General features: G+C 40.7%; 2 protein-coding genes and 1 pseudogene across 7 annotated transcripts in view; all 3 read left to right on the top strand.

The window, feature by feature from the left end:
* Positions 1–63,048: 63,048 nt before the first annotated feature.
* Positions 63,049–63,727, top strand: LOC118979648 (60S ribosomal protein L27a-like; annotated as a pseudogene).
* Positions 63,728–83,844: 20,117 nt separating this feature from the next.
* TUT7 (terminal uridylyl transferase 7) lies at positions 83,845–139,044 on the top strand. 6 transcript variants are annotated; one of them, XM_037036133.1, is made up of 29 exons: positions 83,845–83,998; positions 85,165–85,712; positions 90,567–90,748; positions 91,076–91,111; positions 91,605–91,782; positions 93,308–93,396; positions 95,339–95,390; positions 96,284–96,353; positions 97,101–97,227; positions 98,753–98,872; positions 102,451–102,603; positions 105,283–105,463; positions 106,914–108,004; positions 108,375–108,525; positions 109,144–109,230; positions 109,821–109,921; positions 111,435–111,492; positions 114,287–114,390; positions 115,028–115,117; positions 115,523–115,636; positions 115,794–115,871; positions 118,542–118,719; positions 122,151–122,198; positions 122,278–122,363; positions 123,635–123,750; positions 125,194–125,519; positions 127,533–127,609; positions 127,974–128,037; positions 138,028–139,044. In XM_037036133.1, exons 2-29 carry the CDS (start codon positions 85,196–85,198, stop codon positions 138,093–138,095), a joined length of 4,542 nt encoding a protein of 1,513 aa, XP_036892028.1. In that variant the 5' UTR covers positions 83,845–83,998; positions 85,165–85,195; the 3' UTR covers positions 138,096–139,044. The 6 variants fall into 6 exon arrangements, with proteins under 6 accessions (XP_036892028.1, XP_036892025.1, XP_036892029.1 ...); XM_037036130.1 differs by having other exon boundaries at positions 90,995–91,111; XM_037036132.1 differs by lacking the exon at positions 83,845–83,998 and adding an exon at positions 84,376–84,442 and having other exon boundaries at positions 90,995–91,111.
* A 4,081-nt stretch (positions 139,045–143,125) lies between these two features.
* ISCA1 (iron-sulfur cluster assembly 1) overlaps positions 143,126–144,179 on the top strand; it is a 12,242-nt gene continuing 11,188 nt past the window's right edge. The window contains exon 1 of the mRNA XM_037035843.1: positions 143,126–143,300. Coding sequence (XP_036891738.1) covers positions 143,220–143,300 — 81 coding nt within the window. The 5' untranslated portion in view covers positions 143,126–143,219. The remainder of the gene's footprint in view (positions 143,301–144,179) is intronic.

The raw sequence follows: 144,179 nt of genomic DNA, 5'->3' as shown, positions 1-144,179 counted from the left end.
AGTCAATTTTTTAAATCAGCAGTCTGTATTCGTCTTCAAGGATGCTAGGCAGCCACTGCACACTTGTCATCATCCGTGTGACCAGATGTCGGGGGCTCGACTGTCCGTGGGGACACCTGTGCTCCACAGCAGGGTGACGGCTTTCCTTCTCGTGCACGGACGCCATCAGGCTACTTGGTAGATTTTCAATTTTCAATAGTAATATTCAGCGTTGAATAGTGTCTTTTTAAAAATAGTTATTTGTTTTGAATTAATTAGTTAATCCATTTCTTTTATTCTTACCCAAGTAATTTTTTAAAATATAATTAACTAAATATTTGTGATCAAATCTGATAAGCATTGTTTTGTGCCATCCCCACTGAGAAGGGAAAAATTACTCAGTATAAGAACTAATAATTTAAGCCAAATTTTATGTTCAAAGTATTTGTTTAGAACAAATAATATGATAATGAATCACCTCCGGCTTAAATAGATATCTTAATTTCAGAGAACAAATAAGCATACATAGTGGTAAATGCACAACTATATGAATATTTGTCCAGTTTTTGCTTTCTTAAGCTTCTGTCTTAAAACTTTCTAAAGTTAAGATATTTGTTAAGATATATTAAAGCATGCTATTGTTCAAGAGATACCTACATTGTAGTCAGAGGTGTCGTGCATACGGAAAAGCGCGCTGACCATCATCAAAACGCCTCAGTGCATTTTCACAAAAGACACTGTGTAACTAGCGCCCAGTTTGTGAAACAGAGAAAGACCAGCACCCCCCAAACCCCATCCCAGCCCTCCCAGCCCCAGCCTCCCAAGGGTAACCACTAGGCTGATCTAACCCCAGAGTTTAATGTTGTCTCCTTTCAAACTGCATGAAAATGAGATGAGATGGTGTGTGGTCTTTGCGACTGTGGCCTTCCTTCTGAAATTCATCCCTGTGGCTACATACAGCTGTAGAGTCTTAATTCCCATCGCTGAGGAGCGCTGAGTTGCAGGAACGTACTGTAACTTATTTCCCCACTATGTGTTGCCTGGGACGCATGTACGCTAAAACATTATTGCTTGTTTATCTGATACGCACATTTATCTGAGGCTGCTGCATTTTGTCTGGCAACCCTAACCCCGGTCAGCACTTAGCATTGTCAGTAGAAGTGCCTATTTTATTTTAAAAACCAAAAACAAGCCATCCAAAATCTTGCTACCATTGTAGAAGCTGCATCTACAAAATCAATGGGAAGATTCAAGTCATTTCCTTCATCGGAATACCACGGACAGGAAACCTGCTCATTCAAGAGTACCTTCTCCTCCAGAGGGGAAAAAAAAGGTTGGTTTTCTGCAATAAAGTCTGTCTTTCACTCTCTACCTTTGTTAAATCAGCTGGGGCATGGCCAAGTCTTCGCTTTATTTTTGATGTATAAACAGCTTCAATTGTGTGAACAGTTTGCTTACAAACACAGAAGTTGTGGTTATAACAATGTTTATTATTTCTGTGAAGTCCTTTTATTCTTCAAAGCATGTTACAAATTACAAATTAATTAAGCTGTACAATGGCCCTCCACCCCCTCCCCAAGGAAGAAGGGAATCACTATATTCATTGTAAAGCCCCGAATCCCCAAATTCAAGATATAAATCAACTGGTCACAGAGTAAATTTCAAACTAAAACCGAAGGTCTTGGCTCCACATTCCGCACGCTAAGCTTATATCAATCAAAGGGAAACGTTAATATTCCACCTAACAAAAACTATCACCATTTTGCTTTCTCATCTTAAAATGGGGCAGAGAGCTGGGGATCCGGAAACACTGATCTTTCAAAGTGTTTATCCTCATTCTCAGAAGCAACCTTCGTCAGCAAGGTTTCAACCTCAGTAAAGTTCTGATTTGCTTTTTGACCCTAAAAACGGGTACTCACCAAGAACACAAGTGATAGCCACAAAAAGTCAGGAAAACACAGAGTCAAGAAAACCTAGTGTGGTTCAGAGGAAATTCTAAGATTAAATTCCAAATGGTTATTTTGCTGTTGGCTTCCATTGTGATTACTGCACGAGTACTGAAATCCACTGACCTAGGACAATGAAACTAGCCTGAACTTTCTCTCTGGACTTTTCCAGCCACAGAAATCTTGGCATGGGGGAACATTTGCCATAAAACGACTCTTGTTCCGTTCAGATGCTGAATGAGATGAAACTCTGAGGACCTGTTGGGAGCACCTGGGGTATTTCTAGGGAGAGCATTCCAATCTAATTCCATATTTGTCTTCGAGTATTAACCAGGGATTTATGAGACTTTCCTGGACAACTAGTATTTAAAGAAATAGAAACTGTGTGGTTTTCAGAGCAATTTCCCCCTAAATTACTCCTCTAGTTCCTCTGACAATATGTCCATCGAATTGCTTATACTAAAGACCTTCGTCCCCTTCCCTGAACTTCTTTTCTATTGAATGAAGATGGTCACTTGAAGCACAAAGTGTGATTATAAATATGGTGGATGGCTATGTACTGAAAAATAAGTGTGAGATCTAGGAGACATACTATTTATTGGTGATGATTAAAAAGTAAAGTTTAGTTCCCAAGTGCAAAAAGTTAAACAAAATACATTATTTAATTTAAGTGAGCTGACGCAGCCCTTAACAGGAAAGGAAGAAAAGTTGTCAAAGAGTCACAAAATTAAAGACAGTGAGAGATTTCCAAATGACCATCTTTACGCAATGAGCAACTATGAGCCAATATGGACACAGAAAAGTAAGTTTATCTCATTAAGTGCAGTTGTTTAGCTGAAAAGGAAATTTTTAGGAGGTGAACTAGTGATGTGCCTTCAGGTCCGTGAAAAGTCTGAAAGTTTCCTATTTACTCCACAAAGCTGGTCATCTTCCCACGACTCCCCACCCTGGCCATTCTCCTCCTGTCACAAACCCAAAAGCCACTGTTAACGTTCCCTTCCTCACTGTTCTTCTTATTCGATCCATTGCCAAACATTCTTCGCTGTCTCCAAATCTGTGCGCTCCCCGCATCCTGACCAACCACCCCTTGCTCAGATCCCCATGGGTGAGGCAGCAGCCTCCTAGGTGTTGGTGCTGACTCCCTCCTGCCACCTGCAGGCCATCCTCTAGATGGCAGCCAGGGGACCTTTTTTTTTTTTAAACTTATTACTAGATTATGTCATTTCTTATTTTTTAATTTCAAAAAACATTCTTTAGCCCTGGCTGGTGTAACTCAGTGGACTGAGCGCAGGCCTGGGAACCACAAGATTGCAGTTCAATTCCCAGTCAGGGCACATGCCTGGGTTGCAGGCCAGTTCCCAGCAGGGGACGCACGAGAGGCAACTATACATTGATGTTTCTCTCCTTCTCTCCTTCCCTTCCCCTCTAAAGATAAATAAATAAAATATTTTTAAAAATAAATAAAAAAGTAAAAAATTCTTTAATCAAACTTGTTAGTATAGCCCACAGGGAACTGCAGCTAGCAGCATCTGAGCACGTAGGAACTGTTCAAGAAACATTTGTGGAATAAATAATAAATACAATTAAAAAAGCATTTTTAAGGGAGACCCCCCCACCCCCACCCCACTCAAGAAAAGAAGTAGCCCAGCAACATAACAGCGAAGGCAGGGTGGAGCAGGAGAGATGATCCTGCCAGGCTGGTCAGGGCTCCACGAAAGCAGTCCGTTGCTTGGCCTTTGAGAACCACCTCCAGAGGGGCCTCTGAAATTCTCCTACCGCTGGACGGAGGGCTCTGCCTGACCCACCCCCACCTCCGGCCTCCACACACTTCCATCACAGTAGGGCAACCCCCGAGGAAGCCAGGGTCTTCTGGGGTCTTGTCAGCCAATTCCCAGCGTGCAGGGGTCTCCCCCTGCGGGCTGGCATCTAGCACGGAGGTCCTTGGTGGGGACAGGGACCACCAGGCAGGGCCAGGCTCCCAGACACTGGTGACGGCGTGAGTCTTTACTGAGCTGCATGTGGCTGAGACAGAGTCAAGCTAGTCTCAAAAATTACAAACGAGGACCAAAACTACCGTTAAGAAGTGTGGTAAGAGAATGGGGCTTTAAAGAGAAGAACCTAGAGGTGGCCGAGGACGCAGCTCCCTCAGCTACACCTTCGCTAACCCACAAGGTGGCAGGATTAGACGACAACAGGGGGCAACCGTGTTTCCGTCTGTGGTTCGCAGTGCGCGTCCCAGCCCTGACTGTGCGGTCAGTCATCCTCAGTTATTCCTCCACTTGCCATAGTAAGACTTCAGCTGGAGGGGCCCTCCAGGATATCACCACGGACAGATATTTAAATTGGAAAAACACAAATTTCAGTTACATTTTGGCGAGCCTCAGATCAGGGCAACAATCAATTTCACAAAATGGTGCCTTGAAGAAGTTTAGTTCTATTTCAGTATACTGTGTGCTTTTTAATGACATCCAGGCCACAAAATTTGGCACATAGATGTTGGAACTAAGGAACAGAATTTGTACAATAGGAAAGTGTGTAACGATTATATGACTTGTTTGTTGACAACTATAGGAAGGCCTCTTTCAGGTAAGGAAACGACAGCCGATGGGAAATGACAAAACCAAAGAACGGCACTGCAGAAAGAACTGACTGACAATCCCGAGTGCCAACTCGGAAATATGTTCCCAATTCCTGGACAGTCTCATAGAGACTCTCTCAGAAGAACAACAAAAGGAAGTAAACAAATTTAAAGATGATACTAATAAATGATGGCATGGCCAGATATATTTTAGGTACTATCAGAGAAAAGGACACTCTAAATATATTTATTTAAAATCAAATGTTGCAGCTTGAAAGAAGAGTGAAACTAATACACTGAAATAGCAGGAATCACAGGGTGTAATCACAAAGGAACTTTATTTTTATTTTCTACCGTTCTTTTCTCTTTTTTAAATATATTTTTAAAATATATTTTATTGATTATGCCATTACAATTGTCCCATTCCCCCCTTCACTCCCCTCCACCCTGCACACCCCTCCCCCCATTGCCCCCCTTTTGTTCATGTCCATGTGTCACAAGTTCTTTAGATTCTGTATTTCCCATACTATTCCTGCCCTCCCCCTGTCTATTTTCCACCTACTGTCTATGCTACTTATTCTCTGTACCTTCCCCCCCCTTCTCCTCCTCCCACTCCCCTGTTGCTAACCCTCCATGTGATCTCCATTTCTACGGTTCCACTCCCAATCTAGCCGTCCTCTTAGTTTGCTTTTGTTTTAGGTGTGTTTGTTAATAACTGTGAGTTTGCTGTCGCTTCACTGTTCATATTTTTCTCTTCTTTTCCTTAGATAAGTCCCTTTAACATTTCATATAATAAGGGCTTGGTGATGATGAACTCCTTGAATTCGACCTTATCTAAGAGGCACTTTATCTACCCTTCCATTCTTTTCAATGCATTACGGGGCTACTTCTTTCCACACTCCCAGATTCTTTCCTTGGTCAGCCCCTTTATTTTTCTCATCGCTTTTACTTATATGAACAATGTGTGAGTCACAAAACACAGCCCCGGTTTCACACTTAAAATGCCCCGCATCATGTGATAGGTAAAGCTTTCACCTTGTTTTAAATTTTAAAGGATATCGCACAGGCTCTGAGTCTAGAGAGGAAGCCCAGTCTAGAGAGGAAGCCCACCACTGGAGAAAGGCAAGATATAGCGGGCGAATCCTCTTTCTTCCCCCGTCTAGATCTTCCTTTTTTCTTCCTCATCTGTTAGTCATGGCCTTTCCAGGGCTGGAGTGGAAGGAGGAGAAGAGAAAAGAAGACAGGGAAGTTCTTCCTTGACTACTACTATCCTAGAATATGACTCTGGCGACCTCTGGACTTGACAGTTCTTTGAAGCTGACTATCTCTTTAACGCTTTTGTGCGGTTTTCAGACACCCCTTCTAGCTATTACTAGGGATTACATCCTTGCAACTTTTTTTGACCTGGGCAAACAATTCTCTAGTCCAGGTGGTCGCTGGAGCCTTTCCTGAAGTGAACAGACTTCATGTGGCTTCCTTTGGTGTCTTTCTGTTGAGCAATATTTGACTCTTCAGTAGCAAGGAAGACAACCCCACTCTGGCTTTCTCTCAGGAGACAGCCTGGCCCCTAGGAAACACCAGCGCGCCCCACAGACTCTGGAGCACAGGCTGATCCCAAGGAAGCCGGGAGCTCTCCCGCAGTCCGTCATCGCAGCGGTAGGTCAGCCGGTCACTCATCTTTCATATTTCTAATTTGAGTCCAGTACCCATTTCACTCTGCCTACTAAACTGTGAGGGTTGTACATTAGGCTCTCCCAATTGCCACATTGAAACCAGTTTCCCTGGCCTTTGGGTGACAGGCACCCACAGCTCTCCCCCAAGTGTGGGGAGGACTTGCAGCACATAGACAGATGACTCCAAAAATCCTCTCCTCTAGTCTCCAGGGTCTGGCTGTTACAACCTCAGTGTGGATGGGAGGGATGTAGAAATAACGGAACTCAGATTTTCCCATGCCCTTTCAAGATTCTATAATTTGTTCTTCATCCTCACTGTGGGATCATTGGTATTAAATATATTACATATACACTATATATATGGGTGAATGTTGGCCAGAATTTCCATTTTAATAACCTGTTGCATTGATTTCTTTCAAACATCCACTGCCAAACTGGTTTGGCTCTCCAGATGAATCAGCTACTGAATATGCCTGGAGGGAAATATGCTACAACAACTTACTAAAACAAGATTCCATAGGCCATCGAAACGTCACCATATGTCTGCCTGAGGCAAAAGGAGAAACCAGATTCTTAGATCACTTCTGAGGCCCCTCCCAATGCTAAAATGCAGCAGTCGTGACCAGGTGGCTCAGTCAAACACCACCGAAGAGCCCCACGAGCCTCTCTGTAACTGCACCGGGTGCCTCCCAAGGCCAACTCCAAATCCATTCTTCACTGCTCTTCTCCCCTAACCCCGGCAGGTTTGCCAATACCTTTCCCACCTACGTCTTTGCTGCCTCTGAAGACAAATTCATCAACACCAGCAACAGCCACAAAACCTGGGAAACGGTGAATGCCCTTATTGCCCTGGTCCCTTCCACAGAGGCAAATAGAAGCTCTGATACATTTGCACCCCAGCTTGTGTTTCTGAGAGTAAGACTCTCTAAATATTTGGTGGCCGTAAGATTTATCATTTATCATGAGGCAGTTTTGGCAGTAAACTGGTACTAATAATACACTGGGACAGGTATTCAAACACCTCCTTCTCTTTCTCTCCTTCTTCTACCAGTTTGTGCAGACAGGCCGCTTTGTCACCATGGCCGTAGACAAGCAGGAACACATATGCACACTTGCCTTGGCTGGCCAATTTGGTTCTTCAGTTTCCACTGGGGTTTGGCACACAGGAAGACTGCTCACTTAGAGCATCCCTTTATAGGTCAGGTTTTGCCCTTACAAAAAAATCTTTTCTGAGTTTCTAAATATCTCCCATGGTTTAGTATTAAAAGGGAATAGAGCAGACAGTGAACCTCCTCGGTGTTTTTAAGTCATCTTACAGAGTCCCCCAAACACACAAATATTCATCACGTATGCACATTCCGCATATGGAAACCCTCTACCCAATGAAAAAGAGAAAAGAAAAAAACCCAAGCCAAGTCCTTAATGAAGCATCTGCCGCGAAAGTACAAGTGCAAATGGTTTAACAGTCTGCACAATGCACTGCCAAACTGAAGACGGAAACTCCCGTCTGAGAATTTCCATGTGAAAACCCTCAGTGGGTTTTTACACAAAACCACATGGTTATAGGAGTCCTTCATCTTTGGAAAATATTAGCTATTTCTAATTGATCTTTTTCTTTTAATGTAAAGAATTAGCACTGTTTTAAATCTTCCACTTTTGACTGGTGCAATCTTTATTAAAGAACTTAAGCCTGAGCTATTAATTCTGACTCGGGAACATCAGTCTAAGAGACGGGAACTAGAATATGCTCTTTGCATTAGCAGATCGCAACTACACAAGAAGAAAACGTATTAAGTGCAACACCCCCATAGTTAGATACTCCATTTCCTAAGCCTTAACATACTTTGAAATATAATCACCTCAAAAAAAGGATGCTGGTGTTACAGTTTTCATTGCTAATTTCTTAAAATAAATATTACGTGAATCGTCTATTCCAGATGACCTCTAGCGTCAATTACTTTTCCTTTATGCAATGTGTGAATACCAACCAAATTTCAAATGGTGTTATTTATTATATTAAATCAGGGGGTTTTGATTGAGGGACTTGAATGGGAAATGTTTTGTCCTTTGAAAATATCAAGCTATTGATATTAATAAACTCTCTTTCTGAACTATTAATATGGAATAGTGTGAATATTTCACATATATGCAGCTAATTAAACAAATCGACCTAACCACCAGTCAATATTAAAGTATAAAGGTTGCCCAAAGAATAAAAATTCATTTCCTCATTCATTATCTTTCTCATCCTTTGTTTTTAAATTCTGCACACACCTCCCTGTAACACGTGCTCTCCGGCAGGTAGGAAAACTCCACTTCTTTCTCACATGTGAGGAGAAAAAGTACCTTTCCACTTTAACTAAACTTTGCATTGTACTTTACAACTTACAAGGCATTGCTTACGTGAGTTTGCCCCACCTAAAATAATTGTTTGTGGAGGTTGAAAGCAGTTGAATGTTCACAGTTTCCTAGGGTTCAATGTAATGGATCTCATTGGTTCCTCATAATCGTCTTGTGAGGAAGATATTATTATTCCTATTTCACTGATCACGCTGAAATTCAGAAAGGTTAAGAAATTGGCACCCAACCTTTCGGTAGGAGTATGCCCAATGCCTAGGGTCTGTATCTTCGGACTCCAAAAATGTTCATCTACTCCAATGTGTTAAATGCAATGCATAGCTCCAGGCCTTTAAGATGCCGAGTGTCGGATGTTCAGGACCTGAATGATCTCTTTTCCCTGAATCCACTGAGGTGTCCTAAGGAGAGGAAGGATTCAAGCCCAAGAATGATGGATGACCTTTATTTACATTTTTAAAAGCAATTTATAAGGACAAGGGACAGAGAGGCAGAAGCGGAAGGAGTATGTATAATGGGCCCTATTATACTCTCGATTGGCCAGGCCTCTCAATCTCCCCTTTAGGGGTGAAATGAACACATGAAACTACATTGCTTCCCAGACCATCTGCTCTTCCTTTAATTTAAAATGTTTCCCTTTTTCCTAATGGACTTTTTTTTCTGATATAAAACAAGGGTCATTTCTTCATAGAAAAAAAAGGGCAGCATCATCTAATTCACAACCTGGATCAAGCCTCAGTGAGTTTCATTCAGGAAAAATTCTCGCAGAGTTGACCCACCCACGTCCTGGGTCCTGCCCACACACCGGTGGCTACGGAGCAGAACCAGCACCGATAACCTGGCAGGCAGGCAGGTGTGCCTGCATTGTCAGGCTGACTCCCAAGAATTCAGACTCACAGGTAACAACAAGCACATAAAACCTGTGCAATCGGGAATTGGAACAGAATAGATCTGAATCAATGTGACATCTTCTTCAAACCTCCTCCTCCAAGCTCAAGGCCTCTCCTCCTTGACGTCTCCTGCCGCAGGAACCCAGGACTGCCCAGGCAAGGGAAGGAAAGCTCCAATGCACCTCGTCTATCCTGACCAAAGGCGCCTTCTACTAACCTGGCATTGTCCGAAGAACACACTGCATTCCATTAAGAGATCCCTTCCCTGAAGAAATTTCAAAAGTGACTTAACCTTTCACATCTGGACTGCACACCTTGGGAATGCAATGTCGAGGGCACGTACCCTAGGAGATGGAAACATATTTATGGCCCCCCATTAAAGGTGAGTACAGCACGACAAGGAAGACCTGAATTCTCTTTGTAAACCACGTTGGTAGACTATGTTCTATCTGGGAGGAAAGAGTAGGATCTACACCTACTCAGGAAACCTTGAACTTTCCAGGGTTGTTAACCCGACAGACTGAAGATATGGAGAGAACAGGCAAGTCTGAAGAGGAAGACCATGAGCACATTGCGTGGTATTTCTAGTTTTTATTTTTCTAAATGTGCTTGCCCTGATTTTTTTCCAGACCTGTCTAAATTTCTCCTTGTGTCTGGACCCTGGGGGTGAGGACCAAATGTTGACGGCTTGCTGAAGTGACTCTCTGTGGAGGATGTCTTCCTGTTTCTTATTTAAGGCACTAGTAATTAATCTGAACTGTCTCTCTTTTTTTTTTTCAGACATAGAAGAACCAGATTCTAAAGTTCTCTCTTTTCCTTCCTGTCCCCTCCCCACCCTTTTGGGAGAAATGGAAAACACTTTCCCTGTCATCATAACCTTCTTGGGTTTTTTAATTTCATTTTCTGATGAATCTGTCATTAAGCTTGAGGCAGTACGAGCTCTGAGGTATCTGCCTGGCAGGAAGTGATTTACTAAAATTTATCCCCAGAGAAGAAAGATTGGAACACAATAGTGATTCTGTTAATAATATGAAAAGAGATTTTCTACATATAAATCACATTGGCATATGTTTCCAGGTTCAGTGTCCATAAGGTTCCAATTTAGACTACAAAGAAAAAAAATTCACACTCAACAATCTCATATTGTAGATTTGATATGGAGCTAGTGAATTATATGCAACAAAACCATACGCTTCTAGAGGGAAAAAACTAATACAATAATTGACTAAAATACTCTTACAGTAATTGTTAAAATATCTTCAGAGAAAAATCATGAAAAAAACCCATAAGATTTCTCCCATAAAACAGAAGTCTTAGATTCATGCTAATTTGTAGTGAGTTTGACATTTAATAGTGCATTTCTAGTTAGTTGCTTTACCAAAATCTCCCTTGGGCCAAACGTCTGCAGATAATACATTCCTTGCTTTTTTAGTCAAAGAACGGTGGAAAGGGGTGGGGGCAGTGGGGTCTGGCAATGAGAGTTCTGCAAATTATTTCTGAGGAATTTTTAAGCAGCTCTGAAGTCAAGGGATCTGAGTTCATTCATTCCCTTATTTATTTAGAAACGCGTAACATGCATCAGGAGCCTAGTAGATGTCAGAGACCACTAGGGCCCTGCTTGCCCTTAGGAAATACAATCTAGTGAAAGAAAACAGCCTGTAAACACTTAGAGTATAATGTGTGAGAGCTAGCTCCTAAGCCTAACACTCCAAAAACAACGCCATATATTTGAAAGTTGCTAAAAGAATAGATCTTCAATATTCTCAGTACAAAAAAAAATTATGTGAGGTGGTGGAGGTGTTAACTAACGCTGCAGTAATCATTTTGCAACTCTGCATGTGTATCAAATCAACACGTTGTACACCCGAAATCTGCAGTGTTATACTCACAAGTCAACTATATCTCCATAAAGCTGGGCTGGGCGGGAAGCCCTGCACTGCAGTGCAAAAGCGGCCACAGATAACAACTAACGAGGGTAGCTGCATTCCAGTAACACTGTATGAACACTGGAGAAAACAGTAAAGGCCAGAATGTTTACATCTTTGCTGTTCCACGGCTATGAAATGTCATTTGCACAAGATGAACAAAGTCTAGAGGTCTGCTGTGCAATGTTGTTCCTATGGTGAACACTACTGTATTGTACACTTAAAATGTGTTAAGTTGACACATATCATGTTTAATATTCTTACCACAATAAAAAAGTTTGATTAAGCCCTGGCTGGTGTAGCTCAGTGGATTGAGCGCGGGCCTGCGAACCAGAGTATTGCGGTTCAATTCCCAGTCAGGGCACATGCCTGGGTTGCAGGCCAGTTCCCAGCAGGGGACGCATGAAAGGCAACCATACATTGATATTTCTCTCCCTCTCTCCTTCCCTTCCCCTCTGTAAATAAATAAATAAAATCTTTTAAAAAAAGAAAAGAAAAGTATAAAAAATAAGCTTTAAAAAAATTTTTTTTAAAGTTTGATTAAAAAAAGAGACCTGGAGCACCACATGAGGAGAAAAATTGAAAAGGAACACGGTCCCGTGTCTTGACGACAGCAGATGCAGATGACAAGAAACAAAGTCAATACACAAAAGTTGGTGTATTTTTCCAATACCAGCAAAGAACAACCAGAATTGAAACTTTTTAAAACATATTATTTATAATAGCACCCCCAAAATAGAATACTTAGTTATAAATCTAACAAAGATATATACAAATCTATGTCCAGAAAACTAAAAAATAGTGCAGAAAGAAATTGAAAAAAATCTAAATAAATAGAGATATTCTTTTTTTAAAACATCTTTTAAAGCCTTGGGCATTGTCCTATAAACCCAAACGTTGCTGGCTCGATTCCTGGTCCAGGCACAGGCCTGGTTGCAGGTTCAGTTACCAGTTGGGGCACATGTGAGGCAGCCCATTAATATTTCTCTCTCACATCAATGTCTCTCTCCCTTGCTTCCCCTCTCTTTAAAATCAATAAGCATGTCCTCAGGTGACAATTAAAAAAATTTTTAAAGGAGGGAAAATAACAAAATAAATGAACAGCAGAACAAAAAACAGACTCATAGATACAAAGAACATTTTAATGGTTGCCAGATGGGAGGGGGCTAAGAGAGGGGGTGAAAAAGGTGAAGGGATTAAGAAGTACAAACTGCTAGTTACAGAATAGTCATGGGGGGTGTAAAGAACAGCAAAGAGAAATACAGGAATAACAGTCTAATAACTGTGTATGGTGTCCAACGGGTGAGAGATTTATCGGGAGAACCACTTAGGGAGACTCAGGCTTGCCTGGGCACNAATCAATAAGCATGTCCTCAGGTGACAATTAAAAAAATTTTTAAAGGAGGGAAAATAACAAAATAAATGAACAGCAGAACAAAAAACAGACTCATAGATACAAAGAACATTTTAATGGTTGCCAGATGGGAGGGGGCTAAGAGAGGGGGTGAAAAAGGTGAAGGGATTAAGAAGTACAAACTGCTAGTTACAGAATAGTCATGGGGGGTGTAAAGAACAGCACAGAGAAATACAGGAATAACAGTCTAATAACTGTGTATGGTGTCCAACGGGTGAGAGGTTTATCGGGAGAACCACTTAGGGAGACTCAGGCTTGCCTGGGCACGTCAGAGGAGGGAGGCTGCATGCATGAGGGAACGAGGAGCCACCAGGGATGCGACCAAGGTTAATCGATGCCAGGTCCATTCCAGGATAACAAGCAAGTAAAAAAAAAAAAAGGAAAGCTGTTTCCGAATAAAGCATGTGTCTGTCCCTCGGGTTATCCTGCCAGACTTCAGGGATGCATACCACGTATCGACAGTTGAGATGGGTTTATTAAAAGGGAAGAAACCCTCACAGACAGTTCCATGGGGCTTTGAAAGCGCAGACGGAGCGACACCGGAGCCACTGCTTTCTCAGAATCACATCTGCGCAGAGGTGAGCACCTCCACGAGAACCACTGGCGCTCTTGACACGGACTTCGCTGACACCTTGCCCTTGCAGCGGAAGTCCCAGTGGGGAGTGGTGTCTTGACAGGTGAAGACATCGACAGTGATGCTCCCACCACAGACCCAGAGCCTGGATACCAGGCGCAGGGTCGTCGGGGAAACAGGCACAATGGCAGCCCTCTGTGAATGAGCGGCCCTGGGAAGGTGGGAGTGCCCAGCAGTAGCGCCTGAGCAGCGCGTCTGAGATCACTCTAGCGGACCCCTCCAAAGCCATTTAGGAGGAATTTGAGAATCTGGCGTTTCCAGGGTTTGAAGAGGCAGAGCCAGAGAAAGACCATTTTGTGACTTATTTTCATCTTAATTTTCCCCGTAGTCCAGCGTGACTTCAGAAATGCAAGTAATATTGAAAAACGGGGTTATACAAATAAAGATAGGAAAAGTTTTTCTATAATCCCTGCCATTTCCCCATGCATGAATAAATATCTATATCCTATCGCCCCTCATAATGCAAATATTTCAGATTTCTTTCTAAGAAAATATTAAAAGTTACATCACAGTTCCCTTTTCAACCCCCCCCCGCCCCCCCGCAATGAAATGCTCACAACAGTTGCTCATCTCTTAACCTCTCCCGTGGTCCTGTGGGCCTCTATTGCTTTGAGACAGGAAAGAAGAATCTTGTGGGATCCTGCTTTCTAATTAATATTCACAGTGATCAAAAAGACAGTTTTCTTGGAGAATTCAAGGTAAACCTGAGACACAATAGCAGGCGCTGTTCCTACAGCCAATTGGGGGAAGCTGGATGGTGCCCAGGTCAGAATCACACAGAAGCCGTTATTCCCTCCCCCTCACAGACGACTTCGAAGCATCCCCTTACATTCATGAACTTTTCCCACCGCAGCCGAGAGATGCAGGAATGTAGCTCTGCCTGTCTTGCCTTGAGGAAGATCTGTTTTCCCCAAATCGAGTGCATTTGTTGAAGCCCATTTCAAAAAAAAAAAAGTTGCGAGTTTGGCTCAAGATGTGCTTTGGGGGAGTGGAGGAATGGAATTTTATCAGATTACTGGATAAGTAATGGTATCTGCCAAAGAATCATATTGCTTTCTTATCCTTTAAAAAAAAAAGTATGCTGATTTTGCAGAGGGAAGTCTGCCCGTATGATAAATTAGTCAAGATGAAATGCAGTGGTTTGGCCTTTCTGGAAATTTAATTCTCAGGTTTTGAAAAATCTGGGGCAAACAAGAAGTCTTATTGTTAAAGGAGAGAGTAGGTTAGGATAGTGGCAGCAACTGCCCTGTAAGAAAAGCTCATTGGCAAACAAAGTTTTGAAATAGAAAGGTTGCCTGTGCAACAGCCATTTAAAGTAACTACAGGGAGATCATCTACAACACAGAGAGAAAGAGAAAACACAGGAGTAAAGGCTCCATGGAAAGAATAAAGAAACAAGGAGCTGAGTCCTGTCTGCTTCCTTTTACCCAAATGTCAAGAGGAAGGGACCCAGGCGCCTCTGGCCAAGATATTAAACCAGATCCTACCACCAGACCAGGGTTAAAACCAAAAGAGGAGAATCAAAAAAGAGAAAGCAAGGTCAAGAACACAAGAGATGAAAACCACATCACCACGCCGAGATTAGGAATACCCAAAGTCAGAGGGAAGGGACAGAAAATCAAGTTCAAGCTCACTTACTAAAAGAGAACAAGGACAAAGAGGCCAAGGAGTGACTTAACACTGGGCTTTCAGACTTTTCCAGGGAAATCCTAATGATAGAGCAGAGTAGATTCATATACAGAGATTCTGAAGGCGTGGCTGAGGCAGCATTTGTAAATGTCACATGGCTTGAAAAATTAGTGGGAACTTTCCATTTTGCCCCATACGATAGCTGTGTTCTTTTCAATGTAAAGTTAACATAAAATCAGTGTCTCAATATTGAGTGAAATAGACTGCTCAAGAGAGTATACCACAGGCAGAAGCGCAGGAGAAACCCCTCCTCTGTGCACCAGAAAGAAGAGAAGCCACGTTAGAGAAGCACATGATTCGACCATTATCCTTGGTTGCACATCCACTTGATATTGGACCCTCGCCATCCCCAGGACTCAGGAATAAGCCCTGCTTCACCCCAGAGCCAGCAAGGTGTTCAGAGACTGCAAACTCAAATGGCAAAGGGGGCCAGGTAGCAAACACAATTATCTGAGCTACTTGTCTCAGGCCAAGAATGATATCTGTCCATTACAAAGTCCTTTTCAAAATGCCATGGAAGCCAAATAAAAGGACCAGGCAAAGGACAATAGGGAACCACATGCAGCCCCAGGGCTACAGTGCACCAACCTCTGGCAGCCCATGTCCAGGCCCTGTAGTAAGAACTCACCTAAATTTGAGTGAAGAAGGATGCAGAGCTGGATGGCAGATGTTTAAAAGAAGAAGAAACCAAGTCCAAGAAAGAGGAAATAAAGAAAACAAAAACTACAATTTGCACCTTAGCATATCAGGTCTACTTTGTGCAGAGTCTCTGTTTTAATAAAGAACAAGAGTAGATTGGGAAAGGAATGGAGTTTTGGTGTGAGTTACCCAGAAAGCAGTAACAATGAGCTGAGAAGACGGTCAATGAGCACAACTTTATCGAGAGCGTGGGGGGTGAACAGTTTCGGTCTAATGGGTCTAGGGGCTCCGTTTAGCAAAGTGAGGGGTTCTGAACGTGGACGGTGGTAATGGTTGCACAGCAAGATGAATGTGCTTACTGCCACTGCACTGAGCATTTAAAAATGGCAACAATGCTACATTTTCTGTTATATGTATTGTACCACAATTAAAATCATACTATATGGACGAGTACAATCCCAGGGAGCAGGCATGAGGGAAAGGAGGAGCAAACGGGAAGGGTGGCAGAGCCAGAAAAGAGGCTGTGACAATGTGGCCACTGATTCTGGAGGCTGGTTGCTCCATCCGGCAGCATTGAAAGGGGACTAAGGACCATCATCCATCCGGGACAAAGGAAAACCAAGTACCTCCAGGCCCCACCCTGCACTGGAACCTAGGTTGCCCTACAGGGTTATCCCTCAAACACATCTAGGCTGTGTATCAATGGGAGTCACACAGTTTCATTGCCTGAGGGGAGACACTATTGAGTTGTACGCTGTGTACACCTGGTCAGAGCCCACAAAACTGGAGCAGCTGTGCTGGGCCTGAAATGGCATCCAACACTCACATAAACTGAAGAAACAAAGGGAGGCAAAACTACCTGACTAAGGTTCCCTTTTTGGTATTCCCTAAACATGGTATTCTCCAACTTTCATCATCTGCCTACCATCTTTTACCATAGCTGCATACCATCTCTATAATTATTTTGATACTTTCTTTATATTAACTCCTTTTGACTTCAATCTTTAGCAGGTTATTGAGATATACCCACTAACAGATAAGTTAACCCTCTCTTTTAAGGTGTCCAGTTCTATAAGCTTTGATAAACATAGTCATGTAGTCACCTCCACAATCCAGGTGCACATTTACATCATCCAAAAATTTCCCTTCTGCCCCTTTACATTCTGTGTCCATCCCCACCCTGGCGGCATCAATCATAGATCTGACTTCTGTCTCTTTAAATCTGCCTCCTCCAGCCTGTCTTTAAAAAAAAGAACCACACAGTATTGATTTTTTTAACTTAAATTTGTTTTTTAAAATAAGTGTAATCTCATTATTATAAAACAGGAGTGTGATGTGCTAGTCATAGGCTAACATGCATGAATGCACATATAGAGTTTTTTAAACCTCATATTTTAATATACAACAGAAACCGAACCTTTGGGAGTGGCTGGGCTGGCCTGGGCTGGGCTGGGAGTGAGTGCACGCTCGCCCAGGACCAGCAGTGGGGTGTGGAAAGCACAGGCGAGCCATCGGCTGCTGGAGGCAGAGGAGGGTCGGAGTCCACCATCGGACTCAGGGCATTTGAGCAGGTAGGTGGACAGTGGAAACCGAGGACCCACGAAGAACTGACCCTGGAATTCCAGGCAAGTGTTCCTTGATTCAGGCCCAGGGTTTATGAGCTGTTCACTGACCCTGTGGGGCACCGGCCAGAACAACGGAGGACTCGGGATTCAGAGCCTCCAGAACACTAGTCCCGTGTCCAACAGAAAGGCTCAAACTCCAGTAATAAGTTTGGTCTCCAGTTTATTCAATAAATAGGTGCTAAGCACCTAACATGTGCCAGGTATTGTTCAAGGTTCTGGGGATACAGCAGTGAAGTCAAGTGATGGACTTTAATTCTAGATTTGGAGACAAGCAATAGATCCATGAATTTATAATAGGATGCCAAACAATGGTAAAACTTAGGGAAAAAATAAAGCTGGCTGAGGGGACACACATCGCCCCCTCTCAGATAAGGTGGTCAGGGCAGACCTTTCTCGGAAAGTGCTTTTGAACAGAGACCGAAATGAAGAACAGCAGTTGCTAAACGTCTCTTCCCGCTTGAGGGTCAGTCTACCAGAACTTTCCATAAAACTCCTTCTTCAGGCTAAAACTCAGTGTAAGAGTGTATTAAGACAACTCAGAACAGCACAGTGAAAAACAAATGCAAGTGTTTCTCTAGTTTTCAGAAACCTAAAGGACATGAAGACATTGTTTTAGACACTATAACCCAGGCAGGTGCCATTTTTGGCTATGGGGTTCAGTAGTGTGTGATTTAACCACGATAGAAGTAAACAAGAAAAAGCATGATTGGTGATTGGCCTAAGGACAAGGCTACTCACACACTTTCAGGCATTTGTTGAGATCACAGCTTTAGCTGGTGGTGAACAGAGAGGGGCAGGCAGGCTTTTAGGACGTAACAGGCATGGGATGAAAGCACACATTTCGAAAACAAACCCTCAGCCTGGTCTTCTAATAATGAGGATCCAGGTGAGGTTGCCTTGAGAAGAATACAGAGGCTTTCCTGTCCCTGGGAGGGTGTGGAACAGTCAAGGACACGGGATGCCAAAACTATGACCTGCATGGCAAACACTGTCCCGAGCCTCTTCCCTAGAGCGCAGCCAGGTCCCTTCGCCCTTCATTTGCATGTGGTCTGTCTCTGCTTCTGCCCTTCGAATGACAAATACCACTGACCCGGTGGCTTAAACAACACCAATTCACTTTCTCACAGTTCTGGAGGCTGGAAGTCCAAGATTAAGGTCCCAGCATGGTCAGTTTCTGGTGAGAGCTCTCTTCCTGACTCTAGACAGCTGTGTTCCTGCTACGTGTCCACAGGGCCTTTCCTCTGAGTGTGCGCAGACCCAAGGTGTCTCTTGTTATCAGGGCACCAATCCTGTTGGACGAGGACCCCACCCGAATGACCTCATCTACGCCTGATCAATTCCCCAAGGCCCCACCTTCAAATACCACTGGGGGGGGGGGGCCGAGGGTGGGGGACAGGGCTTCAATATATAAATTGGAAGGGAACAAAACATTCAGTCCATAACAGATAGTAATTTTAAATGAAAACCTACATTTCAACTGTCTTATTTTACCTGTTTAGATTTCTTTCCGCCCATCTTCTCAAGAAATCCCCACAAAAAACACAATTTCTAGGATCAGCATAGCAGTATTGAGTATCACTTTGCCTCTAAGTTAAAAGTAGATCTTTTATTACAGGTCATTTATTAAATGCAGAAGCAAATGAGATTTTATATTGAATCAGATGAAAGTCAATAAGCATTTATTTAGTTCCCAAAGTATTCACAGCACTTAGGAGATTACAACTTGAAATTCAAACTGACTTTCTTTATTTTGATGAGATTTTTTTCTTCCTTCTACCTCACACTATTGCCCACCAGGTAGTTCTCCTTACCCTTTGCCAACAGGTAAACTGCAAGACTGAAGACCTAACTGAAAAAAGCTTACATAATCAAGGGCTGTGGTGAACGAAAATATGTGGTATTTTCTCCCTAGTGTTCCAAGTAGAGAAACATCTGTTCTGGCCGTTGTGTTCCTTTGATTGTCTTCTAGCACTGCAAGCCCCATCCATCTCTCTGACTGAATCGGAGAAAATGGGGGGACAGCCCGAGCGGGAGATAACGGAGACTTGTGATTGGACGGTATACCATTTCCAAGTTCTCATCTCAAGAATGAATTAAGTCCAGATGGGAGGAATTTAAACTCTTTATTTATATCATACTTTGAAATACGGGGTCAGCTGGAAAGATGGCAGCTTGAAGCTGCCCAGCCCCCAGTCTCACTTTCTCAAGTAGCACAACCACTTGAGTGGACAAGGCACCATGAGTTGCTGTAACTCTCAGGGAATGTGATCTGCCACTCTCTATTAGAAAGTAGAAAGTGCCCACACTGAACCCAGCAACCCCACTTGCGGTCATGCAGCGGCACATAAAGATGTATGTGCTCGTGCTTTGCTTGCTGGTCATTTGTGATGGTGTAAGTATTGGGAAAAGAAAAGCTAACCAAAGACACATGCATGGTGTTGAGATCTATAGAAAGAAATGCTTTTTAAAAAAATCTACTACAATGAGAAGCTATCAAAGTGCATTTCTCACCTAACACCCCAAGACAAAATGGGCATCAATAGACTTTAAGTACAGTGGACCTTTTTGAAAGATTTAATAAGCTTCCTGATGAATCACTTACATTAGCTGTTATGCTTTTAAATCATCATTAGTTTTCCCAACAACCACTGTTTTATGATTCATGTAATTATCTAAATCGTGTTTCTGAAACATTCATAATAACTAAGCTTGATAAAGAATCTATATGTGTTTAGAAAAATAAAATTGATAAGCACTAGGAAAATGCTTGCTTTCATTACCTTCTATGTCATGAGCTTGAGAACCAAGCTGCAATGCACTGTTTTTCAGCTTCTCTTTAGCCTTGAAAATTCACCTAAAGAGAACCTTACTGTTTAGTGGTTAACTTTCATTCTTAAAGAGAAATCCATATTTCTGATTTCATATTACCCCTAAGACAAGATGTAGGTATGCATTTCTTGCACAATGTCTATCAAATGGCTAAATAAATTGTGATACCTAATTCGTATCAAATATTACAAAGCTTTATTGTTTAAATGTGTTTGATCTATAGTAATCATCCCGGAGGGAAACCTACATTGTATAAAGTAGGAAAAGAAATTTGCTGAATTTCCTCAGCAAGGAAAAATGAGCATAAGCCAAAAAAATTCTAATACATATAGAATCTGTATATTTTAATCCTATTTTTTAAAAAATCCAACATAGGTGTTTGTGTGTGTTTGTGTGTGTGTATGTCTTTCTATAGAAAAAAGAAAGAATGGAAACATTTATTTGAGATCATTGGGGGATAGGGTATCATGAAATTTTTCTTTATACATTTTATATTGTTGAAATAGCCATAATGATCATAAATTACCCTTGTAAAAAAAAAACAACAAAATCTAGAAGAAATAAAAGTAAAAATAGGAAAGTAAAAGTTAAAAAGGAAGTATAGATGGTGCTAATAATTTCTTTCAAAGTTTTACACACCAATAACTTATTTCTAGTAACCTAAATTGTTTTCTTGTTTTTATCATTCTTTTCCTTTGGTTAATTCTTTCCACTTGAATTCTTCCTGGAACATATGATTTTTAAAGTTTTTTAGTTGTTTTGTTTCCAGAAAGGGGGGAAGGGAAATGGAGAGAGAGGGACAGAAACATCGATGTGAGAAAGGAAACATTGATCAGTTGTCCCTTGCACATATCCCGACCAGGGACCAAACCTGCAACCTAGGCACATGCCCTGACCAGGAATCAAACTGGAGACCCTTTGCTTTGTGGGACAACACCCAACCACCTGAGTCACACTGGTCAGGACCCAGGAATATTTTTGATAAATTAGATTTATCTATAATTTGGCTAGCAGTTACCAGTCTTATAAGTAGCACTGACACATATTCAGGAACAATCTATCATTAAACAATGCTGAGTAAAAAGGAAGAGCCACATAGTTTGCAAAGTCTAAATGTTTGTGGCATGAAAGAGAGAACCTGAAAAGCCAACATAGGCCTTTGACTTCAATAAGTTCACCTCTAATTTGCCAATGCCTTCAGACAAATCAGTATGGGAATACACTAAGTCGCTGAGATTCATCAAGTATAATCATTCCCCAAAGTTCAAGTATACATATATGACCTTTAATGAATGTATCAAATAATATTTTTATTGGACTGTAGAGAAAGGTGGCTTCTACCTTAAGTACCATAGTTTAGACGGGTGCTCTTTGGAGGACCGACCTTGAATACTGGAATAAGATGACATTAGAATAAGAGAGGACATAGGTGGCCCTGGCTGGTGTAGCTCAGTGGATTGATCGCGGGCCTGTGAACCACATGATCATGGTTCAATCCCCAGTCAGGGCACATGCCTGGGTTGCAGACCAGTTCCCAGCAGGGACTCACGAGAGGCAACCATACATTGATATTTCTCGCCTTCTCTCTCCTTCCCTTCCCCTCTAAAGATAAATAAATAAAAAATCTTAAAAAAAAAAAAGAGAGAGGACATAGGTGCCCTGCAACCTTCAGCACCCTGCAGTTTGTACAAGCCCGTGTGTACAAACTCTAGGCCAATTAAAGCATAATTCTGACACCGTGTCTGCTCTGGAAGCCTGAGGCTGTGGGGTACTGGCAAGGGCAGGAGAAACCCTCTTAGCCACAGTCTGCCTGATAACCATGACCTTGGGCCAAAGTACTCCAGACACCTGAGAGGGAATTTCTGCATGTTCCCAGGCCCTAATTCCTTCCTGTTAAGTAGAACACTCAAGACAACGTGAATATGAAATTACATAACTACATGACTTGACCAGACGGAGAAGGAAAAGACCAACCAACATTCCCAGGAGCTCTCTAGAGCCTGTGGCCTCAAGTTAACACCCTTCAACATCAGATTCCTCCCTCCCATGACTTCCTTCTGGAATAGGTCTCAAACTCTCCCCAAAACTTACTTTATAGTGAAGCTAATTAGGCCACCTGGGACTCTCCCTTTAATTACTGCTTTTGATATTTGCATGTGGTTTTACTCATTAGGATTCTATTACCAAAAGGAACCAAAGCCATCAGAGACAGAAGCAGCACAGACGGAACTTTCACTCTGCTCGGTCGGATTTCTACCAGGCAAATGGCAGTCCAGAGCTCTTCCTAGTTTCTCTTCTCTTTCTCTTACAATATAATATTAACAAAACAATGCTACTTTGTTTATTATAATCCCCTACTCTGATTTATATTAAGATACCAACTTCCCTGATCCTGTCTTCCTAAGGTGACAGACATCCGCTTAGTCAAGACCTAACTGCTGCAGCCAGATGGACATTTTTTAACTTTTAAATTTTTATTGCACTTATTGGGGTTACATTGGTTAATAAAATTATATAGGTTTCAAGTGTACAATTCTATAAAATGGGGGCATGCAAAAATGGAATTTATTTATAACAAACCGTGTATTTATTCTTACATATTTCAACTTCAGTCACCTTCAAATTACTCTCCACCTGATGCAATACACCTACCGAGACTTTTTCCCACTGCTCAAGACAGTTTTTGAACTCGTCGATTCTGATGCCTTTTAGTGCTTCTGCCATTTTTCATTTCACCTCTTCCACATTGGCAAAACAGTTCCCTTTGAGGACTTTTTTCACCCAGAGAAACAACAAAAAAAGTTATTTGGGGTGAGACCTGATGAATAGGAAGGGTGGGGCACAGGGTCATGTTATTTTTGGTCAAAAACTGCTGAGTACTCAGCGCGGCGTGGGCAGGTGAACTTGTAAATCACCCATCATGAAATGGGCAAATACACTAAGAGAGTTTTCAAACAATATTCACTGAAGTTGAACGCAGCCCCTCACAACAACACCAGTGGTACACTGACACAGGTGGGTTCCTAAAACACTCACCAGTGAAGGAAGCCTGTACTACAGGGGGTCCAGTCTCCAGAAGATAATTCCAGTTTTGGGGGGTCCCCCCTCATATGTCATCTGTATATTGATGCCCCACCCAAAGTCAAGTTTTCTTCCATCACCATGTATCCCCCCTTTACCCTCTTGTACCTGCCTCCACCCCTCTTTCCCTCTGATAATCTCCATACTGTTGCCTATGAGGGTTTTTTGGTTTGGTTGATTGGGAGCTTTTTTCTTAACCCTTCAGTTAATTCACTCAGCCCCCCACTCTGAGAGCTATCAGTCCGTTCTCTGTATCTATGAGTCTGTTCCTATTTTGTTTGTTTATTTTGTTCTTTAGGTTCCATATAGGTGAAATCATAGCACAGTTTTGACTGCTGATGATAATTTTGAGCTAACTCAAATCATCCCATTGTCCCTAGTGCTCCCCACTTGGTGACGCTGCCATCATCCTCTCATAGAATTGTCTGCCTTTTTTGGTTAGGGTCACCCCTCCAACAACCAGTTGGGTTAAGAGACCTCTCATAGCCCTGAAAGAGCCCGAATCACCATCACACATCCCTATCCCCATACAATGTTCGGTCTCTGACGACTCAGGATGCATGTGCAGGGGTCCACAGCCCACATTAGTTACCTGAGAACTGCACAGTGAGGAGCGCCCTAAGCCCCAAACGTTGGATTACAGAAAGGACAGGAAGAGCAATCACACCACCCAGCACAAAACCGTTATGGAAAGTGGCTTGAGATAAATGTGGTGGTCTGTCCTAGGCTCCATTTACTCATTAAAATAAGCTCTTTCACTTGATAGGCAAGGCCCACCCACATTCTTAACTCTGCCACCCAACAACTCAAGATGGAAAGTGCTTGCTAATCTGCTTCGTCTTCCCTTTGGTAAAAAGACACTGACTTGGGTTTTTACTTCAACTCTCCAGGGACAGTCAACATCATGAGCTATTTGTTTGCTAGGAAAGAGGTGATGTGGACTTTCATTTCCTGCCCCATACTTGGTGACACTCCCCAAGAAAATGGGTGAACATTCACAACCCACAAACAAATTTGGGCATATATAAAATCCTCGCCCATGCACGGTTCATACTTTCCTCTCCTCTGCAAATGGGAGCTGTCAAAAACAAATTAAGTAATTACATAATGTTGCTGCAGCTGTGTGTATCCTTCATTACATTATATGACTGCAGCTCAAGGATGACTCTCTCCCGCCTAGCTGTTAAAATATTTATAATGCAAGGTGGGTTGTCAGGGCACGTTCCACCGTTGCCAGAAAAAACAAAAAGTAAATAACACTGACGTTGACAGCATGGCACGACTGTGCGTGCAGTGCTCGTGCATGCGTGGGTGCGCATGTGCACGCTCTGCTGTAAAAGTTACTCTGGTTACTGGGCTTTACAAATCAATTTTAAAATGGCCATAAAAAATAGAATCAGAGGGTTTACCAATTCTCCAATGACTCAACAAATAAAATATCCTTAGAACAAGCAGGCTTTAATGACCATAATTTATCATTTCTTTTAAAAATCAGCACTCTCTGTTGAAAGACACTGTCTGAATTAACGACAAGTATTTGTCCAAGAAAATAACATCTTTAAGACTTAATGATCCCATAGGTGAGGGTTTTATTAGTTTTTGTTTTTTTAATATAGGTATGAAAGAAAAGAGTAAAGAAGAAAAATGAATAAAAATGGTTGCTAATTCTAGAATGTCTTGCTTTAAAGACCCTGCATTAACCTTTGGAGATTGGTAGCCTCAAAATCCTTAATTTCAGCATTTTTAGTAAGAATGAGGAAAGAAAACTTATCACGTCCAAGTTTCTGTCAACTTTCTCAGAGAAAGGCCTCTATCTGGAAGGGAGTAATTTTCAACAAATTGGATTTTCACAACTCTAGGAATATATGTGTTTAATGGAAATGCCAGACAAAGGCATCTGAATAAAAGAGACATTGTTATATATGTATTATATATTAACTTGGTATTAAATTTTTAAGATAATATAGTATATTTTGAAAGATGCCATACTTAGAATGTTCGAGCTTCGACTGGAAGCAACAAAAAAGGCCAAACAAAGAATTAAAGAACAACAAAGAAACACCATGACAAACTAAAAAACAGGCCAGAACCAAATGACCACAAACAAAAAAAAAATCGCCAAGACCAATGCAACATTGAAGAACAGGACTTTCTTTGTTGTCATGGAGGAATCACCTATTCATTATAAACATTTATAGGTAATGAGTAAACCATAGCCAAATCAACAAAAAAATTAACACGTATCCATGCTAGGAAGAAAAATACCCAGAAAACCCCGATATACCAATATGCAAAGAACTCAAGGCCAGAACAAAGAGCTGACCCAGCAGCAGTTTCTATCTGAATCACAGGTACTGGAGGTTCAGGACTGGGTTCCAGTGTCTCTGTAGGACTAGATGTAGAGTGTCTGCCAAGGGCTGAAGAGCTGTAATTGGAGATCTCATGTAAGGCATGGAGCCATAAAGAAAGCTACCTCCTCCATGAATAAGACTAAAATAACTCCTCCTTACTAACTGTAAGAGCAGTTAGTAAGCTTGCCACCTCTCCAGGGCCTTGAGTTAAAAATAATCACCTGTGAGAAGTCAAAACTCCAGGTACCTATCACACAACGGGCATAGGGTTTCAATGGGTAACATCCACATGATTAAGGTACCACAAACCATGCAGTCCATGTAAAAAGTGTTCTACGAGCACTCTCAGCACTGTAGAAAGTATGGAACTACTCTTTGCAAATACTTTAAAGGAATGAGAAGCTCCCAAGGGATCAGAGGTGGGGGCAGGGAGCCCCATTGTTGAAAATTATTTATAAACCCAATGAGAAATCAAGACACTGTGAGGGTGATTCAGAAAATTCAATCAACAGGAAAATTGTCACTCCCAAAATCTGGATTATATATAGCGTGTAAGAGACTCCAAGTTTACTTAAAATTATTGAGATAGGACTTCCAGTCAAGGTGGCAACATAGGTAGATGTGGTACCCGAATCTTCCCACAACCACACCAAATTGCAACTAAACTACAGAACAACCATCATTCAGACTCACCTGAAATCTAGATGAACTGAAGTCCTACAACTAAGGATATAAAGAAGGAGCCACATCTAAACTGGTAGGAGGGGCAGAGACACAAAACAGACTGGCCCCATACCCACATGTGACAGTGTAAAATCAGGAGGGATATCTCGGCTGCGGAGAACCCCCCTGAGAAATGAAGGTTCCCAGTCCCACACCCGACCCCCAGCCCTTCCTGGGTTCCAAAGCCAGGAAGTGAAGTCCCCATAACTTCTGGTTGTAAAAACCAGCAAAGATTGTGGCCGAGTGAGACAGACAGAGGGAGGCTAGATTCCCAGGCATTCCTCCTCTGGGGCCCCCACAGGGACTTACTCAGACTCACTAGCTTTGAGCCATAGCACTGAAGCAGCAGCTCCAAGAGGGTCAGGGACATGTGGGGAGTAACTGAATTGTCTGGCATCAGGGCAAGAGATGGAGGGGCAGCATTCTTCCAGGCAGAAGTACTGGCAGAGACCATTGTTTCTTCTCTGAGCCTTCCCCTCACAGAGCCAGCAGGCAGGCACCATGTCTGAGTTCCCATCAACTTGGCTATCACTGTTCATCCCTACGTGGTGATTCCACTGAGACTCCGCCCAACCCAACTTTCCGGCCCACCCAAGTGGTTTCCAGTGGATTTTCCATATGAATGGCCTGTCTTCGCTCATGTCAAATGGGTACTAGATTTATCAGGACGATTACATAGCAAGTTATATAATGTCTAATCACTGAGTTGTGCACCCGAAACTAATATAATATTGTATGTCAACTGTAATTGAAAAATAAAAATTATTTAAAGTCAAAAATTATTTAGATAAAGAAGGAGCAAAACCATAAAGAATGATCAGACACAATGAAAAAGAACAGGCCAATATGACAGGAAGCCAAATAGAACTTACTGAAGTGAATAACAAACTTACTGAATGTAAAAGCAAATAAAAATATCTACACCCACATATGTTACAGAAAACCTTCAAAACTTCAATGACAAATGAATGAGAAAGTACAGACAAATGATCTATAAGTAGATGGCAGTTAGACTGACAGCAGATGTCTCGTCAGAATGATGATTCCAGAAGGCAGTGAAATACTTTTAAAGCAAGGAGGGAGTGCGTATTCAGCAAATTACATAGAAGTAGTGGTGAAATAAAAACATTTTAAGATCAGCTGATTTAAAAAGTTTACTGCCCACAGTTCCTCCTTATAATGATTATTAGGTTGAACCATAAGAAATGTCTGGTATTGGGGCATTTTGACCCACAAAAATGATAATTTCATATAATTCAAACCAAAACTAAAAGAGGTATGTGCTCCAGGAGTAAGAAAAGTGAATCCACAAGGAAATGCATGATTCAAGAAGCAATAATGAGCAATTACTTATAAATTGATTATATAAGCATTGACTACTAACTAAGAATATTACTTTAGGAATAATAAAATTACCATTGGAATTTGAAATAGGAGGAGAATATGTATATAGGAGAGAGAGAGGGAGAGTAAGAGGGAGCACAATTAATATTAAATCATATTAAATTATGTACCAATGTTCAAATTTCAAGGTTGGTCCCTAAAGGACAAGAAATACAACCTAGAATTTCCAAATCAGTATTGGAATGGGGAGTAGCAATAAGGAAAACTCAGTCTTTCCAACAGAAATTGGGAAAGAAGAAAGTAAAAGCAAAAAAGAAATATAAGATGATGGAAGTAAGCCTGAGGCGGCAGCAATCAAAGTGGCTGAAAATGCAACAAACGCGCCTGTGAAGGGCAGGTTCCCAGATGCAATTTTAAAGAGCAGACAAAAAAAAAATTTAGCTACATGGTGTTGTCTATAAACATGTCTACCATGGCTCAAAAAGGTCAAAATAAACTAATGAAAAGGATGAAAGAGGATACACCAAGCAAACGCTAAGAAGAAGGGAGAGGAGGTGGAGGAGGAGCAGCAAGAGGAAGGAAGAAAAAGGGAGAGGGAGGTGGGGAGGGTGGGAGGGAGGAAGGAACGCAGGAGGGAAGGGCAGAAAGAAGCCAGTGCAGCAATATTAGACCAAGAGACTTTAAGATCTAAAACATTCATTCTTCCAGATGAAGATGGTCATTATCTAACAATAAAAGGAAAATTTACTTGCTTTAAAGCATGCACATAACCCTATAGCCATAAAATATATTAAATAAATATTGGCTTAAATTAAAGCTACATTTCATTTCTTCTGTGTTTACTAAAATATTCTGCCACTATTAATTACTTCCTAATTAAGTATTAACTTGCTCGTTTATTAAAAATCGGTGACTATTATGTTCCAGACTAGAAATTAATGGTGAACAAAATAAAGTCCCTGTCCTCATGTAGCTTACATTACTATGGGCAGAATATACTCATTTCAAAATAAATTTTGAAAACACATGGCTCACATATGAGAAATTACAGGAGTATCTAAAATAATATGCCACACTCAAACTATTTATTCAGTCATACTGCCCAACGCCTAAGTGGTTCTCTGACAATAAATTGGCTATTGTTCAAGAGATTTGTTAATGTTTTAAAGGCTTCACTTGTTCAATGGGTTTCATGTGTTTGCTCACATATATATTTACCTCACACTTTTATTGAACATGAATATAGAGCTGACGCCCCACAGAATGAAATCAAAGACATTAAAATTGCCCAATGTTAAATACACCAAGTCTCAAAAGAATGATATTTTACTGCCAAAGTATGCATGTGGCCAATTAACAATGGTTATAAAAATAATGATTTTCTAATTATTGGCCTGATACATGAGAAATGTAACTGAACCTCTACCAGTTCCATGATTTAGAGTATAAATAGCCACACAGAAATTTAGCTCACTTTTTTCTTTATTTGCTTTACTCTCCTAAGGTAAAAAGCATAGATTCACTTACAGTTCTTCTTTGTACAGACATGTTGCTGTTGAGTTATATGTCAGGATGACAGAAACATGTAAATAGGTAAATCTTCATGAAGTGTACCTCTTTTTGCTAACTGTCAAAGTCTACATAAAATATTCCAAAAGAACAAATGACAAAAAAGGTTTTCTAAATATGGTCAAAAAATAATTGGCACAAGCTACCAAAAGAAATGTAGTCAGGTAGCAAGTGATATTTAATTTGTATCTGGAAATATTTACAGAAACCATTAAGTATTAATGATGAATGATAAGACTGCACTTACAATTTTTGCTATAAATTTCTGCTATACATAACACATGCAATTTTAGCCAATATAAACACAATTCTAACAATGAGAATGAAAGTTCCAGGAATTACAACCTGTCCCCAAAAAAAGTCAACCTGATACCAAAAATAGGTTTCTACATGCTTAGAAACTTTACCTAGAATAAACATAAAAGTTTCGAGGTAACCTGACATTTAACAGTGTCTCATTTTGATGTGTGGATGACGGTGTGTTGTGTCTGGGTTAGCACACCCAGTGGTCATTTCTAGAGTTCATGGTTTCCTCATCAGTGGAGACGGTGAAGTAACTGTGAACAACACCCAAGAATTCTATGTACCGGAAGGCCCAGCACTTTATTGGAAGATTTCCTGGGGTTTAATTTTCTGGTGACCATGGCCCTGAAAATGACTCCGACTACTTTTGCCAGTTCTATCTAACCGACTCCGCCCAGAATCTCTGTGTATATGTTATGTAACTTGCCAACCACTCCAGGGGGAAGGAAAATGCCAAATCTGCTTTATCTGAAGTTTTCAGTGCATTCCTGGAGTCAGTGAGTTTCCGCTCTCATGTGCATGGAAAGACTAGCAGTAGAGCCCAGGCCTGCCAAGGTACCGAATGTGACAGGATATCCCTGCATAAAGCTGCAGCCCAGAGGCCTACCCTGTGTGGGTGAAGGACAACTAAACCCCACCATTGGAAGAAGATGGAGGCATATGAACTTGCCTACTCCATCCTTGATGCTAAAGTGAAGGGAAAGAAGGAAAAATGTCCTCCAAGGGGCAACACCCAGCAGGCGTCCCTCACTAAGGTCTGGGGTACCAATCCACAGTGTTTGGATAGTCCAAAGAATCGTAAGTGGAGAAGTGAGCTTAAAATAGTTGCAGAAGGAATTATTAAAAAGAATAAAGAAGAAATGATATTTAAAGAGCTGTGGTGAGATTCTGCAAAATTTCTGAAAGATACCAGTCTGTAGATCAGGGTACCCAATGAAACCCAAACAAATATAACATATACTAGACATATCACAATGAATCTAAAGAACGGCAGCAATTAAGAGAACTTTTACAAACAGCCAAAGAGGGAAGACATGTTTTCTGCAGAGAAATGGCCCTGAGACTGAAGGCAGATTTCACAATATCCACCCACAGGAAGCTGGAAGACAGCATCCTGGAAAAAAAGAAAATGATCAGGACCTGGAATTCTAGTTTCAGGAAATATTCCTTTCAAATAATAACAGTAGGTGGTGAGTATATGGGTATTCATGGTAAAATTCTTCCAACTTGGCTACATGTTTGAAAACCCTCATACTCAAATATTAGAAAAATACTTTTCAAGAATGAGGCAGAATCAGGACATTGTCAGATAACCCACAGCATTGTTAGGACTGTGCTTCAGGCAGGAAAAGCATCTAAGAGGGAAAGGATTAGATGCCAAACAAGAAAAGGTGAGCAAAGCTGCTGAACTAGTAAATAGGTAAGTACATCTAAACAAATTTACTGTCTAAAACAGTATTAACAATCTAGCTTTGAGCAGAAAATATTCGAAATATAAAGTACAATTGCAGTCATGTGTAAGGGTGAAGGAGAATGAATAGAGGTGAAACATTCTAAGGTCTTTCACACAATACGGATATTGACTAACTTGAACTTCAATAAGCATACTCATATATGTTAAGCTAGCTTTGATAGTAGCTCAAAGAGAATAGAACTTCCAAACGAAAGTCAAATTAGCAAAACAAATTTTAAACAAACAAAAACCAAACCCAAATGATGCCAAAAATATTTTTAAGGAAAGGAGGAAGAACTAGAAATAAAAATGAGACAAAAATAAAGTTGCTAATAAAGCTAAATGTAGCAAGTAAAAACAATGAAAACAAAACAGAATTTTTTTACCAAAACCTGAAAGCAGGTTATGCAATTTGTAAGAGATGCACCTAAAAAGAACATATAATGGTTGGAAAATATCAAATTATACACACTAAGAATATATCTACAAAATAAAAGCTAAAGTAGCTACACAAACATTAGATAAAATTGTCACTAAAGCAGTAAAATTTCCATTTCTGAGAGTAAATGATGACTTGAACTTCTTTTCAACAAACTTTGAAACTCTTAGTTCAGCAAGAATGACCTTTCAGACATGGTAACTTGGCTTTTTACTCTCTGCAACACCTTAGACTTCTGTTCTCACACCTGGAATCCTCACAAAATCCGATCCCTCATTCCCAGTTTTTCCATCTCTATCATAATAGCCTTACCCTCTGGCTTTCTCCCTTCCTCCAAACCTAATCTACTTTCCCAAACCTTCAAAACGCAGCTATTTCCATCACATCCCAGTGTTGGGGATTTGATAGACACCAGTAAGTAAACCCAGTTCCCCTCTTGAGTTGCAAAATAGAAGTAGGAGTGCCTTATCCATTTTAAAGAATAAAGCAGCCTTTCTCAAATTCCTATATTTAAGATCATTTCTGAATACAGCGGCCAAAGACATTGAGTGATTTTATCACCATAGCTATACTCTAAGAATGGCCAACAGTTAATCTCACAAAGCATGGCAAATGAAAGTGATTAGTGATTAACTGAGCAACTGGACTGAAATTCTCCTTCCAAGCACAGTGACCTAAGACAAAACAGGGCACACTCGTAGAAAAAGAAAAATGAAAGAAGAAGGAGGAGAAGGCAGAGGCTAAAGGTGACAGTAAGAAAGAATTAAAAACAAAAACAAAAAAAAAACAGTTCACTTACTTTTTAACCCAGATTGACCTTGAGAATATTAACATATTATTGGAGTTAGACACTTACCAAAATCTGTCAAATAAAAGGAGGAAATAAGTGAATCCCAAATAACACAAATATTTTTCTCTTTTTTCAAAAGAACAAAAAGCAAAGTTGCTGATTGCTACTGAATTTCTGAATGTTTTTTCTCTAAAACACTTCAACCAAATGAGAAAAGCCTCAACTCTTATGTAGAAGATTTTTTTCAGCCACAGGTATTAATGTACATTCTAGCTGGAGAGGGAAGGCATAAACAAAGAAAAACCTTAAATTAAAAAGAGAGACTTCCAAGATATGGAAGCAACCCCAGTGTCCATCAAGAGATGAGTAGATAAAACAACTATGGGACATTTACACAATGGAATGCTACTTGGCTGTGAAAAAGAGAACATTCTACCCTCTGTGACAGTATGGATGGACCTAGAGAACATTATGCTAAGTGAAATAAGCCAGTCAGAGAAAGACAAATACCATACGATTTCACTCATATGTGGAATCTAATGAGCAAACTGAACTAATCAAGAAAACAGACTCATAGATAAAAGAGGGGAGCGATTGAGTAAAAAGGAGAAAGGACTCCTGGACAGGGACAACAGTGTGGTGACTGTTGGGGTGAGGATGGTATAAAGGGACTAAATAGAATCAGAAAAATACAACAAAAATAAATATTATTTTGTTGAAAAAATAAAAAGACTCAAACACTGGCTAAGAAATACAGGAGATATCAGAAGACTTAAAGCTAATGTCAAAAGAATTGCATTCCAAAGAACTGTTAAAAAACATGGCCTGATAGTATCACACTAAAGCATTTGTTTCCAGACCGAAAGATAAGCAAAGACGAAGAAAACAGCCCCCACATAAGCCTAACTGAACTGGTAACTAGAGAAGATGTGAAGACAAGACAAGCAAGTGAAACAAGCAAAACATCTTGCACTAACCTCTCACTTGCAGGAGAGGAAGGAGCGCGGAGAAGGGAGTGCTGCCTCACCCACTCAGCCCACAGCCCTGCTGCTAAGAAAGAATCACACGGAGGGCGTGAGTCAGGGGACATGGCAGAGAACAGGAGGTGTCCTACCTCTGCTACGTCAGCTGTGGAGATAGTTGGGGACAGACACTGGAGACCACGGAATGGGAGCTGATGAGACAGGGAGGAAGAATGCATCCCAGATCTCACTCTGCAGCCACATCAAAGGTTTTGAGAATCAGCAAAAAATGCCCGGCCCTTTGGCAAGCGATCCTGGGTACCCAGAATCTAACCCAGTTGATGAGTTTATTCAGGCCAGTGTTTTGTGGACTTGATACAATATTCACATATGATTTTTTTGGTCAGGGAAACAAAACAAAACAAAAAAAGTCTTTTTGCACCACCCTCTCCAACATTCCCCCAACAGCCCTGAAGCAATCTTATAACTGTGCTAATTCTCTAACATAAAAATCATGATTGTCAAAGATGACAATAGACCATCATAGACCCAGAATCGCATCTCTCCAGATAAAATCAAGTCTTGGCTATCCAGACTGTTTAAGTGGTATCCCATCCATGCACTTACTTTCAGTCCTAGAAATCAAAGCATAGGTACGCTGCTCCCTCTACTGGCGTTGCAACTGCAGTCAAAGACAAACTCAGAGCTAGATTCCTTTTTCTCCAGTGACCAGAAAAACAGAACAGTGCAAGTTTCTTACCATAAACCTTAACCGAAGATTTGCAAAACCTTTGGCAAACGTCACTTTAAAAAGTTACCATAAACATGTTTAAATCCTTACACATAAATTTTACTCGTTTATTTTGCTGACATTTGTGGGAGCTATTGAAATTTTCTGATGGTAACGACCAAGGAAAATGAAGAACTTGGAAGGGAACTTAAGAAAGGAAAACAACAGTGAAGTCACTAGGTGAAGTCACCCACCTTCCAGCGCCGAAACGTAAAAACACCTCTGTTTTCGCTGCACATCCAGGAGAGACTATAGCTGTACCGATTTTTTTTTAAGTAAAGTTGAAAACTATGGGGTATACCCTGGTACTGGAAAACTAATAGAAATAATGGCAGTGTTCCCTGCAGCAGCTGAATTCACCCAGCAGGAGCCAATTTTGACTTAGATGGCTCAAGGGCTCTGTTTCCTCCTCGCTAATAACCCAGCAAACGGTGCCAAGATGACATTCCAGATTCTCTCTCCCAAGGCCCAGTTCCGTCCTTAACGGTTTATTCGACCAATTCACTCACGTGGTCAGCGGATAAATACTGACCGAGCGCGTATGTGTGCCAGGCAATGTTGTGGGTGCTGCGGGCACGGGAGTGAGCAGATGACCTCGGCCCACTCTGCTGAAAGGGCAGAAGCCAGCGTGGTGAGTTCGCACTCATTCCCCTCACAGCCCAGCGAGCTTGTACACACGTGTACGCACACACACGGTCAAATTCCAACCCCTCTAAGTCTTCCTGCCCAACTCGGGCCGAAGGTCTCCCACCAACTCTCATTCTCTGGAGCATTCACCATTAAGCTGCTACACATGTCCTATGTCGCCAGGTGTTGGCTGCCAATCGACTAGATGGTACTCGCATCTGTTAGTACCTTGAGTTAATATTTAAAGATTTTACTGCCGTCTGACTTTTAGCATATGTCTGTTTCCTCCTCAACTAAATTAAAAGTTCTTTGGACTAAGTAGCACAAGGCTTGACACAGAATGATATAAGAAATTCTTAGAAAGTATAAAATAAATCACATTTAATAACTCACCGTTCTTTTAAAAATAATTACCATCAGCAAAATTTTATGTATTATATAAATTGATTATTAATCCAAATGAGATTGTTTTATATTAAGATGTTCATTATAATCCCTAAGGCAACTTCTAATCAAGTAATTCAAAAATATAGTAAAAGAAGCAGAGTAAGAAAATTTAAATGGTATACTAGAATATATCTAACACAAAAGAAGGCAGTAATGGAAAAATAGAGGAACACAAATGACAAAAGACATAGAGAAAACAAATAAAATGAGTCATAAATTCTCCCTTATTAGTAATTATGTTAAATGTAAATAGCCTAAGCATTCCAATCAAAATGCAGATATTGGCAGAATAGCTGAAAAACAATCCAGTTCCATGGTGTCTACAAGACAGACACTTGAGATTCAGACGCAAAGAGTTTAAGAGTAAAACAGTGGGGAAAGACATACCATGCAAACAGCAACCAAAAAAGAGCAGGAAACGAGAGCCAGGGTCCTTTATTAATATCAGACAAGTTAGACTTTAAGACAAAGAAGATTTTATCACGATCAATATACATAAGTCAATTGTATTTCTATACACTATCAATGAGCAATACAAAAAATGAAATTAAGAAATCATTCAATTATAATAGCATCAAAAACAATAAAGTACTTAGAAATAAATTCAATAAAATAAGTATAAGAATTATACACTGAAAACTACAAAGCATCATTTAAAAAACTTAAAGAAGCCCTGGCTAGTGTGGCTCAGTGTGTTGGAGTGTCGTCCCATAAACCGAAAGTCTGAGGATTCGGTTCCCGGTCAGGGCACATACCTAGGTTGCAGGTTCAATCACCAGTCGGGGTGAGTACAGGAGGCATCTGGTCGATGTTTCTCTCCCTCTCTCTCAGATCAACATACATATATCCTTCGGCGAGGATTTAAAAAAGAGAAAAAATTAAAGAAGACCTAGATTAATAGAAACGCATCCCATATTCGTGGATTGGAAGACAGTACTGCCAAGACAGCAATACTCCCCAAACTGATGTACAGATCTGACACAGTCTCTTTCATACCCCAGCTACCTTGTTTTGCAGAAATTGACAAGCTGGTGATCCTAAAAGTCACATGGAAATTCAAAGGACCCCAAACAGCCTAAATTATCTTTGAAAAAATAGTTGGGGAACTTGGACCTCCCAATTTCAAAACTTACTACAAAACCACAGAAATCAAAACAATGTGGTCTTGGCAGAAAGCTAAATTTATAGAGCAATGGAATAAGCAAACCCATGTATCTCATGTATGTAACAGAAATAAACTCATACATCTATGGGCAAAACAGCCTCTTCATTAAATGATCTTGAGTGTCTAGATATCCACATGCAAAAGATAAAGTTAGATCCTCATAACACATACAAATATACAAAAATCAACTAAAAATGAATCAATGACCTTAAGAACTAAAACCATGAAACTTTTAGGATAAAACACAGGATAACTCTTCACAACCTCAAATTTGGCAACATATTCTTAGACACAACACCAAAAACATGAACAACAAAAGGAAAATAGATGAATTGGAGTTGATGAAAATTAAAACTTTCATTCATCAAGGACATTATCAAGGACATGAAAAGACACCTTGCAGAGTAGGAGAAAATTTTTGCAAATCACATATATGGTAAATCTTTAGTATGTGGAATAAATGAACTCCCACAACTCAATAGTAAAACAAGAAACAACTCAATATTTAAATAGGCAAAGAACTCAAATAGACATTGCTTCAAAGAAGGTGTACTAAGCACATGAAAATATGTTAACATCATTAGGCATCAGGGAAATGCAAAATAAAACCACAAAGAGATATTACTTCAACCCACTATGATGGTTATACTGAAAAAGGATAGATAGTAACAAGCATTGGCAAGGATGGGGAGACACTGGAGCCGTCCTACACTGCTTGTGGGCAAGATTAACACAGGGCAGCCACTTTGAAAAACAGCTGGTAATTCCTTGAAAAGCTCAACAGAATTGCCATATGGCCCAGCAGTTCCAATCCCAGATATGTATATTCTTAAGCAAAATCAAAACAGATGTCCACATAAAAACTGGTACACAAATGTTCATAGCAGCACTATTCATAATAGCTAAAAAGTGTACATAATCCAAATGTCCATTGGCAGACAAATGGATCAACAGAATGTGGTATAGCCACACAGTGAATATTTTTGTCCATAAAAGAAGTGAAAAATTGATATGTGCACAACACGATGAACCTTGAACACAATATGCTAAGTGAAAGAAGTAAGACGTGATAAGTCACACACTACATGGTCTCATTTCTCTGAAATCCTTTCTACTTGCAGAAATTCACAAAGTTCCAAATTTGTTTTCTTTTAAAACTCTTGGTTTTTCTGGGTCTTTGCATTTCCATGTGAGTCTTAAGATCATCTGCGTATCAATTTCACAAATCAAACAGATTTCATAGAAATGAAATCAATTTTGCAAACAGACAAGTCTGCAGAGACAGAAAGTGAATTAGTGGTTGTCAGGGGCTCAGAGTCATCAGTGGGAAACAGAAAAGTGACTGCTAATGGTTATAGGATTTCCTCTGAGGTAGTGAAAATGTTCTCAAATTAGAACTGAATGTGCTTGAAACCACTGAATTGTAGACTTTAAAAGGGTAAGTTTTATATGAACTATATTGTGTTAAAGCTACCATTTTTAAAAATCCAGTCCATCCTGGAAAATTGAGCTGGTTTAATATTGTACCCATTTTCTTTTTTAACACTCACACTCTAACAAGATTGTTTGCACAGAGAGGTACAAAAATATATGTATATGTGGATGAATGCATATTACTTTGCATTGTTCACAAATTGTTCCAAATATTAGTTGAAGTTTCTCAGGTGGTCCAAACTCCTTGAATCAGAGCTCATGGCTTACATTTTGTGAGTATTCATCATTATCAGCCAGTTCATCGTGGTTACACAGAGCTTGGATATAATCACATCCATAGAGGGAAGAAACGCTCAGCACATTGACCTGTGCTTCAATTGTTCAGGAAGCACCACTGTGCTGCGGTTACAGGGGAGGACTCTGACGTCAGACTATCTGGGTTTGAATCCAGCTTCTCTGACTTAGCATGACTTTGCACGAATGATTTAAGCTCTGTGGGCCTGGGTTTCCTCATCGTAACGACAGGACTAATAATAGTAACCAACTTCTAGGGTTGTGTGAAGCTTAAATGAGGTGAGATATGTAAAGCACTTGCATGGCATGTGATAAATGCTTATTATTCATTCATTGTGCATTAGTTGTAGTTCTCTGTCCTCATAAGATGGGAATAGAAAACATGTAATTATATCAATGCAACAAAGTGCGCTGACGCTCTGCAAGACGTCGGAAGAGCAGGAAAGGGATTCCCAAGGGAAGAGAGACCGCTTGTGTGCGTGTGGGAGGGGGCAGGAGCTCAGGACGTCAGGAAAGGTTTCATGAAAGTACCACTAGAAGAGAGTGCTTGTTATCTAACTTTGTTTACGTATTTACTCCCCAGGGTGAGGGAAATAGGAAAGTGGGACATTCTGAATGGAAGAGGCAATAAGAGGAAAGCGTCCTTTGTTGGGGGAGCTGTGATTAGCTCAGCATGACAGGAAGGCATCCCAGGTGAAAGGCAGGGACAGAAAAAGCTAGCAATGCAGGAGCCAGGTCACAGAAGGCCTTGTTTTCCCCCTTCACGAGGGCAGACTGAATCTCCTGGCAAAGGTAAATTCCCCTCCCCTCCTCAGCAGAGGTGTTCTCTTCGCTTGGGTTTGTTTCCTAAGGCCACAGAACAAAACGGAGGAAGGATCGAACATTTTGAGACTGCTTGACTATTTCCGAAGTGTTCCAGTAATTTTAATGTTGAGAAAGCCAGACATTCGTGGGTCAGTCATCACTGAGCATGCAGAGGCTGCAGGACAATTGTTAGGAGTGACAAGGGTCCTGGATAAACATCTGCCCTGTGCGTGGGCCCGCTTTCCCAGAGTGTCCCCAGCGTGCACTGTTCCCACACTGTGAAACAGAAGGGCTGGAGCAAGATGGCAGCCCCCAGAGGAGAGGCCTCAATTACCCACAACAAGCATCTGGGCATAAGCCCTCATCATAGGTGATTATGGCCACGGGTTAATCTAGTGGTTCCTCTTAATTAATAGACTGGAGTACTGAAGAAGCCAGAAGTGACCACAACGCTCCAAGTTTTGGGGAAAGCCCAGCTGGCTGAGTGTCAGCCCTCCGTTAGAACAAACCTTGGTGTGTTGTTTAACCACATCACCCTTTCCTGGAGTCCAGCCCCTTGGCTGACACTTTTCTGTGGAGACAGAGTGTCCCTCTTGTGGCTCCAAAATACCCTTTCGGTTTTTCTTTCGCCTCAGCGTGCTTTCAGCTTCTTCCAATCCATTCTTCTCTTCTCTTGGAAATACACTCAGTTTTTCCTTGTTCATTTCATCAGTTTATTTTCTCCACAGTTGGTTTATTTTCTTCTTTTACTTCAAAAGACCTGATGTCCCTTTCTTACACTATTCTTGATTTCTTGGTTTCTCTCTTTCCCTCTGCCTTCTTCCTTCTTTTCCTACTTGCTGTCTTTTCCTTTTTAATTGACCTCAGACAAAAATAAATGCATTAATTGCACCATGTTTCATACATTCTCTCATCAGGTTCCATGTGTGATCCTCTTATTTGATTCATGTTTTTTTTCTAACTTCTTTTTCTAACTTCTTTGTTTTTTTAATATATTTTATTGATTATGCCATTACAGTTGTCCCATTTCCCCCACTTCATTCCCCTCCACCCTGCACAACCCCTCCCCCACCATTCCCCCCCTTTAGTTTATGTCCATGTGTTTCAAGTTCTTTAGATTCTATATTTCCCCTACTATTCTTGCCCTCCCCCCCATCTATTTTCTACATACCGTCTATGCTACTTATTCTCTGTACCTTCTCCCCACTTCTCTTCCTCCCACTCCCCTGTTGCTAACCCTCCACGTGATCTCCATTTCTATGGTCCCGCTCCTGATCTAGCTGTCTTCTTAGATTGCTTTTGTTTTAGGTGTGGTTGTTAATAACTGTGAGTTTGCTGTCTTTTCACTGTTCATATTTTTTATCTTCTTTTTCTTAGATTAAGTCCCTTTAACATTTCATATAATAAGGGCTTGGTGATGATGAACTCCTTGAATTTGACCTTATCTGAAAAGCGCTTTATCTCCCCTGCCATTCTAAATGAAACCCTTGCTGGATAGAGCAATCTTGGATGTAGGTCTTTGGATTTCATGACTTGGAATACTTCTTTTTAGCCCCTTCTTGCCTGTAAGATCTCTTTTGAGAAATCAGCTGACAGTCTGATGGGAACTCCTTTGTAGGTGACTGTCCCTTTATCTCTTGCTGCTTCTAGGATTCTCTCCTTCATTTTAATCTTGGCTAATGTAATAATGATGTGCCTTGGTGTGTTCCTCTTTGGGTCTACCTTCTATGGGACTCTCTGAGCTTCCTGGACTTCCTGGAAGTCTGATTGGGACTCTCTGAACTTCCTGAAGTTCTCCTTTATTATTTGTTCAAATAAGTTTTCCACTTGTTGTTCTTCCTCTTCTCCTTCTGGTACCCCTATAGCTCAGATATTGGAACATTTCAAGATGTCCTGGAGTTTCCTAAGCCTCTCCTCATTTTTTTGAATTCTTGTTTTGTCATTCTTTTCTGTTTGGTCATTTTTTTCTTCTTTCTGGTCCACTGCCTTGATCTGAGTCCCAGTTTCCTTCCCATCACTATTGGTTTCCTGTGCATTTCCCTTCATTTCACTTAGTTTAGCCTTCATTTGTTTCTCTAATTTGTGACTAAAATCAACCAGTTCCATGAGCATCCTGATCACCAACCTTTTGAACTATTCATCTAATAGGTTGGCTATCTCTTGGTCGCTTAGAAGTATTGGCTCTGGGGCTTTGACTGTTCTTCTTTTTTTTAAGATTTTATTTATTTATTTATCTTTAGAGGGGAAGGAGAGAGGGAGAGAAACATCAACGTATGGTTGCCTTTTGTGCATCCCCTGCTGGGAGTTGGCCTGCAGGGAACTGGACTACAACCCAGGCATGTGCCCTGACTGGGAATCGAACCGCAATCCTCTGGTTCACAGGCCCGCGCTCAATCCACTGAGCTACACCAGCCAGGGCCTGACTGTTCTTCTTGAGCCATAATGTTTTGGTCTGTTCCCACCTGTTACATATGAGGGGCGGAGCCTTAGGTGTTCACCCGGGCAGGGCCACCCAGCCACTGGGTTGTGATGCTATATGTGGGGGCGGGGTCAGAGAGGGCCAACAGCATTTGTTCTGCTTTCTCTCTGATTTCTGTCCATTCTGCTGCTTCCTGCAAGCAAATTGGGCCCTTCTGGTGCTGGTTCCCGGGCGTGTGGGCTTGGGCACCCTCCAGAACCCTGTGGGTCTCTCCAACAAATTCTCTGTGAGCCTAGAAGCCTCTCCCAGTGCCTCAACCGCCAAAAGTTTCTCCAGTTGGTGCTTTTAGGCTTTAATTCCCATTGCTGGGGCACTGGTTTGCGCGATCTGTGTCAGTGCTCACTCCTTTGCCTGGTTTATCTGTGTGTGGATGTGTGACCACGGTCACAGTCAGCCAGGCGCCTAGTGCCCTCACTGGGTCCACCCATTGCCACCCTGTGCCTGGGATCTGCCAACCACTGCCTGTGCTGCCTGGGTCAGTCTACCCACTTTTTCCTGTGCAACCCCTCTCCACCAGCTGCTGACTCCACCCCTCTTACTGGTCTGGCTGAATGGTTCATCGTTGTCAGACTTCCATACAGTTCAGTTTTCTGTCTGTTTTGGTTGCATTTTTGTTACTAAATCTTTGTTGTCTTTAAACTTGGTTGTGAGAGGAGGCACAGTGTTTCCACCTACACCTCCATCTTGGCCCTAACTTTTTGTTTTTAATAATGCATTAAGCACCAATGACTCTGACAACTACTGAAACAAAAGGAGGGATCTCAATAATATCCTACAGCAAACCATTTGGTAGCCCACCGCCTGACCCCCTGCCTCCCCCACCCAATGCATTTACCATGCTGAAGCCTGGCCATCATTTCTTCCTTTCTTTTCATACAGATTAACTATACCTATATGTAATTCTAAAAACTTTTTTACTCTATTTTTTTAATTTTTAAAAATAGCTTCACAGCATTTTAGATCATGTTTTTTTATTTTATTTATCTTTAGAAGGGAAGGGAAGGAGAGAGGGAGAGAAATATCAATGTATGGTTGCTTCTCATGCATCCCCTGCTGGGAACTGGCCCCTGCTGGGAACTGGCCTGCAACCCAGGTATTGGCCCTGACAGGGAATCAAACCGTGATCTTTTGGTTCACAGGCCCATGCTCAATCCACTGAGCTACACCAGCCTGGGCTTAACTCTATTTTTTAAAGTTTATGAAAAGGTTAATGCTATTACTTCACTTTAGCTATATGATTACAGATATTTTTATTTTTTATTTTGAAATAAGTTCAAACTTTTAGAAATTTTTCAAGGTAATACATACAGAGGATTCTCATATAGCCTCACTATACATATTATATATTGATATTTTTTTTCTGTCCAAAAAAGTCCACCATGCCCTGGCTGGTGTAGCTCAGTGGATTGAGTGTGGGCCTGCGAACCACACAATCGTGGTTCGATTCCCAGTCAGGGCACACGCCTGGGTTGCAGGCCAGTTCCCAGCAGGGGACTCACGAGAGGCAACCATACATTTATATTTCTCTCTTTTTCTCCTTCCCTTTCTCCCTAAAGATAAATAAATAAAATCTTTTTTAAAAGTCCACCCATTTTTTAATATAATGGGAACAGTTTGCATGACATTTGCATTACATTGATGTAACCTGGCAGCCAAGGCCAGTGGACTAGAATATGCATGCATGAACTATGATGACTTCACTGTACTAGTGAGTGGGTGCATTAGAGTGGGTGCATTAGGCTCCATTGAGTGAGCATGTGTACTGTGTGTCCATCACATTCAAAATTACTGAGTGAGTAGAGCGATAAATCTACATCAGCTTTTGCATTAAGCTTGAACATTCCTTCACAGAAACTATTTGAAAGATTCAGAAGGTTTTTGGGGACAATGCAATAAGGTAGTGCAAATAAAATTGTGGCACAAACACTTCAAAGATGGTCAAGAATCTGTTGAAAGTGATCTGTGTTCTGGAATGCCTGCAACAACCAGAACACCTGAGAATGTTGAATGTGTATGGGTTGCAATCAACAAAGATTGGTGACTGACAGTGTGAGAACTACAAGTTGATCTGGTGATTCTAAAAACTACTGTGTCTGAGATTCTGATGCATGATCTTGGCGTGAAACGTGTCACAGAAAAATTCATTCTGTGGCTTCTGCTACCAGATCAGAAGGAACATTGTGCTGCAGTTGCTAAAAACTTGATTAGAACCACTACCAATAAACCAGATTTCCTTGAGAAGGTCATAACTGGACATGAATCGTGGGTGTATGGCTATGATTCAGAAATGAAGGCCCAGTCCTCCCAAAGGAAGTCACCTACTTCTGCACCACTGAAGAAGGGGTGGCAAAATCACAGCAAGATTAAGACCATGTTAACTGTGTTTTTTTATTGGGAAGGTGTTATCCATGACAAGCATGCCCTTCCTGGACAAACAATTAATAAGGAGTACTACCTCAATGTTCTTTGTCAGTTGAAAGATGCAATATGACAAAAATGGCCACAGCTATGGCGACTGATGATTGATAGCTTCATCACAACGATGTGCCTGCTCATGCATCACATTTTGTGCAGAGTTTTTTCTGTGAGGCAGCAGATCCCCAGGTTGACTCAGCCCCACTACAGCCCAGACTTGGTGTCCTGTGACTTCTGGCTTTTCCCAAAACTAAAATCACCTTTGAAAGAGAAGAGATTTCAGACTGTCAATGAGATTCAGGAAAATGTGATGGGGCAACTGACTACAATTCCAACAAAGGATTTTGCAGAGTGTTTTAATAGTGAAAGAGACACTGGGAGAACTATGTGAGGTCCCAGGAGGCCTATTTTGAAGGGGACTAATGCATCATTGTCTTATGTACAATGTTCCTTATATCTTTTTCAAAAGTGTCATTACTTTTCATATTACATGCCTGGATACTTTCTGAACAGACCTCATATATGAGTTATTCTTCTCTAAATCACTTGAAAATATGGTGTGCATATCTTGCCTCTTTACCCCTTAATATATCAACATGTATTTCTAATAACAATTATTTCTTACATAAACACAAGTGAGGAAATTTAATATTAATACCATGCTTATATTACATCTTTATAGCCCATGTTTTTAAGTTTTTTCCATTGTCCCATTTATAGCAATTTTTTCTGGTCCAGAGTCAGGTCAAGAATCATCTATTGCATTCAGTTGTTGTGTCTCTTTAGTCTTCTTTATTCTAAAATATTTCCTCAGCCTTATTTTTTACATTATGACCTTAATGTTTATGTATTTTTCTTCAATTTTTTGTTGTTGACACTATTACAGATTTCCTCCTCCCCCCCCCAATCTTTTCCCTTTCCACCCAGGCCCCACCCTCTCCCTTCACCACATTGTTGCCTGTGCCCTTGTACTACGTGTATATGCATATATGGTCTTTGGTTAATCTCCTCCAGTCCCCACAACCTTCCTCCCCTCTGAGCTCTGTGAGTCTGTTCCACGTGTCTATTCCTCTGAGTTTACTTTGTTCACCAGTTTGTTTTGCTCATTAGATTCCACATATGAGTGAGATTTATATGGTATTTGTCTTTCTCTGACTGGCTTATTTTGCTTAGCATAATATTCCCCAGGTCTATCCATGCTGTCACAAAGGGTAATCGTTCCTTCTTTTTTACAGCCATGTAGAATTCCATTGTATTGATTTACTACAGGTTTTTTATCTGCTCATCTACTGATGGGCACTTGGGCAGTTTACAAGACCTTGGTTGTTGTAAATGCTGCAATGAACACTATGTTCTCCTTATGTTCTTTCTGATTAGTTTCAACATTCTTAGGATATATTCCTAGAAGTGGGATCTCTGGATCAAAAGGCAGTTCCATTTTTATTTTGCTGAGGCAAGTCCATACTGTTCTCCACATCAGTGTTGCTCAGTTTAGGTCCTCCTGATGTTTCCTTCGACTGCATTAAGGTTGTACATTTTTGGCAAGAATGCCATAGAAGTGACACTCTGTGCAGTGTCCTCAGTAAATCACATCTGGAGGTGTGTTGTTGGGGACATTATCTTTCATCCCTTGGTTACAGTGCTGTCCTGTTTCTCTAGACTGTATGTTGCAAAGATTCTTTGCTTTCTTTAGATTTGAGGAGAAGATGGAGGCCAAGCAGGTAGAAACTGAGTCTACTTGCTCTTACCCCCAACTCAGGTTCTCAACTGATCTCCTAACAAATAACCTGAATAATCAGTGGAATCTTAGCTCATATGAAGTTTGGTAGCTGAGAAGTACAGAAGGCACTTCACAATTGGCAGTAAGGAGATTTTATATGTTGAAGGAGAAATATCCCATGCATGGTGCCTATGGCCACAAAGAATCTATTCAGAAATTGCAGCCTTGCAGCTCCCTCCACTCTCAGGGCAGAGAACCCCCAGACCCAGGACAGGAGTGATTTGGGAGGATATATGAAGTCCAGAAGATCCAGGCTACCCACACACAGTGAGAAGCACACCCATAGCTGCAGAAGCAAACGCCAACTGAGAGAGCGCCAGAGAGAGAGGGGAACTCTATCTGCACCAGGGTCAGGCAGAGGCAGGCTGAGACCAGCCATGACTGTGAGAGAATTTTGGCTTTCTGGAGAGGTGATGTGGGGGGGAAACTGGACAGTGACTTGGTACTGCAATGGATGTGCCCAGAGCAGCTTTTTAAATGGAGAGCTGAAGCATGCTGGGCAGGGACTCCATGCATGCACAGCTGCCCTGCCGGTAAATGGACAAGACTGAAAGTGTGGTTTGCTCCCACTGAATACAGCTTGGCAGAGAAATCAACAAGCTGCACAGCAAGGGGATTTCTGGGCCCCAGTCTGGCATGGCTAGCAGGCTGGAGACTGTACAAAGTGGCAGGTTTGGAACTGTGTCTGCTGTGAGGGCAATGGGTGGAAACTGGATGGGCAAGGGTTGAGCACCTGAGATTATTTCAGCCAGGCAGAGCCCCCTTCCCCAGCAGAGTTCATACTTCTTGGAAGGGAGGGATGTACCCCCACCTCCTGCAAGATTGCAAACACTGCATCCAATGGGGAAGCTCTGCAAAAGAGGCAGAAGAGGCTCAAGAACCCTCTGTGGGTGTGTGAGACAGGAGAAAGACAGGAAGAGGAATGCCCATAGGGCACATTTTGTACATCTCTCAGGGACATCAAATACACTGATTCAAGGGCCCTATTCCACTGAGACCACCAAGGCAGAGAGATCAGAAATTGGTGCAGCAAGGGGGAACCAGGGCCCTGCCCAGCCTCAGCTCCCACACAGAGCTGCCATCAGCACCAAGCATGAAAGAGCTGACCCTCTTACACAGATTGGCCTCCCTTGAAATGGACAGCTAGTTCACCAGCAACTATACACTATTGGAAATAAGCTGGGACAGACCAAGACAGGTGGTGCAGGGGAAGGGGGGAAATGCCCACAATTTTCCTAGAAGACTAAATAGTGACAACAGCATATAAGATACAGTGGAGGTTGTGACTCTCAGCCAGGTGGCCAAAGTGTAGAGCCCACCAACAAATGAGCCGTCAATAATCAAAGACCAAGTACAGTAAGAGAGCCCACATAAACTGAATAAAGGGTACCCTAGAACATCTGAATCGGAGATGAAATGAAGGCCATAACAAGAGTCAAAAAAGGTCACTACATAATATTCAAGGGAGTGAACCAATAAGAGGATATAACCCTTGTAAACATACATGCACCCAACATAGGAGCACCTAAATACATAAGGAAAATCCTGGAGAACTTTAAGAGAGGGACTGACAGCAATACAGTCATTGGAGGAGATTTTAGCACTCCATTGACAACAATGGACAGATCTTCCAAACAAAGAATCAATATGAATATTGTGTGGCATTGAACAACATTCTAGATCAAATGGACTTAACTGATATTTACAGAACATCTAACCCCAAAGAAGCAAATTATGCATTCTTTGCAAAGGCATATGAATCACTTTCAAAGGTAGACCACATGGTAGAACACAAAACAAGCCTTAAAAAATCAAGAAAATTGAAATCATCACAAGCATCTTCTCAGATCACAATGTCTTGAAACTAGAAACCAATCTCAAAGAAAAACACTCAAACACATGGAGGCTAAATAACATGTTATTAAATAATGAATGGATTAACAATGAGATCAAGAAATAAATCAAAAAGTATCTCAAAAAATGAAAATGAACACACAACCATACAAAACATATTGGACAGAGCAAAGGCAGTCCTGAGAGGAAAGTTCACAGTGATTCAGGCCTACCTAAAGAAGATAGAAAAATCTCAAATAAACAACTTACCCCTATATCTAAAAGAACTTGAGGAACAACAACAAACAAAGTCCAGAGCAAGTAGAAGAAAGGAAATAAGTTTGGAGCAGTAAATTACATAGAAATTTAAAAAAACAATCCAAAGAATCAGTGAATCCAGAAACTGGTTCTTTGTTTGTTTTTCAATTAGTTCTTTATATATATTGAATATTAACCTATCAAAGGATATATATTTGCAATTATCTTCTCCCATTCAGGGCTGCCTTTTCATTTCATTGATTGTAGTCTTCACTAGGCAAAATCTTCTTAATCCAATGTCATCCCATTGTTTACTTTTGCTTTCATTGACCTTGTCTGAAAAAAACAAATATAAAAAATACTATTGCTAAGACTAATGTCAAAGATTTCACTGCCCATCTTTTCTTCTAGCAGTTTTATGGTTTCAGATTTTGCAATGAAGTCTTCAATCCACTTTGAGTTTATTTTTGGATATAGTGTAATAAAGTGGTCCAGTTTCATTCATTTGCATGTAGCTGTCCAATTTTCCCAGCACTTTATATTGAAGAGACCGTCTTTTCCCCCATTGTATATTCTCACCTCCTTTGTTACAGATTACATAATTGACCACATAAGTGTGGGTTTATTTGTGGATTCTCTATTCTTTTTCATTCTTCTTCAATGTATCTTTTTAAAATTCATTTAAAAATTATTTTATTATTGCATTTTTTCCACTATCATTTAGTCTCCTTACACCACCCTCCCCCCTGCAATCACCACCTTGTCAACAGACAAAAAGCAGGGTGACAGCTAAGGCAGGAGAAGCCTGGAGGGGCAGGGACTGAGCACAAAGAAAAAGGACTTGTGGACATGCACATATTCTTTGGGGAATTATTATTTCACTGAATATTGCATTGCTAAGATTTATCCACATTGTTTGTTGCATATCACCTCTCTCTATCTCACCCACTCCCTCTCTCCTCACCCCACCCACAGACACACACATCTACCCATACTCATGCACAAACACTAACTTCCTTTACATTTTTCCTTCCCTGTCTCATTTTCCAGCCACATTCTTACTTGAAATCAATTTGGAACTATACAATTCCACATTCCATCATTGCAGACTAAATCTCCAAAGATTTGTACAAAACATGCCAAAATTATGTGTTGTAAAAAAATAGGTGGCTTAACAAAGAAGCACACACCAAAAAGGTCAAAAAGAGATCCTTCGCTGTTTCCTCACTCAACCAACCAGCCTGTCAGTATGGATTAAGTAAGCAACCATTATTTTCCTGGCACCATGACTGACTAGATGGGGGCATATGAAGCACAAAACTACAAAAGGCGCAGACACCCAATGCTCCCCCACCGAGCAGAGGGCCCATGGACGCCTTTCTCAAGATGCAGTTCAAATTTCATCTCCTCTGTAAAATTACCCTTGCCTGCTCCTGCCCTAAGCACGAACTGAATACCGACTGTTTTCCAAGCCCAGTATTAAATAGAACTGGTGCTAGATTTGTAGGCAGAAACGGATTATCATACAATAAGGAAAACATAAAAAATGGAAGAGCAATAAATTACATTTTTTATTCAATGGGAAGAAAATGTTCTGTGATAATTTGTTTCCAAAAGAATATTTATTATGCAAATTCTAGCATATCTGGCTGCCCTGAATTTAACATTCCATAATTAATAATTTTTATCTTTGTATCCCACTGAGCACATTAAAAATCTACATGTTTTATGTATGTGAAAATATAATAGTACCACATTTTTTTTAACCATAGGAGATTTAGAGGGCTCATACAACTCTTTTCCAAATCTTTTTGTTATTAAACTTTTTCTTACTAAATAGCACAGCATGATTATGTCCACTTTTAAATAAGAAAGCACTGGAATATTTATCTTTGAGCTCTTCATAAAGCAAAGAGAAAGAATTTGTTTAATCTTCCAACTGACTTTATACGGCAGATTCTACACTGTGGCATGATGGGAGAGGGCCTGACCTGCCAGTTCCTTATCCTTATGATTGTGGTAAAAGCAGACATAACATTACGGCTCAAAGAGAGCGAAGATGAGCTTACAAAATGTATGGTTTAAATCATTCCAGCGCTTAGGACACAGATCTCTTTTTTCAAGACACGAACCTCGTGTAACCATAATCATGATTGGTGGTGGGGAATTTTAAAAACAGAATCTCCCCTAAAGCACCCCCAGACTTAGTTGTACCACAGCTAAATCAGGTGCTTCCAAATGCATGATTCCCGTCCCGCAAAAACAAACTGTTTACAAAAGCAAGCCTCCCAAAGGACAACGTCGCCTTTTTTCAGAATCCATCCAAACTTTAAGCCAATCTATGATTTGTTGGGACAAAACTACCATGTTTCCTATTCTGAAATAAAAGTTTTATAGAAATACACACTTTTCATGTCTGAGTATCAGGGTTCTGACATGTATTTAGTGCAACTTTGCCGTGGTAGATTAGGTCATGAATCAGATCTATTACTACAGCGATGTGTACATACACATAATTTCTTTATTACAAAAAATTTTCAACCACACACACAAATGGTAGAAGAAATAGTATAACAAATGCCCATGAACTAACCACCCAGCTTCAAAATTACTAGAGGTGGTAGAGATTATATTTTCAAGCACGAAGAAAAGATTGCACAGCACCCTGCCTTGTGCTGCCTGCGCCCGCAGCAAGCGCTGCGGCCGCCCGCGCGAGTGCCCCGCAGAAGAGGAGCCGTCAGAGCGGCAAACACGTCTCATTCCGGCCTGCAATGACCAGGGCTCGCGGCTGCAGCGGGCAATTTTCCTAACTCCCTTGTATCATGAAATTTATGCTAAAAATTCATGTTAACAATTTAAAATTCTGATTATCAGAAAATAAGTTTTATGTTAATGTTCTAAAGCCATACATTTTCATTTGGTAACATTAGCAAATACAATCACATAAGTTTGAATATGGGTGGGTATTTTATGATATGAAATACTTTTAATTCTCTTTATTATGATGATGGTATTTGGGTAAGTAGCATATTACTTAACCAAATGAATTATTTGAAGAGACACCTAATGAAGTATTTGAGGGAGAAATGCTACAGTGTCTGCAATTTGCTTACAAACAACTCAGCGAAATTGTGTGTGTGGGTGTGGGTGTGGGTGTAGACTCGGGTTGGCAATTTTTTCTGTAAAGGGCCAGAGAGTAAACATTTTAGGCCTTGCTGACCAAGAGACAAAAATCAAGAATATAGTGTAGATAACTGTATAATCAGTTAAAATGTTGTTGCTTAGAATATTAAAAACCCTTCTTAACTGGGTCTATACGAAAACAGGTGATGGGCCAGATTTGGCCTTGGCCACAGTTAACGAACTCCCAATGTAGACAGATGGAGGGCTAGATGGATAGGTAGGTAGGTAGGTAGGTAGGTAGAAAAGGGGCAGAGAGATATAGACAGACAGACAGAATGACCAAATACAGGAAAACATTAACAGTTGTGGAATCTAAGTACAGTACATGGAAGTTCATTGTATTAGTCTATCAAATTTTCTGTATGTTTGAAGATTTTCATGATAAAAAGTTGGAGGAAATGAAGATACATAATGAAACACAAGGAAAATAAATATCATCCATAATATAAGCACCTAGAGATTAACCCCATTAATATCTTGCTACTTAAGCAAGATGGTACCTAAATAAGTAGCTATTATTTTTAGTCCCTGGAGTGTATGGGTTTTTTCCAGCTACAGGGAGACCCCACTCCATGTAAAGTTTTGTAGCTGCCGCTTGCACTTAACATTCGTTCAGAAGCTTCTCACATGTTGCCATCACACTAACGGACACTCGATGTTCTACTGAATGAGTGTTTTAAAATACATCAACTGTTTCCCAATTATTAAACATTTGTTTCCAATTTTCCCCCCACATGAATAAGAATGTCTTAATATGACTTCAATCTACTAATGTATTTCCTCCACACGAAAAGACACTTGGTGACAAAAAGGGTAAATAATGCAATTTTGTTTTGAATATGTGTTTCTTTCCTGGGAGACAAAGGAGGTGGTAAAAGTTAATGGTTAATATTGCTGGAAAATATCTCACGCTGGGAAAGTCCTTGTAAATGAGTCATCTTAAGAGAACTGAATAATTTTAATGAGAAATTGAAGACTTTTTTTATTTTGGTAAAATATATGGAGCATAAACTTTACCATAGTAACCATTTTTAACTGTGTAATTCAATGGTATTAAGTACATTCACGATGTTGTGTATCATCACTGCCTATTTCCAGAACTTTTTATCCTCCAAAACAGGAACTCCGGATCTGTTCAATGGTAATTCCCCATTGCCCCCTTCCCCAGCCCCAGCAAACTTCTTTCTGTCTCTATGGCTTTGCCCATTCTAGGTGCCTCATTGTGAGTGGAATCACAGAGGATTTGCCCTTTTGTGTCTGGTTTATTTCACTCAGCATAATGTTTTTGAGGTTCATCCACATACCAGAATTTCATTCCTTTTTAAGCCTCAGTGATTTTCCATCGTATACACGTACATACCACGTTTTGTGTATCCATTTATCTGTCGATAAACATCTGAGTGGCTCCCACCTTTTGTCGACTGTGAACAGTGCTACTATGAGCACCGGTGTACCAATATGTTTCAGTCCCTACTCTCACTTCTTTGGGGTGTGTACCTAGAGGTGGAAATACTGGATCACACAGTGAGAGGATGTTTATTTCACTTTATGAGGAACCACCAAACTGTTTTTTAAACAATGATATTTGATAATAGATGTTGGGCATTAATGATTTTTTCCTCTCATTGTTTCTTTGTGGACTCGCTGGCCCATAAGGCCAGACCTGATCTGGCTCTGGTACCTGTTGCCCTCATCTTCCACCTGATTCCCATGCCTCACCTGGTCCAAGTCACCCTGGCTGCTTGCCAATCTCTGACTCCTCAGGCACACTCCCTCTTCTGGGAACAGCCTTCCCCACGTACACAGGGTCTATACCTTACCCCCTCAGGTGTCTGCTCCAATGTCACCTCCTTAGAGAGACTGGTCTACCCTGACTGACCTATTTAAAGTGACTGTGCCTGCCACTCTTTATCCTCTCTTCTGACTTTCTCTAACTACTGTTCATCACTATTCAACCTAGCGTAGGTTTATTTGCCTTCCTGTTTCTCTAGTTGGAGGCGAGGTTCAGGAGGGCAGGGACTTTGGCTGCAATGTTCACTGCTGTAATGCTTGGGTTATACACTTAGTAGCTGTGCAATAAATATGTGTTAAATGATGGAAAGAATGAATACCAGGCAGGAGCCCATGAATAAGTAAGATTCAGCCTTGATTTGCTAGAAAGATATAAATATCATCCAAGACTTCTCACACTCATGTATTTGGTGTATTTGCTATAGTTTTGATTATGCTGCACAGTAATTCCTCCTACACATCTATAATGTATGAGTTAGCCCACAGATTTTGTTATTACTTCTTTCTATTTTTTAACTTTTATTTTGAAAAAGTTTAAAACTATGGAAAAGTCACAAAAGTAGAGCAATGATCATGATATACCTTCCACCCAGGTTCACTGATTGTTAACAGTTTAACACATTTGCTTTATCTCCCTCCCCCATATATTGATTATTTGCATTGTTATTTTAGAATCTTGAAATTACTCTTAAATTTATTATGAAGACATTGGGAAATTATTGAAGAGCTGACTTCCCTGGGGTTTCCAATTTTTATATTAAATGTCCTATGAGACCTACCTGATCTTGAGTGGCAGAAAAAAGACAAAAAAAAGTAGACAGATGGCTAGATAAATAGATATAGAGATATAGAGAGATGTATAAACACCAGGAGCTATTTTTAAGGACAGGTTCAAATTCAAAGCTTCACCTTGCCAACTAAAAATCACATTGCATATTAGGAGTTAAATTGAATAGATCTCTAATGTTGTACTCACCCTGCAGTGACACAACATGGAGAGAGGGGGGGAGATTCTACCCCAGATACATCTTGTCCAAATGAGCACATGACATGTTAGAGTGTCATGTCACATCTATATTGTAAGTTAACTTTCTCTTTATATAGGTTCTGTTCTGACTCCATCCTCATTCCAGCCGTGTGGAAAATTCACCAAAGCTGCTTTAGATTTTGTTTTTAACTCTACTGCCATCTAGCGGAGAGGAAAAAGAATTTTGGGCTCCATGAAAAGGAGAAAGCGAATGTGTTCTATTTGCTTCCATATCTGGATTCAAAACCTTTTCTGCTACAGAATAAAGTTTTGAAAACTATACCTACTGTGACCTTCTTGCTTTGCTTTGATGAAGTACAATTTCTAAGAAAGAAGATACTTCTAAAGTTAGACTGTATATCACATTGTCCTGAAAACAAGCTAGGTGATCAGGTTTTCTTTTTTCTTTTTTTAGATTTACTGTTTTTTACCTTTCTTAAACTTTTCTCTTTTTTTATTTAATTGTTGTTCAAGTACAGTTTTCTGTCTTTTACTCCCATACCAGCCAACCCCCCCAACCCTCCCCACCTCCCTCCCATTCTGCGCCCCCCCCCCCCGTTTTTGTCCATGTGTCCTTTATACTTGTTCCTATAAACCCATCTCCTTTTCCTCTGAAATTCCCTCCCCTCTCCCCTCTGGTCAGCCTGTTCTCTATTTCAATGTCTTCGGTTATATTTTGCTTGCTTGTTTGTTTTGTTGTTTAGGTTCCTGTTAAAGGTGAAATCATGTGGTATTTGTCTTTTACCACCTGGCTTATCTCACTCAGCATAATGCTTTCCAGTTCCATCCATGCTGTTGCAAAGGGTAGGAGCTCCTTCCTTCTTTCTGCTTTATAGAATTCCATTGTGTAAATGTACCATAGTTTTTGGATCCAGTCATTTACTGATGGGCACCTAGGTTTCTTCCAACACTTGGCCATTGTAAATTGTGCTGCTATGAATATTGGGGTGCATAGGTTCTTTTGGATTGGTGTTTAGGTTTCTTAGTATAGAATCTTAGCAGTGGAATTGCTGGGTCAAAAGGCAGGTCCATTTTTAGTTTTCTGAGAAAATTCCATACTGTTTTCCATAGTGGTTATACCAGTCTGCAATCCTATCAGCAATGGATTAGGGTCCCCTCTTCTCCACAACCTCTCTAACACTTGTTGTTTGTTGCTTTGTTTATGATGGCCATTTTGACCGGTGTAAAGTGGTATCTCATTGTGGTTTTAATTTGCATCTCTCTGATAGCTAGTAATGCTGAGCATCTTCTCATGTGTCTCTGGATCTTCTGTATGTCCTCTGTGGAGAAATATCTGTTCAAGTCCTTTGCCCATTTTTTAATTGGGTTGCTCATCTTCTTAGAGTGGAATCGTGTAAGTTCCTTATATATTTTGGAGATTAAACCCCTATCTGAGGTATCATTGGCAAATATGTTTTCCCATGTGGTTAGTTCTCTTTTTATTTTAATACTGTAGGTAGTAAAATCTCAGATATTCACACAGCAACATTTTTACTGATATGTCCCCTAGAGCAAGGGACATAAAGGAAAGAATAAACAAATAGGATCTCATCAAAATAAAAAGCTCCTACACAGCTAAAGAAAACGGTGATAAGGTTTTCCCACAGACCGCCTCACAAAGGATTCCTCAATCTGCCCATTTCACTCCAATCACATACTCAGGGCTTTGGAGGGATAGGCTGGAAAGAGGGAAGAGAAGCAAGGAAAAGAAGGAGAAAGACAAAGGAAAAAGAAAGAGAATGAGATAGGGTATAGATGATAGAGAAAAAGCAATAGTAAAAAGACTATAAAAATGGAATATAGATAGAAGAAAGTAAATGGATAAGGAAAAAAACATTCAATGTTAAGAGACTCAAGAGCCTAGAAGACAGATACAAGGGAAAATATCAAGAATCCAAGATAAAAAGAGAAAAGGAAAGAAATGGAGAAGGCAAAGTGCTGTTCACTGATTTACCGGAGGAAGAACCCCCAGGCCAGGCCCACACACCTTAGGCAGCTTATCCCGACCTTCCCTGTCCCCATTTCCCCCCTCCACACACACGTTTATGACCTCTGCCTTACTCTGTTCTTTCCTGGTGCTCACTGCCTCCTTTCCTACAGGATAATTGACTTGTTATGCAAGAACGTATGCTAGAAGAGTGCAGAAATTACTGCTTTTTCACCTGTATCGTTCACTGGAATATCTCAAGTATCTAGAGCAATGTGTTGCACATAGATGGCATGCATTTAATAAATATTTATTAAATAAATGAAGGAATGGCAGGGACCCCTCTAGAAATAGACAAGAAGATATATTTGCAATGTTTGTTTTGCTTTGTGACTGTGATACCTTCCTGGGCAAAGAACATTTTCATTTGCAGGCTGCCACCTGGTTTTTAACACATTTTCTGCTGTAGACTGAATGTTGTGTCTCCCCAAAATTTATCCATTCAAACCAAATGCTCAATGTGCTAGACGGTATTAGGTGGTGGGGCCTTTGGGAAGTGCTTAGGTCAGAGGGTGGAGCCCTGAAAAATGAGATTAGTGCCCTTATAAGAGACACCTCAGAGATCCCTTGCCTTTTCCACTATGGGAGGACACGAGAAGTCTGCAACCTGGCAGAGGGCCCTCACCTGACCATGCTGGCCCCCTGAGAGCTCAGACTTCCAACTCAAGAACTGTGGGAAATAAACTCATGTTCCTTACAAGCCACCCAGCCTGTGTTATTTTGTTGTAGCAGCCCAAATGAGCTAAGACACTTCCCCTATGAGGAGACAAGCACCTCTTAGAAATCACTGGCTGTATTTCCGTTCAAGTAAACGTTGCTTCTGAAAGTCAAATTCTGACACCAAAAACAAACATATCAATAGGAATCATGTAATTCTAGAATCAAATCACTTTTTAGAAACCACGAAGCAAACTAGAGAATAAACAGATCCTCGCTTCAGGCTAAATCTTACAAAGAAACTTCTTGAGCAAAACAAGCAAGTTATCAAAGGTTGTTTTCCTTTCTTTCTACTTAATATCTCTACTTAACAATCATGCGTGGTGTCAGTCAGATGCCGGGTAGCCTATTAAGGAGGTGTCTCACCTACCTAGATGGGGCTGGGCCTCTGTTCCCTACACCTGCCCCTGGTGGCTGCTTCTGAGGCTGTGACATGGGCAGCTCAAGTATTGCCCCAGAAGATTCTGAAACAGGTCAAAGCAGAATCTTAAGACAAAGTCAAGGCCATTTACACTGCAAGCCAAAATTCTCTGCCTTTTCTATTTCCCATCTCAAATGACGTCCCACTCAATCCTCAACACTACTCACCAGAGATCTTACAATGAACCCCAATGAAAGTCTAAAATATTTTAAATAATGCAGAGCCAGCAAAGCAAAATTGCCGAAATTTTAACATGAACTCAACTCGGTGGTTATATTTCCAAAGGGAGGCAGAGTTCCAAAGGTGAAATCTTTTTGACCTTGGTCAGCTAATGTCTGAATACTTTAAGGTTCAACATTCTCTCCCACTCAGATTTGCTGTATCATAGGAACCTTCTCAAGTACACAATCCTGAAAGCAGAAAATTGGAGGATTATAAACCCAGTGGCGCAGAAGGCGCTTTTCGGAACAAGCCAGAGGTTAGGCGTATCAACATGATAGCTCCTAATGGCAGGGTCCTCAGAGAGGAGCCACCGAAACAGCATGCAAGCATTCCCATATCTTCTTCTCGGTGGCTATAATTCTGCTTCTCACCCAAGGAAAAGAATTTATCTTACATCTTCCACTCCTCAGCTCTGTGTTCAGGAAAATGCTAGGACTGTTGTGCATTATTAGGCCATTCCCAGAACTACTGGTACAACAGGTAGTAGCTGCCACATTGCAGGCCTGGCTCAAGTTCCCATAAAGAGCAATCAGTTAAATACACACAGTGAAATGTTAGTCAGCCTTTAAAATGAAGGAAATTCTGAAGGGATTAAGAAAAAATCATAGACACAGACAACAGAATGGTGCTTACCAGAGGGAAATGGGAGAGGGGGAGGTGGAAGAGGGTGGAGGGGGGTAAATGGTGACGGAAGGAAACTTGACTTACAATACACAGATGATGTGTTACAGAACTGTACACCTGAAACCGATATAATGTTATTAACCAATGTCACCCCACTAAATTCAATAAAAAGAAGAAAATGGAAACTCCAACACGTGTTTGAACATGGACCAGCCTTGAAGACGTTATGATAAGCAGCTAGTCACAAACAGATAAATACTGTATGGTTCCACTTATGCGGTACCTAGAACAGTGAAATTCATAAAAAGAAGAAGTAGAATGTTGGTGGTCAGGAGCTGGAGGAAGATGAGGGGTTAGTATGTCTTGGGGACAGATTTTCAATTTGAGAAAATGAAAAAGTTCTAGAGATGGATGGTGGTGATGATGGCCCAACAGTGTAAATGTACTCAATTCCACTGAACTGCACACTTAAAAATGGTTAAAATTGTAAATTTTGTGATGTGTATTTTACCACAGATTAAATTTTTTTAATTTAAAAAGTCTTTCTTACTTAGTTTGATTGTGGAACTAAGAATAGCTTTTTATGATTCTCTCCAGTCCTTAAATACCCAGTGATGACAGATGCAATGAAACTCTCAGGGCATTTCAAGGCCCTTTTAATGAATTCCATAACCTACCCCACTGTCCACACCCAATTTGGTCCATGAAGGAAGGCTCTTCTTCAACATTTCCACCTCGCAGCCAAGGCTGGGAAGAGAGCTTCCACTCCACATTCTTGCCATATAAATAAGTAAGTAAGTAAATAAATAAATAAATAAATAAATAGGAGCACTGAACCTGATTGGTGACAGATGACATTCACAAGGCATGGTTCCCTGGCAGACAAGGTCCTGAGTGAGAGTTCACTGCACCTGTTCTTCTCTTTGTATGGTTAAGCAGACCAAGCCCACCCACTCTAGCAATCCATAATTATCTCTCTGCTCCACCCTTCTGCTGGTCACTGGGTATAAGTAAAATTAGCCTTGTGGAATGGACCTGGCTGGGTTTGGGTGTGGGGAAGTAAAGAGGAGGCTGCCCTGTGAACTGGACTTAGGACATTACTAGGCCCTTGCCCAGCCCAGGACCAAAGTTACACTTTAATCCCCATCTGGGTCTTAATTTCTTGGGCCTTTTCTCCTATCTCAGATTTTCCACCAGCGGGGAGTGCAGGGGGAGAGAGAGAAAGAGGGAGGGAGGGAGGGAGGGAGGAAGGAGAAAAATAGGAAGGAAGGAAGGAAAAAAGAGGAAGGAATGAAGGGAAAAGAAGGGAAGGGGTGGGAAGGGAAGGGAAGGCAAGGCAAGACAAGGGAAGGGAAGGGGTACCAGATTTACAAGAGGAAATAAACCTGCAGCACATATAAGTGGGAAAAAACTAAATGAAGAGTAACTCAAAGCAGTGGCTTAGAACTTCAGCTTACATAGCATTTTCCACCAAAACCAATGAATTTCTAGAGAACTGACAGAACAAAGGAAAGCCATTTTAGGCTTCCAAGGATGGAAAACTTTGGGAAGGTAAATATATGGGGGGAAACCAATGAAGTAAGCTGTGTTTACAGATTCCTCCAGTGTCTCTGGACTAATACAAGTCTATCTCCAGTAAAAGAATTTATAATATGATTTTAGGCAAAAAAGGGGGGGGGTATTTCCTACATTTTCTGCTTCTTAAGTGTTTTCAGCTCAAAATAATTTTTCTGTCAAAGAGGCATGTTTTGGTTCATAGTCCAGCACTCAACAACTGAGCCACACCAGCCAGGGCTAAAAGAGGCATATTTTTGAGTGATGTATTCTTGTTTCCTTCACAGAAAAGGGAACAGCAAAGAAAGGGCAGAGGTTATTTCATTCCCACCAAATTGAAAACATTTTGCTTTATACAAAACTCACTGCCCTGTTTCCTTGTTTTTCATTTTATCTAAACTCATGAAAACTTCCTATCACCAGTCCCTGCACTGGCATGTGAGGAACATCGGAGGAGCGGTCCTCTGAAGTCCTTTTTCACTCTGCAATTTCATGTGCTTATCCTGTTGCTTCTATTTCCACGACCCCTCCCAGAATCCCAGCAATTGAAAAAGTAATAGAAGACTGGAGTAAAAACCAGGATTCGGCACCACACAGAATGCTTTGTACAGATAAAAACTTGACATACAAAAAAATAAAATTAAATAAGGCCTTATATCCTGTGCCCATTGAGTTCCATCCAGGAACTCACCTGACCTGAAGTTCTACCTGTTTATCTGTATCCAGTGTCCCCCTGGACTGGGATGCTCCTATGCAGATGGAAAAAACCCCAGCATGATGGCCCTGCGACACACTGCACCAAAAGTGGTTTTGCAAGAGCAACCCAGTTTGCTCTTACTTCATGAGGCTGCCTGCAAATTGAGGTTTCTCTTTGCATTAGTATTTATTTAGTGAAGTGAAATGATCATATCTTCCTCATTTTTTTCTTGCTAGGACTGGAGCTCAAAGTTACATGAAACTGCCTTCACTTCATGTTGTTCTCCGGGTATCCAGGCTCATCAGAACTCATATATTTCTCTGAGAATTATTAGCTCATTCTCCCTACCATGTTCCCAAGCAGAGGGAGAGAGAGACTTCTTTGCCCCACCCCCACATAAAAAGCCATTTCCTCAGGCTTCCAGTCAAAATGAAGACATAGGTAGACACGCCTCACCTCATTACACAACCATAAGAAGGAACACAGCCAACTTAAAAATAAAAACACCCAGGACTGCCAAAAATTCACCCAGAAAAAAACACCCAGAACTGTGTGGGAGTCCAACCACAAAGGATTTAAAGGAGCTACATTCATCCAGGTTGGCAGGAGGGCCGGAGAGGACTCGGTGTGGCAGCAGCGAGCTGGGGACAAAGAGGTGACGGTGGCCACACAAGCAGCCCCACATTCACATGGGGTGGATAAAAACCAGGGAGACACCCTGTAAGCAAGCGAGCCCAGCCCCAGGCCAGACTGTGCAGCCCAGGGCTCCAATGCAGGGAGAAAGAAAGCCTCGTAGCTTCTGGCTGTAAACCCAGTGCGGGTTGGGATCATGGAAGACACTGCTAGAGAGCCCAGAAGTACACACCCCACCCACCCTGGGAACCGCAACCAGGACAGTAGCTGAAGGGATGCCAGTCATACACAGGAAGTGGGTGGAGTGACTGGAAATGGGGCAAGGACCAGGCAAGTCCCTAGAAGTCAGCCAGCAGTGGCACTGCCACCGCTTCGACCCCTCCCCCACACACAGAGCCACAGTTGCCCTGCCCTGGTGAATACCCAAGGCTCTGCCCCATATGACTTAACAGGTGCATTAGAATGTAATCAAAGAGGCTCTACCTAATACATAGACATGGGGAGGCTGCTAAAATCAGGAGACAAAGAAATACGGCCTAAATGAAGGAATAGAACAGAACCCCAGAAAAAGAACTAAGAGATGTAGAGATAGCCAACCTGTCAAATGCAGAGTTCAAAACACTGGTGGTCAGAACGCTCAAAGCTCTCACTGGATACGGAAAAAGCATAAGGGAAGAAATGAAAGCTCTACTGAGGGACATAAAGAAAAATCCACAGGAAACCAACTGTGACGGGAAGGAAGCCAGGATTCAAACCAATGATTTGGACATAAAGAAGAAATAAATATTCAACCAAAATAAAATGAAGAAACAAGAATTCAAAAAAATGAGGAGGATTTAAGAAGACTCTAGGACATCTCCAAAAGAACCAACATCTGATGCCAGAAGGAAAAGGGGAGGATCAAGAAATTGAAAACTTTGGAGGCCCTGGCTGGTGTAGCTCAGTGGATTGAGCACAGGCCTGCAAACCAGATGATCAGGGTTTGATTCCCAGTCAGGGCACATTCCTGGGTTGCAGGCCAGTTCCCGGCAGGGGCCAGTTCCCAGCAGGGGATGCACAAGAAGCAACCATACATTGATGTTTCTCTTCCTCTCTCTTTCCCTTCCCCTCTAAAGATAAATAAATAAAATAAAAAAATTTTAAAAAAAGAAATTGAAAACTTTGGCAAAGAGAATAGACATACAAATCCAGGAAGCACAGAGAGACTCAAACAAGTTGAACCCAAAGAGGTCCACATGAAGACACATCATAATTAAAATGTCAAAGATTAAAGATAAAGAGAGAATCTTACAAGCAGCAAGAGAAAGGCAGAGAGTTGCCTACAAAGGAGTTCCCATAAGACTATCAGCTGATTTCCCAGAAAAAAACTTTGCAGGCAAGAAGGGATTGGCAGGAATTATTCAACAACGTGATGAGAAGGAAGGACCTACATCCAAGATTACTCTATCCAGCAAAGCTCTCATTTAGAATGGAAGAGCAGACAAAGTGCTTCCCAGACAAGGAAAGCTAAAGGAGTTCATCATGGCCAAATCCTTATTACATGAAATGTTAAAAGGACTTATTTAGGAAAAAGAAGATCAAAACTATGAACATTAAAATGACACAACAGGACTATCAACAACTGAATCTAAAAAACAAAAACAACCAAAGCAAACAACTAGAACAGGAGTAGAATCATGGACATGGAGACCATTTGGAGGGTTATCAGCTGGGAAGGGAGAGAATGGTAGAAAAGTTACAGGGATTTAGAAGCATAATTCGGTAGGTACAAAATAGACAGGGGGCATGTGAAGAACAGTATAGGCCATGGAGAAGCCAAAGAATTTACCTGCATAACCCGTGGACATAAACTAAGGGTGGGGGTGGTTGCTGGAGGGAATGGGTGTACCTGGTGGAGAGGGGCAGAAGGGAGAAAATTGGGACAACTGTAATAGCACAATCAATTAAATATACTTGTTTAAAAGAAAAGCCATTCTCTCTTTCCAAGCCAACAGTGACATGTCCTAGATTGTTCTAGAAGGGGCAGCTGCACGTGAACACAGGAGAACAGATGACTCAAAGACTCCCTGACAACTGCACGTAACGACAAATGACAGGCGGAGCATCTGTATTCTGAGTCACTCCGTTTTTCTAGAAAGGTCATTAGCCCTCCTGCTGCATAAACCTTTTTGGCCTTTGAGCAGGCTCCGGAACTCATTCACAGTGCGCTACGTCTTGGGACTGCAGCTGACCCCCTCTGTACTCTCACACAAACTCAACGTATTTGGAGGTCACCTTAATCATCAACTGCCTGCAGCCAGGAGTTTTAAAGTCCATGTTTTGAATAATGACTATGCAAAAGCTGTGTGTGTGTGTGTGTGTGTGTGTGTGTGTGTGTGTGTGTGTGTCTGGCAGGGAGAAGGAAGTAACCTTAAAAATCCCATTAATGGTTTCTGTTTCTCTTGTGCTTAGAATGATACAAATTTAGAGATACTGCCTTGTGTGAGAAAACATTCTAGGAAAAAGTGAAAAGGAAGCAGATATTTTTTTCTAGAAAACTATAAGAACAGTTATTCCAAAAGAGCCGGTTGAGGCTTTTTGACTAATGAGTAACAAAAAGATGCTGATAAAAGAAGAGGAGGGCATTGATGAGTGAAATCGAAAGTTAAGGCAGCTTTGGCAGCACGGCCACCAACATGCCATCCAGGCTGAGCAAGACCCAGAAACTTCGGGGCCATGTGAGCCACAGCCATGGCCACATCGGCCAGTACAGGAAGCACCCGGGAGGCCGAGGTACTGCTGGTGGCTTGCGTCATCCAGGGTCAACTCTGATGAATATCACCCAGGTCACTTATGAGGCATGACCACTTAAAGAGGAATCAGAGCTTCTGCCCTACGGTCAACCTGGGTAAACTGTGGACCTTGGTCAGGGAGCAGACACGGGTAAACACTGCGAAAAACAAGACCAGAGCGGCTCCCATCATTGATGTGGTGTGATCGGGCCAGTACAAAGTCCTGGGGAAGGGAACGCTCCCAAAGCAGCCTGTCATTGTGGCGGCCACATTCTTCAGCAGAGCTGAGGAGATGATTAAGAGTGTTGGTGGAGCTTGTGTGCTCGTGGCTTGAAGCCACATGGAGGGAAACTCATTAAATGCTCACAAGTGCTTTTGCCTTCTGGTCTGAGTGCAGGTTCTTTGGCACCCCTACCTGTGTGTCAGAAACCTGCAGGTTCAAGGAGTTAAAGGCATGAGGACCTGGGCTCCTCTGCCAACTCCCCTGAGAAAGAGAGTGTGCAAGAGTTAGCGCCGGCGCTTAGAGGCCTTGGTCTGCTACCTGACTTGGACTTCTCGTTTATAAAGTGAAAATGACAGCTGTGGTGGTATATGTAGACAAATATAAAATAGTTGAAAGGCCAAAAAACAAAAGAAAAGTTAAGGCAGAGCCAAGTTCACCAGGTATTTTTTAGGAATTACTGTTTCTTCTCATGTAACTGCTGTGGAGAAATTTCATTGTTTATACGGAGACATGTAAGCATATCTGCTGACTTACAAAACACAGGTTTTCTTGTGTTTTGTAAGTCCTCACCCTTCCCTCCCCAGCAGCCATGGCAAATAGTCTGACATTTGGGCTCACAGCTTCGATGTTCATCAGAGGTTCAAAGGTGGCTATTCACAGCTGTGTGTCTGAGGACAAGCCTCCTATCCTAAGTCCCAGTTTCAGCACCTGTATGATGAGGATAATATAGTCTGCCAGTCCGTGTCAAAGGGCAGTTGTAAGTGACCGTGAAATAATGCAGGTAACCGCCACGGTACAGCTCCTGGCACACGAAACGTGCTCAGTGGCTGTTGTAGAATGGGCTGGCAGTTTATCGTTGTCAATCTATTTAAATAAAAACTCATGCTATGAACACCTGGAGCAGGATAAAACTGAAGCTCTCTAGGTAGGGGCACCGAAACCTCAAACTCTGAAATGAAGGCAACATCACATGAAATTCTTGTACGGGATATCTTTGGGTAGAGGAACGCAACAAAACCTGGAAAACTGGTTTTCCAGATGCAGAAATACCCACTCTGAAAACTTAGACACATTCAAGTGTCTGAGAAATGAGGATGGCATATTGAGGTCAGGGGTCCTTTAACTGGCTGGAGGTCCTATCTAGTGATTCCAGAAATTCAGATAGTCTGCCCTGAGTCTGATTTCGCCCAAGTGTCCTCAGAGGAACTCTTGAGAATGTAATCATTTCTACTATTTAGCCTGAGGGCAGGGATGGGAGAGAAGGGAGTGTCTGGAAAGGAATTTTAGAAGGACCCATGACAGGACTGCAGCAGGAGAAATGCCTCTTGGGAAATACACAGAGGTCGTCCTTATTCACACTTCCTCTCACCCTCCCCTCCACTAATCTCCCCCCAGATGGCATGGACTAGGGCACTGGACACCCTGGAAAGTCGACCAGAAATTATCTCACTCTAACATAACATAATAAAACTGCTTCCTCTTATTATTACTACTTTTATTAGCTGGTACTAGAATTCACCTTGCACAAGATCTATCTCTGTTGGGAAAACACCTGGTTTGGACCATTTGTGGAAGGAGAATACCTGTGGGGTCATGGATGTTGGCTGGTACCATGGCTTCTGCAAAATCACCCCGGGTGGGATGAGATGCACAGGACACTCCTGAAGTAGAAGAGGAAGAAGAACCAGAAGGGAGAAACAGAGAAAAAAGAAGAGTCAGTGGAATGATGGGTGGCTGTGTAGTGAGAGAGGAGATAGCTCCTCAAATTCTCACCAAAACCCCTAAACCCATGAAGGCTTAGGAGTGGTTTTGTGTCTGAATTGATAGATTACAAAACAGAGAATATACATGCAGAAGTAGGAGCTAGAGAGCAATGCAATAAAAAATCTACTAAAGGCTCAAAATGTCATAAGCAGATATGGAAAGGTGACAATAAAACTGAGAGAAGATGCAAAGGGAAGCAAGTAGCCTGCCAACCACAGGAAAGGGCCTGTGCTCACACACGCAAGCAACCACTCACACCGTCACCATATTGGCTGAACTCTACTCTGGGCCAGGAACTGTGCTATGCTGTGAAACACCGTGGCAAGCGAAGCCAGGGTTCTTGCTGTCCTGGTGCTTGCACACTAGTGGAGAGATAGACATTGATTGAGTAAGTGCACAAAAATTTGTAAAATTGCAATTGTGGGAAGTGCTGTGAAGAAGGGGTACATGGTATTGTGAGAGACTATAACAGAGAGATTGGCCCAGGCAGGGAGATCAGATCTTCCCAAATAAGCGTTGCTTGGTCTCAGCACTGAGCGATGAGAATACATTAACTGGGTTAAAAAAAGGAAGAATATGTGTAAAGCCCCTTGATGGCAGGTTTGAGGCCTGAAAGAAGGGACACTGTGGCCAAGGCACAGACAGCCTGAAGCTGGAAGGCAGGGAAGGGCCAGGCTCCTCAGGGACGCAGACCACGTGATGGAGCCTGTCGGTCTCAACGGTGGTGGGAACTCACTGGAGGAAGATTGACAGGAGCTCCCACCCACCCAACAAAGCCTCCAAATGGTAAGTGAGACCCCTGTTTATACTTTACCCCCACTTTTCTCAGCATCTCCATTGACCATCAGTTTGGCTTAGCCTCAGTAACTGAGCATGACCAAAATCAGAAAGAAAAAAAATCTAAAAACATTGTTAACTTAGTCGTTTCATTTAAATAATTGGTATTTTTAAATGAATTTTCCATCACCACACAAGAAAAACCCTAAATTTTGACCCACCATTGAAACACTTGCCCAGTATATAAATTCATAATTCAGTATTTAATCTTCAGTTACTTTTAAAAATACTGGGTTAGTAGTCAAACAGCCTAAGATCTAATTCTGACTCCATCACTTACTAGTCACATCATCTTGGGTAAGTCCCCAAACCTTTGTTAGTCTCAGTTTCCTCATTTATAAATAGAGAGAATAACTTTTGCACAACAGACCCTACAAAATTAGAGCACCTTCTGTAATAGAGTGAAACGGCAAATAACAAGATTATTATTAACCTTTCTCTAAATTGCAGAGGCAAATACACAACATATTCCATTCAGATGTTTCTTTTAACTTCACATATCAAACTGTTTCACGATATTGTTACAAAGCAATGATTTATCTTGAAAGTCACTGCCCTCTCTAACACCTTATAAAACTACTTCTTGTGTACATAAACCCACCCAGAGGAAGAGTCTTCGATTAGGAAATTTTAGTTTCATTTTATTTTAGCACATTGAAAGATTCAGGTCAAGTATTATCACCAACTTTCTATATTGACTTTTAAAAGGAAAAGGATATATGAAATATGCCCAGCTCATAAAAAGAGAAGTGCATGTTAAAACTATATAAGATGCTATATCCTACCCATCACATTGGCAAGATGTCAACTCTTGAAGAAACAGTCTGCTGAACAGATTTTGAGAAAATGAACACTCTCATTCACTACTGGTGGGTACAAAATGGTACAATTCCTACGGTAGGGAATTAGGCAGTATCTAGCAAAACTACGTATGCATTTACCCTTTGGCCTAGAAATCCCACTCCTAGGAATTTACCCTGAAAATACACCTCTAGCCATACAAGAAAATACATGCATGAGGTTATTCACTGCAGCATTTGTTCGTAACTGCAAAATACTGGAAACACCCTACAGGCCCATATGTAGGAGTTTGGTTGAATAAACTATGGTGCACTTATTTGATAGAGCACTAAACGGCTGGAAAATTAAAAAATAAAAAACATTTCTACAAAATGACATAAACTGATTTCCAGAATATATTATTAAGTGAAAAAAAGGAAGCATGCTACATTTCACATATATTTACTAATAAATATACTTATATATATTAATTTATTTTTACAAGTAAGAAACAGGAAAGTTAAACAAAAAACAAATGAATTTGGTTACCGATGGTAGCTGGGGCAATGGAAAGGAAGAGATAGAAAGGGGAACTATGCAACTGCAATGTTTTATATAGTTTTGGATTTTGAACCATGTTATTAGCATTTTACATATTAAAAAAACAAAATTAAGTCAACAAGATGGGGGTGGGGGTAGAAAGGCCTGAAAGTGAAAGGAATAAAATTGATTATAAACACAATTGAAAAGAAAAAAGAATCCAAAAAAATTTGAACCTACAGTATTCTGAGTATCCACCTTCAGTGAGACATATTCTAAGGACAAAGAAATAACTTGAACTTGGTAGGCTTGTTTTTTGTAGTGATGGCAATTGCAGGCCTGAGCAAATGAGCAAATACATCACTGGCATTCTGAGGAAGCGGAAGTTACCTGTGGAAGAACAAGGACACAAATAAGGAGCAGCAGCAGGAGAGAAAGGACCCTATACTACTGAACTGGGTGTCAGTCAGGGCTGTCATCATGAACCAATGGCTTTTAAAGCACGCTTCCTAGTTGTGTCCGTGGAGAGGACCTGAGGAGAGGACCTCAGCAGTTTCAGCCGAGATCAGTGAGTACACGTGGCACCCAGGACTCACTTTCCAAACACCACTCCCCAAACCCTTTGGAAAAATGCCTAATTTCAAGGTGAACCTGGAACTTCTTGTGCCAGAAATCAAGGAAGTGATCAAAACGGAGGGAGATGTGTCAAGGAGATAGAACCAGTTTAAGGGGCTGCTACTTGCCAAATCTGAGACAAATTGAGCATCAAAAAAGATGATGATAGGAACAGATTATAACACACCTAATAAAATAGAATCCATGACTACGCTGATATTTTTTACATTTTTTTAAATTTAGAGAAAGCCAAAGATAGAAGAATGCCAACTAGTAAACATAGAAGGGATGATAGAAATAGAAAATTGCCACTACACAACTTACATACTAATATTTTATTTTAGGAGTGAATCATTATTGAATACCAAAACCACTGGGAGAAAGATGGGGAACAGAATATTCACGTAGCCCAAAGTATCACACCTATATTATTTATTAATTTCAAAGGGGGAAAAGAGAATCTCTATGATGAAGAAATATGTTAGCTAATACCTTAAAGAAAAGATCAAGCTAACCTTCATTTAAAAAACAACATTTTTGGTCCTGGCTGGTGTAGTTCAGTGGATTGAGTGCTGCTAGCCTGTGAACTGAAAGGTTGCTGGTTCAATTCCCAGGTAGGGCACATGCCTAGGTTGTGGGCCAGGTCCCCATTTGGGAGCATGCAAGAGGCAACCCATTGATGTTTCTATCACTCCCTTTGTCCATCCCTTCCCCCTCTTTCTACAGTAAATAAAATCTTTTTTAAAAAAATCATGGAGCTCAGGGTGGTGAGGTTCAGTTGGTTGGAGCATCACCCTATAACCAAAGGCGTTTGGGTTAAATTTCTGGTCAGGGAACTTACTAGGTTGCAGGTTTAGTCCCTGCTTTGGGTATATACAATCCCTGGTCCTGGCATGTATAGTAGGCGACCAACCCATGCTTCTCTTTTACATCAGTCTCTCTCACTTCCTTTCACTACCCACAGACCTCCAAAAAAAGCAATGAAAAAATTATTAAAAGATGTGGGTGCTTGACTTCACATTCCTTGTCTCTTGCTTACAGTTGGGGAAACTAATGCCCAGGAGAAAAGAAAACTTGCCCAGGACCAAAGAAAAGTAGAAGCAGAGCCCAAGATCACCAAATCCCAGCTTTAGAGGGTGCTCTCCGAGAGGGAGAACTCAGAAAGGAACAGTGGCTCTTTGGGGTATGAGGTGTTAAAGAACAAAGTTCAACTGAGTAAATCTGAAGATCTAACAGGCTTTATTAAGTGATTAATGAGTCAGGCAGCATCTCACCTAGCAACTAGGACACTGAAAGAGTTGTACAAAATGGAAGGTTTTTATAGGCAGAAAGAGGGTGGGGCAAAAAAAAGACAAAAGAGTAGATTATTTCAAAAAGGAAAAAAAAAGAGTAGATTACTTCAGGCAAGGTCACCTTCCCTTGGAGAAGGCAGAGGGGTCTTATCAAGCAGGTTACTCCACTGTGGTTGATCAGGAAACTCCAGACTGATTAGTTTAAAATTCCACTCCTGGGAGAGGCTGGAACTGTAATTAGGTTAGGTATTAAGTCTTGGTGGTGCTTACCGCAACTGACTCCATTTGAGTATGTTATTTCTTTTTAACAATCTCTTCCTTTTGGTTGAGCTCTTGCCCTAGGATGTGATAGAAATTAACACCTTAGAGCACTCTCAGCTATCACTTTGTAGTTCTTGTAGCTTTTTCTGATACTCTCTGTGCTAGTCACAAGTTTTGTTTAACCCCTGTGATATTCACAGGTCACACAGTTTCAGGTTCATACTTACTTAAATTGGCCTTTTCTTCATTCCCTTTTTGACATTCCTCTCTTTGGGAGAGCAGTTGCTTGGCAGTGTGACTGCAAACGTGTTAAAGTATTTGAGAGGATAAAATGCACCAACCAGAGTATTGTGATACCAACAAGCAGGGTAACCATTTCCAGTGTTTGGGGTCCACTTCCATAACCCTGAAGACCCAAAGCAATCAAAGAAGACCCCATTGAAGGACGACACCCTTAAGCCAAATGGCTTGCTCAGTGTTCTCTCAACTTCCCCAGAAGTGTTAACCCAGATACAGCAGGTGGTTGTAGCCACAGCACAGACATCTCCTTGCCTAGCAAAAAGCGAATCAAGGACTATCCTATCATGAAGAACAACTTGGGCCAGAGTCGAAGGATCTTTGCTGGACAGCTAATGCCTCAGTAATGAAATCCACAATGTCTCCAAGAGTTAAGGAGAGATTTCTGACCATATTTCCATTTGTATCTGTTCCTAACCAGAAAAATATGATCCTGCCAAAGGAAGTAACTCCTGAATTATGAATTCCTCCTGGCAGGTCCTTTCTAGAATAGTTAGGAGCACAGTTAGATAATGTAAGAGGATCTGCTCAGCTGGGTGCCTGAGCACCCAGTGACAGTCATTTAGAATTCAGAGGCCCAAGGAGAACGATAACCACCACAGACAAGGATAAATCCTGTTGGACACAATTGTCCACTCACGCCAGTGGTCAGTTAGGTTTTCTCCTAACCTGAAATAAAAAGTTGCTTTAAATTCTACAGGTTACTCCCAGCAATAACTGGGGAGATAATAGATGATGGCATATCTTTCCAGACCAATGATGAAGAAACAAAGAAGAAAGGGTTTCCTGTTTAGCTAAAGGAGAAAGTCTTTATCTGGCATCTGCAGTCTACATGGATGTCAGCTACTTCTTCTCTTCATCAATTTGACCTGAGGGTTTCCAGCATTTGCAGAGGATCCCATGATGGGTGGAGCCTTCTTCAGCTGTGAGATGCACACCCAAGGCTCCATGCCACCTAGTTTGGCAGCTGTGTCAGTGGTCGGGGAGCTTGGCAAGGTCCCTTTCAACAGGGCTCAAGGGCTATCCTATGGTGGCGTTTCCAGAGCACCAGTCACCACATTCTAGCCTGTAACCCACAGGATACCTTGAACTGGGGTCATGGAAAGCATCTTTAAGCTGTTAATAATAGGCTTGAATATAGCACATTAAAGACTTACAATACTTGCTCACACTAGAATTAGACAAGGGAACTACAGAAGGTTATACTCCAAAAGACACTGTCTACCAGTAACTATCTCATGGGAGTAAAAACACATTTTCTAACAGTTCCTTTGCTGCTGTGAGGGCAACAGCCTCATGGCAGGGGAAGGCTTCAACCCATCCAGAAAACACCCACACAACAGCAAGAACATATCGATAACCCACACTGAGTGGCAGTTGAATGAAGTCCAGTTGCAGGTGCTCGAAGGGTTCAGAGGGAGCAGGTCTGAGGCCTCTTAGGACAAAACTGTCTTTCTTAAATCCACTGTGATGGGTTAAAGAATGCAAACACCTGAAAAATGGGCTCTGCCAGGGAGCCGGGTGGAACCAAGCTGACATTTTCCATTTCCCAACTATTTGTTCAATTTACAGCCATTGTTTACCCATCTGGATTTCTCTGATTTGTGAGCAGACTGTTGCCATGTTACAAGGACATCAGGATGACAAAAATCTGGCAATGGAGGGTCATTTTTGCAGAAGCAGAATGGACTTCATTCACGTGCCACAGCCTGTAGATTTTGTGTTTGCTGCCTTTGCACTGAAGTCAGCCAGGGCATATCAGTGCTTTTAGTGAGCCGCAGTTTTTGACAACAGTAATTTCAGAAGGTAAGAGAATAGTAGTAAGTAAGTTTGTCCATTGTTAAAATATAATTAGAATTCACAAGGGAACTGACAAGGAAATTTGGTTATTTTGTGATGTAACAGTCTAAAATAATAACTACCTTTACAAGTGATAATGTTACAGAAACATGGCCAAGGGCACAGGGAGGAGGCAATATACTATTACTAAAAGGATTCCCTGCTAGTTTCGTTATGTCCACTGTCAGATAGGAAAGACGTCTCTCTATGCCAGAGATTTGTGAAAAGGAAATGTTTATTTAATGCTACACAAACTTAAAGTAGTGACCTAACATCTTCATTAAAATATTGAAGTCCTTTTTGGATGCCCACAGTGCTTCCTTATCCCCTTACCCTAATTTGGGGTACCAAAACTCTGGAAAAGAAGTACACATCTGTGTTTCAGCCACTGGCACCATCAGCTGTGTTGCCATCCAGGCAGGATCCCTAATTAATCCAAAATCTAGGCAGGATCCCTAATTAATACAAAGCCATGTGGCACCTTCTCATGGCCTACTGGCAAGAGTTCTTTCACCCTTCTTCCAGGTAGTCTCTCCTGATTCCCAGGCCACATGGCCAAATGGAGCACCCTAAAGCCATGTGGTCCTCTTCCACCAAAGCTGCGGGGGTCCCCACTCTGCCAGAAGCACGTCTCTCTCCCTGCACTAGCGCAGTCATGTGGTCCTCTCCCCACCAAAGCTGCTCGTGGCTCTCTCCTCAATAGCTGCCAAGTCTGGGTCTAAATCCCAGCGCCAATCTTCCTCTACAGCCCCATTTCCAACTCCTCCTACAACCAGCTACACTTGCCAGCACTCCTGGATCCTTCCAGCTTTCCTGGGCTGCCATGGTGAGACTGGGCAGGTGTGGCCCCATGGCGTGGAACCAATCTTCTCACACAGGTGCTGTCACCTGGGGGGACCTGCCCCCAGTTACGTCTTAAGGAGAAGTCCCTTTCCATCCCCCTGGCTCAGAGCATGGCCACAGCTGTTTAACATATCCATGAAACCAGTTAAAGGCTATAGATATGTTAAATGACCATGCCAGAGGTTAGCTGCAAGGCTGCTGCTGTACGGAAACAGCTCTCAATGGCTCTGCTCTATTTGTTCCTTCCCCCAACTCACACCTGTAGCAGGGAAGGGGGTGAGGACATCTTACATGTCTTTCTAATATTTCCTAGACACCTTGAGTTCTGGACCCCATTCCAAATCCCTTTTTGGGGCCCCTCTCTTGGCTGCACACTGTTACAATCATATAATACAAGGGCACACCATATTTTTAGGAATTTTATACAATTTCTAAAACAATTTACATTAGCCCATACAATATAACCTAAGGTTTATCATCTCACATTTGATAATGCTTCCCATGTAATTTCATATACCAGATAAGTCCAATTAGTTTAATAGGTCCCTGTTTATGAGGAGAGAAACAAATCCTTTGAGAGTTTCCAGGGGCACTCCAGGAAATCTCAAAGTTGGTGTGTGGTGAAAAAACTTTATTTATAATTTGATTTGTGGGAATTTTGTCAAAAATATCAAGAGGTTCTAAAACACTTAAACAGGAACCAGAGGCTATTACGAAACAATAGGATTACCTATTTGACCTAAGTGACATACAAGTTTCAAACACAAACACAGAAGGTTAGTTCTTACTATTGAAAAGACTCGGTTTTCTTAAGTAATCAAAGACCTGATTAAGACAACACAAAACACAGGACATTATTTTAATAAAACTCAAACTCTTTGCATTCTCGGAAGATTACATGAAAAGGAAAAAACCTTTTACACTCTTTTACCAGGAGCAGACCAACCACCCACGAAAACTTTTTCCTTTTAGCAGATGAATGAAAATCCTCTCAGCGGATGCATGAAAAATTGTTTGAGTACACATCTGATGTTAAAGCTTAATTTTTAAAACCATTTTAATAACAATTCAATTTTTAACCAGCTTACACAAGTAAAATTCTCACTTTTTCTCTCTTGCCAATCTCTTGCTCACATTTCATTGATCCTTCATAACCAGAAGTTCTAGCTTAGACAAAATTAACTTTCATATCCCTTCATGGAAATGCATCTCCATTCTCCACAGCTCTCTGTAGCCAAAAACATGTCCTACTTTCTTTATATACAGTCACCCCTTTTATTATTTCAAATAGCTTCAATCACACATATTATAGTTTTTAATCTTTAAAAACATCAATTTCCAGTAAAAACTAAGAAGTAAAATTTATGAACTATCTTGCATATTAGCATTCTTTGGCTTGGCAAATTTATAAATATTTTTATAAGTTTTGGAACCATGCTTTCTCAAAGTAAACTGCTCAGTGTGGCACAAACCTTGTTTACTAACAGATCCAAATTTATCGTTAGTTTCTCTGCAATCCAAAGTCAAAAGGAAATAAACTTATGGGCTGACTTGGATCCTGGCCAGCAGGGTCTGAGTGTTGTGGCCTCAAGAGACAACTACACACGGACTACAGAAATCCTGTGGGAGAAAGGGACAGAAATCCTGTGGAGAAAAGGGGCAGAAGTCCTATGGGGAAAAGAGATAGAAGTCCTTTGGGGATGGCACAACCACTCTCTAATTGAGAGAGAGGGCCCCAGACCCTGCCTGGACAGGCTTTTATTGCTTCTCTGGGTACATTACATCCAGGATGCTCCTCGTTTGCTATGCACAGGTTTGCTGGAGGTGATTCCTTTTTACAGATAACAAAGGAGAGAATGTTGCTAATTACTTCAAAGAGAAGGATGTTGCAGACCAAGAGGAAAAATGCTTGAACTGGTTACACTCCATACTTGGGAGGTTTAGCTCAGATTTTAGGAAGTTACAGTAAGCACTTCTGCCTCAATCCAGGGTGAGGAAGTTTTAGCAAAAGCAAGCCTCAAGCCCTGGCTGGTGTAGCTCAGTGGATTGAGCATGGGCCTGTGAAGCAAAGGGTTGCTGGTTCCATTTCTAGTCAGGGCACATGCCTGGGTTGCAGGCCAGGTCCCCAGAGGGGACACATGAGAGGCAACCACACATTGATGTTTCTCTCCCACCCTTTCTCCTTCCATTCCCCTCTCTATAAAAATAAGTAAATAAAATTTAAAAAAAAAAAAGCAAGCCCCATAGTGGCCTAGGTACAATGCAGGCCTGATTCCCCATGGGAAAACCTATCCGTGGGTGTGGTCCTGTGTGTTCACTCTCTCCCCACTGGCCTTTCTGAGTGGGGGCTGAGCTACACCCTCACACCACATGAATCAGCTCCCTATATTGTGTAATAATTAATGCTTCAGTATTTCTCTTATTTGGAAATGTTATAGATATTTAATAAATTTCTATCCTTTAATTTAACTTAGCAAAATTTTAAGGTTATGAGTTATCAAAAAGATCTGGGAAACTTATTTGAAAAGTTCACCTAAAAACTTTTATCCTACTTACATATATTTAATTTAATTGTTCTTAATAATTATGTTTTTCATAAGTAATAATTAGTTACTTAAGAAAGCTTCATCATAATGAGTTATTTTTATTACCTATGAATTTGTAACAGAGACACGAACTCATTTAACTAATAAATCCAGGTAGAATAAAGTTGGGTTTTTTCTTTATTTTTTTTATTTAATTCTTGTCCAAGTACAGTTGTCTTGTATTCCCAGTCCCCCCCACCTCCCTCCCATTTTCGCCCCCCACCTTAGTTATTGTCCATGTGTCCTTTATACTTGTTCATGTGAGTCCTTCCCCTTTTCCCCTGTGATTCTCTCCCCTCTCCCCTCTGGACCCTGTCAACACGTTCTGTATTTCAGTGTCTTTGGTCACATTTTGCTTGCTTGTTTGTTTTGATGTTTAGATTCCTGTTAACGGTGATATCATATGGTATTTGTCTTTAACCGCCTGGCTTATTTTGCTCAGCATAATGCTTTCCAGTTCCATCCATGATGTTGCAAAGGGTAGGAGCTCCTTCTTCCTTTCTGCAGCATAGAATTCCATTGTGTAAATGTACCATAGTTTTCTGATCCAGTCACTTACCGATGGGCATCTAGGTTGCTTCCAACTCTTGGCTATCGTGAATTGTGCTGCTATGAACATCGAGGTGCATAGGTTCTTTTGGATTGGTGCTTCGGGGTTCTTAGGCTATACTCCTAATAGTGGAATTGCTGGGTCAAAAGGCATGTTCATTTTTAGTTTTCTTAGAAAATTCCATACTGTTTTCCATAGTGGTTGTACCAGTCTGCAATCCCACCAACAGTGAACTAGAGTCCCCTTTTCCCCACAACGTCTCCAACACTTGTTGTTTGTTTCTTTGTTTATGGTAGCCATTCTGACTGGTGTTAAGTGGTATCTCATTGTGGTTTTAATTTGCATCTCTCTGATAGCTAGCGATATTGAGCATCTTTTCATGTGTCTCTGGATCCTCTGTATGTCCTCTTTGGTGAAGTGTCTGTTCAAGTCCCATTTTTTAATTGGGTTGCTCATCTTCTTTGAGTGGAGTCGTGTGAGTTCTTTGTATATTTTGGAGATTAAGCCTTTGTCTGAGGTATCATTGGCAAATATGTTTTCCCAAACAGTTGCTTCTCTTTTTATCTTGATACTGTTTTCCTTAGCCATGCAGAAGCTTTTAAGTTTGATGAGATCCCATTTTTTATTCTTTCCTTTATATCCCTTGCTCTAGGGGACGTATCAGTAAAAATATTGCTGTGTGGAATGTCTGAGATTTTCCTGCCAATGCTCTCCTCTAGGGCTTTAATGGTTTCCTGGCTTATATTTAAGTCTTTTATCCACCTTGAATTTATTTTGGTGTATGGTGTAAGTTGGTGCTCGAGTTTCATTTTTTTGCATGTAGCTGTCCAGTTCTCCCAACACCATTTGTTGAAGAGGCTATCTTTACTCCATTTTATGTTACTGCCCTCTTTGTCGAGTATTAATTGACTGTAGAGATTAGGGTTTATTTCTGGGCTCTCTGTTCTATTCCATTGGTCTATGTGCCTGTTTTTATGCCAGTACCAGGCTGTTTTGATTACAGTGGCCCTGTAGTACAGTTTGATATCAGGTATTGTGATCCCTCCTACTTTGTTCTTCTTTCTCAAAATTGCAGCTGCTATTCGGGGTCTTTTATGGTTCCATATAAATTTTTGAAGTGTTTGTTCTATGTCTGTGAAATATGCCATTGGTACTTTAATAGGTATTGCATTGAATCTGTAAATTGCTTTGGGTAGTATGAACATTTTGATGATGTTAATTCTTCGAATCCATTAACACCATATATGTTTCCATTTGTTTGTGTCTTCCTTGATTTCTTTCTTCAGTGTTGTATAGTTTTCTGTATACCGGTCTTTTACCTCCTTGGTTAGGTTTATTCCCAGATATTTTATTTTTGTTTTTGCTATATCGAATGGGATTTTTTTCTTGATTTCTGCTTCTGCTTCTGCTGTTTCATTTAGAATAAAGTTGTTTATCCATGTTATATTCAATGTTGATAAACAGTCATGTCCATTTTAATTAAGCTAATAAACATAAGCTAATTTTTACTCATTACAGCTTTTCTTAGATTATGTAAGCTTCAAAAAATGGGTTAATCTCTATTTTTCTGCAAGTTTAGAAAGCCCAATCCTTATAAACACTTGACTAACACAATTAAATAGAGCTCTTTAAGCAATATCCTCCAAAGGTAGGAAAATACCACACATTTACCACACACACACATATGTGTATATATATATGTACATATGTACACACACACACAGAGCAAGACCCAGAGATCTTTGAGCCATGAAATATGTTCTCCATGCTTTTTTGGGCGTACTTGAAATTCTATGTGTCCCTGAAAAGAATCCAGGTGCCAAGAAAAACAGATGGCAAAGTAACCAGGATTTTGCCAGTGGAGGAAAATAGTGAACCATCCATGCTGAAAATAACCTGGGAGTTGCAGCTACATCTGAAAACGGATGCATGAGGACATCAAGTGCAGGGTGGGTCCAAGTCAGGCAACCGGGAAGCACTGGAGATAGACTAGACTGAGAGCACTAACCGTGAGTTCATGTGTCTCAGACCTCCGCATCAGACTGTGAGCAATGAGGCAAAGAGAGACTGGGAAGACAAGAAAAGCAAGAGGACCACCAAAGAGCCTGTGGATGTGTATCCAGGGACACTTCTTTCCAGATTGTCACATCTCCAGATGGCACACGAGGGAAGTGGAGAAGGAAATCTGAACAATGGGGCATACATCCAAAAGAGACCAAACCACCAAAGGTACGATTTAAAGTAGAAAAGACTGAAATAAGTTAATCAGCAAGTTAAACTTTTCCCCTAATAGTTCCCAGAGGGGAGTAGGGCCCCAGAGTAAAATTAGACCACTTTTGTGGGGAGGGGGAAGTACATTCTCCTAAGCTGAGCTTTAAATTTTTAATTTTAGGACATTTGTTGCCTTTTCTATATCACTTCCAGAACTCGGACTATGTTGATTTTTCTTACATATCAGGCACTCAACATTGAGAAAAACAAAATGAATAATTATAAATAAATGACTGATTCTAGAACAGTGAAATCTAGGTTTTCAGTACTAGAGTATACTGGCTCACAAATTTTCCTAAGATTTCCCTCGAAACCATGCACTGGAAATAAAATCCTCTTACTTCACAAAACCTTAGGTTGTAAATATAAGGTCCTTTAGTAATTTAAACAAAGAGACTATTTGGCCAGCAGAAGCAGGAGATTCAGTCAGTCCTCTGCAGTTCCTCAAGCCACAGGAGTCAGAAAAGCCCAGTCCGAGCTTGACCTGGCAGAAGGCCTTTGAAAATCTGCATAAGCAGAGCTCACCAGTGGTGCCCAGAATGTCGTGTTCCTCCCAATACAACTGTTTTTCTTCTCTGTCCTCTGCCATCTGCGGGGCAGATGAAGGAGCACCTTTGTCCCCTGATATTCTAAATAGGTCAGTATCTGACTGAAAGTTCTTCTCTGATCAAATATCAAAATTCTAAATACATATTTTTCAATTTTCCCACTCATATCCTAATTTACAGGAAAGCCAAAATGTGTTCCAAAGTCCACAAATTTACTAGATGTGGGGTGAACATTTTAGCTGTTACCCATCCTCACCTTTGTCCTTCCTAAAGGGACCCAGATTTTATTCTGTATCCCATCTTCCTCCATGCAACTCAAGTGCCCCAAAGCAAGAGAACCCCAACCCCTGGCTCCAAAGCCCAAAGCACGGTGCTCAACTGGCAGTGACAGTGTCCTCCCAGGGACATTTGGTAACACCTGTGCATATTTTTTATTGTAACAACCAGTGGGGAGGCTTCTGTTGGGTAGAGGCCAGGGATGCTGCTATGCAGCATCCTACCATGCAGAGGGCAGCCCCCACAACAAAGACTTATCCAACCTCAAATGCCAATAGTTCTGAGGTAGAGAAACCCTAGTCTAAGGCTAATGGCGTCCACCAGGAACTGATTTAAGACTTTGACCAAATTAAGGATACTAAGATGTAAAGTAAAGCTGGGTTGGGGAGTCTCATTGGAATTCTCTTGGTGGAGGTTTTGCGTCTCTTCATTAGCCTTATTTATAACCAGTCACATTTCATCTATCAGCATGATGTTAAGGAGAGCCTGTACATCTATCTGTCCAATTTAGATGATGAATGGCAAAAAACAGATATGATAAAACCTGCCAATTTCTGAGGTTCCTCTCTGTATGAGGGGTTGGAATTTTTCTGAGTAAGTCTGAAGTGGAAAACAGAGTATGGGCCCAATAGTGGCCAGTGGGCTGGCCTTCCTGATTTACTCCACTTGCAGGATATTGCCTGAAAGGGAACTGTCTTGCTCTGAATAGGGATGTTCCCTTGCCAAATTGGATGCCCTTATGGGTCTTTGAGAGACCCTTCCCTCATCATACAGGGGTGGGGCCTTTGGCTCTCCGGATCCCATTTCAGGAGTATCTAGCAGTGGGGCTGGTGACTGGGGAGGTCTTCCTGATACTAATCCCGTGTCCCCTGGGTTCAGGGCATTAATGAGCTTTATTTCATTTTTCCTTTTCTTCCTGTGTCTTACTATCAGGGAGGGGTTTTGAGGCCACTTCGCTTCTCTGTACCATCAAGAGATTTTCTGCCCCTGGTGAAACCCTGTTAAGTAATGATATACATGCCTTGACATAGCAGATTTCATTCCATTGTCTCACTGTTGGCAATATAGATCCAATTGCATGATGGTACAGTAATTTAGGAAACAATTTAGTGGCCATTCCCTCCCCTCACCACCAAGTCTAAAGTATATGTAGGCTACACAGTATTACAGTAAAGAACCAATGCCTCCTTAGACATTGGATCATGGCTGTATACAACCCAGTCCACTAAAATTCTACCTGGTAGGCTCCCTCCAGGAGCCAACACAGAACAGTCCTATTGGCTCAGAAATACAGACCTAAAGCTATGACCAGAAAGATGCAGGCAAACTGGGAACATAGAAGGGAAACTCATTATTCCAAACAAGTGCTCACAACCAAGCCTTCTAGCAACTGATCTTTCAATGGGCCCCAAAATTCAGCCAGTCCTCACCCAGACTCTGGTTCATGGACCCCCAAATTGGGTGATCCTCCCCCCTCCTTAGAGTCTGTCTCCTTCCCAGGTTTGTTTCCTTCCACCTGCCAGGTGTTTTTAGACAGCCAGTGCCTCAAGCAGACATACAGAGAAACTCCCAGACTGTGGGAAATCCCACAGTCCCATCTGGGTTGCCATTGCACCATTGCTGTTACCGAACAGCAAGTGGGGTTCTGGTGCCTGCTGCCACCCTCTAGGCAAAATCCTGAAGGCAGAGGTTTGGTGAAAAAGGAAAGGAGCCTTTATGCTACATAATTTTAGAATAACAGCTTTCTGCATGCACTAATCACTTAAGCCTATCGACTAAGGCTAAAGTCTTTTTTAAAAGATTTTATTTATTTATTTATTTTTAAAGAGAAGGGAAGGGAGGAAAAAAGAAAGGGAAAGAAACATCAATGTGTAATACATTTATTGGTTGCCTCTCACAAGTTCCCAACTGGGGACCTGGCCTGCAACCAGGTGTGTACTTTGACCTTTCAGTTCAAAGGCCAGCACTCAATCCACTGAGCAACACCAGCCAAGGTGAGGCTAAAATCTTTAACTCTTGAGTTCCCCTATCATTCCCCCAGTTTTTAAACATCTACTCAGGGAATTAAAGCACATAAATCCAATTAGTGCAATTTGTCAAACACACCCAAGGGCAAATAAAGTTAAGGGACTAAATCTCCTTTTGGCACATCAGCATAAAACTAACAAATGTTCTGTTGAGGTCCTCCCCCAAAGACCTCCCCTAAATTCTAGCCATTAAAAATCCTAACACCAAAAATCCCAACCTGCACTTTCCTTCACAGGAGTAGGACTTTGACTTTCCCTCCCCTCTCCCCCTTTTCTTCCCCCACAGGCATGCATCTCCTAAATTCTAAGGGACTCCACAAGGCTTATAACCAGGGAGCAATGGCAGCAGCAGCTCATCCCAGGCTATCCCCCTGCTCCTGTTCCCAAGGCCCCCTTTTCTCTGACTTCTTAGTGAGCTGAGGCAGCTATGTTCAGGCTCTCCTGTTGCTTCCACTATCATAAGCCATTCCTCATTTCACTATTCCCAGTTTTAATAAACTTCCTCTAAAAATCACAAGGACTCCTATTGTGAAATCTTTCCTACACAAAAAGAAACCACAAACTACTGGCTTGCTCAGGGCCAGGTCCCCTTCCATTAACAATAACCTGGCTCAGATTTTAATGCAAGTTTTTTTGCTACAGTATAGAGGATAGATGAGGAGAACAAAGATAAAAGCTGACGACTGCAGCAATGCAGTGAGGCCATGGTGGTGACTAACATCAGGTTGGGAGCGGTGGAAGTGGTGAGGGGTCATTGGCTTCTGGACATAATTGAGGAGGGAGTCAATATAATTAGCTAATAAAGTAGTTAAAAATCACTAAGGGAAAAATTGTCTGACAAAGCTATGAACACAACTCTTGCGCATCTGAACTCATGGCCTTACTGGAAAAATAGCACTGGCACTGGGTTTGTTAAAGGTTAGCTGTGAATAGGTATCACAATATGAAGCTTCTGGTTCAAGAGGGAGACTCATTGTAACGTATGGAGCAGTGTTAATGTCCTCTGAACCAAAAAGCCCCAGAATTTTTGCGTCAAGTTGTTGGAAATATGTGTAGATGGACAAACAATAACCACAAAGATTCTGAGAAACTCACTAGTCCCTCCTGTAATGACAACAACAAAAAATCAAACCAAACTTTTCAACTGGATTTTAAGGGTTCCATGACCAATTTCAATTGCCACTGCAATATGTAATATGGAGAGAGGTATATTAACTATCCATATTCTTTGATTAATAATATAGGTTTTAGAGAGCATCATTTATCCTCAAGATGAATCTTGTTAAAGAACAAAATTCAACTGAGTAAATCTGAATATCTCATTGGTTTTACTAATTGATTCATTCATCAGGCATCATCCCATCTAGCAACTGGAAGGATACTGAAAGGAGTTGTACAAAATGGGAGTTTTAGGCAGAAAGAGGGTGGAGCAATAAAGGTAAAAGAGTGGATCATTTCAGGCAACATCACCTTCCCTTAGGAAAAGGCAAAGGTAATCTTATTACGCAGATTACCTCACAAGACTTGATCAGGAAATCCCAAATAGATTAGATTAAAATTCCCCTCCTGGGAAAGGCTAAAACTACAATCAGGTTAGGTTTTATCGAACAGATTAAGCATATAAAGTATTAAGTCTTGGTGGGGACTCCATTTGGGGTCTGTATTTCTTTTTAGCAACCTTAAAAACAAGTTTAGAATAGAAGTTAGGTTCGGAGAAACACATTAAAGAAAATGCAAGCAAAAACATTTTAAATCCTTAAAAAGATGTATCTTCTTCTGCTCCTCTAGAATTTTTCCTAAACCAGTTTCTGTGCACAAGAATTACTCCACTGGCTCTGACTGGTGTGGCTTAGTCAGTTGGACATCAGTCTGCAAATGGACTCCATAGCCCTAGATAGCCTGTTGGATTTCCAGTCAGGGCACATGCCTGGGTTGTGGGCCAGGTCACCGGTGCAAGAGGCATCACTGTTCTCCCGCCCCCTCTGTTTCCCTCCCTTCCCCTCTCTCTGAAAAATAAAATCTTAAAAAAAAAAGTATTCCACTGGGTGTGGGAAGGCTACTGTTCCACAGTGCATTCATGTTCATCACACTCTGGACTCTTCAAGACCATTGTCTGCCTGTCAAACAGATGATTGGCTTGAGTCCTAGGGATTTTCAGAACTAGAGCATCTAGCTATGGCATTATACAAAAGTTGTACCATGTTTTTAAAACACCTTCAACACAAACATTGTTATTGTAGAACAGACTTTGCCTCGTTAGGGTTTTGGTTCCAACGGTGCCATTTACTTCACCATAAATGCTATTTCCCCACGTTAAATGGTGATAATACTTTCCTATTTTGAGGAAAATGATTTAATATTTATAAAGCCCCCCAGACCAGTGCCTGGCAATGGCCAGTACATGTGTTCATAATTATTCTAAGACCAAGGCCTCACGAAATGTCATGAATTTAAATTTAAATGTTTAGAGCAAAGAAATAGAAACTGTCATTTTTCTCAACGCTCCAGCCTGTTTGCTAGTCCCAGGTGTGCAACCTTCGTTCAAAAATTCGAGTACGAAATCTCCCGATCATCCTTTTAGAAGACACATACTCTTCAAAACACCCTTTTGCTGTTTTTCTTTAAGTAAAACTAACAGGTACACAATCGAAGAAAAAAGCAAAGCATTTCCCATGACCATACTGAGAGGTGGGTGAACAACGGATATTTAAACGCTGGCATTTCTACAGGACAGGTAACTAAGACCTCCCTGAGACGTTAAATCACTCGTAATTACCAAAAAAATCGCAAGGGCGCCACGAGGCCTCAGAACCAGGCCGCACTTGCCCTGGAAGCAACCTGGGGCATCCAGGGGCAAGCCGAGCTTCCAAGCCTACACCGTCAGGCGGCTACGCCCGTACTGGAGACTCCGCGTCTCTCTCCGACAACCAGATGTTGTCTCCCGATGCCTCCCCGCTGTTTTTACAGCCCAGGAAAGAGAGGAGACCTAAGTGAAGTCAGCTCGGAGCAAGGAAGAACAGGGAACAGATTAACCCATCGGTACAGGAAGGTAGATCTCTGGGGCGCTAGCTCACAGCCGCCGCGGCGGAAGTGGGCGGGGCACTGTGAAGGAGGGGCGGGGCGGCGGGCGGGGCTTCGGAGGGGCGCGCGTTTCCGGCGTGAGTGGCGGAGTTCTCCAGCGGGGGGACCGGCGGCTCCCAATCGCGCACAATGAGACAGCGCTGAGCGCCGGAAGTAGGGCCGAAGGAAAACACAGAGTGGGAGCCCAGCCGGGACGGAAAGAGGCGGAAGACCGCTGCGGAGGTGGTAAGTGTTTCGTGCGTCTGCTCCCCGCGTCCCTCCCAGACTCGGCTCTGGGCTCGGTCTCCTGTAGGTTCCCTGGTTTCCAGACTAGAGGGCGGGCCCCGCCCAGGAGTTACGTTGGCTCCATCCACTGCCGGCCTCCCGGCCCCACTTGCGAAGACCCTGGAGCCCCCAGGCCAGTGGGGACTGATCTCTTGGGTTCGAGTCCACATCTTCACCTCTGTCAGACCCTGTAGAGGCAGGAGAAGGGATTGGGGGAAGGCACTCGGCCTGGGGCCCCTATCCAGCTGGGGGGACCTCGGAATCCATCAAGGAGGTAGGTCACTTCCTGCTTCCTGGTACCAGCGGTGGCTTCGTGGCCAAGAGTACAGGGATGCTTCCTCTTTCTCCGCCTCCCGTCCCAAAGGGTGGGAACTGAAGCCGATCGGCGGTGAGGCGATCAGATGGGTATGCTGGAGGGAAAATTGCAGTTCTTGACAAAGCCAAACTTGTTTGGGATTGGAGAATGAGGACTTGGGGAGGATAGTTGGAGTTGTTGGAAATCCAGCCCCTTTGACTAAAGCAGAGTCTTGGTTGGCAGCCTAGACCCTCCGTAGCCCAAGCGATCGAAGCCTGTCGTTCTGAATAGTGGTGGTGAGGTAAGCCGAGTGCCCGGGGTGCGGAGAAGGGGCGGAAACGTGGAGTTCTGAGATGTACTACGTTCAGAGAAAGATTCGGTTGCTTCGTACAACACTTAAAAGTAATTGACAACTCTTTTAAAAAGACTGTTTCGGGAGTTTTCTAACGGTATAGGTTTGGGGTGAAGTTTGGGTTTTTTGGTTTTTGTTTTTGTTTTTTACGAGAAGCGCTTTTGTCAATATAGGTAAAAGCCTACTAACTTGCTATAAGTGACATTTTTTATACTACAGTTCTCAAGACTAGGGAACTTATTTTATTCACAGATTTAATCGTCATGTTAAGTAATGTACTAATTTTCATGAAGAATGGCATAAGCCTTCTAACTTGTAATGTAATGCACTGATTATTGGAATGTGATGGAAATTAAGAGAAAAAGGAGTTTCTTACAGGCTTTTGAGCGTCTGTACAATACATGTGTGATATTTTGTACACTTAATATGATATCTTGTTAGAGTTTGATTATTTTTCCCCCAAAAAATGCTTTCTTTCAGGTGCAAAGTAAGAAAACTGAAGTCCAAGACCATGGGAGATGCAGCAAAACCTTATTTTGTGAAGCGAGCTAAAGACCGAGGGATTATAGATGATGAAGATTTCAGAAGGAGTCACCCCCAAGATTATTTGATAATGGATGATTATGCTAAAGGCCATAGCAATAAAATGGAAAAAGGCCTTCCCAAGAAAAAAATAACACCAGGGAACTATGGGAATACCCCTAGAAAAGGACCATATGCTGTTTCCAGCAATCCATATGCATTTAAAAATCCAATTTACAGTCAACCCACTTGGATAAATGACAACCACAAAGATCAGAGTAAAAGGTGGCTCTCTGATGAACTTGCTGGTAATTCAGAGAGTTGGAGAGAATTCAAACAAGGACCTAGAATTCCTGTTATTAACCGACCAAGAAAAGACTCCTTTCAAGAAAGTGAAGATGGATATAGGTGGCAAGATGGAAGAGGCTGTAGGACTGTAAGACGACTATTTCATAAAGACCTGACAAGCCTAGAAACGATGTCAGAAGTGGAAGCCGGAAGCCACGGTAATGTGTTACAGCTTAAAGTTAGCAATGTCTGTTTCATCCAAATGAACTATTATTTTCATCAACGCTGTTTATTAATTTTTTGTCGTTTCTGCTTATTTAATGTGATTATTTTAGGGATTACAGTTGCAATTTTGGGGCAATTTCAAAATTGTGTATATTGGTCCCTTTGAGAGTTTTCTTTGCCACAAGGCTCATTTTACTTTAGTAAGATATACCATATTTTCTCTTAGTGGTTTTTACAGAAGAGGGTGATCATATTGTCCTGGAGACTATATGATAATATCTGAGTAGTGTGTATATAATTTCTAAATTAGGTATCATGGTTCTGTATTTGTAAAATGAATGGGACCATAATATAAATGACAGCTTATGAAACTTAAAATAATCTTATTCAATGTAGAAGCACAATATAGGCTGCACTATCTCCTGCCACAGAGGAGGGTAGTCCAAGATTTTTTTTCTGCAGAGTGGACATGACAAGCAGCTTGAGAGATACTAAGTTTAGAAAGTCAAAAGTACAGATTAAAGCTTTGCCTTTTAGTTTCACTAAAACAAAAACCCTTTTCTGAGTGCTCTACATGCTTGATAATAATTGCTTCCAAGTGATTATACATTTTTCTAAAGGTTAACAGGTTTTGTCTATGTAGCAGTGATATCTATAAATAGGAAAATTGTTACTATCTAATGAACAATAAGTACTGAAATGAAGTAAAGTCATAAATTTGAAGGAAAAATAAAACAATAATATTTAGTCTGAAAATGCAAAGTATGCTTAGAAAATTATACTTGGAAAAAATGGGCTATTACATTTGTTGACTTGCAGGCCTGTTTTTTAATGGCCGTATAGAATGGGTTGCAAACTGACCAACATATTTAAAGTTTCTTTTTTTAATTCAAATGCATTTAGGCGGTGTTGGCGCTTTTTAGATCTCCAGAGGCCCCTTTTCTTCAGGTTATCTCTCAGTGATCTGTGTGTGTGTGTGTGTGTGTGTGTGTGTGTGTGTTTGTGCGTGTTTGTGCATAGATATATATTCTGTAGGACATTTGTCACTGGGACTTTTAGAAGACTTAGTAAGGAAAAAGTCATGTTCTGTCTTTAGAGGGACTTATGAAAACATCAAATGGGAGAAAGGGTGTTATTTTATGTTTTTAAAAATAGGAAAAGCAAAAGAAAATGCTTTGACTCAAATAGCCAAAACAGAATGAATTATTAGAAAGGAATCAAAGAGTAGGAAGAGATAAAACCTCAGCTTCACAAATCTTTAAGCTATAAAGAGATTGGAGGAATTGTCTGATGTAGTTCTCTGTTACAATATACCAAAGGGAGAGTCACAGTTTTACAAAGCAGGCAGTTGTGGCTCGGAGAGGTTATGTTTAACCAGATTTGTTTATAGAGAATGGTAGATGAGGAAGTGGAACTGAAGTCGTGTACTCTGCTGTTCTGGCCTTTAACTCAGAGTCACTAGGCCTGGAAATCTGACAGAGGGAACCTGAATGAACATGCGTTGATAATTTCTGGGCTTTCTATTTGCATTTTTCTTTTTAAAAGTTTGTGCATTTTTGTGGATGTTTTAGTTTAGTTACCAGTAGTAGGTCTTTTAGAAAAGAAAATTTGATCTTGAGCAGCATTACATACAGAAAGATTTATAGATCAAGAGCTTGCAACCAGAAAGATGTTAAAGGAACTGTTTACATATAAAAACCTCTTATATGTATTTTTGTTTAGTCTTAAAAGAAGTAGATTTTAAGTGGTTTTGAATAGGAAATATATCTTTACTATCTTTTTATTGAAAACAGCCAGCAAGCTTCCTTATTTTCTCTGTGTGAAATACAGTTGTGGGTGTTCACAAATGCTAAATGAAGGGCTTTGCGGTCTGTCCCTGGAAAATCTTCATACAGAAAGTATTAAGCTTTGGTATAGCATTGTTGCTTACTGTAGAGAGAAATTTAAAGTATAAACTTTGTACTGCACTTTGAGATTCCTAAAAAGGATCTCATTAAAGGAACTGAAAATTTTCTTGAAAATGCCTTAATAAAGGAGGATCTTATTAAATGATGGAGTTGCTTTATTTTTAGTACTGTTTTTCGGTTCTCCATTACCACTCTGCTCTATCCCTCAATATCCTAGATTGCCAATGTAGTGTATTTGGGACGTTGCCATTAATGATCTTAGCTGGAAAACAACCACTCAAATACACATCCTTTGTGAACAGAAGAGTGGTCCATATGCAAATAAAATATGGAAACTTAGAATACTGTATATAGAGAATTCATATTACAAAAAACCTGGGATAAGCCAGGTAGTCTCCTTCCAAGGAATTATGGAAATTCTGTAGTGACACCCAGCTTTGCCTTCCAAGATCCCTGGCTGCAAGATTTTATTTGATTGTTTTTACTGTGCAGGCCTGTGAGACTCAGCTCAGAAGGTTATATTGCCTTATCAGTTCTGATCTGTTCTCGAGGTCAGTGGGTATGCTACAAGAAAGGGTTTTAATTAGTTCTTTTTAGTTCTTGCATTGTCAGAAGGCTGAATTTAAGAATTCTATCTATGCCTTAATCTCTATTTCACATCCCTTTACTTTGGTTCAGTCATGTGTCCCCGGACAAGTTACTTATTTCTGGGACCAGCATTTTTCCATTCTGTATAATGGGGATCATTTTAGCCTCCACAGTGATCCTGTGGAGGATCCAGTGATCCCTGTGGAGATGAAATGAGGCAGTGCACATAAACTACTTGAACTGCATCTGTCACGTAATAAAATACTCTGATAGCTGCTATTATTGTCAGCATCAGACAAAATTTCTGCAGCCATCTACTTCTCTATATAAAAATGATAAGGACTTAATTGTATCCTTTGTAGGAAAGTTGAAGTCATTTTTTCTAGAAAGTGATTGCAAATACAGTTGTATCTAGTAGCCTTTGTGATCAGGAGGGAGGAGGGGTTCAAAAGGGAATTGGATTCCATATCAGTTAGTGTTTCCTGAACCAACATGGACTTTCCTGATGGGTATTGCACATACTAGTGTAAATCTCCAATGAGTGTTGGCCTAAGTAGAAAACTTCTGTCCTGAATACTCAGGTCAGATACAGTTATTTAAGAGTAGAGTGTAATGATAAGCAAATTAAATGAAAATAGGCACCTTTCTTAAAAGAAATGCTTATCTCAAAAGTTTAGGCAGATCAAGGGTACTGCCCTTAAAAGATTGATGATTTAATTGGGAGTGGGGGGAGTGTTTAAAAGCCAGTGCTAAGATAGACTGACATTTTTTGTTCTAATAACTACTTACCTTTTTACTATTTTTGTTGGTCCATTTTGATTGCTTAAAAAAGAGCTATTTGTCCTAATAGTATAATTTTGTTTAATTGCTACTTACCATAGTGTAAAGCTGTTTGTAGAATTTCATTACATTCATCTTATGGTAGTTTGAGCACAATGCTTGGTGATTTTCCTTTAAAACTGTTGACAATAGCTTTTTAAAAATAAAGGTTCTTTACCTCCCTTTTCTAACAAAATTTTTTTTCAATCAACTGACCCATTGTAGCTGCTTTACAGGTAGTAAGGGCCACTGGAACTTGACAAGAATTTCCGCATGCAGGACATTGCGATAGGTTTCTGTTTTCATGCTAGTTATTGGTAAACCATTTAGAAACTGTTCGATCTATTTATCCCAATTTTAATTGGGGAAATTAATTTTAATCAAATGTTAATAATAGCTTCATTTTCATAACTTAATAGAAGTTTATCAGTTATTTAAGACAATTTTTATGAAGCAATCCTGCAGTCATCTTCAGTTGTACAAGTTGAAAAGTTGTGTTTTTTAAAAAAGGAGCAGGTTCATTTATTATAAAGGTTGTAGTACAGCAGCACAGTCAGTAAACAAATGATTAGTCTATATTTGTAGAAAACTTTTAGTTCAGTTACTAACAGTTTCTTTCCTTTGCAGTGTGCCCAGTGTGCAGGCTATCAAAGAAGCTAAAATGAGAGATAAGATAAAATAGGAAATAGTTGTCCTCAGTAAATAAAATTTTAGTTTAAACTTTATATAAATGTGGGGGGCGGGCAATTATGTGAAGACTAATTCATCATTTAATTTACAATTAAATTAAATGATGAATTTTCGTTCCAGATAAGAATGTAGTTGATTTCTGAGTTCTTTGGAGATGTTTTCATTGTCCATCTTTGCTCTGTTGACATTATTCACTTATAAAAATGAAAACAAATGTTGATAGTTTTTATTAGAATACAGTAGATACATGTACATTATGTATTATGATATGTTAGGTATATTAGAATTAGAGGTATACTTCCTAGGATAATTTTTTTTCAAATTCTAAGAGAAAGTTTATTTAGAAAGTTACAAACATAGTAGAAGTGAGCCAGCTGGGCTGCATAGACTCTGGAAACAAGTTTCAGAGGCCAAAGAAGGGCCCTGGGAGCCTAGAGAGGGGAAGGCAAAGGGTACGCCCCGAGGGGGAAAGAGAGAGGAAGGGGTGGTGGGAAAGGCTCAGGCCCTCTCAGAGACTGACAGCTCACTCACAGGATAATTTTTACTATTGCTTGAGTATGTTTAGCTGTACACCCACAAAAGATGATGAAATTAAACTGTATGGATAAAGTAGAATTCCTTTTGAGTTTTCCAGACAGGTGATTTCTGTGGATTAATGTACCTAGGTAAGGTGCTTAATGAATATTTAGGCTTTCTATCCATGGGAGAGCCATCTCTTTTCCTTGGCTCTGTGCTCAGATGTCATTCAGATACTACACGATTTCATTAATAAACATATAAAATCTGCTTTTCACTCAGTGCTGTTATTCAGTATCACCAATAATATTTGTCCTCTAACTTAAGAAAACAAGAAGCAGAAGTCCAGGCCTAGGAAGCCACGGAGGATGAGAAATGGGGAGAGTGAGCTGGACGGAGACTTGGAGGGCCCTGTGATTGACGAGTCTGTGCTTTCAACGAAGGAGCTCCTGGGTTTACAGCAGGCTGAGGAGCGATTAAAAAGAGATTGCATTGACAGGCTGAAAAGGGTAACATCTTTTATTTGTTAGTTAAAATCCTTGTTTTGTTTCGACTGAGTTAGTAATTGGGAATGTGTACTTGGATGAATTAGGTTTCCTACTTGGTTACTATTATCAAAGCTCTATAAGCTACAAGTGATAGTTTGATTTAATGAATTGCTTAAATAAATGACTATTAGGATACTGATATGTATAAATTTATACATATACATGTATATGTATATGTATAAATTTATAAATCTCTTCAAATTGTAGCGACCAAGAAACTACCCTACAGCAAAGTACACCTGCAAACTTTGTGATGTTTTAATTGAATCCATTGCATTTGCCCATAAGCATATCAAAGAGAAGAGGCACAAGAAAAACATTAAGGTAAGTTTAATGTCACCACAACAATTGTTCCCTTGTCAGTTGCTATTACTTGTCTTCTTTGTGACTTTCCTCTCCTTAATGATTTACTGCTTACATTAGTGGAATTTACTTTGCCCTGTACACTTTATGTTGGTCATACATGTTTTGCTGGGTAGTCTTGTGAATTTCCTGAAGGATCATATCAGGATGAATGAACTCATTGATAGGACCTAGGTATATATCCTTATGCCAGTAATAATAAAAAAAAATAATTTGTCATTGCTATTTTTAATCTTCTTTTTGGCACATTTTTCTTACTCTTGCCTTCTCTCTATTATCACTATATGTGCATGAAGAAATGTGCTTAACTTTGATAACATGAAGACTAACACAGCTAAAGTGAAAGGGAGGGCTAACAAAATATTCCCGAATATGACACAGGGTGTTGCCTTAGTAAATGGTAGAAGGTTAAAAACCTGTGAGTTGTTTTTAATCTCAACGTTGATCTTAAAAGGAAAAGCAGGAGGAAGAGTTGCTCACTACGTTACCCCCGCCTGCGCCCTCCCAGATAAATGCAATTGGCATTGCCATTGACAGAGTGGTACAGGAGTTTGGCTTACACAAAGAGAACTTGGAACAGAGACTAGAAATTAAACGTATCATGGAAAATGTGTTCCAACACACATTACCAGGTATTTTCTAGATTTGTTTTTCTATTTAGCTACCTAAAAGCACCTCATTCATTTTTTTCTACTAGTAATAATTTTCACCTGATAGAAATTGACTGGCCATATCTTGAAGCTCTTAATTTTTTGCATGTTTTTGTTTCTCCTGGCTTCCCCCAAGGTAGCAGAGACTTACATGCATTCTCATTAAACCTGTCTTCATTACGAATTTCTTTATGTGCATGTATTTGAAATTAAATGCCCCATATTATTGGGACCCTGTGGAACTCTTGTGTATATGTTTGCTTACCTTTCTACCTATTTAAATTGACACAATATTTTGCGTTAAAATAAAGAGAAGTATCCTGGAGTTGTTTTCAGGTATCTGTGTCCAAAAAGGTTCTATTTAACCACAGTTAAAAGAAGTACAACATCTGAAATGAGCTTTGGAAACTGATTTGTAATAGATTTGCATACTGTTGAATTCATTTTCCATGTTATGTTTGTGGAGCCATGGAAAACCGTTTGTTGTGAAGAGCCACAAGTGATTCTCAATCACAGCTGGGGTTGAAATCACTGTTTAAATTGTCACCATATTGCCCACCGAACCATTCATTCTACTGAAAGATAATTATATATAGTATATCTTTTGTATTCATACATGCCTTTATAAAGGGGCGAGGATTTGCTCATTTCATTATGTAGTTACCTCATCCTTTATGCTGTAGACAGTTCCTGAAAAGTCTGAGATTTTGATCATTTTTGCCATAGACTTCCATTGTAATATTGAATGTGTTTTTCCATAAGAAACTTTTAAAGCCCAAAGAAATCACTTGACTTAACCTGAAAAAAGAAAAACTCAAAGTTCCCTGACAAGAAGAGATCAATTTTTAGCGCAATAGTAATAAAACATTCAGGGAAAAAAATGCCATAAATAAATATAAGCAATACACAAACACATACATTTTTCTCTGAAAAATGAATCACATGTTGCCTGGCATTTTAAATTATATCAGTCATAGAATTATTTTTCAAAAGGTTTCCTAAAGGAATTATATTATGTTACGTGCTTTTTGTTTATAATGTAGTAAGTATTCATATTAAGTAACTTTATAAGTTAAATTTAAAAAAAAGAAGAAAAAAAAGTAACTTTATGCTGAAGGTCATTTTTATGATTATTGGTTTATTATACTATAGGTTTATAAATATAAAACAAAGATAGGCATTTCTTGTTATCTTTTGCATATCAGCATTTTTTAAAAGTGTTTTCTGCACAAAATGTGAAATGATAATTTAGGAATTTTTCAAACATGTTTTACAACTTAAAAGGGTAGCCCTTATGTTAAACCACAGTCAATGAAGCCTTTCCTGTTAAATAAAATAAAATAAGGAAGAATCGCCCTTGCTATTCTTTGTTTATGCCAACCTTGAATACTGTTTTGCTTTTGTAAGTAGTTGTAATTGATGGTTCCATTTCTGAAATAGTGTTTTGTTATAACTTTCAAGAAATTTTACTTTATTTACAGCTTTCATTTATTTAAATTTTTTTTAGATTGTTCTCTGAGATTATATGGGTCATCCTGTAGCAGATTGGGTTTCAAAAATTCGGATGTAAACATTGACATTCAATTTCCAGCCATTGTAAGTACAAAAGGAAATGCTGGAATTTTTTAGAGTGGTTTAGAATTTCTTACTTCCAAATGTGAGCTGTATTTCAGATATGAATATGTTTTAGAAATTTGAAGATTTTAAGTATAATGGTGGCAGGTCTTTTTCCTAAAATTTCCATTTTTATGTTCTTCTACCTGTCTTCAATTTTAGGGCATTTCTTTTAATACTCTACAGCTTTTGTACTTTACTCTTCAGATCTTTCATGCTTCACACACTGGTATTCTTACCATGTAAATCTAATGGGGCTATTTTAGGTTCTGCTAACTTGAAAAGATTGATTTACCTTGGTAAAGTCAACTTTCCAATGGCAGGAAAGAAGTTTAGATTTTAGGCAGTATACTTACATAAGGGTTTCCTTTTTTTTCTTCTTTCTAAAAAAATTTTCACCTAAGATATGTTTATTGATCTTAAAGAGAGAGGAAAGGGCAGGGAAAAGAACACTGATGCTCACATCAGTTGGTTGCCTGCTGTACGTGACCCTTCCGAGGATCAAACCTGATTGGGAATCGAACTCACAACCTTCTGGTGTACAGGACAATGCTCCAACCAACTTAGCCACCCAGCCAGATAGGGCAGGGCTTTCCATTTTATATACCTACTTTGTAAATATAATTATGCTTTTGAAGAACCACACCTGACCTAGTTTTCTTGTTTAAACATGATTCAAAAAGTTTTTGATGAGTCAGAATTTTAAAACTGGAAGGTACTTTAGTAGATTATCCATTTATTTACTGGAGGTTCCCATAACCCAGTTTGCAAATGGTTCATGCCCATTTACCTGGATTGCTGGTTAAAATACAGCTTCCTGGGCTCTATCCTCCATTCTGTTTCATAACCTTATTCTTTGCCATCCCTGGCTTTAACTGAGCAACAGATTTTTCTATTCTTCCTATTTTTTTAACCTTAAATTCTGATTAGTAATTTTATTAGCATAGCATTTATTTTGATCTTATGTCATTCATTCATTTAGCAATATTCACTGAGTCTTGTATTGTATGCCAGGCACTATACTGGATTCTAGAGGACAGAACAGTTATGATTCCCCCCTTATAGAATGTATACCTAGTGAAGGAGATAGGTAATACGTAATTACACATGTATTATAATTTTGAGAGCTATGCAGAGAAACAAGGTTCTCTGCCAGAAAACAAGGGACATGCAGATACATGAGCCGTGAAGGCCCCTTTGAAGAGATAACATTTAGGCAGAGCCCTAAAAAATAAAAAGGGGTGAGGGGAGTGAGAGGAGTAGATGTGTTTCAGGCAGAGGCAATGGCATGCAGAAACACCCTGAATCAATAAAGAGCTTGCCCTCTTCAAGGAGCTGAAGGGAAGATAGTATGCTACAGTGAAGGGACCTAGAAAAAGAAGAGCTTAAGATTAGGATAGAGGAGTAGACTGGGCCCAACAGGCATGATCTGTAGACCGTGGTAAAGAATTTCATTTGACTTAAGGGCAGTAAGAAGCCATTGGCAGTTTTAAGGAGGGGCATGACCTGACTAGATCGAATTCATGCTTTTAAGTGATTTTGGTTCCTCTGTGAGCAAGGATTGGAGAAAGGCAAGACTGAACTGGAGACTGAGTTAGTGATCTGTTGAAGAAGCCTTACAGAGTGAGAGATAATATCGTTCAGTTTAACAACTTCTAGCCACAACTTTGAAGATTTACTGAGAGGCTGGGTAACTCAGGAGTTAGTCAGGAGTTAACTGTGTAGTAGGTCTCCTTGGCCCATACTCATCCTCATTTGATGCTCATCTCTGTGTCCCTGACCGGTGTGTGCACACAATGTAATGATTAGTTTCTTTACTCTGGGAGTAATGCACTAATTTAGATAGCTTCAGAAGACTGTGTATTGTCTCAGTGAAGCAGAAGTACTTGTGGCTTATTTGACTGTGCATTGATTTATTTTCTAGATGTCTCAGCCAGATGTTCTCCTACTTGTTCAGGAATGCTTAAAGAACAGTGGTAAGACCAAATTCTTCCACATTTTGCTCCTAAATGTTTCTTTTGTCTGTAATTTGAATATATCATTTTTGGAACTTTGAAAATAAAAAGTCATGGTTTTAAAATTAAAACCAGGTTTGCATCCAGGTAATATGCAAACAAAACCCACAGTGAATGCCTGGTAACAAGTTAGAGTCCTGTTACTTGTTCTGCGCAGAACCATTTCGTAGGTAAAGCTTTTAGCTTGATGGTAATGTCACAATTTATAAAGATAAAATGACTGCTAGACCAAGATTAAAGAGACATAAAACATGTAAAATTTCCTCTTGAGGATAAAACTAGAGATAATCTGTTTACTTCAGTGGTTTGCGTTAATACTTTATAATGGCAGATAGGTGGCCCATCCCTGACTCATATATCAACAAATGGTTGTTCCCAAGTTTATTTGTCAGTTCGGGTGATGTCCAGCTTGGAGCTTTATGCTGTCCTTAGGTCTTACCCAACCATCTTATCTCTTGAATTACTTTTTCCCAGGCTGCTTGTTGAGTTAAAGGTACACTATTTACTTTCTTTAGTCAGTATGTTTCTTTAACCCCAAGTACTTCAGTAGCTTTTGCAGCAGGGGTTTTTTTAATATCCTATCCATATTCTAATTATGTTAGTCATATAACATTTGAACATTCTAATTCAATAATATAGTCATTTCCAGGCAAACATTCGTTTTACAAAATAAGGGTTTTAAATTAATGTGATTCCTTGATCCTTGACTATACTCTTCCTTTTCAAGAGCTTTATTTAGTAATGGTCTTTTAAAAGGCTGAGCAGATAAGTCACAACTGGAACTTGGTACTCTATCTAGATTTTTTTTTAAGATATAGTTCACCTACTTAGAATTTTTTTTCTTTTTTCCTCAGATTCTTTTATTGATGTCGATGCAGATTTCCATGCTAGGGTACCAGTGGTGATGTGCAGAGAGAAGCAAAGGTCTGTTTCTTTAAGTTGTTTATATATTAAATATCAATTTGCCAAAAGCACATGTACTTCACTAAATCTTAGTGTCCAATTTCTAGAATGATAAACTCCTTAGGTAGTGGATTTCATAGGCTTACATAGGAGGATTTCATTCTCCCTATATTTTTGGCAATTGATGCAAAAGGAAACTTTTAAAAAGAAGAAAATTATTTAAAATGAAAAGAGGAAAGAAACATTTTAACCCATTTCAACATGGTAAAAAAAAAACCAGCTTTGTCAAATACTTGCTCTGATCACTTTCGTTGGCCATCTTTTTTAGCAGAATTTTTAGCAGTGCTAAATAGCCATTGGTGTGACTTCACCCATGTATCTGTCCCTCCGTCTGGAAGTATTACAGTCAGTACTCTTAAATGGGTGGTTTATAGGCCATAATGATTGTTCACTAGGTAGATTCCTCTGACTCTTGGGAGAACCCTCTTATTACAAATATAAATTCATGCTCCCAAATGAAACATTTTATAGTACTTTCCTTAGCTTTAGTTCTGAAAAGTAAAAGTTACTCAGAAAAGAGCTGACCTATCTTTTTTAGGTCAAAGAAAATAGTTTCTTAAATGACCGAGAAATATTTAGGGAGTTTTTACTTTAAGTACTTAATATCAGTAATTAGTTGTTGTTGGCATAAAACATGCTTGATAAGACTGTATAACACTTTTTTTCTTTCTCTTTTTCTTTTCCATCCTCATTCTCAATCCCCACCAGTGGTCTCTTTTGTAAAGTGAGTGCAGGAAATGAAAATGCTTGTCTGACAACAAATCACTTAACTGCCCTTGGAAAATTGGAATCGAAGCTGGTTCCTTTGGTGATTGCATTTAGGTACTGGGCAAAGGTAGGACTCATGCTCAGATGCATGAATACATTCGATTTATGCTTCAGCAGTATGCCTTGAGTTTTGCGTGGTTAATTTAATCTCAGATGTTTGGGTGTATATTTATAGACATCAAGAGAGTAGACATCTGAATACTGGAACCAAAACTTCAGTGTGCACAGAAAAGGAAATTTGCTGTTTCTGTTTCACTCTAACTGTATTGTGTTCGAAAGGTAGAAATGATTTATAGGGCTTATTAAAAATCATATTTTGGGGGCAAATCCCAGAAGACGTGGCCCAAGAATTTTACATTTTAACTAGTTTTACGAGGTGGTTCTTAAGGACAGGAAAGTTTGAGATAAAACTTTATTTCCAATAATATACCCAGAAACTCCCCAAAATGAAAACCACTATCTAGTCTTGCTTACATATTCATAGTATCCCAATTGAAATACCAGTAGAGCATTTAACATTGCCCCCAAATGTAAGGTCCCATCATGATTATAAAATTGAGTTGCTGTGCAGGTGCTTTATAGAGAAAACCCACAGTTTTACTGATTAACCCATGGCAGTAACTGTACATACAGTATTTCGCCATGTGTAATGTGTGCTCACATTTTGTGCACATTTTACAAGGGATCATGATNCATAGTATCCCAATTGAAATACCAGTAGAGCATTTAACATTGCCCCCAAATGTAAGGTCCCATCATGATTATAAAATTGAGTTGCTGTGCAGGTGCTTTATAGAGAAAACCCAAAGTTTTACTGATTAACCCATGGCAGTAACTGTACATACAGTATTTCGCCATGTGTAATGTGTGCTCACATTTTGTGCACATTTTACAAGGGATCATGATACATATTCAATATGTGCACGCATAAGGCGCATCCTTATTTTTCCCTCAAAAATGTGGGCAAAAGTGTACATTATGCATAGCATAATACAGTAGTTCCTGTGGCCTGGATCCAGGAAGAACAGAGGATGCCCTACTCTTAATGGGGTGAGTTGATCATTACACTATGCCGTACTTTGAAAGCTGTCTCCTGGTTTATCATAAATAGGCCATGCCTTTGAAGTTGTTTCTGTTGGTGTCAGTGAATCTGCCGACATTCTCTCTGATCCTCTGTGGTCAAAGTGTGCATTTTTAAGGCAGTAGGTTAGGATGAGGGGGCCACTAAACTGAGTGAAGCTAGTTGGCTTGCACTTGGAATTGAACTATCATTTTTATTTCATTAACACGTGTTTTAACCGAGTGAATGGATGACTGTGGATGTCAAAAACTGAAACAGGAAATATTTTTTAGGGTCCTTCATGAGAAAGGGTAGTTACTAAGATTAAAAATTTGAAATTGAAGCTTTTACTCAAACCACAATACATGGTTGCTCCAAAAGTATTAGGAGATTTTACATTGTGTCACTGTGGTGTTTTATTCTGAAGAGTAAATCATATAATACAAGGAAAGGAAGTTACAGGTTTACACTACATTGTGTAAATGACAAATTCATACAAAGGAATGCTTATGCCCTTTTCTTTCTTCTGCAGCTTTGCAGTATAGATCGCCCTGAAGAAGGAGGTTTGCCGCCTTACGTGTTTGCCCTGATGACCGTTTTCTTTCTTCAGCAGAGGAAAGAGCCCCTTCTTCCTGTTTATCTAGGATCATGGGTATAAAACTTTTTTGGGTTATATATTCAATATTGATTTTTATTACCAGGCCACACAATACCTCTGCACGATTTCAGAATTTAAAAAGCTACTCAGAATTGACGTGAAGGTACTTATCCTATTAGTGTGAATATTCATACCTTTCACTGCTGAAATATTGGTGTATTGGTTTACAAGATGCTGCCCTATGCTCTGCTGGGAGAACTTGTCTAAACGGAAGAAAAAACTTAACTTGTGAAACACATGGGATTCCGAGGATTTTGAACAAAGAGGAGGTGAACCTGTATTGAATCCATCATTTGTTACACACTTGCTTTGGGTACCGTTTCATAATTTGATATTTGAATGTATATCTGTCCTCCAGACAGACTGTAGGAAGCATTTGGTTCACTGTAACTTGATGTCTTTTTTTTAAATTTTATTATTTTTAGAGGGGAAGGGAAGGAGAAAGGGGGAGAAACATCAATGTATGGTTACCTCTGGTGCGTCCCCCACAGGGAACTGGCCTGCAACCCAGGCATGTGCCCTGACTGGGAATCGAACCGTGGTTGTTTGGTTTGCAGGACCACGCTCAATCTACTGAGCTACACCAGCCAGGGCTGTAACTTAATTTCTATTCCTAGTCTTTAGTTTTCTTTTTTCCCCAATTCCTGTGAAACAAAGAAAATGTAAGTTTTGCTATTGATGCAGAAATTAATAGTCACCTCTTGAATAATACTTTTTGGTATTATCTTTTTAAAAAAAGTAAACCTCAGCCCTGGCTGGTGTAGCTCAGTGGATTGAGCACGGGCCTGTGAAGCGAAGGGGTCGCTGGTTCGATTCCCAGTCAGGGCACATGCCTGGGTTGCAGGCCAGGTCCCCGGTGGGGGACACATGAGAGGCAACCACACATTAATGTTTCTCTCCCACTCACTCTTTCTCCTTCCCTTCCCCTCTCTCTAAAAATAAATAAAATATTTTTTAAAAAGTAGACCTCAGTTATATGAACATTCTTTCTGGATAAAGTTTAGTTGATTTATTCATAAAATAAGATTGAAGAGTAAGCCATCTCAAAGTCCAAATGTTGTTATTCTCATCCTCTTAGAAACCTCACTTTTAATCCCAAGGCATATATCTCGATAAAATCTATATGGAAAGTCTTACTTGGTGAAAAGCTAACTTTGGTATATTGGGTATTTTAACTTCCTTTCTTCACACAGTGTGTAGAATTCTCATTATTTAAGGAGCACATACCAGAGCAGTAGCTCTTTACTATGAATACATAGAAAAAATAATGATTATAGGAATCTTTTTTTTACTTAATAGACTGGGAATTAAGCAGCACCCCTTGTCTGCAAGGACCTAGAAATAAAGACGAAAGCAGAATGAGCCCCTTATAAACTCTGTCCCGACATAAGAGATTGCAGTTCATGGTGCCTCAGTTGTCTAAAGGGAGCTCTCTTTGTATTTGTAGTCCTGCAGCGAAAGAATCCAGGGCCCTGGAAAGGTGTCTGCCAGGCTCCTGTCTGTCCAGGGGGAAAGAGTGAGAGAGCAAAGCCAGCCTTCGTTGCTAAATAGCCCTTCCTGTCAGACACCAGTAGGAGTCTGGAAGTCTGAATGACTCCCCAATGAAGCAATGAATTAAGCAGTTTATTGAGGAAAGGGAAAGACTTTTCAACAATTAATGCTGGAAAAACTAGATATCCATAAAGGGAAAAAAATGAACATTAAACCTTTGCCTCATAACATACCCTGAAATTAACCCAAAATGAATTAAAGACATAAATGTCATAGTTAAAACCATAAAATGCCCAGAAGAAAGCCTAGGAGAGAAATCTTTGCAGCCTGGGAATAAACAAGGATTTCCTAAGGCAAACACTAAAATTGCAAACCATATCAATAGAGAAAAAGTGATAAGCTTTGTATTCTTCAAAACCCATCAAGAAAACAAAAACAAGCCACAGAATTGAAGAAAAATAATTGAATACATACATCTAACAGTCACTACTCCTTGTAGTTTCCAGAGTATTTTCTGTAAGAGGGAGGTTGGTTCTTTCAGTCAGTCAGCAGGTCCTCCCTGAGCTTTTACCTGTGCCAAGCCCTGTTCCAGATGCTAGAGTTAGACCGCTGAGCAAAATGGCAGCCTTTCCCTCAAATTGATGTATCCAGTGAGGTGGGAGAGACAGTAGATACCAAGTGGCCATAATTTCTCTGAGGAAAACTAAACCAGGGAAGAAGGACAGAAAGTGAATGGGAGGGTCTATTTAGAGAAGATGTATGAGCAGAGCTTGCTTGCGGTGAGGGAGAGTGGGCCGATTGTCCGGGGGATTTTCAGAGCAAAAGGACTAGCACGTGTGAGCTGTGAGCCAAGAAGGCGCATCAGAGAAGTAGCAAAGGGCCAGATTACGTGGGACTTTTCTAGACCCTGGAAAGGACTGAATTTCATCCTGAGTTTGAAGGAAGCCATTATAACTGGTAGCAACATGATTTGGTTTGGTTTGGTTTGATGGAGGATTGCTCCGCTGAGCCAAAGAAGTAGTCCATCTGATGTGGAAATGCGTTTGCAAGGCGGCATGCCGCATCCGCACCCACCCCGCAGTTCACTGTGTATATGAACCTATTTAAAGGCAGTGGTAAATTTCATTGTGCACTAAAGAAACCTGTTCAGCTTGGTTCCACATTTCTTAGACCTTTTGAGCCCGGACCGTTCTTCAGCATTTTGCATCTCAACAATATCGGTAGAAGCAATTTCTTACATTTATTGAGCATTTACTACGTGCTCAATAGTAAATGTTTCTACTATTCACTGTTTCTAAATCCTTTCATTATTTCATGTCACAACTATCCCATGAAGGAGGTTCTAGTGTTATCCATTTTAACAAAAGCCTAAGACCTAACGTAAAATTAGAATGTGATGAGGGAACTGAGATGTTTTCCCTTTTGCATATTTTTAAGTTTATTGGGGTGAAATTGGTTAATACAGTTATGTCGGTTTCAGGTATATAATTCTATAATACATCATCTGCTTATTGTGTTCACCACCCCAAGTCAGATCTCCTTCCATCACCATTTATCCCACCACATACACCCTATTCTACCTCCCCCACTCTCGGAGCTGAGATTGGATCCCAGACAGTTTTACTGCAGAACTCATGACCTCAGGCTTGGGCCATGTTGCCTTCTCTTATACTGTTTACTAAAGAATTATTTCACAAGCTCTGGCTGGTGTGCCTCAGTGGATCAAGTGCTGGCCTTCGAACCACAGGGTCTCCAGTTCGATGCCCAGTCAGGGCACATGCCTGGGTTGTGGGCCGGGTCCCCAATGAGGGGCAGGTAAGAGGCAGCCACACACTGATGTTTCTCTCCCTCTCTTTCTCCTTCGCTTCCCCTCTAAAAGTAAAAATAAAATTAAAAACTTTGGTTTTTACTTTAACAAATACTTTGAAATTTACAGATATCTCAGATATTTCATAACTGATACCTTATATATTTTCAATGAATCATAGGTGTCCTTTTTATTCCTTCCAGGATTAATAAGCTCTGATTGGTAAAAAGAAATTATTTCTGCCTTATAATAATGTGTGTCTAATTTTTCCTAGGTTGAAGGATTCTCACTAAATAAATTAGGCAACTTCAGCCTAAAAGATATTCAGAAAGACGTTGTCATCTGGGAACACACCGATAATGCCACGGGGGGTGCGGACACAGCAAAAGAAGAGGCACCCAAAAAAGTACCTGTTAGGAGGGGACAGGTCTGTTCTGTCTTCACTTCTCGTTCTACCATGTTTTTAATTCAGTTATTAAGAGTAGGGCTTATGCGTTCATCAGTCCTCTCTTCCTTCCTCAGCCATCTTAACAGTTTCATGGATGTTTCGTTTCTTAGTCTCTGCAGTCCTTGGAATAGATAATGAGGGAAGGTAAAAATTAGATCACTGCATTCACAGTTACTGGTGCAGTTCTGTGTGGTGCGGTCCTGTGAAAGATGCTGAGATTTCAAAGCTGAATCCATATCTGTCCTCCAAATAGTTATGTCTTAGATTGTGTTCTGAGGGTTAAATATATGAAAAGTTAGTCTCAGGTTAGTAAACTAATAGTGAATAAGTGTATGAACTTGTTTCCATCCGTACCGCTACGGGTGGGCAGGGGAATTTACGTCTAAGGAAAGAAATGCCACTTGAATGTTAAACAAAAAGTCCAAGCGGTAGAATTATACTAGTACTAAGACCCCACAACCTTCCCAATAACCCTTTGGGGTGAAATGACAGTAATATCCACAAAATTTCTGAGACCAGCGTTTTAACCCCAGCTTTTCAGCAGTAAATTGTGTCACCCTTTTGGTCCATGCCCGAAACGAGGAGACAGCAGCGAACCCTAGATGCTTCCGTTGTGTTTTCTGGACTCCTTGAGGCAGGAAGGGGGAATTGGTGCCTCCCTCCCTCTCTCTGCTGCCACCAGCACAGCAGCATTCTCGCGTGTCCCCTCTGGGGATTCAGTAGGAGACCGCAGCACAAGCTGGGAGCCAGAGAGTGCGCATGTGCGTGCCAGCTCCCTGGCTTCTGAGCGTGTGTGTCCTGGAGCAAATGCTTTAGTCTTCCTGTGCCCGTTTCCTCACCTGGTAGTGGGGATGACTTTGGTGTCCCCTCACAGGCTCTTGATTTACAGAATGCTTAACTCAGTGCCGAAAAAGAAAGTGTTCTCTACTTTCAAAAACAGTGGTAACCAAAAAACAGCTTCAGAACCACTAGTCTAGATCCTAGGTCAGAGGTCTCAAGTTTCATACTATGGTTATTATCAAGTCATTTCAGTGAGATGCTTACAAATTCTTAGTAATGCTGAATAAGACTTATGGATAAGGAGGGGAAATTTAATGAGGCTTTCAATTTCTAGGGGTTTTCTTTGTGTCCTCAACTATAGTGTTTGGGACTTAGCTTCCATTTTCAACCAGTTCTTTGTAAATCCACCCGATGACTGTCTTATTAGACAGAACCTTTGTGGTTGAGATTTACTGGTTAATAAAATTCTATACTACTTGTTTTCAAGCTTGCTGTAGTAAAGTACAATTGGGAACAAATTTGTATACCGTAGAAGGAAAAGCTCTCGTTGTAAGTCCAACTAAATACTTTATCTGTACATTTTTATGCGGGGAGAGTAATCATGTCGCCGCTCCTGAAAGCGAGGCCTGGGCTCTGTTGACATTGCACGGTGTGCTGAAAGAATGCCATCGGGGACGCGGGACAGCTCTCCTTCCGCCGCTGGCAGCAGTAGGGCCTTTGGGGAATCATGTAAACTCTTTGGCTTCAGTTTTTTCTCTTGTAACATCCAGGAATTGAAGTAGATTACCTCTTAAGAGCATCTTACACTCATGACTTCATGTTTCAGTGATAAATGGATTTCTTGTACTTAAAAGATTATATCTAAGTGAGAAAATACAGAGAGCAAACAAGTCTGCTTTCCCTTGTTTGATTTAATCCTCATAACTATCCTGTGTTGTAGGTGGTATCATCCCTACTCTGCAGATAATGGTAGCGACCATTTTTTGAACATGTGTGCCAGGCACTGTGCTAAGCTCTTTTCAGACATTCTCTCACTCAGTCCTCCCAACAACCCTCTGAGGTGGGTACTGTGATCCCCGTGGTTCACATGAGGAAGCTGAGGCTTAGACGAGCTTACATACCTTGACGAGGATCATATACAGCTAGTACGTGGCAGAATTGGATTTTCAGCGTGTCTCATTCCAAAGCCAGTTCCGTCAGCCACTGAACTGCCCACTGAGAATAAAGAAGTTAAGTCCAGAACAGTTAAGAAGGATGAAGTGGCAACATTAGTATCACTTTTTTTTTTCTGTTCTAAGACCTGTGTGCTTTCTCGTATATTATATCACAGTGTGTGTCAACTTGTCAGGAGTCTGAATGTAAAACTAGCATTAATTTCTGATACCGATAGTTACTTGACTTTAAAATCCCTGGCAGATTCAATGAGCTTATGCAGCTTCTCAGAGAAGCTGAAAGGAGCATTTTTCCTTCTGCTCTATGCCTTGAGCTGCCCCCCACTTCTGTGTGTAACATTGTGAAGGCGCCCTCCAGTGGCAGAAACGGAGAGCTCATTGCCGAGAGTGGAAAGAGATGCATGGTTCTCTCCACTGTCATTACAACTTTGAAATCAGGAGTGCTGCCTGATTACATACAGCTGCCTGTCTGTTCCTGTGATAACGACGTTTTAAAATACTCCAGTACCAGCAGTGTAGTGAAAGTGTGCTATTTTTCCACAAGCAAAATTGAAACTGGAATGTGATTTATCTAAATGGTTTGTCAAATTCATATCTTTGCTAAGGTTTTCATATCATTTTAAATATGATGCTTTTGAATGTTCTCTGATTTTTTAGATTGTGCCAAAATCTGAAATAACCTGTGTTTTCTCTTTGCTATTAATAGGTATCATTAATATTTGATTTAAAACACCAGCCTTCAGTACCAGTTGGGCAGCTCTGGGTGGAATTGCTTCGATTCTATGCTTTGGAATTTAATTTGGCTGATTTAGTCATAAGTATCCGAGTCAAAGAAATGATATCTCGTGAATCAAAGGATTGGCCCAAAAAGCGCATTGCCATTGAAGGTATCTCAAAACGTTTATCTTTCATTCTTTTTTGTTTTGTTTTGTTTTGTTTTAAGGCACTGGTCTAACAGCATGCTCTTTATTTGTCTGTTTTCAGCTCCTATATGTAAGGTAGGCCTAACCCCAAAGTGAAATAAATAACTAGAATCTTGCATGTGTTATAGTGGGTCATTTCAAAGCACTAAACTGTTCATTTTAAGTTTTTTAAGTACAGCAGTAAGATATTTTAATTACTTAAGCTACTAAAATAATGGCTGGCTGAGTCCTTGCTTTCTTTGTAAATTGCTTAACAACTTGAACCCTTGAAAAGTTTTCTCCCAGTGATATATGAATCCTTTTCTCTTTTAATTTTCTCATTTCTGTATTTTTAGATTTAGCCCTTTCATGAATTGTTGTTGATGTTGTTTAGTTTTACAAACAGAAGATGCTTTCTCTCAGGGAAAATAACATTCTTTGTTAGACTCCTCACCATAGAAAGGGTAGTTATTTTTGGAACATCTGCAGTAACATTCAGAATTTACTCATAAAAACACTTTTTCTAGTGAAGGCTCATTAATTGAAAACACTGTAAAAAACACACTGATGTGCCCTATAGACCTCATTAAGTGGACCAGCACTTCTCAGCTTTTCAAAGTCAGAAGGTTGAAAACTCTAGAAATCTCAGTTCTCCTCCTTGAAATAATTTAAAGAATCTCCTTAAATGGAATTCTCTTATTCTCTTATTTTTGCTTGATTTTTTTTTCAAGCTTTATATTGCATAAGAGGGTTTTTGGGGTTTTTTTTGGTTTTTGGGTTTTGGTGTTTTTGGTTTTTTTGTTTTTGGTTTTTTTGTTTTTGTTTTTGCATTTCGCATTTTGCATAAATTCTGTGTGCAGTCATGGGGATCTCACATTTTTAAACCCTCCCCTGCAGTTTCTCTGGCTCAGCTCTTCTGGCCAATTGCCTAACCTGCTGGAGTCTAGGGGAGGAGAAAAGATTGAGAGAAGTGGTGTCTCCTCCTGGTGCCTCCCTCTCACCCCTGAATTCAGCCCAGCCAGTTCAGTGATGGGGCTTCCCAGGGCAGAAGAGTGGAGGTAAGCTCTACAAACCACAGGGCCTGGCTGAGTGGGGAGGCAGAGCACTCAGCAGAGCCTGGCAGGAAGTCCTCACTTCCCCAGGGCACAAGAGCCACACTTAAGACATTTTTTTTACCTCCACAGTCCCAGAGCAAAATAGGGAAGGGGTACTGGTTCAGAACAGAATGGGTTCTCTTATAACGCTGAAGAAAACATTTCTTTTTGTTCTTAAACTGTGTCTTCTTACTCCTCACCCCCAAGTTTTTGAAGGCATATTTAACATAACGTGCTAAATTTTACATTGGTTCATTTGTTGTCTGTTTTTATCTGGCTAATGTTTCAAACATGCAATACAAATGTATACATTGGTGGATCTTTTGTTGTTGTTGTTACAGATCCCTACTCTGTTAAAAGAAATGTGGCAAGGACCCTAAATAATCAACCTGTTTTTGAATATATACTTCATTGTCTAAGGACAACGTATAAATACTTTGCTCTTCCACATAAAAGTACAAAATCAAGCCTTCCAAAGCCTCTGAGTACTGTTACATTTACTTCAGAACATTCTAAAGAAGTAGCAAAGCATGATCCAGATTTACAAGCAAAAAATAATAAACTCAAAAACTCAGTTGTGGCTCAAGGTGCCAGTGCTCCCACTTCAGCTGCAAATACCTGCAAGGTACAGCCACTTACTCTTAAAGAGACTGCGGAAAGCGCTGGAAGCCCACCAGCAGCGGAAACGGGGGACAGACACAGTAGTGTACAACTGGAAAGCTCAGGCTGCAGCAAGGCAGAAGTCAGTTGTGATGATCGTGAGGACGTTAATGTACACCACCAAGAAACGGGAGGTAACACTGAGAAAGAAAAAATGGGAAGGGAGGGCAAGCATCCTTTGACTGCTGATGCTCAAGATTTAAGCAGCAGTGAACACGGAGAGCCTCTTGTTTCTGATAGCACTCGAAATACTGAGACCGATAGCAGTTTGGATTTAGAAGGCTTCCAAAATCCTACAGCTAAAGAGTGTGATGGATTTGCTTCTTTAGATAACAGCGTTGATATTGGTGAAGAAAGCTTAGAAGGCACTGATGAACCAGAAGATGCTTTAAGCCACTTTGCCCCTTCTAGACAGGACCTTACATCAGGAGTCATTCACTCCAATGCAGAGGAGGATGAGGCAGAGGAGGATAAGGAACCCAGGCTGTCCGTTACCCGAAAGGAAGATGAGGATGGTGGTGCTCATGAAGATGAGTTAGACAACGCCTACGCCGGGTCAGGGGACGGGGATGCCCTGTCTGAAAAAGATGAGGAGGTGGGCGAGTCTAAGTGTGAAGACTTGAACGAATGTGGAAAAGATGTGGATGGCGCTCTACTAATGGAACTTAATAAAATCAGTCTTAAGGAGGAAAATGTATGTGAAGAAAATTCAACTGTGGGTCCATCTGATTTCTTCTATGAATTTAGTAAACTCACCTTCACCAAAGGCAAGGTGGGTAATCAGTGCCTGTCCTAGAATTGGGAGACTTAAAACAGTTGTAGTGCTCGTGATTCTATTTACTATGGGCAGGGCTCTTCCCCATCTCGATCGTGGTTAGTGGGTTGGCCTTTCACTCCCTCCTTAGACTCACAGGAATTTGCACAGGGGGAAGGGAATGCTGTTGGTAGTGAAAATGCCTGCCTTTTCCTCTTGAGCGTGCCGTTGGGCGTCCTTGTCTCAGGTGGTTTGGAATGGCCACACGTTATAGTTTCAGTCCTTTGGAACGTGGAGAGTAGGCCGTGTACTTTTTAAAAGATTCAGGACTTCTTTATTGGGCAAATAAAGTTTTATCTTAAGTCCTGTCGTGGCCCTCTTCCTGCAGTCTCCCATGGTAGTGTGCAGTTTATGCAAACGAGAGGGTCATCTAAAGAAGGACTGCCCTGAGGACTTCAGAAGAATCCAGCTGGAACCTTTGCCACCATTAACACCCAAATTTTTAAATATCCTGGATCAAGTTTGCTTCCAGTGTTACAGTAAGTTACTAACATTTGTTTTGATTTGTTAAAATATTACATTGAAGTTTTCTCAAGAGTCACTAAGAATCAGTAATCTTAGTCCTATTATGGGGACTGAGTCTGTCCCATTCTCCGGTGTATCTACAGTGTTCTGTGTACACTGTAACATTTGGGACGCATAATGAATCATCGTCAAAGACAGGGCAGGAGGATCTTTAAAGTCTTGAGATTAGAGTACTGTTGTTCCCCAGCTGGTGTTTTAAGCCTTTTTGGAGGTTATAAACTATGAAAGGAAACTGTAGATCCTCTATAAATATATACACACATGCGTACTCACAAGCTTTTATTCAAGCTCTGGGAGAGTTTCCTGAATGAAAGTCGCCCTTTTCAAACCCCTGGTCTCTGAAACCCGGTACCGGAGCCCTTGGTCAGCATAGTTTCCGTTTCTTGGTGATAGAATCTTTCTTTTTTTCAAAGGCATCTTCTTTACTTTATATTGCCTATGCTGTCTACCTAGAAGATGCAGAATTGGGGGCTTTTATTTTTAAACCTGTTAGTTTTTATTTTATTAAAAATACAGTTTTCAGAGAATGTGAACAATCTTTATTTCTGAATGTTTTTATTTGTTTTAAACAGAGGATTTTTGTCCAACTATTTTAGAAGATCAGGCTCGCGAACATATTCGGCAAAACCTAGAAAGTTTCATAAGACAGGAGTTTCCAGGTAAATAATTCTTTGTGTTTAAGAAAAGAAGGGTAGCCTCACCTTCCTTCAGAAAGTGACCGTGTGCCACAGTCACCTTTGTTATGGGAATGAGAATGTAGTCTTGCAGTGACAGGGACAGGACTTCAGCTGTGCGCTGCACCTTGGGTGGTCAGCGGTCTGCCAGTCCTGGTTTCCCCACGGAGGGGACGACGGCCGCAGTGTAGGGTTTCTCTTAGTAGATGCCACCAAGTGAATGTCATTGAATATTAACATTTAGAGTCAGTTCACATCTCTAAAAAGTGAATTCATTTAGAAAGTAGTAAGCTTTCAGTATTAAATATGTTTAGGTGATCCACATTTTCCTCAAAATGTCCCTATACTCCAGAATCAAGTGGCACTTGGTAATCTTTCATGCCATGTAGAGCTTGAATTTATTTAAAGTAAAATTTGAAAGAAAATACAAGAAATGACTAATTAATAGGAGAATGTAATTATGAGATTAATGTAGGATAGTTAACTGGGTATTTTGATTTATGAGATGGCCCTTTTGATCTGAATATTAAATGTACTCAGGTAATTAGTTATTACTTTTCATATATCCCTAACAGGAACTAAATTGAGCTTGTTTGGCTCCTCCAAAAATGGATTTGGGTTCAAACAGAGTGACCTTGACATCTGTATGACAATTAATGGACTTGAAACTGCTGAGGTACAGTGACATATAAAATTCCATTTGCTGTGGCAGTGTGATTTGACAGCCTTGACTGACAGTACAGCTTTGTGTTTCCCAAATTTATCAGGACACAGTCTGTCTGGCCAAACGCAGTAAGAAGTTTAGGGGTGGATGTGAGGAATTGAAAGGCTGGTACTGTGAACCTGGAGTACAAAGTGGATTTGGAAGCGACAGCTGGGAACTCTAGAAAGCCGAAGCGGGCTCTCCAGAGTCCCATTGCCATGGCCACTAGGCTGATGAGATGCCAAGACCCACATAAAGTTTTCTGAAAAGTTTGTTAGCAGGCAGGCAGTGTGGTGTAATGATAAGAGTGCTAAAAATTACAGTCCAGAGACCTGGATTCATGACAGAGTTGTCTTCATCAGGCCCTACACATGTGGTCTTTGGTTAATAATCTGTGAAATGCAAGTGGTCGATCTGGTCTTCTTGCCTCAGGAGGTGGTTACGCACATCAGCTTGGATCATGCGTGTCAGGAGTCAGCAGACGCTGTGGTCCACAGGCTCAATCCTGCCCACTGCCTGTTCTGTAAACACAGTTTCCTTACAACGTAGCCACCCCCTTCGTCTGTGTATTGTCTATGGCCACTTTGACTCTGTAACTGCAGAACTGAGTAATGGCAACATGTAGCCCTATGGTCTACAAAAGTTTTGCCGGCTCTGCTGAATATGAAGGCATTTATGAAAGAGAAAATACTGTCAAAAGTTATAAAGTCTGAGAAGTACTGAATCTCTACTCTTAAAATTTTTAATAGTCCAAATGGTGTATGGCCACATGAGTGAAGCTGCTGCTGCCCAAGATCTTTTTATGCCTTTAGGTTCAAGTCTTTGTCTTTGAGGATATATCTGATCTGGGAAAATAGCCAAGTTATCCGGCCTGACTTTGGCAGATAAGGGAGATAAGCAATCTTGGGACCCATATATAGAGTGACCTTAATGTGCGACATCAAGTTGAGTTTTTACATGATTTACAAACTAGTTTTGAAGGCATTTTTAAAACAAAATTTCAAATATATTAAGTTTGGTCTATTTGGAATATTCATACGTGCTGTATGACTTTCATGTTGGATGGTATATTTTTGGCTAGTCCTGTGGGGAAATAATCTGAGCTTAATCACTCTCCACAGCAGTTCATCAGCTCTTGATGAAACTATGATGAATATCTACCCAGAGTGAATTAGATGGGCACAGAAACGCCTCTCGTTTATGCTGGCACGTAGGGTACTTCTTAGTTACATAATTACCTAGCGATGGAAGTCCTCGCTGGTTCAGAGGTTTCAGCCTTTGCCGAGCCTCCAAAAGCAATTAGTAAGCAGGGTATATGGATTGTTTTATCCTTAGGATATTTCCTATGAATACCAGTTAATAAAATATGTACAGAATGAGTTGAAATTAATTTCATTATTTCTGAAGGGAATGGGAACTATTCATAACCAGGTTAGAAACTTACCTTCCTTTTTTGGTTCAGTACATTATGCCATTTTTGTTGCAGGGGTTGGACTGTGTAAGAACTATTGAAGAATTGGCAAGAGTCCTCAAAAAGCATTCAGGTATTTCTATAATCTTTTTCTAAAAATATAAGTACATGTATATATATATTTTTTTTATAAGCAAAAGTTTATGTAGAAAGTCATAGAGGTAGAAGAAGTGAGGCTGTGTGGGCTCAAGAAACAAGTTCCCGAGGGCAAAGAAGGGCCTCTGGAGCCCAGGAGGAGCAGCAGCAAGGAGCCGTGCCCGGAGGAGGAAGGCACAGGCAGCTCCAGAAGTGTGCCCTAAAGTGCTCTTGTCTTTTATCAGCGTTTTGCATCCTGAGAATTTAATAATGCCAAAAAGACCCCTAGTGTAGTAGCTTAGTTATAGCATGTGTGTGGTATTAGTATTGGTGTCTTTTTAATAGTAGTAAGTGTTAAATAACTTCTGAGGAGCGAGTATGAAATTATTGCATGGGGAGGTCTATGGGAAAGATAGGCTTGTTCTGATCTCAGATGATGGTAAGTGTGCTGTAAAAAGAATAGAAAGAGAAGTCATCCCTCAGTGCGTGGATGTGAACGTGAGAATTACTGTAGTGTACTTTGGAGAGCAGTGAGAAGATCGATACATTTAGAGAGGAGTTTCAAGTGGGAACTATTAGAAGACAAGGTAACGTCTGCAGGTATTAAGAAACCACTGAAGTTTTTTCAGGAGAGGAGGAACCTAATAAAAGCATAACTTAAACTTTTTACACAGTTAGCATAGTCTCTTATGGAGGGTATAATCTAAGTAACAGGGCAGGCAGACCTTTTCCCATTCCCAGTGGTCCAAAAAGGAAAAGAATAGGAGGGTTCTGGCTGATGTTTGGGTGGCTGAGAAATAGGAAGGTTTGTAGAGTACACCAGTGTAGAGGTGTTTAGTTTGCCATGAAGGTATAATCTCCGAGATTATCATTTCTCCAGTTTAGTGAGGAATTAAAAATATGGCATTGTCAATCAGGATTGAAAAACAAAGTAGAAATTCTGCATTGAAGAGCTTAAAGAGAAAGAAATAGACCAAGAATAAGAATTCCAAGGGATTGTTGGAGAGAAGTTGAGAACTGTGCTTTAATTTCTGTGTGTAGAAATTAAGGAAGGACCCTGAAAAGGGAACCATGGGAATGGTAACATAAGAACTGGGATGATGTGCTGTGAATAAATCTTAGAGGATGGGTTTATATTAAGTGACATAATGGGTAACCGTGTCAAGTTCTAAATGGGAAGCAGATGGAGAAAAAGGCTAAGTTAGAGGCAGTATAGCAAAGTAGTTAGGGGTTTCAGGAATCAAACTTTCTGGTTTTACATCTTGGTTTCCCCACTTGATGGCTTTATGATCCCAGAAAGTCACTCAATCTCATTATAAGCACTCAGTTACTTATCTACAAAGTCAAGATAACAATAATAGCACTTAAGATTAAGAAAGGAGATACATTAAAATACGGGGCCTAGCACTTGCTGAGTATTCAGTAAACATGAACTTCCTTTTGCCCCTCTTCTCCATCAGTGTGTTAGTCTTCCTCTGTCTCCCACACAGACCTGTTTTGCTGAAATTTCTTTTATCTGATACATCCCATCCCTCTCTCACCAAGTTCCAGATCAGAATGTATGCCCCCTAAATACATTGGCTTCCCTGGAATCATCTGATGGGATGAAGTCATAATTAGCCTGTCCTGGACTAGGTTCAGTAGAAGCTTAGGGCCAGTCATACCTAGATTTCAGTTCCAGCTCCACAGTTTACCAGCTGCATGTGCCTAAGCAAGTTCATTTCTCTGGGTCTGTTTCCTCATCTGTAAGGTGCAGGTGCATAGTCGTAGGAAGTTATGTTTATAAAGGATTCTTGATACTCAGGAAATGGTAACTCTTGCTGTTACAGCCTTCTCGCCTTACCACCCTACCTCCACTTTCCCGACCCATCTAGTTACAGATGCTCCCACACAGGTCTTGCTGCTTCTCCACATTCCCCTGCCACCGTGATAGTTCAGGCCAGATCATTTTTCACAATGGTCACCCTTCCTCTAGTTCAGGTGCCTCCAGTCCATTCATTGCTGGGGCCATTGTCTAAATAGAGGTGGTCAGTGATTCTCCCCAACTTAATACCAGTTCATTGGCTTCTCTTTGCCTCCAAGGATCATTAGTGGGATATGTATGTCCACCCTTTGGCTGCTCCCAGTTTCTACCCCTTCTATTACTCATGATTTCTTTCCCTCAAGTCCACTCTGTAGCTTGACAATTCCGTCGAAGTTCCCTGAATATGCCGTTGGTTTCAGATGTCTACCCTTCAAGTGCGCAGTTTTCCTTGTTGGTAAATCCCCCAGCCTCCTGCCTTTGCCTGTTCCTTCTCCTTTTTGGAAACCTAGCTGAGGCAATTTCTTCCTCTCCTGTTGAAGTTGATTCCTTCTGTTTACCATCATATAATTTCTAGCTCTGTGACAAGTAACATCTGCTTTAAGGGATCAGATGAGTGCCTCATAGACTTTTCTTCATGTTAGACACAGTCCCATGGAGAAAATAGAGGGGAGGGCCACATAGTCTAGACTCTACAGAGTCCTCCGCTTCGGTGTTTATCAAACTGACAGCCCAACACACACAGGGTCCAGTGGGCGGGCTCCTGCAGGGCAGTGGCTGGCTGCCTTCTCAGCCACACGTGGGTGTGTTTACAAACTACAGCTTTGCCAGAAGAGTCTTCCCACACGTGTTTTAGTAGCTTGGAATTCTTTGACTGGTCCTAGTGACACTGTGAAACAAAGTTAGGGTCACATCCGTTTTGTGTTGAAATGTGCACCTGAGAGCCTCTGTGCCCCTCTCTATTTTAACGATGCTCCTTTTTTCAACCAAGGTCTGAGAAACATCTTGCCTATTACAACAGCAAAGGTGCCAATTGTAAAGTTCTTTCACTTGAGAAGTGGTCTGGAAGTGGACATAAGTTTGTACAACACATTGGTAAGATTTCTTCGTGGATTTTTCTTCAGGGAGATTAAGGGAAACAAATGTCTCTTAAGCCATTCATTTTATGTTATTTATTCTTTCAATAGTTACTTCCGACTGCTTACTGAGTGCCCAGCAGTGATCCGAGGCTGGGGCTGTAACCGAGAATTTAGTTAATACTAAAATTCGTTTAAAGTGAGGGCAGAGGTCAGAGGGCAGGTGCTTTTGTTTGACTCAAACGTTGTTTTGATTTGGGAGTATCTGTGAGTGCGTCTGGGCTCCCACCTGGTTTGCTTCAGGGCTTTGTGGGGCTTCTCTGGCCCCTCAGGGCATTTGATTTAAAGAATGCCTGTGGCAGGCTGGGGAATGGCCCATCTACTTACAGGAAATGAATTCTATTAATAGCCCTTTTGTTTGTTTGTTTAGGCTAAGGGCATATTAACATAATGGAAATTATGAAATCAAATGTCACATACAATTCTTATTTATTATCTAGAAAGTTAATGAAGCTTATCTGTGGGGAAGAAATATTAGTTTTAGTTTAAGTGTGTTTATTCTAAAATGAATTACAGTATAAACCTTTTCAGAATATTCTAGCTTAAAACATTTTCTTTTAAGTGATAGCCTTATAGTGTAATTTCCTTTTTAACAGGCTCTTCATAACACAAGGCTCTTAGCTGCTTATTCAGCCATTGATCCCAGAGTGAAATATTTGTGCTATACCATGAAAGTATTTACAAAGGTGAGTATGCCTCCCCTTGTGACTTACCAGGAAACTTTATTACATCTTCAGACCTTTATTGAAAGCATAAGTGTATCTTTTTCTTAAAGAACCATAGCCATGTCAAAAGCTTTTTAACTATTTGGGAAGCCCTACCCAGCAAGCTAGAATTTTGTCTTAAATTCTACAGGATTATTTGATCTTCCTTGTGGCTGTTCCACTGTTTTGTTGGGTTCTTTGTGTTGTTTTGTGTTGTTTTGTTTTGTTTTGTTTGTCTTTTTTAAAATTGGCCTTACCTGGTTTTGTTGGCATATTTTAGCATTTGAAAATGTAATTATGTAACTTAGAGCCTTATAGAAGCACCATACTCTTGTTGATAATAGAACAGCTGCAATCAGAAAACACTGGCGTTTCCCTTTCCTCTAGATGTGCGACATTGGTGATGCCTCCAGAGGCAGCTTATCGTCATACGCATACACACTTATGGTGCTATACTTCCTCCAGCAGAGGAACCCTCCAGTCATCCCTGTCCTGCAGGAGGTACGAGTGAAAGAAATCACATTTCTTATCTGTAAGGCTGGGTGGTCCTTGGGCCCTCTTCTCAAGAATTCTGCAGTTCTGTAGTTAAATTTTTAATAATTTTTGTATCAGTGCATAAGTTGGTAATCCATACTAATAGTTTAAAAATTTATTGCAGATATATAAAGGTGAAAAGAAACCTGAAATATTTGTTGATGGCTGGAATATTTATTTTTTTGATCAAATAGATGAACTGGTACGTATTTGAATAGTAAAGTTTTCTTTTACATTCTTTACTGAAAGTTCTACTATGCTATAGTGTAGATGGTCAACAACTATCACTTGTTATAGTTCTTTCTATTATGATAGTTTTTTAAAAACTAGCATATACGGATGCTTTCATGGAAGTTGAAAACATTTTTATTAAGCCAGGTGAATTTTTAGGAACTATTTCAGAATTTTTTTAAATATATTTTATTGATTATGCCNTCCATACTAATAGTTTAAAAATTTATTGCAGATATATAAAGGTGAAAAGAAACCTGAAATATTTGTTGATGGCTGGAATATTTATTTTTTTGATCAAATAGATGAACTGGTACGTATTTGAATAGTAAAGTTTTCTTTTACATTCTTTACTGAAAGTTCTACTATTCTATAGATGGTCAACAACTATCACTTGTTATATTTCTTTCTATTATGATAGTTTTTTAAAAACTAGCATATACGGATGTTTTCACGGAAGTTGAAAACATTTTTATTAAGCCAGGTGAATTTTTAGGAACTATTTCAGAATTTTTTAAAATATATTTTATTGATTATGCCATTACAGTTATTCTAATTCCCCCCTTCATTCCCCTCTACCCTACACACCCCCTCCTCCACCATTCCCCCCCCTTTAGTTTATGTCCACGTGTCTCAAGTTCTTTAGATTCTATATTTCCCCTACTATTCTTGCCCTCCCCCCTATTTTCTACCTACTGTCTATGCTACTTATTCTCTGTACCTTCTCCCCCCTTCTCCTCCTCCCACTCCCCTGTTGCTAACCCTCCACGTGATCTCCATTTCTATGGTTCTGCTCCTGATCTAGCTGTCCTCTTAGTTTGCTTTTGTTTTAGGTGTGGTTGTTAATAACTGTGAGTTTGCTGTCCTTTCACTGTTCGTATATTTTATCTTCTTAGATAAGTCCCCTTAACGTTTCATATAATAAGGGCTTGGCGATGATGAACTCCTTGAATTTGACCTTATCTGAGAAACACTTTATCTGTCCTTCCATTCTAAATGAAAGCCTTGCTGGATAGAACAATCTTGGATGTAGGCCTTTGTATTTCATGACTTGGAATACTTCTTTCCAGCCCCTTCTTGCCTGTAAGGTCTCTTTTGAGAAATCAGCTGACAGTCTGATGGGAACTCCTTTGTAGGTGACTGTCCCCTTATCTCTTGCTGCTTCTAGAATTCTCTCCTTCATTTTAATCTTGGGTAATGTAATGATGATGTGCCTTGGTGTGTTCCTTCTTGGGTCCGACTTCTCTGGGACTCTCTGACCTTCCTTGATTTCCTGGAAGTCTATTTTTTTTTTTTTTGCCAGATTGGGGAAGTTCTCCTTTATTATTTGTTCAAATAAGTTTTCCACTTGCTCTTTCTCTTCCCCTTCTGGTACCCCTATAATTCAGATGTTGGAGCGTTTAAAGATGCCCTGGAGGTTCCTAAGCCTCTCCTCATTTTTTTAAATTCTTGTTTCTTCATATTTTTCTGTTTGGTCATTTTTTTCTTCCTTCTGGTCCACTCCATTGATTTGAGTCCCAGTTTCCTTTCCATCACTATTGGTTTCCTGTGCATTTCCCTTCATTTCAATCAGTTTAGCCTTCATATGTTCCTCTAATTTGTGACTATAACCAACCAGTTCTGTGAGCATCCTGATCACCAGTATTTTGAACTGTGCACTGATAGGTTGGCTATTTCTTGGTCACTTAGAGTTATTGACTCTGGGGCTTTAAGTTCTTCTTGAGCCATGTTTTGGTCTGTTCGCACCTATTACGTATGAGGAGCAGAGCCCTAAGTGTTCACCAGGGCCAGGCGACCCAGTCGCTGGGTTGTGACGCTGTATGTGGGGGCGGGGTCAAAGAGGGGGTAATGGCTGTCCCCTCTACTGCTTCCCACCTCTGGGGCCTGCACAGTCTGTCTCACTGCTCGCTCCTTCGCTGGTTTATCTGCGTGCGAGTGTGTCACTGCGGTCAGCCTGCCACCTTGTGCCCTCCCTGGGTCCGCCTGTTGCTACCCCACACTTGGGATCTGCCCATGGCTGCCTTCGTGCCTGGGTTGGGGGATCTTTCCTGCCCGAGCCGCTCCTCTGCTGTCTCTGCCCTTCTTACCAGTCTGGTTGAATGGTTCATTGTTGTCGGACTTCTGTATAGTTCAATTTTCTGTGTTTTGGCTGCATTTTTTTACTGAAACTTTGTTGACTTTAAACTTGATTGTGAGAGGAGGCACAGTGTTTCCACCTACGCCTCCATCTTGGCGGAAGTCCCTCTAGAATTTCTTTAATGCCTAATAATTCCAAACTGGTAACTTTTTCCAAATGAACAATTATTTGCTCTGTGCTTTTTGTACAGAGAGTTTGGAAAAACTCTCTTTGAATTGTCACCAAGGCTCTTAAAGTTTATTCCAAGATTTCTTCTGCTGAATGCACCCTGAGGTTGACATTTAAAGCCCTGATCTCTCCCCATCTCCAAGTCATAGGGTAGAGATTAATTCATGTAAATGGTATCTTAAAATGAGAAAGAAAAGTTACATAATTATATACTGTATATATTTAAAGTCTAGTTAATTAGAAATAACTCTAAATTTACTTCATAAATTGTAAGTGAATATTAATATTAACACTTTACTTTAGAGCCTGATATCCTTTGTTCTCTTCTATTTCTAGCCCACTTGTTGGCCAGAATATGGAAAAAATACAGAGTCTGTTGGGCAGCTGTGGTTGGGACTACTTCGTTTCTACACAGAGGAATTTGATTTTAAAGAGCATGTTATTAGCATCAGAAGAAAAAGTATGCTTACAACTTTTAAGAAACAGTGGACCTCAAAATACATTGTTATTGAAGGTAAAAATCAAAACTTAAAACTGAATATAGAGCTCGGACTAGATGGGCATTGTTCTTCCTTCCAGAGCTCTTGCAGAGCAGCCCAGGGCAGCCCACTGGGGTGCGCAGCGCAGCCTTCCCGTTACCGCCTGCGTCCGGGGGAGGTGTCTGTTTCCCTCATGAGGATTTATTTGAAGTCCGATGCCCTCGTGTGTCCTCTCACAAATCCACGTCTCTGGTCGCTGTGGCAGATCTTTCACAGTGACTGAACGCTTACTAGAGGGTGAGGAAGCTAACAGTAGATGAGCCGCTCCCAGATAGGTGGGGCTTTGGAAACCATCCTAATAAGAGTGAATTTTTGAGACCGTTATTGGCTGTGAATGGATGGTTTTTACCTATTAGTAATTATATATAAAGGTTGACATTTAGTTTGACAATGGTGATCCCTTTTCTTGCCATTGGATATAGGGATTCATGGACCATTGATGTTTTTAATTTATTATTTTTAATTTGTGGGATTTCAATTGTAGAAAGGCCACACTGAGTTTAAGTGCTTGTAATGAACTGAGAAATGACTCAAGAAATATTTTGAATTTAATCATACTTTTTATTCTTTTATTTATTTTTTTTGAAAAGTTCAGTTCAGTTTATTATAATGTCAAATAGATGTACAACTATTGCACTTATCATTCTGACAGAAGGCTAAAATTTAAGAGCATATTTTTCTCCAATAAAGCTAAGTTTTCATGATCTTTAATATGTTAAGATTACACAGGTAAAGAAATATACATCATGTCCTATTCCAGACACACACCCTACACTTCCTATCATATGACTTGCTGCAAATGGGAATTTAATTGGGATAGGGCTTTAAGTCATCCATTTCTTATGAAATTGAGTAAAATCTGACAAGAGTTTTCTTTATATTGTCTTCTCTACCAAAAACCTACAGGAAAAACAGCCTTGTTATCAATTCTAACCATATAGCTGGGAGATGACCTTGAACCAAAGATAAAGTTTTAAAAAAAGAAGTAAATAATCCCCCACACTCATATCCACGTTGTCCGCCTACCTTTTGGACAATGAGAAACAGAAATACTAAAAAGTGGCCCAGTTTATGAAACTCTTCTGAAAACTAGAAGAAAGTCATGAACATTGCTGGGAAAACGTTGTACATTTCCAGTGAAATTCTGTTCCATTGATCTGTTTGGAAGATTGTCTTCAACCTATTTGGCTTTAGCCCATAAACTGTAATTGATTTAGTCCTAAAAGAACCACTTTTTTTTAATGCCTGGCATGTATAACAATGGATACAGTAGGAAAGTGTTTTTTTTTTTTAAATTTAATATAGTGATGAGCTGGGGAAAAAAATCAAAAGAATATTAGCCTGGCATGTATAACAATGGATACAGTAGGAAAGTGTTTATTCTTTTATTTTTTAATGTAGTCATACCACCTAAATAATGTGTTATGCTAGGTCAGCATTTTCAACCATTTTTATCTCATGGCCCACCCAAATTAATTACTAAAATTCTGTGGCACATCAAAATATTTTTTGCCAATCTGACCAAAATAATAGGTACAATTTCTGTTCATTCACACTGGACAGCTATTGTGTTAGCTGTTGTCATTTTTTTATTTGACAATCTAAGGGAAAAGTGGTCAGTGCCCCTGAGTACAGAGTCAGGTGTTGCATGCTTTAAAAACTCCAACAGCACACCAGGGTGCTGCCTGCAGCACACTGGTCAAAACTCGCTGCTCTAGGTTATGCTTTCATCATTGCTGCTGCCCATGGATAGTACTATGATATTGTGAACATATATAACATGAAATTCAAATCAGTGGGTTGTAGATGCGGGTTTTTAGAGCTTTGTTTTATCCCTTTCCGTTATCACAGTGGGGATCCATGGTCTGTCAGTTGTTCATGTTTTGTTTTTAATTTTGGGAGCCTGGTTATCTTTAGCCGTTAGTAATAGGCTAGATTAGAAAGAAGACTTGACTAGTTATTCTGGAGTAGAGAAATTTTGGTGGTGGTAGAACTGTTTGTAACCCTGTAGGAGTTAAGGTTGTAATATGTCTACCCTCCCAAGCAAACAACCAAAATTACACAAAAACTACCAAAAGAAGCATGACCAAACCTGCCAGGAAGGAACCTTCCCGTAGCAATTACTAGTTTAGGGTCAAGCTAAGAGAAGGGTCTTAGGTTTAAGTACTGTTAGTGAGTGTAAGTCCCTGCCTGAGCAAGATACTCTGATTATCGTACATTGGAAGCATGACAAACAACTGGGAGGGTGCCTCTTTTTGCTTCTTCACTCTTTTTGTGTATACTAACATGTGAAATTTTCCTTTTTTTTTTAACATGAGATGATTCCCCAAAAAGATATGAGGTTTTGGGTGGGGTTTGGTTTTTGCTTTCTTGATTATGTTTTTAAGGATTTATAGGAAATAAATATCTACATGTAATGTTTCGATTATGAATTATCATGAGTATAAACTTATTTTAAATCATTTATAAAATAGTGTTTTGCTTTAGAAAGAGTGCTTTACATCCATTTATAGCATGAACCAGTTTATTCAGATCTCACATACATCTTTGACATCAGCGTCTTTTTCACCATTCCCACCACTTTGGGGGTCATCTAACAAATAATGTTGCAGAACACAACACTCATCTAAGTATCCACTCATCTAAGATGTTTGAGTGCAAATGTTTAAGAACATATGGGAATTCTTACATTAAGCCTTTACTGGAAATTGAGATTCAAGTTAGCCATTGCCTGTGTGCGTTTTAATTTATCTTACGAGTGCGTCCTGTGATATCCATGATGAATTGTTTTCTAACGTGATCTTTAAAAAGCTTGTTAAGCCCTGACCAGTGTGGCTCTCTTGACTGAGCACCATCCCGCCAAGCAAAAGGTTGCCCATTCCATTCCCAGTCTGGGCACAGGCCCGTCAGGCCCATGTGGGAGGCAGCTGATTGACGTTCTCCTTCCTCCCTCCCTTCCCCTCTCTCTAAAAGCAAATAAATAAAATCTTTCTCTTTTTTAAAGTCTTTTTAATTGGCAGGAACATTTAATGCTAAAACATTTTAAATATATTTGTGGTCTCTATATGCATCCAAAACTAGCATCCAGTGATGTCAGGCTGATGTTAGTCTTCTCCGAACAGTATTTATTGTTCAAAACAGAGCATCTCATGATGCGAAGGATTTTATAAGGATTCAAATATAAAGCAACACCCTCTTTTCTGGTGGACACTTTTGAGAAAAATATAGGGCTTATCTTTGGGACTCTACATTACTTAGCTGTATAACAAGTTTGAAACTCATTAAAAAGGCAGTCATGTAATACCTTTATTAATGATAAATTGTGTAACACTTTCTTGTTATATAGACCACTTACTGTATGAATAATGGCATTTTCTATTTGATTGTCTTATTTTTTTTAACTTAGATCCCTTTGATTTGAATCATAATCTTGGAGCTGGATTGTCAAGGAAAAGTAAGTTAACTTTGTTTGTAAAGATTAGCGTGATCTCCTTTTAATTCATCTAATTGAGCCCTTATTCTTTTTTTCTTAGTGACAAATTTTATAATGAAAGCATTTATCAATGGTAGAAAAGTATTTGGTATTCCAGTCAAAGGATTTCCAAAGGACTCAAAAATGGTAAGTGTCTGTTGGAAATACCAAATAAAAGTTCTGCAAGCCCCAATTTGTACCGTTACTTGAGTTATAACTCGAATGCTCTGGTAGTCTGGTGAGTCTAGCCAAGCTGAACAATTGCAGCACAAATTTCTAAAATCCTTTTTAAAAACATCCCTGTTTTAAAACAATTCATCAGGACAGGCCTCTGCCAAGCCCAGTTTACACATTTCTTAGGACATCTTCCATTCTCATATGAAGTCTAGATTTTTCCTTTTATTGATTTATTACTCTGCTCACAAAGAGTAATAAATAAACCCCTGGATGGGGCAGTGCTGCCTGCACTAGAGAACGGTCTGTGCTCGTGTAATCTGATACTCAGATTTCTGACAAACCGCACTCGTTAAAAACAAAATGGCATTATAAACATGGATTTCAGTGAGGGAAAAGGGGGTTGGGGCTAGAGGGTTTTGTGTTTAGAATAGAGGGGTTTTTTTCTTGCCTTAATTTTCTGAATAAAGGCACTTTTAATGAACTCTTTGGTGTATAACCATATTCAGCATTTGATCATATCTGTACATCTGGTTTTTGCTAGATGTTGCTGTGCAAATCTTTGAGTGCCCTTGAAACGTGTTCAGACTTGTTACCTGTGGGGTTTGTTAAATGCATGTTCTGACTGAGGACGTCTGGGGTGGGGCCCAGGCTGTTGCAGTTCTCACAAGCTCCCAGGTGATTCTGATTCTGCTGGCCTCCACCTTCATCTTAGTGGCAAAGAGGCTGGAGTCCGGACCATTGTCTTTCTTTTCTTCTGATATTTTCCTCCAGAAACCCCAACACAGCGAAGCTGTAGCACATAGCTGCTTTCTTTTTCTCTGTAATCCGTCTAATGCAAATCCTATTCCTCAGTTCATTAGGCTTCAGCCTTTTTGTTCTTTGAGAAAAACGAAGCCTTTGTATTTGCCTCAGCTCCCCCCAACCCCAGGGGCAGCTGACTCCTGGGGGTGCGTAATGCTCTTATTTAGAGGTGTGCTGGGAGAAAAAGCCACCTTTATGGTTTAGGATATGACAGTTCTGCACAATGAAAAGGAATAAACAAAAATGGAGTTTAGGGGAAACTGTCCTGAATTAGACATCATAATGGGTTTAGATTTTTTAATTAAACAGTATAAATAATAGTTATTAAAATAATGATATGTCGGTGCTGAGATACAAGGTCCCTGATGGCTGTCAGATTCATTTTTGTGTTTTGATCTCATATTAATAATTCATATTTGTGTATATTTATGTTTTGCTAGGAGTACTTTTTTGATCCAGATGTGCTAACTGAAGGAGAGCTGGCCCCAAATGATAGATGTTGCCGAATTTGTGGGAAAATCGGACACTTTATGAAAGACTGCCCTATGAGGAGACGGTGAGTAAATGTTCATGAGCAGTGATTTAGTTTCTATGTGCTTAATGTACCGGTTTTTAAGTGAGGTTCTATTGTAACAGAAGACAAACTCGTAGGAAATTTGGCAGTTTTCAGATGAATTTAAGACTTTTTACAATGAAAATAAAATGATGTAAAATATGGCTTTAAGCGCAGATTAACCCAGGTGTACAGATGACAATCTCCCAGGCGTGGTCGCTTTTCCTGATTGTGGTTGTGGCCTTAATCATTATTCAGTCATTTGGTCATTGACCTCTCCTGTCAGGATGGAAGAGTAAAGAGAAAACTAAAATTCTTCTCCTTTACAGCAGTGAGAAGTTGGGAATCATTTCAGTCAATGAAAAGTAAAATGGGTTACTTCAGGGTGTCAACTGCACTTCTAAAGTACAACAGTCAAGCCATACCATGTTGGGATTGGGGCTCACTGACAGTTTACGAGACTGTGGGACCCTTCACTTGTAGTGACGTACTCAGTTTGGTGGCCATGCTTTCTTCCATGTGATGTTTGCAGGGGGCAGGGACACTTGGTTTGGGTTGCTTGCTTGGAACATACTACTTACTGTGTGGTGTGGAGGTGGCGTTTTTAATTGCACAATAATACGGTCATTTATAAACAGGTTGTCATCTGGCCCTGGCGAGGTGGTTCGGTTGTTTGGAGCATCATCTTGTACACCAGAAAGGTTGTGGGTTTGATTCCCAGTCTGGACCCATACTTAGGTTACAGGTTCGATCCTCAGTTTGGGTGTGTGCAGGGAGGCAGCGATCGGTGTTTCTCTCTCCCTCTTCCTCTCTCTCTAAAATCAATCAAAACATATCCTTGGGTAAGGATTAAAAATACTATAATAAACCAATAGGTAAATTCTTCCTCATTTTTTAAAAATAAGGCTGTTATTTAGTACTTTTTGGGGGGTTTGGTTTTTTTTTTTTTTACTCAAATAAGAGTCACTGATCATACAGGGCAAGGTAGAAATAATTTTAATATTTTAAGAACCTCAGGCTCCTTATGACCATCACTTCCTTGTGAACCTATGTCCTTCTAGTTCCTTTTCTAAGCACGAACATGAATGTATTTAAAGAGTCACATGTCAGATTTCCAGTGCCTAGTAAAGAATGCTAAGTGGGCTAGAAAGGATAAGGTAGGTTTCATTACATCAATATCACAGTAGGTATTAAACCAAAGAGTTCCACTAATTGCAAAAATTGGTTTTACAGCACTGGAAAAATTGTGAAACTAAAGAAGAAAAACACCTCTGAAGCCCTGTGGTTGCTTCCTAATAGAGGAGAGAGATTTAAGTTTCTTAACCTCTTGTTTTGCCCTCTGATACCTTCTATTTCTGGTTATTTCCTGAACCTGGAGTTATCTTATTTTGTTAAGTTTCCATTTGCATTTCTCCTACCAGTATTAACATCTTCTTTCTTCTACAGAGTGAGGCGGCGGCGAGATCAGGAAGATACCCCAAACCAAAGACACCCTGAGAACAAAGAGAAAAGACTCAAAGAGGACCGAGAACTTCCAAACAAGCACCCAGAGAGGGAGGTGTCAGCAAAAGAGGAAAAGCCCATGCAGTGCACCCCTCAGAAGGCCAAGCCGGTCAAGGCCGCCGTCGATCTGGGGAGAGAGAGGACGCTCAGGCCGCCCGTGGAAAAGTGGAAGAGACCGGATGACAGAGACTCAAGAGAAAAACGTTGTTTTATTTGTGGACGAGAGGGGCACATTAAAAAAGAGTGCCCGCAGTTCAAAGGCTCTCCAGGTATGGGCGCTGGTCACGCTTTGATGCTTATGGTCCCAACTCAAGGGAAACCTCTTTCTTAGAGCTCTTTACTATTTCAGTTATAGTTATCTCTTTAACAAAGCAAGGACTCAAAACGATTTTGTCTTTAAGAAGCTAAAGTTCTCCCCACCTCAAATTTTGATATTTTATAAATCTTAAACACTTATTCCTAGTTTCGCTTAGAGGCTTATGAAAGTCATTTGGTTAACTTTTTAAATAAGATCATCAATGAAATGAAAAGTGCCTAAAGTAGTTAACAGTGGTTCTAACTGCAGAGGAGAATTATGGAGGATTTTATCTTTGGATTTATCATTTAAACGTTTTTCTGCAGTGAGCATGATTATTCTTTTGTTGAGGAAAAGTGTATTATCAGTCAGTGGTTCAAAATCCTAGCCATGCCCCTTTAAGACATTGGACCTGAATTAACCCATTGTATTAAATGGGTCAAATGTCCATCGAGGGTGCCTTTTTAACAGACTATTAAGAGTATGGATGCCTTGTATAAGAAGTTATGATTTATAAGCAATTTATACATTCTCATTTTTTTCAGAACAAATCTGTGAATGTGGATGAAATATGATTAGCTTAGAAAAGAAACTGTGAAACATAATTTTTTTTATTAAAATAGTAACTCCGTTTTTGTCCTCAGGGGTGTGTGTTTGTGGACAGCATACAGAAAGTGAGCCTGCTGACAGTTTCCTTAAAATGTTCACTCGAGTGTCTATTGTTGCTGCAACACTGACACCTCTTCCCCCATTTCATCATACCAGCGATGTGTCTCTTTCTGTTTAAGGCAGGAGATTTTAGACCTGTGCTTTTTTCCCCCCAAAAGAAGCTTTATATGCAAAGAACTATGATTTTAAATTAGTAATTTATTTTAAAATCGGACTTAAAGAACTCAGACAAATTCAAATTCAAGTGTTTGCCCTGATGTGGGACATATGCCAGAATAAAAGTTTTCTTTATGATTGTAAGAGGAAATGTACTTAAGCAAAATTAAAATAATAGCAGTAGCTAACATACATTAAGTGCTTAATGTAGGTCAGGCACTATTTTAACTACTTTACATGGGTAATTTCATCTAATTTTCACCATCAGATTGGTGTTACTGATATCCCCAGTTTACAGATGAGGAAACTAAACAGTATAGATAAGAGGTAATAGAGTTTTACCAAAATTATTTTTGTCGGCTACCCTTCTGGGGAACTCAAGGTCTGCGTGACTAACAGCTTGAAGCACGTTGTCGTTGGGTTCCTCCTCAGTTCAGCAGAGTGATGAAGGGATGCCCCCAAAGACCCCAGCGTCCAGGGACCTCCTCCTCCCAGCGAGGAGCTGGTTTGAACTCGTCTCCTAGTGAAGCTCTCAGAATAGGTAGACGAGTGATTCTGGCTGGTTGGAGCAGCGGCAAATTAAAGGGAGGAGGGTACCCTGGGGCAGTCATGGGTGTAACCCAACCAAAGGGGAAGTGCTTGGGTCTGGGTTCCTTCAGAATGCAGTGTTTACACATTAAATCACGCAGCTGTCATTGTAAAAATAAAGTGAGAGGAATGGGGCTGCAGTGTGGTGCATTTCCTCTAGTAGCAAAAATAATGAGCTGCTTCTTCCTGTCTGAAAATTATGCTGCTCCCTCTCGTTTCTTCAAATACATTGTTATTTTGTCCACACAGTATACTGAGTGGAGCTTCTGTTGTAGCAACAGAAAACCTTACTGTTTTCCCGTGAACCAAGAGGTCACCGGTTCAGTTCCCAGTCTGGGCACGTGCCTGTGTTGTGGGTTTGTTCCCAGTAAGGGTGCATGCAGAAAGCAACGTGATTGATACTTCTCTCCCTCTCTTTCTTCCTCCCTTCCCCATCTCTAAAAATGAAAATTTAATAAAAATGTTTAAAAGATCAAACTTCAAAAAAAAAAGAAAATCTTTCTGTAAAAGTTTGAAAACAGGGTTACTGCTTTCAATTTAAGGTAGGAACAAAAAGTGCTGATTTCTTTCTTAGGTATGTTTAAATCAGATTGTGTATTTGGATTCCCCTCTTCACCTAGCCCTTTGAGACCAACTGACACGTTTTTTCAGGTAAACATAGCTCAGACCTGAGCAAGAAGGCCTCTGTCATCTGTCCGTTCAGCAAACACGTGCTGGGTGCCAGCAGCTCTGTGCCAGGTCCGGGAGGTGCTGGGCAGGCCCAGGCCCCGACTCCCTCCTTCTGGCTGACCCCCGCTCCCCCACTCTGCCCTAACAGTGTGGTGAGGGGCTTGCTGTGCCCGGGACGGCAGGGCGTGCTTTAAGGATCCCTGCATACCTGTCTTGCTTGCCAGTTAGCTTGCAGTTCAGCTGCCTACATGCCTGATTTCAGCTCTCCTTGGCTATGGTTACGGTTTTAAAGCTGTTTTGGGTGCTATTCCTTTCGTTTTGTAAACCAGTGTATTTCGTTTTTTAGGCAGTGCTTTTACATGAAGACAAAAAGAAACAAAAAACAACTATATTTTTGAGTCCCCAGTCAGGTATGTGGTTTAAAAACAACAACAAATGTGTGCTATTTTATTTACTGCATAGTTACCACATGCCTTTTGAGACGTTTCTTTTGAATAGGTGGTTTTCACAGGGACTGGACATCAGAATCACTTGGGGACTGTTTGACAGCGCTGTCGCCCTGTCCCCACTTCGTTTCCTGATTCAGGTTCTTCCAGGGGTAGGCTCGGGCCTGTGTGTGTTTTAAATGTTAGCGGTGATTCTCATACCGTCCCTAAGTGGGCACCGCAGGCCTCACTTGGTGCCCCTCTGTGCTTTTTGTTTCTGCTTTGAAAGCGCCACTGCGTTGTCAGCAGTGAGTCTCCTTGTGGAGATTGTTCACTGCACCAAAGTAAGGAAAGAAAGTGGTTGTGGCCTGACCGCCTCTCTCTCTCTTCACAAATATCTACGCCCACCCGCCCACCCTCTCTCCGCGAGGCGTGCGCCTAAACAGCGGATGCAGCGCTGAACCGGCACAGCCCGGCTCTCACTTACTCCACGTTCTCATTAGGAGAGAGACGTAAATGTTTCATGTGGTGACAGGTGCTTAGGGGTATAAAACGGGAAAAAGGACAGAGAATGTTAGAGAGAGAGGCAGCCTCTCTGATGAAGGAACATTTAAATTTAAGCAAAGAATCAAATAAAGGGGCAAGTCGAGGGGAAATTGGAATTACGCTCGCAGAGCAGAACGAAGGACAGCTTCTGCCCTTCAGCAGCACTGAGTGGAACGAGCAGGCAAGGGTGATGGCAGGTGAGGTCAGCGCAGGTGGGTCTGGGTCGGGTGCCACCTACTGACAAGTGAGGGCTTCTCTGTCTGTTGAAGGTGGCACCAGTATGATTTTTGATGGGTTGGGTGACAGAGTATGACAGAAAGTGAATCAGGGATGACACTGATATTTGGCCAGAGCAACTAGAAGAATGGAGGCCGGATTTTCTACTCTGGGGAACACTCAAGAAGAGCAGATCGAGGGGAGAAAGAGCATTTAGTTTCAGACGTTGAAGTCTGAGAAACCTGCAGGGTATCTGGATAGAGGTGCCAAGTAGCCAGTGTGGTATACCAGCCTGGTCTTGAGAGCGAGGTCCAGGCTGGAGATGGAAATTGGAGCAGCGTCAGTGTCGACAGTGCCTAAAGGTGTGGGTCTGCCTGAGATCACCTAGAAAGTAAATGCGGATGGAAAAGGGGAAAGCGTTAGAGACCTGGGCGGCAAAGGAAGGAGACAGAGAACTGGTCGGTGAGGGAGCAGAAGCAGCAAGGGAGCTCTGTCCCGGGGTCCAGGTGGAGAAAGGGCCTCAGAGGGGATGGACCACTTGTTTGAATTGCTGCTCAGAGACCTGCTGCAGACAGAGAATTAAGCATGGGCTTTGGCAATGCAGAAGCCACTGGTGACTTTGGAAGGAGCCATTTCCTTGGAGTGGGTGGGAGAAAAACCTGATGAGAGGGAGTTCTGGTGAGGAATGCTGGCAGAGGAGTTATAGGCAGTGAACCGTAACTTCACCTACGGTGCAGAGGGCCAGGTCCCTGGGTCTGTGGGCAGATACTAAACAGGAGGGGAAGCTGGGAAGCTCTGAAGGCCTTTTTCTGGTGGCTCAAAAGTGCTTTTGAGTACTGAAACCAAAGGGAGGAAATTGGGGCTGGAAAGAAAAATTAAGTAACTTTAACGTACCAACTTTGAAAAATTAAGTAACTTTAATATACTAACTTTTTAAAGCTTTTTTGGTAAGAAGGGAGGAAACTGTGAACTTGATGCAAACATTCTGAGTCTGGCCTGCAGACATCCTTAGTAACTTTGCTTAGAGGTGATCGTCGGCCTGTCTCTCTCTCACCACTCCCCTTTCCTTTCTCTTCTCCCTCATCTGATTCAAAAGCACAGGGCTAAAGGAGGGAAGTTACATCAGCCGGTGTAGTCTTTTGAACTTGATTGTATAATTTATGAGAAAAGTTAAGTTTTTGACATTTTAAAACTTCAGTAATATAATCTGACACTTTTGTATGCAATGTTAAACAACCCACATCTTTTATGCTCAGCTTTTACGTATCATATTATTGCTAAGGTGCAAACAGTTGTTTGCCTTTAGATTGGAGAGATGCCTGTGTTAGTTATGTGCAGACTATGAGGAGTCTCAACAGTCTCTCCCAGCATGTGTCAGAAATAGTACTCCCAGACCCTCAGCAGCCTCCTCCGCCCTGTAGGGAAGAGAGTCCCTCCCTCCCTGCTCCCCCAGCCCAGTGACAGGCACCGCGGTTGCCACTGGGAGAGCTAAGGGCTGTTTGCCTGTTTCTACTTGGGCTGCTGTTAACAAGAGAGAAATAAATGGAATTACTAAGCTATTTAAGTATTTCCACTTCTGTTATTGCCAGGGTCAGTTATCTCAAATAAGACGAAATCATCTAAAAAGAAATAGGCATTTATTTTTATGATCTGTGAACTTTATAGTTAGTGGGGTTTTTTTTTAATGATTGGAGGAAATATTTGAAATGGCATCAGATCTTCCTACAATCAAAATTTTCAGAGGCATGGGGATTGAGATTTGTACACAGAGTTAAGGCCAGATAATTCAAAGAGAAACAGAAATCTTCAAAGAATTGCCACCCTTACCCAAAAGAGGAATGGTGTGCAGGGAAGGTAAAGACTCCCGAGGCTCAGTGAGAAAATTCCAGGGCAGCCATTTCCTGGGAAGGCTTTATCGTTGTTCTTATGCGTGGACTCCAAAACCAGAGCAGTGCTGCTGGGGAACCCCCAGACCCGACAGACAGAGGTGAAGTGAGAATGGGGCCTGTAGTGGGATGATTCGACTGACCATGAGAGCAGCTGGGAAAGTTGGATAAGGAGGTTGACAGGCTGCCCCTGGAAGCAACTCTCCACAGATGAGAAAACCTATGGGAAACAGACTCCAGCACAGCATATGGGATCGTTTCCCAGATGTCCTCTGAGACTTGGAGGGCCACATGGTTAGCATATGTAAACAAGCCAAAAGAGTGGTTATTATAAGCTTCACCCTTGAACAGACATTTCCAGAACATATTACACACAAAAAATACTGATTCTCCCCTAATTTAGATGTCGTTTTACAAAGAACAAAGTGTTTAAGAATATCAGCTCTGTAGTCAAATTGCATGGTATAATTTCTAACTCCATAATCTTCAAACATCTACTTAGCCTCCACTTGCCTCAGTTTCCTCATCTGTTCTAAGGGGATAATAATAGTAATACCTGACTTATAGGGGTGTTGAGAAATCCATGTAAAAGCACTTACCCGCATAGAGCAGAGGTTTGGAGCGGGTGGCGCTCATTGATGATTCTGCAGGGATGGGCCATCGTTGCTCCTGCTAAAGGTTTTGCACATCTTGAAAGTGGAATTTTATTACCGTTTTTTAAGTGCTGGAGGAATACAGATGTTAGAGCTAGAAATGGCACTGACAGTAAATTCAAATTTCTCCAATTATCTTTTAAGTAAGAAACTGACATTTGTACATGTTTAAGCAACTATAAAATTTTAAGTTTACTACAGAAAAAAATTACTACAATACCAGGGGGGAAAAGTTATATGTGGTTAAAATCTATTGTTTCCAATAAGTTAAAACTCTTCAAGTATAGGACAGCTGTTAAGACTGTCAAATTTATCCACAGTAATGTCACCCATATTGTCTGCGTTGTACATGTGAAATGTCCCTACTGTAAGTAGTAGTCAGTTTCCCCACAACTCTTCCTTCCGACCGTACTCTGCTCCTTCCACATTTGCTGTATTAACCTTAGGCGAGAGTTCAGCGTCTCCGAGCTCTAGGTGTCTCCTCTACAAAATTGCAGTAGCCTCATCTATCTCGCTGGGTGCTGAGAAGATGCATCCAGGTGGTGGTAAGCACTCAGCCAAGTTCCCTTTCCTCTCCTAGTATCTGCCTCCATTCCTTTCTACTCAGCAAGTACTTGGAGTTCTTAACTCATAAACAAGTTAATAGAAAATTTCATGAGTTTGTTTGCTCTGCACTCTTACCTCCCCCTCTTCACATACACATGGCTGACACAATGCGTTAGATGTTCAGTAAATCGTCTTCATTAGTGGTATACTCATTTTGAAGGCTAAATGTGGAATGGTTAAGGTCATGAGCTTTTAGAGTCAGACCTACTGGAGTTCGAAATCCAGCCCAGACATTTACTGGCTGCATCACCTCAGCAGGTTTCAAACCTCCCTGTGCCTCAGTTTCCTTATCAGTTAATCGGGGCTAACACCTCACAGGGCACTGTGGAGTAATTTTGTATATGTGAAGCCCATAGCACAGCATCTGGCACATACCACTCAGTAGATTCCCACCACGCTTGCTGCTGTAGTTAACAGGAAGGCAGCTTTGCTGTAACTTATCTGACTGATAGGAAATATCTAAAGGAAGTTCTTAATAGATCGAGAATGTGGAGATTAAACAGTCATGGTTATAAACTGACTTAATGCATAAGTTAATTATACTGGCTTAAATAAAACAACTTATTCAGTATGAGAATCTCAAGAAACATTTTTTATCCTTAATCCTGTCCCATTTTTGTAAAGAAGATTGTGTGTTTCTGAAGAAACTACATGTCTCTTCATTCATTCCATTTTAATCCCATGGTTTGAAACCTTAAAAAGTAAAGATGCTATAAAGAGATGCATGGGTATCTTTTCCCTCTCATGATGATGTACATGTACACGTTTTTTTTCTTGACCAAAATGTTAAAACCTTTTTAAAAAAAAAACTGTTTATGGTAGTAAATTTAAAATAATAGAAGTATATTTTTAAAAATAGTGTGGGGGCTCTTATTGTTTGTGAATACAGAACATCCTTTTTGTACCAGGTATTCTTGACATTTCAACATATGATTTATTATTTTATTTAATCATTCCTGATTAAGGGACTATTTCCAAATACATAATCAGTGGTTTCAAAACTTTTTTGCTTATATACTCTTCCACAAAATATTGGAAGTGTGTATTTCTTTGTATATTTTTAAGTTGACATCTAGGTTTTTCATCATAGTTGCAAAGCTTATCATTTCTGGAGGGAGGAATATAAATATTGGCATTATAAAATACAATTCTAAATCAGCCTTAAATATATCAAATGAAATATAAGTATTGCAGAAATGTTATTTCATTTTTCTCCTTGAATACCATCATTGACTTCCACAGAATTTCATCTTAAGATGATATATTTTATCATATATTTCAAGCATTTTATTAGTCAACCTATCATTCTCATCTGCAACAAAAATATGTAAATTGCAATTTTAAGCTTTTATTAAGTTTCAAAGTATAAAAGTATAAGTTGTTTTTACAACTATTAGAACAATATAATTGATCAAAGCAAATGTTACACATTTGTATTTAAAATTACTTTTTAAGTTTACATACTAAAAATGCCTGTCGTTTAATGAAACAAATGGGATTTTCCCCAGTGCATCTGTGTGTCTTTAGACCAATACTACTTCCTGCAGGAGTGAAAACAGCATTCCTTATCATTGCTGTTTCTAACTTTTTTTGTTTTATGGTAGGGATCTATGTAGTTTTTATGATAGCAAATTAAAGGTAGAAATTCTTTAACAGTTTGGGAATAGAGGATTTATTACAACATTGACTCTTAATTATTTTTCGTTCATTAAATGACCAAAAGTCACATAGGATTGTATCATCAGAAATTACTCATGATGATTATCAGCTATCAGTGTAATTTTACAAAAGCTAAAAATCGGGGTTTTTATTAGCGGCATTCACGTTTATCGCAGACCGTCATTTTGCCGCCTTTCCTCTCCAGGTGTTTTCATTCCAGAGCAGTCAGGGTACCACGTTAAGGTTTGGCTGGTTGGGAGGTGTGCCTGTCGTTTACATTACAGCGATCTCACCCTGGGAAATGGGCAAATACAGTAGAATTATGAAAGGAGAGTTGGAGAGGAAAATTGGTGTGATTCCTAGGAATCAGCCCAAAGCCTTGGCCTTGAAGGCACTCTCAAAGAATTCAGATAGAAATTGAGAGGCCGCAGTCAACTCACTTAAAACCCCTTTCTCGCTTTTCTTGTTAAGTCAGCTCAGGAATACATGTACCCAAATTTGAAGATCACTGTGTATATACAGCACTAGAAAGAATATTTACATATTTCACTAGGTATATATACTCAGGATAAATTCCTAGTCAGAATGAAGGGTTAAAGAGTATGCACATTTCAACAGCGGCACCAATAATGCCAGTTTGTCGTTGTTGACAATGCCACAGGGTCATTCACAACCTGTTTCCCGTACCCTCACTTCACTGGCATAGACTATTTTTTTGTCAGTCTGCTTGAATTTCTGTTATTACCATGGAACTCTCATCATTTTTTACAGGTTTTCATTTGTATTTCTTCGTGTTATATCTTTTCATTAGAGTAGCCATCTTTGTTTTTAGTTTTTTCTATAGAAATTCGTTCATGCTTTGTCAACTGTGTTACAGCGTCCTTCACCACCTCCATCCCAGTTTATTTTTTCAATGTCATTTATAATTTGTTTTGCCATACAGGCATTTGTTTGCTTGTTCGTTTCTTTTAGTAGTTTTATCTCAAACAAACTTCTGGGTAGTTTCAAGTTATACTTACACAGTTTTATGAATTTCATGTTCTTTCCCCAGATTACATAAAAGTTTTTACATACTTTATTTCTGTTCTGAAGTTTCTTTAAGTATGCTGAGATTCATTTTTATATATAAGGTGTTACATGATTAGGTAATACAGTAAATAAGATTATTGAAAAGAATGGCTTGTTAACATTTTTGGGAACATAAAAAGATACAACAACTACCCATCTACTAGTGAATTGGCATTTTTCCCATATTCTCTTTTCAGTCGTTTTGATAAAAGATTAAAATAGTGGAAGTGCCCTTTCGCTGCCCCTCAGGCCCATTCTGTTCTCATGTTCCTCTGCATCACAGAAGCGTGTACTCCTATGAGCTCAGGTGCCCTTCAGTTCTTCATTAAATGACAGCATTCTGTATAAAATTAACTGCAACCTGCTTCTCATATCTATTATTAACAGTGATTTTAAACTTTTATACTTGTTCTTGTGTGTAGATTTCGGATATTTTTTATAGTATTCATCATATGAATGCAGAGTATTGTATATGGATCCATTATCCAGTAAATGAACATTTAGACTGCACCTGACTTTTTGCTGTTATAAAGTGTTCTGGCGAACATTCTTGTGTGAGTGCCCTTGAGAGATTCTATAGGGTTTGTGTGCCCCGAAGTCAAGTTGTTAGGTCAGAGAATAGTGGTATTTTCAGTTTAGTTTGATGCTGGCAAATGACCCTGTAATTGGCTGAAACAGTTGCCACTCCCACCAGCATGGTTGATTTTTGCATAACTGATGAGTGAAAAGTACTTCAGTGTTGTTCTAATGTGTATTTTCTTGACTCTGGGGAAGCTAAGCTCCTCTTCATATATTTACTGGCCAGTTGGAGTTCCTCTTCTGTGAATTTCATGTTCAGATCATTTGCTCATTTTCCTGTTGCATCATGGATCCCTTACTAATTTGTAAGGGGCCGTCATTGCTTCTGAATGCTGCTCCATTATTATATACATTCCAGGTGTCTTCCTCCCCTGTATTTTCTCATTTTGAGATAATCAAATGTTTGATTTTCTGTGAGTACTTTTTGGGTTTTTTATGGTCATGTGGTTTATTATTTTCAAGTCATCTTTAAGAAATTCTTCCCTAATCTGTGGTCATAAAGATTTCCATCTATATATATTTTTAAAGAGTTTAATCCATTCATTTTTAAAGAGGGGAAAGGAGGGAGAAAGAGAGGGAGAGAAACATCAATGTGTGGTTGCCTCTCAAGCGCCCCCTACTGGGGACCTGGCCTACAACCCAGGCATGTGCCCTGACTGGGAATTGAACCGGTGGTCCATGCACTGAGCCACATCAGCCAGGGCTATGTTTTCTTTAATATCTTTAAAACTTTGTTTTTCCTATTTAGATATTTAGTACATCTGGATTATGTGTAAAGTATGAAGTAGTGATCCAGTTTTTTCCCCTCATGTGAAAAGCCTATCCTCAATACTTTGTGTAGTTCAGAATATTGAACATGTGTGCTTGTAGACTGGTAGGCACTCTGAGGCATAAATACCGCAGTAGAGTGCTTTGTTTTTTCCCCGACCGGTGACACTCATGTCGCACTGTGAGTTGACTATCTGTCAGGGGTGTCGAACCTTTTGGCCACTCTGAGCCCCACTGGAAGAAGAGTTGCCTTGGGAAGAAAAGGCAACTTGGGAAGAAAAGTTTGATTTTGAGAGCATAGTTTTTATTTGCATACTTAATATGCTTGCTTTAGAAAATTGAGACAGTATAGTTAAGTGAGATGAAATAAAGACCATTTATACTTATTCCATTCTGAAGCATTAACTACTATTTCGATTTTAGAGGTAAAGTTTTTCCATCTTTCTACATCAGTATAATAATAATTTAGCATTTATTGAGTACTTTCTGTGTGCCAGGTACTATTTTATTTGCTTTATGTGTATTTTTATAATCTTCACTATAATTCCAAGGGTATAGGTATTAGTGCCCTGATTTTACAGATAAGGAAAATAAGGCACCAAATACAGGGGTGGTCAAGAGTAGTTTTACAGTTGGAATACAAGTAAATAATACAATAAATAATAATATAAGAATAAACTGCTTTTGCATAATCACAACTGTAACCGTACTTTTGCCCACCCTTGTATATATAATTGGTGGGTTTTTTTCCATGAGAACGTTTGTTTTTAATTTTTTTTAAAGATTTTGTTTATTTTTTAGAGAGAGGGGAAAGGAGAGAAAGAGAGGGAGAGAAACATCAATGTGTGGTTGCCTGTCATGTGGCCCCTACTGGGGACCTGGCCTGCAGCCCAGGCATGTGCCCTGACTGGGAATCGAACCAACAACCCTCTGGTTCATAGCCTGCACTCAATCTACTGAGCTATACCAGCCAGGGCTAATTTTTATTTTTTTTTATGAAAATACTATTTATATGGGTTTATAACCTGCTTTTTTCATATTATTAATTATGCTGTGCATAACTAGTATTGTGTTCATAATATACTTAATCAAATCACAAGTTTTGGACATACATACACTATTATAAGGTATATGTGAATACTTGTTTAGCAAAATTTCTACCTACTTTGTCCTTCTGATCCTCCTTTAAACAATTTGTTGATCAGAAATTGATGTCTTGTTTTAATTTCCACTTTTGATTACCTATTGATATTGAAAATTTTTATCTACTCATGCTATTTTTTCTCTTATATAGTGCTTGTATCTGTTGTTCATCTTTATTGGTTTTTAAGTTCTCTTCTTGCTAAGCATAGCAAGCCTTTCTCATAAGTAAACCATGTAGTGGTGTGCTTAGAAAACTCTTCCCCACCCCACGATTATATAAATATTCACTACTTCTTATACTTTGACTCCCTAATATTTAATTCTGTAGTTCATTCGAAATTGAGTGGGGAGCAAGGGTATGATGTGAGGAAGGAAGCTAACTTCTTCCCAAACCCCCAAATTCCTTACTTGACACAATACCAGTTAATGAAAAAAGTCCTTACTTTCTACTATTGATTTGAAATGGAACCTCTTATACATAATCACTTAAACATTTCTCAGTTTTCTTGTTTCATCAATCTATTTTGTTTAAACTCCAGAACAAAAAGTATTAACTGATCTGTATGTGGTTTTAATTAGTAATCCTTACTTCTAAAACTATTAAAATGATGTCACTCGAGCATCTTGTCTACATTTAAAAAGCCTTTTGACTAGGCTTATGTGTAATAGGTCATGTTCCATACACTGTGTACTTTTTTCTATCTAGCCTAATTACTCAATTCAAAACAAGTGACCAATTCCAGTGGGAAAAGTTCCTGTGAGTAATTAACAATAAGAAGTGATGTTATGGATTTTGCGGTGAAGTGAGGCTTATTTTGTTTATGTTGGGTTTTGTTCTCCCCCTCCTCCAGGTAGCCTTTCCAGTAAATACATGACTCAGGGAAAAGCCGTGGCGAAGAGGACTCAGCAGGAATCATGAGGGAAGGGAGACGCAGCACTCGGAAAGGCCACTCCGGCGTCCTGATCACTTGGGAAATTAGGTTCATTTCACAGGACACAGCAGCATAGATCAAGCTTCAACTTAACATTGAAGGGAAATGTCAGATTTGTTTTTTAATGAATGAAATTCTTAATAAGGAAAAAAAATTTTAATGTAGTCTTACCTACCACAAATCCTCATAGACTTAAGGATTTTAATTGGAAGCCATGATGTTATGTATTTGAGCCAGGTTTAAAAAATGGTGGTAACTATGGGCCAGTATTCAGTGAATACAATTTCGTGGTTTTTAATTCTTTTCGATTTCACACTAAAATGGTGTGTTGATAGACCCCAGGTAAATTAATCCTTTCTTTCCTATACATCTCCCCCCCTTTTTTTGTTTTCAAGAGGGGATGTTATATTTATTGTTTACTGAATCCTCATGGGAAAGTGTGTCAAATATGTGTGAACTGCTACTACTGTATGTACGATTTACAAGCCTTGTTTTATTGGTATTTGTAGAAGTGATAACACGAACATGATTGCCCGTTTATGTGAGTCTTCCATGGATGAGCAGTGTCAATGAGGGGATTGGGGTTTTTCCCTCTCTAATTTTAATGAAGTTGACATATCACTATTATGCTCATAAAAATGAAGTGAGGAAAACAAGTAGTCCTGTTTGCTGCTAAAAAACCTTTTCAATGGAAAAATAAATAAAAGCGCTTTTTACTTTTTACGATACTCAGAAAGTAGGGTGGAGAACTTCAAACACTCCCTGGAGATTAAAGAGGCGGACTCTGCCGATCGCAAGCTTGGTCGGCGCCGTTTCGGGTCTGACTGGAGCCCCTGTGGAACTGCTGTGGAACTTCACAAGCCCTGCGGGAGTAGTACATGGTCAGAACTCTGCTACGGTTTGATTCTGAAATAAAAACCAAATTTCTACCTGTCATTTTATCCACATCCCTTTCTAGCGAGAGGCCTGAATTTGGTGAGGAAACCAGGTCAAGGAGTAAGGGCTGCCCAGATCCACTGCTCTCCATCTCGTGCTCCCTTGCCTGTGCGCATGGGACCTGGTGTTCATTGACACCCACTGGGTGGCCAGCGCTGGGAGTGCACAAACAGTCACCGACTTGGGGGCACAAATACGTTGGAGAGAGGGGCACGAGGGTGCTTGCTGGGCAAGCATTTCCAGATAGAAGAGAACTCCAAAAGTGCCCACCCAAGGCCCTTTATACACACACTGAAGAAGATGCTCCCGCTAAAGACCAATCAGGTAAAAGTTAACTTTAGAATTGGAAGCTGTTGTGGAAAGAATCAGGGATCACCGCTTACTGGGTTTGAATGAACAGAAACTCATGCAGTAAGTGAATTGTGCGACCTGGGCTGAGGCTCTTGCTTTACGCGACTTTCCTCAGCTGCTGCTCTTGCCTTCATGTGTGAAAGTGAACTTGCCTGGGCCTACGGTTCCCGTCACACTTCCTGGGGAAGGCTACTGGTGCCATTGCGTTGTGGCAAAAGCCCAAGGCCAGCCCAGTTTCTGTTCCTCTGCAGACTGTAGTTTTCTGCGTGGATGGCTCCGTGTGTACTTGTCTCTGTAACTTCCGTGTCGGTGACTTTTGTCTGAACCGAATCCAGTGTACCTCCCTCTAGATTTTTTTTTAATGCCATTGTCTTAGTATTCCTCTCATCTCTTTCCTTCATGCCAGGAAAGCTTCTCAAATTTCATCTCCATGTGACTGGCTTTATTTTTAGTGTCATTCTGCTATTTGCTGTTTCAGACATAAATTATGTCCCTTGACATCTAAGTTTCTTGACCTTTATCCAATCTTCCTTTTCCTCTCATTTTAGTTTATTTTTTGTCTTTTCATAGAAACCATGTTTTCTTACATACTTTAAGGATGTCTGATTTCCAAAGTAGATTCTGCTCAGTGTATTACACCTTTTGGTTTTGGTCCCTCACGCTGGGTCAGTGGGACAGTGACCAGTGTTTGCCAGCAGACATAGAGAATGGATTGCCCTTGGTTCTGTGCTCCCTTTATCTGGATGCTGGTCACAGCCCCCCCTCAGCACCCCCTGAGGACAGACACGTGTGCTCCATGCGTGTCCAGCTCCCAGGGCATAGCTATCTTGTCAGTGCCGCTGGCCATCTCTCTTAACATGCTCTACAAATGCCCCACTGCCGGGGTTCTCCTTTTCTCTTTCTCTCAGGAACAAACAAATACATGAAATCCATTTTTATAGCCCCAATCAATACTTATTAATCATTGCTCAGTGTGTCCAGTGTCAACAATGTACACACTTGTTCCTTAAATGTTCTATCTTCAGTTTATTTTTTCATTTTTTTTACATTTTTTTAAAGAGAGTTGTTTTCTTTTTAAGATTTTATTTATCTTTAGAGGGGAAGGAGAGAGGGAGAGAAACATCAATGTATGGTTGCCTTTTGTGCGTCCCCTGCTGGGAGTTGGCCTGAAGGGAACTGGCCTGCAACCTTATTTTTTCATTTTAAAGTATTTCACCAATGGTGCTATTTTTTAAATTTTTGTCCCAAGTAGAAAAATGTGTGGGTAAATAGGTCAAAAGGGTTCATAGTATTATAGGCCAAAAAAAGAAAATGTTGGAGAGCAAATAGAATTTAACAACCCTCCCCCATAAAAATGTGAAAATGTCCTCCATGTTTTTTTCTCTGAAAGCTGGTGTGTACGGACGGACAGCAGTCGAGACTGGCAGACTTCACTGTGAAATTCTAGACTTAATGGGGGTCTGGCTCTGCCAGTTTTCCGGCTGAAAGTGTGGCCCTCCCCGTAACCTGTTGGCGGTCCTGTTTCCTTGCCTATGCAGTGAAAAGGTACCGGCCCTTCCATAGCATAGTGTGGATCACGTGAGGTCTTACTAGGAAAAGATGTTTTAAAATGTCTAGGACCCTGAAACTAATCCCAAGGTGCAGTATTGAGCATTTCCCCATAGAAAGTTTTCAACCTATTAGTGAAGAGCTAAAAATGGTTACAGCTTGCAATCTTCAACAGTTCCCACCCCCACCTCATTTCAACAGCACACGACAGCTGCTGCTCAGAGATAAAGGAGTGTACATATTTTTTTTAAAGATTTTATTTATTTCTAGAGAGAGGAAGGGTGGGAGAAAGGGAGAGAAGCAGTGATAGGTTGCCTCTTGCACACCCCCAAGTTTGGGCGTGGCCAGCAACCCAGGCATGTGCCCTGACGGAATGGAACCAGTGACATTGCGGTTCTCAGGCCAGTGCTCAATCCAGTGAGCCACAGCACCCAAGTGCTGCACATATTATAGTCGTGAAAACTCTTTAGAACTACGTTCTTAGAGTGGTGTCTGAGGCTTTATATTAAAAGGCTTGAGTTTAAAGCATCCATTAAAACAGCCGCACCAACATTCCTGTCCTATACAGCGCAAGAGTTGTGAGACTGGTGCGACACTGTGCTCCACGGTTCTTTCGAAAGCTGTAAAGTGCTACATGACTACGATATTTCAACGATTGATAAAAAATGGTAATGGGTTGGGGCTTTTTTACATTTTTATTAACTTTATGTTTTAGAGCAGCAATTTGGGTTCATGGCAAAATTGAGCAGAAAATACAGAATTTCATTATGCCCCCACAAGCCAGCTTCCCCCACTATGTACATCCTGCACCGGCGTGGGGCATTTGCTACAATCCATGAACCTACAGGGACACACCGTCACCCAAAGTCCATACAAAGGTTACATCAGAATTCACTTTTAGTGTAGTTCATTCTGTAGGTTTGGACAAATACATAACAAACAGCATGTATGCACCATTGTGTTATACAGAGTAGTTTCAAGATGCGTGGCATCTTTAAATATCCGTTAATAATCAGCAACGTTTATTGAGCACTGCCATGGGCCATGTGCTCTTCTGAGGGCTTTTCATTTAATCTTCACAATATCTGTAGGAGGAAGGACATGAGAAGTAAAATACTTCGTCCCTAAATCACCCAACTGCTGCCTCCTAATCGCAGTTCCTTCTGTGTGCTTTGGAGTTTAGGGGAAAAAACAACTTACATCCTCTTAAAGCCAATGCAATTGCATTTCAGTAGCAGGGAGAAGGAACTACCAAATGGAATGTTGAACTACACAATCCTGGAGGCTCTGGGGCATTAAAGATAAACTGGGCTCCAAAAGACCGAACCCCTTAGTTCTTTAAACATCAAAACACTGAGCAAGACTCTATCCTCCCAGCACCACGCCACAGAACCTTTTGCCCTTTACCTCTAGCACTTCCACGAGCAATACCCATCTATCGAATGATCTCCCTTCTGCTAACAACCTGCTGCAAGTTCGTCCAACCAGGATTTCTTGTCACTCTGTAGGTCCTCCGTTTACCAGGCTTCCTGTATGTGTGCAGGTATAGAGCCTGGTGCTCAGGAATATTTGCTGAGTTAACAACTAAAAGGCAGGGCCCCTGAGCAGCCACGACAAAGTCAGACAGTAGGCATCCACTCAAGCTTGGGTCTTGTTATAAATTTAAGTAACCACAGAGCTTCCCAGGCACATCTTAATGCAGTGTAGCGTTCCGACATAAACACCTAACGAGAAAAATTGCCTAACAACATCCCAAGCAGTCCAGCACGCTGGTTGGGGGGGGCTCTTTATTTATTGTACGACTCAGCGGTAATTCTGCGCTCTTAAGAACTGACCAGCTGGACCAAAAAAGAAGACTCATCTATCTGTAGCTGTCCGGGGCTCGGACGCTTTCCGTCTTCCAGAGCACCAGCTCCCGTGCTGGGTTGACTACTCGGCGTTAAGCGGTGGAGGTGCAGGGCCTGGAGCGACGCCCCTCGGAGCCCAGAAGTCCGCGTGCCCCACCCCGCTCCGGATGTCCCGCCGAGAAAGCCCTCGCCTCCACGACCTTCGTCCAGGGGTCCTGCGCTGCAGACACCAGCCCACGGCCCGCACCCCGCCCTCCGCCCGTCACTCACACGGCCCGACCAATGGCGGTGGCGGGGGTGGGCCCGTGCAGGGCGGGGCCTGAGGTTCCCTGCGCCGGAGCTTGTGGCGTCAATGCGCCGCTGTGTCCATGGAGAGAAGCTGAGGCTTCAGAGCTCCGGCCCAAGGCACCAGGGCGCCGGACGGCGAGGATGTCGGCTTCGTTAGTCCGGGCCACCGTCCGGGCTGTGAGCAAGAGGAAGCTACAGCCAACTCGGGCCGCCCTCACTCTGGTAAGTAGACACAGCGCGCGGCCTGGCCCTTGACATTGGTTCACCTCTGTTCCGCGAGGGGCGGTCACGGCATTAGGGCGCGACACAGCTGAGCAGCGGAGCCCGGGCCCAGTCCACAGCTTTACGCCCCCACAACCCCCCAACCCCCTTCCCTGCTAGGATATTTTCTGGAGGGGCTGGCTCCTGCGAGCCAGCACTGCGGGGACTACGTTTCCCATCAAGCCGTGCGCGCGGGGGGAGGGGGTGTTGTGCGTGTGCTCCTCACCAGTCTCCCTGGATCCCAGGACCTACCTGGGGAGACGGTGCTTGAGGTCGCAGGTTTAGAGGTCGTTCGCCCCAAGCGCGAGGCATAGCTGAGTGAATAAGCCGATTTACCCTTGAGGTCCTTGGGGAGGGTGGGAGCTTGCCTACCGACTGCAGTGTAAGTGCGGTGATTGGTAGTGTAAGCGCGTCCCCAACAAAGCCCACCCCCTTGCTGGGGTGAGGGCTGCTGGGCATTAAAGGTTACTTCCTTGTGTTGGGGTTAACGGAGGCTTTTTGAAACACACTCTGTGCCTGCGTTTTCCTAGGCCTCGGCCAGCTCTTTCAAAGCGCAAAGGATAAAGTTGTCTATCCTGAGTTTGTTTTCACACCGTTTTCTGGGTGAGAGGTCTAACACACTCAGAGGGCACCAGGGTATAAACGCAGGTACTTAAATAATTTAGCGCTCATAGTAGACCCCTGACGCACTATACAGTGTTTTTTATTTTTAACCGAGGGAAAAATTCATGAAAATTTAATCATTTTAAAGTGTTCGATTAAGTGGCATCTAGTACATTCACAGTATTGTGCAACCATCACTTCTATTTAGTTCCAAAACATGTCATCCCCAAAGAAAAC

The sequence above is a fragment of the Sturnira hondurensis genome, unplaced genomic scaffold (genome assembly GCF_014824575.4).
Source record: "Sturnira hondurensis isolate 20B ecotype Veracruz unplaced genomic scaffold, ASM1482457v3 Scaffold0022566, whole genome shotgun sequence".
In the NCBI taxonomy this organism is placed as follows: Eukaryota; Metazoa; Chordata; class Mammalia; order Chiroptera; family Phyllostomidae; genus Sturnira; species Sturnira hondurensis.
This window is presented reverse-complemented; position numbering and strand designations above follow the sequence as displayed.

What these genes read in the sequence shown, in the direction of transcription:
- TUT7 (XM_037036130.1), top strand. Translation starts at nt 85,196, where the DNA reads ATGGGAGATGCAGCAAAACCTTATTTTGTGAAGCGAGCTAAAGACCGA. An exon ending in AGTCCTCAAAAAGCATTCAG is followed by an intron (nt 111,493 to 114,286) that starts GTATTTCTATAA and finishes TTTTCAACCAAG; the next exon opens with GTCTGAGAAACATCTTGCCT. An exon ending in ATTTTTGAGTCCCCAGTCAG is followed by an intron (nt 128,038 to 138,027) that starts GTATGTGGTTTA and finishes CCCCTCCTCCAG; the next exon opens with GTAGCCTTTCCAGTAAATAC.